The following is a 144,179-nucleotide window of genomic DNA, read 5'->3' on the forward strand; positions in this document are numbered from 1 at the left end:
AAATAACCCGCGTAGAGTGATAGGCGCGCGCTTTATGCAGCAAACATGTCAGCAGTGTGGAAACACTTTAAAAAGTGTCAGATAAAGATGCAAAAACGGCCGTTTGCAGACATTGTTCTGGATTTGGGAAAGCCGCTAGGTGATGGAGACTGTCAGGTGATGCACAGCGCAGGAGATGCTGTCTGTCTCGCTGTCTGACATGTTCGATGAGATCCTCCAAGAGAATAACCCATTTGCAAGACAGAGGACAAGCTCGACCGCTCAACAGTTAGATGGGCAGTGTTGTGCCTGAACGCGTTCATTGAACGATAGTTCATGAACTCGTTCATATTTTGGGCGAACGTGAACTGAACGTGCTGTATTACTGCCTGATGAACGTTACTGTCAACTCGTTCATTCTGGTGTCTGTGAACGGCACGCTCTCTCAGGTTAACTTCGTTCAATAGGGTGCCAGATTTCTATAGAGCCTTCCTGGCGAAAGCCCGGCTAAAACACACCGTAAACGGGTCTTAATATGTAGCGAAAAAACACCCAATCTGGCAACACCAGCCACCAGTGGCGCACAGTCGTCCGCCGCATGCGCGACGCGTCATCAAAAAAAAAAAAAAAAAAAAAAAAGGTGACAGCAGCATGTAGCAAGAAGGTGTATGATCATTTAAAAGAATTTTTTATGATGTTTATGACAATGTCGGTGAGAATGGGAGACAAAGCATTAAAGCAACAATGGGGAAATGCTGTCCCCTCAATCCTAATTTTAAACCCTGGTTGGATAAGGATTCAAAATCGGATATTATATGAAGATGAAATCTGACGCATAGCTTCATTGTTAAAACTGATAAAATAATTGCTGTCTGTGATTCTATATGGGCTGTGGCAATAATCAAGGCCGCTTTCCTGACCTGGCGCAGATGGCACGCAGGTAGGCTCCTTGTATGGGAAATTAATTTAAGATTTTATTTATATTTTGGATTATGGTAACACTTTATAAGTAGTTTCTATTTTTAACTTTAACTAACAATGAAAAACCCTTATTAAAAGCATTTATTAATCTTAATGTTAACATTTACTAATACAGTATTAAAATTAAGTATCACATTTGTAATTTCTGAATTAAAAAGTATCAAAAGTGGTAGGCCTATTTGTTAAAATTGTTAATGCACTTATACTAACATGAACTAAATATTTTTTATTATCTTACATTAACGAAGATTAATAAATACCATAACAAATGTATTGCTCATTGTTAGTTAATGCAATAACGTTAACAAACATTATAAAGTGTTACTACCTATATTTTATATGTATTTTGTGAAAATTCTGAACTATTTTCAGTGTAGTAAAATAGTAGGCCTACACTGGGTTTCAACCATTTCATTATCTTGAAGACATTGTTCGTTTTGAAATGAGCAACTGTCAGAAAACTGCAATAAAATGTTCAACTATTCTGCAGGTACTCGTCTGCTCCATGCACAAGCACCAACAGTGAGAGACTGTTTAGTGCTGCATCTCATGTCCATACCTGCAAACTCAGAAGGCCTGAAAAAGGTGACAGATTGGCAAAATAAATGGAAAAAATGCGAAACACCGCGTTCGGTATTCGGCCTTCGGCCTTCGGCCTTCGGCCAAGCATTTCATTATTATTCGGCTTCGGCTTCGGCCAAGAATTTCATTTCGGTGCATCCCTAGTGTGCAGAGTTAAAAAGTACTTGTAAGGCATAACAGCCTTGACAACTCGAGTTAAAACAACAGCAGCAAAAACTTACATTGCCATTGGTTTGCCCTATAGAGCTGCTGTAATGATCACACTCAGCGCAGTTGTGAGTGTTTTAAAACCCTCTCTTGTTTCTGTGACCATAGTCAAAAACTATTTAGAGTCTCGCTGGAGGTTTGGGTGCTTGTTGCATTCCAGATGATCCGCAGTAATCAGCTCCTTTGAGTCCGTCCCTCTGAGCCGCAGCACATCTCGCTGTGTCTTTATGTTACATCATCCTCCACATGGCACATTATTAAGCTTATGGGAGCATGCTGGAAGACAGCCTTGCCCTCCGATTTGTTGTTGCAGCGAGCCTCAGCTGGTATGAGCGCAGATGGATCGCGTGCAGATCAACCCAGTGCAAGCCATTGAAAGTAATTTATGCATGCTTCTGGAGGACATTCTTGGCATTGACGTGACTCACATTGCTGTGATGCCTTTGATATGATATTAATGACATCAGTTGGCAACAGGGATGATTTTTATCTGGAACGAAAGAACGACATTGGCCTGTCAGTGGATTTCTGCTTTGCACCTACTAGTCATCTGAAATTCCAACCAGGTGTCGGGTCATGGTGATGTCTGATTATGCGGTGGTGTTTCTTGTGTGCGCTGCGGCAGATTATCAGAGCTTAACATGCCACACTGGAGATTTAGCTTTTGTGTAGCCCGTCCTCCAAACAGCAATGCATGATCCAGGTGCTTTTTTCCCTGAAAACACTGTGAAGGGCATGTTTTGGGAGACTGTTAGAGCTTGAAACACAATGAAAGTGGCTTTTTTTGACAGAGAGGCTGGTTGCTCTCGCTCAACTCTGTGTGACAGGACTGTGACTGAAAAGCTCAAAGCATTAGCAAGAAAACCCTCACTGACATACACAGCACGCCTTTCAATTTATCCCTCATCATACCTATTAACTCTCACTGAATTTAATTGCATCTTCTAATGCTTTCTCTTTTATTCTGAGCATAATTTTTAGTCCGTTATATACCATGCAGTCAAGCAAGATATAGGGGCCCTTGAGTACAACTTTCCTTTTATACTGATAAGAGTAAATCTCTTTAATTTCCCCTAAATTAAATGGACTTCAGAACAACTTAAGGGCCATTACTGTTATCCAGTACATTTAGAGCTCTGTAACTTTACAACAATGAAAATGTTGATGTTGTAGAATATAAAGAATCTAGAAGACTTTCGGAAACATGCTTTAGCCAAGCTCAGATTTATCAGCTATTATCAGCTATAACATGATTGCTTTATACATCGTAGGGCTGCATGTTGTATTGAAATAAAATCAATATCTGGAGGTGACAATGCGAACAATGCGATACATATTTAATGCAATAAATATATGCTTTACTATTTCAGAGTGAAGCATGGCATTTACACATCTGCAGTTCATGAATGGATTGGTGTTTCAGCATCTGAGAACACGGTTATATTCTAAGTCAACATAAACAGTTGAGAAACAAACTGGATGCATGTCAATAATTCATTGGATCTATGCATTTCTCCTGACAATTTATTTAGTGCAGTTATTTTATATTTGATTATTCAATATCCGTACCTGAAAGCTATTGTTAGACCTACCTAAAAAAAACTTAAGCCACTGTTTATTTCTTTAGTAAATTATTATTTGTGCTATTGCTTGTAATTAGTATGTTTGTACTGTCTTTTTTACTGTTCACTTGTCATCAATAATGTTATTTACGTAATATGTAATGTATTAACTAAGTTATTCAAGATCAAGGGGTCAAGCACCCAGTGGCAAGAATTGTTTCATCCACTCAAACCTAATTAAAGAAATTATTTAAAATTCCCCTCTGTCCACATAATTGTGATAAAGCGATAAAAGAAAAAAAAAAAGAGTAATTTTATTAAAAGATCCATGATTGACTGTCTAGACATGAACGGCCATGCAGGGCTCTCTGAAGTCAAGCCTCAGGACTATAATAACAAAGAAGGTTAGACGCAAGTGTCATTGAGTCTGTAATAATCATTCCTTCATTAAACTCTTTCACACTGTCCACATTCACTTTTTTTTTTCAGAAGCCTGGCTAAATCTAATTCTTGAAGTGATTTGTTGCCCTTGAAGGTTCAGCAGACTTTCAGTGCATTCAAAGAGTTTGTATCAGTCTAAGTCAAAGGACTGCGAGAAAAAAAAAAAATTGTGGGGTAAAAGATTAATGTGTGTACATGTTTGTGTTTTGCCAAGGGCGATGAATGGGTTAAGGTCGAAAGAGACTCAAGCAATGAGATGTTGTATGAAGGTCGTGTGTAAACCACGCTGGAGAGTTTACTTTCAAGGGCGTGCACGTGTGCTGTTAGAACATTCAGTCAAGAAAACAGTCTGCTTTCTGAATACCAAGTCAGGACATACAAAATAAAAAACTTGCTGTTTTCATGAGCTACATATTTTCCTCCACTCACTTTCGATCCTTTTTCTCTATGGACTCTTAACGGACTACTGTGTTTACGTTAGAGATCATTGAGACCCCACAAAAGATGGTTTTCTTAGTATTTTGTTTTCCATTATAAATATTTCAAAATTCTCAAATCAAGATACATTTACTTGAGAGGGTGAATAGCTTAAAAAATGCTTATAACGAGGAAAAACAGTGTGTGAATGGTGTTCAGTTAAGTTTATTTTACTCCCCTACTTTTTTATATTTATTTATATCACACAGAAGAATTTGTCAAGTAACTTTTGAACATTTTAGCAAGTTTGGTTTATAGTCAGTTCACACAAAATTAGTAAACATCCACCTGAATTTTTAATTTTGTGTTTTTGAAAATGTCTGTGGGGTCACTTTTTTTTTTTTTTTGTCATTATTTGTATCTTGATTTAGGAATGTTTAGATGTTTGAACCAGAAAACAAGTAGTAATAATTAGAGTTGGGTCCGAGTCCACCTTTGTCGAGTACGAGTCAAGACCAAGTCCACAAACATCGAGTCCAAGTCCGAGTCCGAGTCCAAAAGGGGCCGAGTTGGACTCAAGTCCGAGTTCTTAAAGGCCGAGTCCGAGTCGAGTCCGCCCGAGTCCATGAATTAATGAAATTAAAAAAGATTATAAATTGGTATTGTACATTTTTACATTCTATTAATATTTTAACCTTTCAACCCATTAAACCAATGGCAATATAAAAATGTAATAAAAAAAATACCACTGTTACATCTAGTCATTGCCATTGAACATTTTTATTTTATGTCAACAGAACTAGTTTCCTATCAAAAAAGTTTTCAAAGATTTTATTGTATTACAAGTGCATGAAAATACAAATTAACCTATTTTATTATTGTATCACACTATATTGTCCTCCAGTTAAAGATGACATTTCAGTTATTTAATGCCTCTCCCCCACATTTGACAGAGGTAAAGTGCAGCCAATGAGGAGATCCTTAATGATGACATTATGAATTTCTTGTTGTCTTGGAGAACTTGGATCATAAAGTTGCACTGCGTGTTTGGTCAGTTCTGGTCTTGCAAATCCTGCAATGCTGAGCTGTGCAGCATCTGTCGGTTGCTGCTGCTGTCTTTGGTACTCGGTTGCATCGGTTTTCAGATCACCAGTACACTGAACCAAAAACCGTTTCTTTCGGAGGCGTCCGATTTGAGAACCGATGAACTGATGATACTGCGCATGCGTGTAATTTTTCAAGTATTTTGTTAAACATCGGAAAGTGTGATAAAACTATATATATATATATAAAAAAAAATATATATATATATATATATATATATATATATATATAGCTATATATATATATATATATATATATATATATATATATATATATATATAGATAGATAGATAGGGGCTACATGTTTCTAATCTGTATATTGTAGATTATGTATGGGCCAAAGGGGTTTTCAGGGACTCTAAAGACATGTGTTTAATATGAATAAGGGATGATTTATGAAATATCTGTACTGTATTTATAGTTAATGATGACAGATTCGCAAACTGAGTTTGTAGTAAACAGAACATGAACACGAGTAGAGCAGCTGATGATACTGAACTGCAGCACGTGCCAGTGTCCTGACATTTTATTATACCCTGTCAGATTTTCCTACCCGGGTTTTGAGCGATTCGCGTTCTCGAGTCAAGAACCGGTTGTATCAGTTTTCAGATCATCAGTAAACTGAACCGAAAACCGTTTCTTTCGGACGCGTCCGATTCGAGAACCGAGGAGCTGATAATACTGCGCATGCAGTTGTGATTCAGCATGAAGCCGAATGACTCACAGCGCGTCTGACCCGAACTGATTCTTTTGGTGATTGATTCTGAACTGATTTTGTGCTAATGTAATGAGTGCGGGTAAACCGAGGGCTTGAATGAAGGGCAATCTGACGAAACGTAAGTTCATTTAATAACAAATACATCGCAATGGATTATGTATCCGGTGAACAGTTTTTTTTTCAACCGGTTTATTGAATCAAACCGTCCGAAAGAACCGGTTCGCGGAAAATAATCGAACTTCCCATCACTAATCCACATTGATATCCAGTGAGTGGTGCGTGTGTTTCGTCTGCAAGCAGGAGACTTCTGCCTGCCAGTGTGGTGCAGTAAAATGACAGAAGGGGAGACATTCATTAATTTATCATTTCAATTTAATGCTGGTTTTATTGTTACACGTGACGCGGACTCTGACTGTACTCGGAATATTTTCCGAGTCCAAAATGTTCAAGTCCGTGTCAAGTCCGAGTACAAATTCACCCGAGTGCGTGACAAGTCCGAGTTCATTCAAAATTGGACTCGAGTCCGGACTCGAGTCCGAGTCCAAGTTCGAGTACCCCAACTCTAGTAATAATGCATTAATAATAAAGTAATTTTAAAAGTTACCTCTAATTTTGCCATCAGGTTCTTGTAATATATTCCTCTTAAGTAGATATACTCACTGAAGCTTTAACCCTCTATTGTTTCACAAAGTGGGCGTGTTCTTTTCAAATGTACCAGTAACTATACTTCTGTTTTGGCGACAAATAAACAGACCATTAGCAGAATTGGACTACTTACTATAGAGACTATACTAATCAATTTCAGCAAGTGGATTTTTGATCGATTGACTGATTGATTTTTATAAATATCACACAGGAGTATGTGTCAAACAATGCACTTAGAAATTATTGTTTATAGTCAGATCATATACGTATAAAATTGGGAAAAGACATGAAGAATCAGCCTGATGAAAATGTCTGTGGGCTCTTTTTATTATTATTTTTTTCTACTTAATTTAAATGTTTACTTCAGTATTCAGTATTATATTCGATACCTATTCTTAATGCCTAACAGTAGATGTTTCCGTTATGTTTTGCTAAACCTCAGTAATGATGAATGTGAAAGCGGATCACTTTTTAACTCAATTACTTGTTTTACATTGTGAAGAACCTTTAAATAGTGGCTAGTGGGATTCAATTTCCAGCTTTGAATATCCAAACATTGACTTAGTTCTTCAAATGATGTAAAGCTTGTCAAACACATTAAAAAGGCGGGTTGGGTAAAGCGCTCCAAGGCTGAATTTAAAGGCAATCTGTCTTCTCAGACTTTTAAGCTGAAGGCTATACTACAGTATGTCAACTTGTAAAGCACCATGTGAAATGCACGTTAAAGGGGGGGGGTTAAATGCTCATTTTCACTCAATATCCTGTTAATCTTGGGTACCTATGGAGTAGTACTGCATCCTTCATGACTCCAAAAAGTATTTAGTTTTATTAAATTCATAAGAGAAATATAGTCTGTACCGATTTTTCCCGGAAAAACACGAGCGGCTGGAGGCGTGACGTGTGGGCGGAGCTAAAGAATCACGAGCGCCAGTAAGCTTTTGCGTTGAGAGCGTCTGTAACATTACCGTGAGGAAAAAAACATCCAAAACAAACCACGGCTAACAGTCAGATTCAGCGTATATTTATGATTAGGGGTGTGACGGTTCGTATATAACCGTGAGACCAGCGGTTATAGTTGAACACCATCATTAGAACTCTATAACCGCCAAAACCGTGTCATTAAAATATTTTTTACAAACATTTTTTAGATAGGATCATAAGATGCGCAATATATCGGGAGACATGGTTTTTACCACTTAATGAAGTTTTGTAAATCGTCAGACATGATATTTACCACTTCATAAAATTTTGCTTTGTAGAAAACCTTTCTTAAAAACGAATTTCGTTTTGTACAAATTTTGTCTTAATTTTAATAAATGTTTCATCAACCAATTGCATGTATTTTAATAAATAAAAAGCAAATAGCAGACAATGATAACCGACATGGAAGCACCAGCGCGCCGCGTTCACTTGCACTGCACTGTGAACTAGAGCGCATCTCATCGCAAATGAAACTCAGCGTAGGCCTATGCCTCATACATTAGCATTAAATATCTTTGCTGCATCCTTTCTAGAACAAACAATGGCATTTTTTTTGCGACCTGCATCAGCAAAGCATTGCATGGCCATAGACCGCAAAACAATCAGCGGATGGCGGGCGGGTGCGGCTTTGAAATTTGCTCAAAAAATTTGCTCTGCTATACGGGAGCGCGCGCTCTTCCGGCAGAAGTGCCTCAGGACCCATATAAGGAAATTCCGCTCCATCTAACGTCACACAGAGCCATACTCGAAAAAACCTTTCCGAAACTTGTGACAAACCGGAAGGAGTATTTTGGGAACAAAAATACTCCTTCAAACGTACAACTTAATTTTTGAAACTTTGTCCATGTTTAGCATGGGAATCCAACTCTTTAACAGTGTAAAAAACTCAGTATGCATGAAATAGCATTTCACCCCCCCCCCCCCCCCCCCCTTTAAGATCAAATAATTTTTTGAAGTTGTTGTTAGAGATAGGCTCAAATCCAAACTCAGGTGCAGTATGTGCTGCAGTTTCCCACAGTGATAACCCAGCTACAAAACGATTCAAAAGTGATTAAATTAACTCTGTGTGCTGCAGTAAACTTATGTCACTTGGCTGGCAGCTATAGACCATGACCCATAGGTTAAGCACTGCCACCTCTGCTCTGGTTTCTGTGATTATCCTCTGAATACTTTGGGCCATTGGCTAATGTGAATAACTGTAAGTGACCTGCTTTGTATCTGAATATGCAGCTGTACTGTGCTTATGAGGTTGGTGCAATTCTAGAGAACAGATTGCACCAAAATGCCAGTGGCACTATAAAAAGTGGTGTGTTACTGTGGTTTGATATGATTTATGATCGAATTATGATAGATAAGAGTGATAATGATCTTTCTGTTTGCCGAGCTGTTTCGGTGCCTTGTTAAACACAGTGGCCTGTTATTGAGGCATTTCCACACTTATTGGAAATAACTCCAGAATAATGGAATATCTCTGGGAATTGAAAAGGAACTAGACTAACCCAGCCTGAGGTCTTTTTAGAACAGTTAAGCATTGCAGGTAACCGTTTATTCAGCAAAGTAATGGCCTGGAACTTTAATTGTCATGGGTAGTTCATCTTCGCCAACAAAAGCAGCTAACAATGAAGTCTCACTAGAATGCCTACTTTTCGCCTAAACTGGTGGTGATTAAGAGCAAAGCAAGAGCAGAGCAAAATAACTGCTCAAGGGCCTTCACATGTTGATCTATCAACTAATTATGATATTTAATATTTACTTCTGACTTTGTTTAATCTTCAGTGTCCTTACCAAAAATGTTACAAACGTTTGTTGACTTTTTGTTGTTGAGCACGAAATGAAGAATTTATTGGAGAATATACTGTATTATTGTTATATTTGTCATGCACTTACAATGAATGGAGAATTTTGAGCTTCAAAAAGGATGCAAAGGCACTGTAAAAAATAATCATGGAACAAAGTAATACATATGATTCATAGACTATTTTTAAGCCATGCAATAACTTCTTTAGAAGTATTTGAAGTATAGTGATGTTCATGACCTAAATTCATGATCTAAATTATTCTCAGTTTAAAATCACTGGTGGGGAAAATTTAGTGATTATATGCATGATATATTTATACATATGTTATAATATTGTGTATATTAAAATATAATTATTATATATTACAATATTATTTACAATATATTATATATGTTCATATCTGAAGTATAGCTCATGAGTTGTATATGGACCACTTTTAAAATGGTTTGCAATACTTTCATGGTGATTTTGCATCCTTTTTAAAACTTGAATCCCCAGTTCCTATTAATTTCAGTAGCAGGAAAATTATGTTCTTCAAACATTTTCTTTCATGTTGCACAGAAGAAAGAACAACATACAAGTTTGGAGTGACATGAAGGTAGTAAATGATGACATTTTTGGATGAACTGTTCCTTTAGGAATTATACATTTTAAAACACTTTTTCAAACTATTTATATTTCGTTTGCACTGAAAATGTGAGACATACCGTATTTGCACTTAGCCTGTCACTGTTGCTAAAACTGGTATCAGAAAGCAGATGAATTTAGAAGGGCGTTTAATTAATAATCATGACAGCCTGGGGAGCATTTCTACTGTAACTGCAGCCTATCATTCACTACCGTTAGTAATGTTGATAGAAGTGTTTGTGGTGTTAAACTTGGCCTTATGTTTGTTTTCTCTTCACTTTACCTGCTGAGAGGATATTAAAAGACGATCAGTATTTCAGTTCGCATGAAGACAGATTTTGTCAAGACAAGGTTGATGTATTTCTTCTGTGCACTCCTCGCTGAAGTGTGATTAGTTCTGTTTTCCCATTCTTCCCTGGTTCAGATGTTGCAAATGATTAGAAATTCTTTGCAAAACAAAGTCCGCTGTGATTTAAACATGAGGTTTCCTGCAGGTAATTTTGACGTGCTTGTCATTCACACCTCTGTTAAAGGTTCCCTTCCGAGCTTGTCTGGGAAATTGGCATTCGTATTTGGAGGTTCAGCCCTCTTGTGTTTGTAATAGTGACTCAGTGTATGTAGTCACTGAATTACAAAATGTCTCCCTTGGAAGTTGAAGCCCATTAAAATGATAGATTGCACTGTGTCGTAGTTTATGCTTAGGGACAGTTTACACCCACAAAGCAGTCTAATTGCATTCATTCCTGTGAAAAATCCACAAACGTTGAATCTGGGCTCTCGGGCGAGTTGGCAGCAGTCTACCTGACATCAGAAGACGGCCTCTGAGGGAGAAGAACCAGAATGTAAATTCTGACAATGAAAAGACAGGGTCTATATCATCTGAAGTCAGCGGACAGGCCTACCATGCATAATTTCAAAGACGGCACAAAGCCGGTAAAAGCAAGCGATGGATGGGTTCATTTCTTCTTCTCTAAAGCTTGTTGATCTGCACATTCCTCCCTGTCACATCTTGTTCAAATGAATGACAATCAGTGCATCATTTCAGCCTCTGAGACAAAGTCTCTACCTCCCATTTCAAGCTTGAAATGTCTGACGAACATCACGTTGTTCTGCGTGCTGCGTGTCATTTTCTGGCACCGTAAAAAATTCCTTTGAGAATGTATGAATAGCAATTAAGACATTTTCAAATGAGGAGTCTTTGGCACAGCAGTTCTCTCTCTGCCTCTCTTGCCATATCACTTCTGACATTTTTGACAGCAATTACTATCTCTCTTTTTTTTTTTTTTTTCTGTTTGCCTTGAGCTTCCAGCATATAAATAACCCCCAAATTATTTTTTGTTGTAGGGACAAAATGTAATATTCAAATTGGGGGAAGAAAATATCTTTTGACATTTTCATCTCCTCGGCAGAATGATTAGCTAGTATTAGTGTTTCCTTCAAGTTCCATACCAGTTACTAAAAGAAAAAAGCATGCTGTTTTATCTATTTATTTAGGCTATTATTATATATATATATATATATATATATATATTCATTTTTTTTGTCATCAGTTCTGGATTTTGACTGAACTACACAAAACTGTCTTTGTATATCCAAAGCTGCATAATGATGATTAGAACAACATTTTTGTGTTCCTTAAAAAAAAGAAACAGCAGACAGGTTTTGTGTGACAAAATGGGTCCTTTTTGGGTGAGCTGTTTGAATCCAAAGCATTTTAGTTGATGTCCTTCAATTCATTTTGATCCATTCAGAGATTTAAAAATAGCTACAGGACGTCTGGATGGCAGTAAATGTCTAGTGTTTTTTTTTTTTTTTTTTTTGGATTATGATTGCCATAAAAGTAACTCTTAAGACTTGGCATGATTTGTCATAGTGAGTAGCAGGATATATATATTTTTATACATAAACAGGTATGTATAATTTCTTCATATTTCATCAGCCTGGCCTCATAATTATGCAGCATTATCATCTCAATTACTTGCCCTTGACCTAGTTGATGCAGGTTGACATTTATTGTTCATAACAGGGATGGAGAACTGGGCTTCTGATTTTATATATATATATATATATATTTATTTATTTATTACTTAAAGTAATGGAGTTAGAAGTGCAACAGCACCATCTGCTGTAAACACACAAATTATGCATATACATCAAAATGTAAAGCCATGTTCTTGAGAGCCAGGTTCAGTCTTTCTCACTGTAAGTCATTGTAAGGTCTGCCTCAATTTTTACTGGATGGAGTCCAGACTGTCGTGTTTCTATTGAATTCTTATTTGAGCTCTGCAATCAGTATGCAAAGTAATTTGATGGTCCGGGTGATATTGACAGGAGCGTAGATTACTTTTATGTAATGTCCAACGAAATCACATGAATGTGGGCTGAGCAGAACAGTTAGTGACAGATCATTTTAAAGTTTAGGAATTTCAGAAAGCAATGTAAATATACTAATGATAAATTCTCCAGTGCTAGCTCTCTTTATTTCTGTACTTTCTTACCTTCATTCAGAGGTCTCTGTATTGATTTCTCAGTTCCCGCTTGGATGAAGCAGACACCGCTTTCCATGAGGCCATGAACTGGAGGTCAGCTCATTTCAGAAGGCTTTTCTGATATTGCCATTCCTAACATCTGGTGGGACTGAAGCAACATCTGCAGTTTTCTTGCCCTTTTGCACTCCCTCTCTACCCGTCTTCTGATGTGCTGCGGCAATTGTGTTCCATTAATAATCAATTTTTATTCCCTTTGAAATGTTCAGTCTTTGTTTTGCTCTTGCTCTGTTGAAGAACAAAGACTATAATTGCAATCTATCCATTTTATCAGATACAATCTTCACATCACTTTCAACTTGTGACATTTCAGACTATCAACAAATAACAGATTAATTTTTTAAAGGTTATACTGCAACAATTCAGGGTCCTTTTTTTTCTTCTTCTAGACTTGAAACTCCTAGGTCTCTGGGTCTATTTGACTGAAGTGCTATTGCCTCCTTTCATTTCATATTGATTCAGTTATGTCCTTCATGTAGAATAATGATTATGCCCATATACTGGATTTATTGACTGTTGTAGTAATCTTGCTGTTATTGTTAGATTTTGACCTCTAATCCATAATGTTCAGCATAAACCAATTATCCACGTTGATTTTATTGCTGATGAATAGTGATAGCGAGTGACTTGATTTATTTTCAAATGGAATTAGTTATTAGTTTTACAGCTGAGGCAATACGCACCCAATGCTGTAGACAACCACTGGAGGCCACTGGAGTATTACAAAAATTAAATGAAAGACTTGAAACAGCATATGTGGGACACGCAGTGCCTATTCAGAGGGTATACACCACAGAAATACTCAGAAAAGAGAATAACTTTTTATTTCTAAGTTTCTTCAGCATGCCATATAAAACAATGAAAAATTAAATGAAAGCACTTCAAATGTGTCACACTAGTAAACTTCAGAATGTTACATTCCAGTTAAGTCAAACAGGAAATGAGGCTCTTCAATAAACGTTTAAATGGCAATCAAAAAACAAACGAATTTCAGTACATCACAAAGCAAGAATTTAGATAACGGCTTTAATGACTGATTTTGACATCATGGTTAAAAGTCCCTGTGAAATCAAAGTCATCTATATGCTAGTGTACTCATAAACGTAGACAAAATAAATGATCTGATATACACTAGAGCTGCACGATTAATATACTGCAACCCCATTCAAACACTCAGAGAGAGCAGTTGTCATGAATAGGTATGAAACAGCTTCACAAAGTCTTTTCAACCAGACAGTATCATTATTTCTGTCTTACAAACATCCTAATGATCACAGAGGAACTGGGATGAATTTTTATATTTGGGATATAAGCATTGATGTCTGATGTCATTTATAAAAGAGTAAAGCATCTTTTCTAAGAAAGTAACTTGACACTTTAAATTGACAAGTGACTGTTAGAAAATGTATTCAGCATTAAATCATTCAATTAAGAGACTCATTCAGCAGTCGTGACCTGGTTAGAGAGTCAAAGTTGTAACCCAAAGGTCTTGGGTTCGAGTCTTGGTTCCTGCAAGGATTTACCCAGAATTGTGCAGCTCCATTATACACATTTTTAATTTTCATAGCTGTGTCAAAACTAAAGCCTGTTGACAATGAAAAAGAGATGAGCCCTTAGATGTATCCCACCCCATCTTCTGGTTCATATAATGTTAACACAAAACTAATTCATCAGGTGATTTCACAGGGTCTTGAAAATATTTAATAATGGCATTCAAATGTATTGAAGTAGCATGCCAGTACATTATGATAAAATTGCACAGGACCAGGAACTATGTACAATACAAATTACAAAACCTTTACATAAAGGTGAAATATCAATATGATATAATAGTATATTTTCTACTGTAAATCTTATTACCATTTCAATAAAGACTTACCAATACGTGCTAATTACTTTGGTGTTTTTAAAAAAAAAAAATTCTGTTTCAGAGACAGCTTCTTAAAGGGATAGTTCACCCAAAAATGAAAATGTAAAATGTATCTGCCTCCTATCTCTCAAATGGACCACTGACACTATCTACAATCTCAATTACGAGTGTCAATGGTCCACTTGAGAGATAGGTGGCGATAATGAATTTATAAGTCTACGATCCACTATAAATCATGACGACGTTGACGATGCCTCACGCGCCTGCTGCTGAGAACGTGCTCAGGAGATTCTAACAGTTCGGACACTGCATGAATCAGAGGTAAAAAACTATATAAATACTGTTCAGTTACCTGCACAGACCCATCGTTTTTGTCTATACACAACAATGTATTGACACGAGGTGCAGGGTTTAAATGGCTTTTGTTTGTTATATTGTTTTGTTTTAGGTTTTATATTGTTTTATTGTATGTTTTAGCCACGATTCTCATTCACATCCATTGTAAGACTGACAGACTGCAACGATTTGTGTTAAACTGAAGAAACAAAGTCACCTACATCTCGTGTGCCCTGGGGGTAAGCAGATAAACATCACATTTTCTTTTTTGGGTGAACTATCCCTTTAATATAGTTTCTTGCTGAACCTAGTCTCAGACCAAAACATTTATTTTGATGAGAACTGCATGAGTATGTGTCCACAAACATTTTGGGTATACCAAAATTAGTTTGTTGTAAGCAGAGCTGGAAGGATTCACAGTGGTCTTTTAAAATCATTTATCTAAGATCAAAATACATTTTCCACAAAATTGCACAGGTAAACAAGTATGCTGCTGTCTTTGAAAATCAGATGTAGTTTTATAGTTAAAGGATATCATGTCAAAAATGTGATGAGGATGTACAATTAAAATGAAAAATCGTAACTCAAAGTCTTTCTGGATGCATTTTAAAAAGAATTCCTTTACTATAAAATGTATCATATAATTAAGTAAAATCTTACAATAATACCCACCCACCCCCACAACCCCTTTAATTTCAGTCTGTATTAGTGCTAAAATATCTGAGCAAAAACAGACTGAACGGCACATAGCTGTCTAAATCTGTTGAGATGAATCCAGTGTTGACGATAGCTTTCATGAACGTTGTGTACTACGTGAAAAGAGCATTCCAAGTGTTTCCATCGCAGTCCTCCTCTTGAGGCCACAGTTCAGATTCTGAGCCTTCAAGGCAGTTTCACAACCACCACACATGCCCCTGCCCTCCCGATGTTTAAAGGGACCTCCTAGAATAACAAGAGACAGAGGTTAATGACCAGTGTCCAACTGGAGCAAATTCCCTCCTCCGCAGTGCGCTCTGTCACACTCAGGTCTACTAACAGCCCATTGCAGGTAAACTTGTGAAAGAGAGAGCAAAAGGGAGCCATGGGAAGTGTAGACAGAAGGCAAACTAGACTTGAATAGAGCGTTTGTAACTCAGGATGGCTAAGGAAAGAGTGGTTAACCTCATTGTGTTCAAAGCCATTGTGACACAGTGGAAAAAAGATGAATGGCAGGAAATGCTTGCACTTCCCGTTCACAGATGTACATCATCCAAGAATTCAAGGAACATTCATAAAGTAGACTGTTTTGACACATTTAATGTTCTAGAACATTTCTAGGTGGTTATATCTAAGTTTTGTTGCCTTGACATAACATCTAAAACCCTAAATTGACTATAAAAATGCAACTTTATATAGCAACGTATTAATTATTCTGTTAACAATTCTGTATTTCAGCTATATTGTAAGTGTTTTTATAAAATTATAAGCTTTGCACTTTTAAATCTTGCAAAAAACTGGCCCCACTAAGTTGCATTATAAGTTCCTCACAGAAACCTCAATTCTGAATATACCATTAAAGCAGTAGTTCTAAACCAGTGGGCATTAGTCCTATAAAACTCGTTTAAATATTTTAAGTATTGATATAATATTTGATCCTATACCACAAAACTAGTCATAATGGTAATTTTTTTCTGGATAAATAAGCTTTCCATTTATGTATGGTTTGTTAGGATAGGACAATATTTCGGCAAGATACAACTGAAGATCTGGAATCTAAAGGTGCAAAAAATCTAAAGACTAAGAAAATCGCCTTTAAAGTTATCCAAATGAAGTTCTTAGCAATGCATATTACTAATCAAAAATTAAGTTTGATATATTTACAGTAGGAAATTTACAAAACATCTTCATGGAACATGATCGTAACTTAATATCCTAATGATTTTCGGCACATAAGAAAAATCCATCATTTTGACTGATACAATGTATATTTGGCTTTTTTAAGACTGGTGATGTGGTCCAGGGTCACATATAGTTATTTGTAGTTGCAGAATGTAGTAAACGTAGCTATGCATTTATGTAATACTTCACGAGCAAGAGATTTTTTTATTATCTGATATACCAGCACGATTATCAGCATGAATGGAAAAGTATATGGATTTGGTGAAATTTAATAAAATAAGTTAATATTAGACAGTATTAATGAAAATGGTTCCAAACAAATCCACAGCAGTGCTGTACATCTCAGAACAACACACAGTGGTGTTTGGTTCCAGAATGAATTCACATTTTGAACAAATAGGTTGAGCAAATGATACAATTACCCATTCATAAAGTCATAAGTAATTCCTTAATGAATCAGTCCTTTTGAACTAATCGTATGATTCAATGATTTAATCATTTAGTTAGAAACTATTGGTGGTTTTAGTTTAATATTTAAAAAGATAATAAATTTTTCCCCTAATTATTTCATATTTTTATATTCAACATTTTATATTTAGAATCAGAATCAGAAAGGAATTTGTTTGCACACACAATGAATTTGTTCTGGGGACAACAACAACAATACACAGATAATAATAAAAGAAAGAAATGTGATAAACATACGCAAGTATATAAAAAACAGATATAGACAAAATTTGTATGTTCAGTTGTGGTATATAGATGGAATATAATTTAGATGGAATGGAATGAGGTGTAGGGTAGTATTAAGTAAACAAACATGGTATTCATTTTTTACTGAACAGTAGGGGAGAACATTTAACTGTTCATGAGGTAGATTGCCTGGGGAAAGGAACTTTTCTTGTGCCTGCTAGTCCTGGTGTTTAGTGCTAAGTAGTGATGGCCAGACGGTAAAAGTTTAAAAAGGAGATAGCTTAGATGTGAGGGGTTTAGAGTGATTTTCTGACCCCTTTTCCTCGCTCTAGATATATACAGTTGTAGAAGGGTGGGCAAGGGGAGCACCAATAATCTTTTCAGCAGTCCGAACCATCCTCTGTAGTTTTCTGATATCTGATTTTGTAGCTGAGCCAAACCTGACAGTTATTAAAGTGCACAGGACAGACTCACTGGCGGCTGAGTAGAACTGTGTGAGCAGCTCCTGTGGCAGGTTGAACTTCCACAGCTGGCGAAGGAAGAACAATCTCTGTGACTGTCCCACTTCAGGTATCTGAGAGATGGTGGTGTCCAGGAACCTGAATGACTCTACAGCCAGAGTGCTGTTCATGATGGTGACTGGGGGGAGTGCAGGGTGGTTTCTCCTGAAGTTTACGATCATCTCAACTGTTTTGAGCGCGTTCAGCTCCAGGTTGTTATTACTGCACCAGACAGACAGCTTCTCAACCTTGTTTCTATATGCAGACTCATCACCGTCCTGGATGAGGCTGGTTACTGTAGTGTCATCTGCAAACTTCAGGAGCGTGACATGAGCCCCTTTCACATTGCACGTCGGACCCAGCATATTGGCAGAACATTGCCGGGTCGCCTTCTGTGTGAAAGCAACCATGTCCCCGGATTTGATTCCGGCATTGAACCCGGATCGGGGACCTAGTAACATTGCCGGGTTCGACCCGGGACGAGCACTGTGTGAACAAAAGCCAGATCTAATGCCGTGACGAAGTGATGCACGAGCAAAGTGATGCACGAGGAATGTGTCGTTACGGGATCTTTACTGATTGTGTGTGAAAGCACGCACATATCCCGGGTAATCACTGGCAGTGTGTAAGTGCAAAATCTAGTGACCCGGGAATAATTGTCGGAACACTTTACCCGTGTATTTGCCGGAATGTTAGTGTGAAAGGGGCTAGAGGGGTCAGTAGAGGTGCAGTCGTTCGTTTAGAGCAAGAAGAGCAGTGGGGAGAGAACACATCCTTGGGGGGTGCCAGTGCTGATGGTGTGGCTGATAGACATGAATTTCCCCAGTCTCACTAGCTGTTGCCTATCTGTCAGAAAGCTGGTGATCCATTGAAAGACAGAGCTAGGAACCGAGAGCTGGGTTAGTTTGGGCTGGAGGAGTGCTGGGATGGTTGTATTGAAAGCCAAACTGAAGTCCACAACAGGATCCTCTCATAAGTCCCTGGATTGTCTAGATCAGTGCTTCCCAAACCCCCCCATTCCCCCCCCCCGCCGCACTTTATGTCTCCCTTATCTAACACACCTGATTCCACTCATCAGCTCGTTAGTAGAGACAGTAAGAACTAAACTGGGTGTGTCTGAGGCCCCATCCACACGGAGACGCATTTCTGTAAATACGCACTCCGGGTCCCAGAGTGGATAAATTAGAAAACGGCGTCTTTGCGTTTTCGTCTGGACGGCTAATCCGTATATTTTCTGAAGCGATGACGTCATCAGCCCACGTCTCCCCCCTAGTCAGACACCTCTACGTCACGTAACAGCAACAAAAACATGAACAAACACTGAACGATTGTCTTTTTATTAACTAACATTAACACTGATTAATAAATCGTTCCATGTTCATTTGTGTACCACGCGCAAGGTTTATGAGCATAGTCTAAGTCTTATCTGTTTTTAGTGTATCTCTGTGGCAGAATTACAGCGCCACATACTGGTCTGGCATGTATACTACATCATTATGCGGTTTCGTGTGGACGCGGATATTTCTTGAGACAAGGAAAAAAAAGATCGGATTGGGGTAAGCTCCGTCTCCATGTGGACGGGGCCTGATTAGAGAGACTAGATACAAAATGTGCAGGGCAGGATGGCCTCCAGGACAGGTTTGGGATCATCATTCACAGACCTGTTTGCTCAATAAGCTTCTTTAAAATGACTTCATGACCACACATGTTAGGGTAACAGGTCTGTTGTCACCAAGTCCTGTGATTTTGGGTTCCGTTGGGATGGAGATGGTGGTGGAGTGTTTGAAGCAGGCAGGGACTTCACACAGCTTCAGTGATCTGTTGAAGAGCTGTGAAAAGATGGAGGCCAGCAAGTCAGCACACCATCTGGGCCTGGTGCTTTCCTTTTCTTCTGTTTCCTGAAGGAGGGGGTTGCTGGAGGTGTTAAAGGTTGTGTAGAGAGATGTTCAGAGGAAGTGTGGAGTGTGAGACCAGGAGTTTCAAATCTGCAGTAAAAGTGACAGTGAAAGTGACGTGACATTCAGCCAAGTATGGTGACCCATACTCAGAATTTGTGCTCTGCATTTAACCCATCCGAAGTGCGCACACACAGAGCAGTAAACACACACACACACACTGTGAACACACACCCAGAGCAGTGGGCAGCCATTTATGCTGCGGTGCCCGTCGAGCAGTTGCGGGTTCAGTGCCTTGCTCAAGGGCACCTAAGTCGTGGTATTGAAGGTCATTCATAAAACTCATTCAGGTCTTCAGCAAGTCGTTAATTCACCTCGCTGCTGGGGTATGGGGTTTTGTGCTTTGTGATATCTTTCCAGGTCTTTTGGGTTGTTTGCTGAAAACTGGTTTCCAAACTGGCCCAGAGTAAATTAAGCTATAATTTACAGTATGTACAGTGGAGTTGCTATATACATTATTTAACAGAGTATGTACAGAATATAAATAGGAGTGCAATGCAGGGTTATATGTACATTATGAACAGCAGCAACGTAAGAACAGTGGTAATAAATACAGTTGGTGTGTAAAACAGTATTGTTAATGTATTCTAAGCAAAATATCAGTAGTGCACATTTATTTTTATATAAATAGTTTACTGTGCTTTGTACAGTAGCAATGTTAGATTATAGAACGTAATTATACTGTAATGTTGAACGGCTATATTCAAAGGTTAAATATTGGGGGGGGCGGGATCCTAGAGACTTCAGTCATAAAGATGTCATTAAACAAATAAAAAAAGAATATACTGTCTTTTTCGACTCTACATTAATTTGAAGACTGAATTAATGCAAAAGTGTATTTAAAAAAAACTTTAATGTTAGGTGGGATTAATCACAATAAAATTTGTGATTAGCTAATTAAATGTTTTAATTGATTGACAGCACTAAAATGAATCAAAACCCCATGAGCATCTCTAACCTCAGTCCATTCATTGTTTGGTGCATCATAGGACTCAACGCTGTTTAAGTAGGTCTGACCGTCATATCCTCCGACCGCATATAACCTGTCTCCCAGCAGACACACCCCCACTGCATCCCGGGGTACACTCAGAGATGACACTGTGGTCCATGTGTCTGTTTTTGGGTCATACCTGTAAATGCAGAACAGAACGTATGAGACACAGTGTGCTAGCACTTTCAATACAAGCCGATGAAACAAAATGAAAGATAATTGCATAGAGAGGTTAAACAGCAGCCAGTCTGTAATCTAGATGATGGAAGCTTTTGAAAGCACAAGGACTATGATTAACATCCCTAACAATCAAATCTATTGTGCTTTCAGCATGCACCGTATAATACCAGCGTAATGAGTTGAAGTTTCTGACCGCCGTTGTTCATTAATTAGGATGTCTTTTTGTTCTTTATGTATTCGTTTCAGTTATTATTCATTTAGCCTTTTCTCCCCAGGTACTTAAAGATAGTTGGTAACCTTATACTGGGAGACTTTTTTGACAGAAATAAAAATACAGTAATATACAGGTATACTGCTTATAACCATAATCTTATTTTGAATTAAATTGTCAAGGTTAATTGTTGATACTCCTTGTTTACTCCACATTTAAATGTCTCTTTAGCAGCAAATCAGCATATTAGATTGATTTCTGAAGATCATGTGACACCGAAGACTGGAGTAATGATGCTGGAAAATGTAAATCGAGGGGTTATGACGTTATTGGCAGGCAACACAATGACACTCTGGACACGGTCCGTGTCAGCAAAATATATACAACTGTTCTAGTGGTTTTTGGATATTTTAATAAAAAAATCTTACATATTGTACCTTTAAATGCAGCCTTGATGAGTTTTAAATTTTAATTACAAACTTTAGGCTGTATTTCAGATCATCACCAGCAGGGAGCGTCTATCACCACTTTACGGAATTACTGTGGCTTCCTACAACATTCCTCAATCACAAGGTAACACTGATTTCACAGTGAAGTGTCCAAATTTGCAGTTAAACATGCAAATTGTAATACTTTGTACCCATAGCTATGTGCCACAACTTGCAGTCTGCTTTGAGTGTTGTTGTCATTATCATTAGGTGTTGGATTTTCTTCACAGCTGCTGTGCCGTGGCTGCTTACCTCTCCACACAATCAGAGAGACGTGAACAGTGGTTTGAAGCTGGTGCATCGTGTCCTCCGACAGCATACAAGAAACTGTTATATGTGGCCACGCCCACTCCTCCCCTCCTCTTTGACATGGGTGCACACATACTCCATTTATTAGTGTGGGGATCAAAACATTCCATCGATCGCAGACAGGAGCTTCCATCACGACCACCGACAGCAAACAACCTGTAAATACCAAAAACATTTACTCTAAAATATTTCATAATAAAATGAGATTTTTGAAAAGTTGGCTGTATACACCAGGGCAATTTTGATGATTAAAGTGGGCATGTGCCTTCGCTGAACTGACCATAAAACATTATTTTCAGCTAAAGTAACAAAAGTTTATAATACAATTTCTGCAGATTATGTTGGTAATTTAAAATATGATGTAGAAACATTTTATTAAACAACATTTATTTGAGATAATTAAAGAAACTGTTTTCCCATTGGAATACATAGGACCTGTACTTGTCTTGTATACCCATTATTAAGACAAGAAAAGCTTGTAAGGACCATTGCCAGGATGGCTGCTGAGAGGACTATATTTGGCCAGCCCTGAATGAGTTTATATTCAATTATAGAGCACTAATCTCCTCCTGCATCTCCACAGGCACTCGTGTCACAAATGAACTTTTTTTGTTAAGAGGCATTATTGAAATTGAAACTGATAAAGTGACATTAGATCCAAATTTACCTTAATGTGCGATACTGATCTTATTGTGAACAATGTATCAGTTCATTTTACTTATTAACTTTGGGATCTTTAATCAAAGTGGTATAATGTGCTCTCTGATAACAAAGTGCACTGAGGTCCTGTATCCACCACTCACATTTCATAAATTCATAAATAAGTCTCACTCAAATGTCACAATAACAACTTGTTTATAAAAACATATATAAAACCATTTAAACACACTCACAATAAGAACAGTGACAAATTTAACAAATTTCATTCAGCTTTTTTTTTACTGATTATTTTTGTATTATTTACATTGCATTTAAACTACTCACTTTCCTTCCTGAAAAGAGAAATATACTGCTAAAATCAATTATTTGTGAAATGCTGCCTATTTTAAAAGTGGGTTTGCAGACTCCTGGAGGTCCAATAGTTATTGCAAATAACATATAAAATGTCTCAAAAATATTTAAAATGTTTTCCTAAAGATTTAGGACAAAATAAATAAAAATATTATAAAATAAAATAAATATTATCTGACTGGCTTTATAGGGCATGAAAACATCCTAGATTAATTGATCGGTCTGTATCATAGGTATCTTAATCACTTTGAGAAGTAGGACAGTGGCCTGCCTCTAGAGGTATCGTGAAGGGTTTGTTTTTGACCTTGATACAGAAATGCCCCATGAGTCATCAGTCAATGTTCAGCTAGATTCAGACCCAGCCTCCGTGTTCGTGGACAGAGCTAACAGCAGCTCGCCTGCCACTCAAGTGACTTCATGTAAAAGACTCCAGAGGGTCTTTGGTCTCAGAGCCTATTAACTCCCATCTGGCTGTACAGGGTTACGCTGTATAATGGATCCAGTACCTAATTCAGACCTCATCATGAGGACGATCCATGGAGGAAAGTCAATCAGCCACAGCACACTGCACAAACTGCTGTTGATAGAGAAGTCTTTTTTTTTTTTTTTTAACTGAATAGAAATTTGAGATCTTTACATACTGCAATACAACAGATGTAATATACTGCAGTTTCTTTGAAAACCTGATTTTCACAATAGGATGTATTGAATTCTAGATTTTTCAGGTATTTTGTAAAGAACAGCAGTTTTCCCTGTATTTTTTGTTCTGGTTGGATTGGGTGGAGGTAAGGACTCATTTGCATATTCATAGTTATGTGCATACTAAATGAGGAAAGGGTTTGGAGCGATTTTTCCACAGTGCACTCTGTCGAATTGCATTGTGCCTCTTTTGTACACTGATTCGGATAACGGCGTCTACTAAATACATAAATATAAATGTTTTAAAACTGTATCGTAACTCAAAAATGCTACAAAAGAAAATAAGACAAAATGAATTCCTTACTTTCCATTGAGAGCAGTGACCCCGACTGTGCTGCGTGGTGTGGACATACTGGCCACATAATTCCACTGCCTCGCCTGGGGGTCCCACCTTTCTACTGTGTTCAAATAGCTCCATCCGTCATGGCCTCCCACAGCATACATAGGCCCCTCCAGCACAGCAATTCCTTTCGAAACAAATAAATAAATAGAACAAATAAGACTGGGCTCAGCCCTTGGTGGTGCACGCCATACATCAGACAAGCACTAAGTTCACTAGCAAGTGTCTGTCTTTGTCTTTGTGATGTAGAGAAACTGGCAAATGTCAACATTTTAATGGTAATCCCACGGAAGTTAATTTCAATGACTATCAAGAGCTTTTCCTTTTTAAGCAGTTATCAGTAGCTAAAGACATTCTTCTGGTGCGACCCGAAGGACCAAAGCCCTAAGACGCTGTGGTAAGCATTAAGTATTCATGGTGCATCTCGCTGCTCTCTTTACAGCAAAGGTCTCTCGTGTTTCTGTTATAAATCTCTGGCTGCCGCTTTTGGGGTCCTGATATATAAATTGTCTCTTGACTGACATTTTGGTTATGATATTGCAGTGCACTTTATAGGCCTCAATGAGCAACCTTTGAGTGTCAGTTTTATGGGATTATTGTACAGTGCATTTTCTCCTCTGAGTTTAAATTGCCTGCCATATTTTTTATATACATTTTTGTGTGCAGCCCAGATTTTAATAAAAGCATCAAGTCACTAAACCAGACTTTGTATGGTGGCGTTTTGACCGAATTATAGTAATATTTTTGGTATTTGGGCTTTGTATAAAAATTTGGATATTTGAGATAGTTTTCTGACAAACAAACAAACCTTTGAATCTAATAGATCACGTTTTGGTAAAAACTACTCAAGATACAAAAGAATGACTTCATTTAAGGGTGCTTTCACATCTCTAGTTCGGTTCATTTGGTCCGAACCAAGGGCAAACATTTTTCAGCTTTTTTGGTTGCTTTTCACACCACACTGATCACTCTTGTCCGTACCAGTTGAAACGAACCAAAATGCAGTCACATGACAACATCTACATCACTCATTGGCCATGACGTATTTCCTAAACTGCTTTTCGATTGGTCAGAATTTACGTGCGGGAAAATTCCAACATAAGAGGAAAAGCCAGCAAACAACACGAAGACGACTGTGCGGGCTGGTTTTGTCCCTGGCCATAATCTATTACATTGTTTGTATAAACCACAATATGCAAAAAAATACATTTCTGTAATGAAGTGCGGATGCAGCTTGAAAACAATGTTCTAATGCACTGCAAACGGCGAGCGGGAATCGCTCCTAACTTCTGACCAAATTTCTACGAGGCTCCGCACCTCCTAACTACTCCAAGTTTGTCCACGAGCTGCCATGCTTAAGTTCAAACTGTCAACAAACACTTCCCTTATCCCCTAATGCACAACGCAGCTGACTACGGCAGCTGGTTCAGTCCAAAAATGATCAGTACTTTTCGCAGTTGGGTCTGTTCGAGGTCGGATCACATTCTCACCACAAACGAACCTCAACAGAGTTAGTTTGAAAACGTACCGAGACCACCTCTTCAAGCAGGTCTCGGTACGCTTGTTTGGTCCACTTTTGGTGCGCACCCGAGTGCGATTGCTGCTTTCTCACCTGCCCAATCGAACCACACCAAAGGGGGAAACAAACTCTGGTACAATTCAACCGAACTAAATGAGGCAGGTGTGAAAGCACCCTAAAATGTGTTTTGCTGTGAAATGTAACTTCACTATCAAGTTTTATTATTCATCTTCTTCCTTTACTAATCCACTCCTCATACTAGTTTTGTCTTCGAAAACTGGACCAGAATAAATAAATAAATAAATAAATTTAAATCAGCTTTTAAGTAATCCACAAAGTAAAAAATCTCTCCCTAATGCACCACACTTTACACACAAATTAAGTTTCACACTGTGACTGACTGCTTTTGATAAACTGAGACAGTTGACATGACGCATTCTTAAATTTCTTCAGGCTGTAATCTGCAGGGGCGTCTAATCTGCTTTTCAGCGTCTTGCGCCATGAACCGTTTCTAAGAGTGTCAAGAGTCAAAATATTTCAAAACGCCTGCAGAGACGTCTCTGATTTGTTCCATTCTTCTCCGTCTAGCTATTGTTGAACAAAAACACATCATCTGTTAATATCAATGAAACTAATATTGTATTGTGCGTTATTATTAGTCGGGCAGACATGGCTTGGTTACCTAGAAAGTAAAGCCAATTAGACAAAAATTAATAAATATTAATTAACGAACCATGCCCTTACTGTATAATAGAATAATTTTTCATCTTCACCAGTTGATTAGAAATGTTCTGTCTTCTAGGTGAACATGGCTTCTTTAATATTAATGAGCAAATCCTTATAAATTACAGCATACACACTGCCAATACAAATATGAGGTAGGGCAATTCTTTTTAGAAAAGTCATGTTTTTGACCTCTTTATAATGTCTTTAATTAAATTAAAAACCTAATGATTACCAAATTATTAGTTAAAACATTCAGAATATATGAAATGTAGACATCATGAATGTTTAAATCAAGATCATTTTGAATGTATTCATATTTGAATGTTTATAAATTACTGATCTATTAATCTATGTAATTTAACTGGTAAGACTTTTAAATACATCGAGGTCTGGTGTTGTTTAATGCTGTAGATCAGTGTTTGTCACATTTGTCACATGAAAGAAAGAAGCTAATTTAATTACTAAACATTACATTATATTAATTATTTATATATGTTGTGCAATGAGATTACACAAACATCTGAACCATTCATAAAACTCACCTAATCCATGTCTGTGCGTTGACATTGGTGGCATGGTGGACCACACTTTAGTGATTGGGTTGTAGCACTCCACCATGTTAGAGGTCTTGAGTCCATCCCTTCCTCCAACCACGTAGAGTTTGTTATCAATCACTGAAACCCCGAACTGAAGTCTTCGCCCATTCATGATGCCAACTTGGATCCATCGGTTTGTGCGAAGGTCATATTTCTCTATCGTCGTAGACCCTAAAAGTAGACAAAAGTTCAAGACTTTATTGTTAGTTAAAGAGTTGTATGCTGCTAATAGCTATTCTATTGTATAAAGTTTCAATTATTATGACAGTAAGAGGTATCGCTATAAGAAAACTATTGGGGGAAAAAAACCTTTAGAGGCGTCCATGCCTCCAACAGCATAGAGCGATCCAACAGTGGATTTCCGTGGTTTGGTTCTTGGGCTCTGTAGCATGGGACGGCGTTCTGGCAAAAGATGGTACTTCATGGCTTCCATCAGGAGCTTCTGGCATTCCAGGTCTTCTGAAAACATCTTATTGTTTTCCAGATCAGCAAGAAGCTAAATAAAATTAAATTAAATAGTGCATTAACATCAACAGAAGAAGGATTATATATGAGGTCAGCAGAGAGTTTTTTTTTTTTTTTAAATCTACATTAAATTATAATTAAATGACCAAGAGTCTCATATGAATGCTATTGGCAAACCTGTGGTGGTAAAAGGGGAAGTCGAATATATGCCAGCAACACTCCCAGATCCCGTTGTCGGTGCTGCACATCATAGCGAACCCACATCATCAGGGCTTGGAAAATCGTTTCTTCATCTGGAACGTTGATGTCATCGCTGGCCAAAAGCTTGACAATTTCCGTTGTGGGCAGCAAGAGGAACTCCTGATTCTGAATGACCTCTAGAAAGTTTTCCTGAAATATTAAGCAATTTTGTTTAGTTATTTTATAAATTTGTGTGTTGAAATGTAATGAGACATTAAAGAATACTCCACCCCAAAATGAAAATTGTCAATTAATCACTCACCCCCATGTCGTTCCAAACCCGTAAAAGCTCAAATGTAACGTTATGACGTGACGAGAATACTTTTTATATTTTTATTTTTTTCCCATCTTTTTGTAACCGTATCGCCATTTTGGAGAATATCCGCTGAATGCAAGCAGCTTACGCTCTTCTGTGTCAGCTGCACTGCACGAATGCGCTGTTTTAGTTCAAATCAAAGCATAAACACACGTAGGAAACTTATCCCTGTATCGCTGTTGACACAAAAGAGTGTAAGCTTCTTGCGTTCAGTGGATACTCTCCGAAATGGTACTACACTGATGTGGAGTGACACAGGGGAGACAAATTGTTGTATAAAGACGTTATTTTTGTTTTATTGCCATATAAAAAGTGTTCTTGTCACTTCATAACATTACGGTTGGACCTCTGATGGAAGATGGACTATTCTGATGATGTCTTTCATACTTTTCTGGACCTTAACAGTGTTATTTACTTGGCAGTCAATGGGACAGTCACAAGCCTCCCAGTTTTCATCCAAAATATCTTACATTTTGTTTCGAAGATGAACAAAGCTTTTACGGGTTTGTAAAGACATGTGGGGTAAGTTATTGACAACATTTTCATTTCCAAGTCCTAAAATTAATGTAAAAAGCCAAATATATATATATATATATATATATATATATATATATATATATATATATATTGTTATATTTTATTATTGTAAATGTATAAATTTATTCTTGTTGTGTCTAATGAAGCAATTTGGTTGTTGCAGAAACAACTAATGGTGATAATAGACACAGTAACACTACAAGAAAAAATCAAAGAAAAGAAAAATAGGTCTTGTTCTCCATTCATCTCAGTGCAATATAATGATCTGCTCTGATGCATCCACAAGGACATCTGAAGTTGCTCTCTGATAAAAGCGTTTTGCAAGGTTCAACTGCAAGGTAGCATGTGAAGAACATGCTGGAAATCTCTCTAACAAGTTTGTTCATTACTTATGGCACTTCTAGAGTTTTCCTTTGTGCATCAGAAGTAATTCCCATTGACTCTGTTGCAAATAAGGGCAGTAAACATCCTATTGATCATTAATCAGATCTAAACAGCAGCATCTTTGCTAAAGCCGTGCATGGGCTCTCTGGGCTTAGCTCAGACACACATAATTAAATGAGTACCATGCATTGATTTTCAGCCCTCATCAATATAGAATTAAACTCTACTTCTTCTGGTGATATTGATATAGATTCATTATTCGCAATTACAGTCACAAGCACCCTGGCAGTTAATTGGATACATTAATTCTGTTTTACTGCAAGCATTAATTTAGAAGCCTTTCTTGGGCATATATTTTAGGGGATGGCATTAAACCGAACAGCAAGTTAAAGGTCCTGCAGCAATATTAGTGTGAGATGAACACAGCTCTATAAGATCTAAATGTGTTAGATTGTAAGGGAGGATTTAATGGGCTGTGCCAAACCTAATGTATTCATGAGAAGTACAGTACTATGACCTAGAGCAGTGTTTGTGTTGTCAGACATTTATAGAAGCATTGCCTCATCTGACTTTTAATTTCAAAAGAAAATACCTAGACTTCTACATTTACATTTATTCATTTAGCAGACACTTTTATCCAAAGTGACTTACAAATGAGGACAGTGGAAGCAATCAAAAACAACAAAAAGAGCAATGATATATAAGTGCTATAACAAGTCTCAGTTAGGTTAACACAGTACACGTAGCATGGGACATACATACACACACACATAATTGCATAATAAATGAAAAGAAAATAGAATACAAAAAGATTAGAAAGGTAGTTAGATTTTTTAAAGAATAGAATTAGAATAGTGAGTGTTAAAGTTAGAGGGTCAAATAAAGATGGAAGAGATGTGTTTTAAGCCGATTCTTGAAGATGGCTAAGGACTCGGATTGAGTTGGGGAGGTCGTTCCACCAGAAGGGAACATTTAATTTAAAAGTCCGTAAATGTGACTTTGTGCTTCTTTGGGATGGCGCAATCAAGTGACGTTCACTTGCAGAACGCAAGCTTCTAGAGGGCACATAAGTCTGAAGTAATAGATTTAGGTTAATGGGTGCAGAGCCAGTGGTAGTTTAATAGGCAAACATCAATGCCTTGAAATTTATGCGAGTAGCTATTGGAAGCCAGTGCAAATTGATAAACAGAGGTGTGACGTGTATTCTTTTTGGCTCATTAAAAAATTTATCTTGCTGCCGCGTTCTGAATTAATTGTAAAGGTTTGATAGAATTGGCTGGAAGACCTGCCAAGAGAGCATTGCAATAGTCCAGCCTGGACAGAACAAGAGCTTGAACAAGGAGTTGTGCAGCATGTTCCCAAAGAAAGGGCTTGATCTTCTTGATGTTGAATAAAGCAAATCTGCAGGATCGGACAGTTTTAGCAATGTGGTCTGAGAAAGTCAGCTGATCATCAATCATAACTCCAAGACTTCTAGCTGTTTCTGAAGGAGTTATGGTTGATGTTCCTAACTTGATGGTGAAATTGTGATGAAACGATGGGTTTGCTGGAATCACAAGCAGTTCTGTCATGGCAAGGTTGAGTTGAAGGTGATGGTCCATCATCCAGGAAGAAATGTCTGTTAGACAAGCTGAGATGCGAGTAGCTACCGTCGGATCATCAGGATGGAATGAGAGGTAGAGTTGAGTGTCATCAGCATAGCAGTGGTATGAAAAAAAGCCATGTTTCTGAATGACAGAACATTCAGAAACATGACTTCTAGCACACTACAGGCCATTGATACCTTTAACTAAGTCTGACGCGTCTCACGAAAGAAGAAAAACTAATGTAGGGTGAGACAGAAAGGAGGAAAAGCAAGTTCATCAAAATATACGTTTTAATCAGAACACCACGATGAGTGAAGCAGGAAGCTCTGTTAACTCTGCGTCCATTACCGAAGCGACCGAACAGGAAATTTTCCTGCTTGTGTCCTGTGATTAGATCAACCTCTCTGCTCTGGAAAGCCCTTTGTAAACAGCCTGTGCAGATGTCCTTCAGGAGATAACGGCTATCTTCCTAAGTTGTTTCCGCACTTGGCAGAGAAATGCCCATCAAGCAAATGTGTTCTGTGGATCCTTGGGCTCCTGAGAATACTTAATGTTTTGCCATTATTTAACCAATGCTTCTCTTGCTATATTTCTCACACATCAAAGAGCTCTGCGCAACCTTTTAAGCTGACCACATGCTGAGATACAAAATGTCACATCAAGTCATTTTATGCCTAGAGTTCTTTGTCAGACTAGGCTTTAAAACTTGTGGTATCTTCTAGGGATGCACGATAATATCGGCACAACATCGGTATCGGCTGATAAAAGCTTAAAATGACCATTATCGGTATCGGCCGATATGAATATTTCTGCCGATGAGCCAAACCGATATTCTCCAAGTGAAATAATTGACCTGTTTTTCAGATGTGAATGTCTGTCTACATTTGTAAAATAATAAATTTATGGTAGAATCAGTACAGAAGAGATACATGGATTTCTCTTCAGTAAAATTAAAGTTTAAATATATCAGTATATATTTGTAAATATATCAGTATATATTTGTATATATATCGATATCGGTATCGGCATCGGCCAAAATTATTTAGAAAATATCGGCATATCGAATATCGGCCAAAATCCAATATCGTGCATCCCTAGTATCTTCTGCTTTTTTAATATGCAGGGGGAACAGTTGATTGTGTTAGTTTTTTATGATAGTTCACTACAAAATGAATGTTCTGTCATTCTTTACTAATCTAATATTGTTTAAAACAATTATAAATTTACAATAGTTGATAGAACACAAAAGATAATATGAAGAATTGTTATGCTGATATCCATCAATGAAGGTAAATGAAAAAAGCAGTAGTCATCCTTGAAAAAAGTCAAAAAGGTTTCTAAAAGCAGTCCTTATGTCTCATGAAATACATGCTAAATACTCTGAAGTCATATATATTTCAGTCTGTAATTTACTCACAGTTACAGACTAAATTACATGCATGTATATGTGTGTGTATATATATATATATATATATATATATATATATATATATATATATATATATATATATATATATATATATATATATATATATAGGTAGGTATAAGCTAGGTAAATTATAATTGCCATCTACATTATATTGAAGTATGTGGAAATATTATATATTACAAATGCAACAGTTCATTACAATACATCTTCCTACAATTAAGGTAAGAGGATGTTTACCATTTTGCTAAAAATGCTGCTTCTTTATTGTCAGCATTATTGGGTTTTGTATCACAAGTGATGATCTCATACTATGATTATTCCCAGTCTAGCTGTTATCTCTGTAAACCTTTAATATTAGATAACGACATACTAAAACCCAGTGAGACTGACAATAAACAAGCATCATTTTAAATGCCTCCGAGTGTTACGAAATTAGTCAAAACAACAATAGCAACAGCAATATAAACAAAGCAAATATTAAAACAATGCCAGCGCATAATTTGTTCAGGACAGATTGCATGCTGGGAACATTGCCAGTGTAGTACTGTAGACATTACAATAGTTAATCTGTAAATATACAAGAGATTACTGTAATGCAGACACAGATTATCATTAGGATTCTACAACGCCAAGCTGCTACATCATGATCATTCAACTCCCATGAGATTGCAGTATACAGGCATCTTTTAATTGTAATTCCAGAATTACTACAGTGCAAATTACCATGAAAGGTCAGCAACTTGCAGTCAGGACAAATGTTAACACTGTGTTTGGATAATTTATAATAAGCTACTTTGTATGCCAGGTCCTACCACAGTGTAGTTGTGAGCCACGTTCAAAAGATCCATGCATCCCTGAGCGTCAGCAAACGAACGGATCCCCAGGCAGTTGGAAGGGTGCAGTTGTTTCATCAGAAAGTTACAGCAGACCTGAATAACTTGTGAGAGCTGGAGGAGACAAGCAGCAGCTAACAGACTTTCAATTGTGTCCTCTTTTAGCTCCAGGACTCCTGAACATTTGGAGAAAAGAGCAAAATACGCAAGAAACTTCAAAATCATTCCAGGAACAAAAAGGTATGTTTAACCATTTTGTTTAAAGTGTAGGTTTGGGGTTTGTAAATTAATGTTTTGCCCACTGGCATTGACCAAAAGCTTATTTGTGGATGTGACACTTCTGCTATGAACAGCACATTTAAATATTCCTCAAGCTGAATGCAGATACTCACCAGTATATGCAAAATGAACCAGTGCTCGCAACGCCTCAGGATCTACACCCTCCATTTTAATTTCCTCTTGTTTTGCCTCCCTGACGTCATTGGTGAACATGGCAGCAAAGTAGTCTGAAACTGCGCTCAGGACAAGTCTGCAAATAATTGTGCAAATAGTTTATATATGCTACTGCATACTTCAAGATCAGCTCAAACAAGTTCTCGAGAGCAGTCTTCGTAGAAAATTCCTCCCTACAAAAAGACTTATCTCAGCGCAGCTATTTTCACCAGGTTGTTTCATGCAGCTCTGGGATGATGTTGATTGAGCTCAGTGTCAAACTGGGACACGCAACAGAGATTTGGCTACAGAGAATTTTCCAACAGAATAGCATCAAAACGCTCGGCGGCCGAGAGATTTCTTTAAATAAACACTCTTTTAGAGTCCTTAAGGAAAGTTCAACACACTCCGTAGTTTGAAATGCAGCGTGCAGCACAGTTTTGACACTTCTTGAATCTGCCATCTGCATATCTTTCCTTAAAGAAACAGTACACACAAACTGAAAATTCTGCAATTTTTGTTGCTCCAAACCCAAATACTTTTTTAGATTTTTGAACAATGTGCTCACCACTGTATTTCATGAAATTTCAATGAATTGGCCTTGATCTTTCAAACTTCAAAACTTCAAATGAACATGGTCCTTGTGTGCTATATTTCTAGTTTTCTGAAGCCGTACTATTGTGTGAGATACAGTAATGACCAAAAATCATTCATTCTCTTTAACTATACAGTGAAACTCCACTCAACAAAAACTTTCATAATATAAAAAAATACAAAAAGACACAATGTATCTGATTAACAGATTTAATTAGACTGACCAATAGAGCACATTAAATATGGAAGCTCAACCATTGCTTGATTTGTTAGAACTGATGAGGTTTTGTTTGTGTTTTGAAGAATGACACATTTTTCATTTTTGTTTCTCACACAAAACCTAAGACATAACTTCCGAAGACTTTTCATGACTTCAAAAGACTATAGCACATGAATCATAAGCAAGACTTTAAGCTCCAGTCCATATTTATTGTTGTCATATATAAGCTTTAATACTAGCATTTAGTTTTAAGTACATGTCTAATAGTTTGATTTTGTCTAAGAATGATAAATGTCTCTTTTAAATTGATTTCTGGAGAAGTACTGGACTGCATTTTAAGCACGTTCCCTTCTGCCCTGTTGATCTGTCTGTTTTGCATAATATAAGTAGGACATTTGAAAATAAGATGATCGATTCAGTGGAGACTCACCTGTGTGCAGGGATCTTGTGGTCTCCAGCTATCAAAAGTACATCACACAGCTGCTTGTGCTGAAGATAGGTCTCCATCTTTCGAAAGGTCTGTTCCGCATGGTTCGTGGCCTGGAAAAACTCATCGGAGCAGTTGGAGCTCATCCTAGAGAAACTGCTCAAAGCCAACCTGTGGGATAGAAGAGGAAGAGCGGAGTTGAGCTGGGACCGAGCGATGTGCGCTTCTGTCAGTTTGATATGACTATTTGATCTCTGTGGGTGATGGGGGAACTTAACTAACATCTGCACAAGCTGCTGTGTCCACCTGTGACTTTATCTTTTATTTTTCCCTCAATTAACTCGTCAGGTCACAGACATGTGTGTTTCAAACTGTGGTGTTTATACAACATTATTCTAAATCTAATAGAGATAGGTCACCTAAAATCTATTATGTAATTGAATTGCCTCATATCATTCCAAACCTGTATGAACTCCTTACTTTGGTCCACAATGAGTGATGCATTGGACTCTCTTAAAACATTTGTTTTCAGCACGAGAAAGAATAGCTTACAGTTGGAAATTGATGAAAGTGAGGAAATAATGAGAGAATTTAAATTTTTGGTGAACTGTCCTTAAATCATTTGTGTACCTATTCCTGAAATATGTTTATTGCAAAGGTTTTTATTATTTGGACATACAGAGTTAATGAGTCATTTTACTGTCTCCTATAGCGGCGCTTTAGTTGTTTCACCCATGACAGATTAAACAGGCAAGGCTTTCTAATATAAATTTGTAATATTATTCAGAAAAGCGGTTGCTTGAGCAAACATAATAAATATAGCATGAATAATTTTGTGCTATTTTACATTAGTTTCCTCTGCCAATTTTAGGAAAACGACTTAGTAACATGAATGCTGTTTATGTCATAATGAAAATAACACATTTATAGCCTTTGTAAACAATGATAGTGATGCAAAAAGTACAGTAAAATCTGCTCTATCACGGTTACTTTCACAGTTTTATACTGTATGATGGCTTGATCCAATTTAAGGAGTTTGCACCCACAAAAACAAGCTCTGCCAAAAACTGTCACCATGTTGTCTGATGCATATATTGTGCAGAAGTAATAAAAACCTTTTTTCATCTCCCAAATGGACATTAGTTATTCTGTGTATGTCTTCTTTCACACTTGTTTAGAGCTAAAATTGAAACCATTAGAGCTAAACTCCATAAATAAGTGGATTGAAAGCCAGAGTTTTCCAATGGGGCAGATTACCATTTGCACAAACTTCGCTGTTTTTCTTTATTTCTTTATTTATTCTTTTGGAAGCACAGGACTTTGTGGGGATCTGGTCTCTTCATAGAGCCTTGATAATGTAAATTCTGAGCTGCTCTCCCTGCAGACCGCTAGATTACAAGCCATTGTGCTGCATCTGAATAATCCCTCTGACTCGCAGCAAACAATCTAAACCCTTTATTTTGCTGTCCTTCACGGAACAAATCCATGGCTGACATTTAACCCGTCCACAACACTGTTTAAGAAGTCTAACTGCCGCAGGGACCTACAGTAGAGCTGTGCATTTTCATTACTTGTCTGTAATATATGCCATAGAGAAGGGCGTGTAAAAAAAAAATAACTCTGTAATTATGGTTTGCTTTGAATTACTGGTTATATTAACTGCCATCAACAAAGATTTGCATAACAAAAAGAAAGCATGACCATTATGATATTTTTAATATCTGCACGTCCTATTGTCCTCTTCATCTTTTAAAAATAGATGCAAAACCATAAAGTTGAGAATGAATATTTGGCACCTGATAAAACGCTATGATCTCGTAAAAGTTTTAATTACTGAGTAAATCCTCAGTGCTCACTGTGGCTCTGTCCTTAGGGAGACACATAAAGCAGAATTTTTCCCTTGTGTCCTTGACTTTAAAGGCAGATATGTTCCATCATATGAGCTAGTTTTTTTAAGCATACTGCCATATAAATCACATTAATTCCCAAGTACATTCTTCTACTCTCTCTCTTTACAGCAGAATACATATGATAAGTAGTCAGTTGGCGCATTTAATATGATGGAGCTGGCTTGACGTGAATTGACTAGATGAGCAAGGTGACTCTCATACAGAATACATTATCTTTATCTCTCTGGTCAGCTGGCAGAGGTTGGTGATAGCACTTATAGTTACAAGCGGAGGGGGGTTGACTTCTTAACACTTAAAATTGTTCTGGGGTTGCCATATGCAAAGCCAAACTCGGGTTTGGATGACATATCATATCAAATAGCCTGCTATTTTACATATAGGGCATCCAGTCTGCTTAAAGAACAGCTCACCCAAAAATGACAATTTTCAGTAAATGTATTCCCCCCCTTAGGGCATCCAAGATGTAGTCTGATTCGTCAAAACAGATTTGGAGAAATGTAGCATTACAACACTTGCTCATACATGCAGTGAATAGGTGCCGTCAGGATGAGAGTCCAAACAGCTGATAAAACCATCACAATAGTCCCCAAGGAATCCACACCACTTCAGTCCATCAGTTAATGTCTTGTGAAGTGAAAAGCTGAATGGTTGAACACACCACTGAAAAAAAAACATTTGCAAATATTCAGATTAAATATTTCATTTTTGCCTCTATGTGGTGCTTTGGTTATTTGTTTTAAATCTAGTGACTGATGATGCACAAGACAAACAACGGTTGAAGACGACATTAAATTTACATTATGCCGACTTGTTTTGGTGAAATAAAAGGGACACATTTGCAGCTGCAAGACATTTAGACATGAATAAAAATGTGTTTCGATTGTGTGGACAGCAACGGCTACCAGTCCCAGACTCCTCCTGGTCATTATAAGGTTGTTTTTTATGTAAATAGATTGGTAATTTATCTCACTGACATTATAACTACATTTTGGCACGGAGCTGGGTGTACTGAATAAGAAATAAGCCAACATAAGAGGTGCTGTAAAACCTAGATACATTACTTTTGCTCAAAGGAATGCTGAGAGGACTTTTATGTCTTCCACTATCAGAGAACCAAATTGCTTCTGTAACACTTTCTGAAAGGTTGTAAATTTACTGAAAATGTTTTCTTTCTACCTGTGAAATTGGCTTTTTATATAAAGGGTCTTTATGAGCCACTGTGTACCTGAAACATGATGTAAAGCAACTAAAAAAAAAATGTAACCCCTGAATAATACATAACAAGGGTTTCCTACATATCTATGTGTTAATCGTAAAATCACATTGCTGCAATAAATTTATGAAGTTCTATTATTAGTTGTTTTGATATGTTTATCTATTTCCTTTTATCTATTTTATTTGTTGTTGTTAATACACAGGTTTGAGTACTACATTTGGCTAAATAAATCTTTGTAACATTATGCACTATGAACAAGAAGAATAAACAGCTCAACATTGAAACTGCTGTGTGAAATATTTCATACTCAGAGGACTTTTATAGAAATCTATTTATTCTGTTATCTGGTGCATTACATAAGCCATCATATCTCCATATCAGTACAGCATCTGAGCAGTTGTTGAACTTGAGCTGTATCACTCTATTCACCCAGATCAATAACAAGTGGGCAGTTGTTGCAGTTACCTGAGCATTTCTTGACAAGAGACTGCCAACAGGCTCTTCAAACGCTATTTCAAGAGCCTGACTTTTTGCATCATTTCTCTCCAAAACAGATACTTATCATTATCAGTACATCAGCTTCAAATATTTTTTGATTTAAAATTGCTATTTGATAAAAGTGCACTAGCTCTGTATGTTATGTGTTTCAATACAATCAACAAGATCAGCATTAAAACATTTATATTCAGGTTTTCTCAATTTCAGTGGTGCAGTTATCAATCAAATATGAATAGGAACTGCTAAAGCAGGTATAAAGGATTTTTCAAGGATATTATAATAAAATATGTATCAGCATCATTGCTCACATGCGTTCTGCGCATGTATTTGGTTGACCTTTCAAGAAATAGCTGCTAGCTTGCAAACATACTGAAGCAGCCCTAAGCGATTTTATTTGGCAGGGTCTTATTCCTCATAGAACAGCATGTCAATGCCGCTTTCTCGATTCCTGGAGCATGCTTTGTTATTCAGTGATGCAAAGTGCACACATTATGTTGAAACTGCACAACAGTGCTTCCCCGCTTAAACCAGAATAACTGATCCAGTTATGTGTGTCTGTAGGGTTTTTGTCAACTTTGCTTGCCTTTCTCCAAAATGTCATTGAACATGTCCATTGTTCAAGTAAACAAATCTGCTGTTGAGTCTAATCTAATTATTGTCTATATTTAAAATGCTACAACCATAAACAGCACCATCCAGATGCTGAGACAAAATAGTATGCTCAAAAATCCTAGGCCAATGTCCGCAAGGCACTTTATTTTCTGACCTTAAATGCCTTGACTTTCTATTAAAGCACCTGGCGTATCTATAATTATTCAGTTCATAGCTGAATGTAAAATCCTAATAATATGCCTTGCGTGTCTAACAGATAATTCCATAATAATAAACTAAGTGAAGATGGATGAACCTCACTTCTAAAACAGGATTACAGCTATCTCTGCTCACTCAAAGCCATGAGCAGAAATCATCTTTATTGCCCAGGAAGCTTAACTTGGGCTTCCTTCCTCCAGAATTTTCACCCACTGTCCTGAAGTCTACTGACTACAGTGGGGCCTCAACCTCATTTTTAAGATGGATCTTTATTCATGTAAGCCCCAGGATTTGTGCTGAAGGGTCTATTTTCTTTCTGCTCAGTTGCTCGTTTCCAACAATCAAACCGCATGTTTGTATGAGAGATAAATATCCAGCCACCAGCATTCAGAAAGTGTTGCTTGAATCATTTGTCAAAATGGGCATAAATATAAAGTATGGGTATAAAAATAAAATATTGCCTTAAATATATTTTTAAGGGATTTTACACTTGGAATTTGAATTGGAATAAAAGGAAAATAAATTTACTGAATTAAAAATAAACAAACAAATAATGTTTCTCTGGGTAGGGTTTTTAATTTTTGAGAGCGAGCTGCTGCTGAAACGGTGCACGATCCACGTTGCCTTAAACATGAGATGTGCTTTATATTAAGCGCTTTGAACTGAATCATAAACCATGCGACTGGCCCTCCTTTTAGATGCGTGTTTAACCTCTAAGTTTACATCTTATGGTTGTACACTTACCTGTAAATGTTTGAAATTGACGCGAGTATTTTCATTTTGCATAAAAGCTCATCCTGACAGCGAATCTCCGTTTAACTTCGCAAACCTCAACGCAGGTGCGTTGGCGGCGGCACGCGCATGCGCGTCAAGTGGGGCTCGGTAAAACACGATCTCAATAAAAGTAACATATTTTGCATCCCAGTGGGTAAGCGTATCAATTATCTTCCCCAGTTAACAACAGCACCATTAACTGCAGTGTTGTGTTGCGATACTGACAGACTTTGTATTTAAAGTGAAATATTTAACTTTGCTGAACTGTGACAAAACTTCATTTTGTTTTACTTGCACCCACTAATTCTAAGAAATGTTCTTTCACACTGGTCCATACAGTGAGGATAAATGTATAAAATGTAATAAATAGAAATGCTCATCTGGCATGATGTACAGTCATGACGGCCATTGCAAAATAAATCCATGAAAGTGTTACCTGATGGGCTTTTTTTTTGCTATAATGATCAGCTTCCCTGACTTTCCTAAGTTATACATAAAACACTGACAGAAACATCACAGGGTTGCAGCCAGATTGTATAGGCTTCTTATAATTTTGTTGTAATGACCCTATCCACATTTGTTGCTGTTAGCCATCCAAAACTTTTCAACAAGAAAAGCTATAGTTTAGGCCTATTGAACAGTTTTAGCCCTTTGTGACTGTGAACACATAAAATGACTGCTGCTGCTAGCAATCAAATAATGTATTGCCTCAACGTCCCTACCTAGTGTTTATGAACTCCACTTGTCAAAAAGTCTACTCCTGTCAGCATTCTTTCACCCCAGACTGAATAGATCAGAGGTGTGGCTGGTTCCTTCCCCAAAGTTAATGCCTATATTGTATGCTGAAGTGAGCAAGGATGTATCGATTGATTTACTGACTGGACTTTTCTTTAGACTGTGGCTTTATACATTTAAAGAAGCGGGTAATGCCAAAAGCAGGTGTTTTTTTTTTACATGTTGATTCTACATGTTGACTGAGCTTTAATAGGCATTAATATTCCCACACCCATTTAGTATCAAAACAGTGTCAACTGATGATGCATTGCATTTTAAGATAAAGGTTAATTGCCTGAAATTGGCTTTTAATAATCCACATTCTGTGAACAACTTCTGTGAATGTATTATTAATGAGATGACAACAAAAACATTATGAGCAGCAATACAGATCATACATCTTCAGAGCCTTTAATTAGATTGTATTGAATATAAACATATCTCTTGCGGAAACAGTTGAAGCACAATTGCCTGGTGTATCAATACGTCTTAATATTCAGTGTTATTACCTTCTCCATGTTGTAGTTAAAACATGGTGAATTGCATTAAAGACATTTTACTTTGCTCCTTGTAGGGTACTGTTCCCAAAAACGCAGTAGGCCTAATTGTTGGTACATTTTTTGCTTTCAGGGTTTTTTCTCTTTTCTATCTACCATGCAAGACCATTTTAGCTTCTTCAGAACAAAGATAAAGTTACAATGGATGTTTGTAAATGTAACCATGCACAGTTTTTCAGAAGCTGAACAGGTGCATAGATGAAAGCATTTTTTTTTTTTTCAGAGTGCAATAGAACCTCCAGGTCAGACCACTTCTTATTATCATAAGTATTGCACTCTTTTCTTTATCTTCAGACTATGCTGCCCTTCAGTGTGCAGTGTCTCATCACAATTGCCGACTATCTGCAAGGCATATAAAAACTGTGCAGAACCTGTCTAAATTCCAGTACGCTTCAGTGCTGTATTCTTAACCTCAAAGGAAAAGCTGCAATTAAAATAGACACCATGCGTGAATCAGTTGTGTTGTAAAATGAATCTGTTTCCCCCATCATATTCAGTAAGAAAAATGAAGCCAGATGTTTGCTAAGTGTGCATTTTTTAATATCCTATTCCCAGCAGATGCAAATTATGAATGTCTACCAATTATGCTGAGGCTAATAGACATGTTGAGAAGCTGAATTATAATTTGATTGAATGCGGAACACTCAGCAGTGTTAGGATAATTTATTGCCTGGCTTAAATGTATTGATCTCAAATGACAACAAATCCTGAATTATCAATAATTATGCTAATAGCTGCATTTCGAAAGACAAACAATATTCTACTGCAGAAATAAGAATGTGAGTCTTACTTTTTAAATGTATACAGTACACAAATATATACAAATACATTGTATATGCATTATAGCAGTTCAGACATTATACTGTATAGACTATAGATAAACTGTAAAACAAACAGTTTTGTTTATTCATGATATTCATGTAAATGTTATAAAATCTAATAAGATTTCTTCCCAACTGTATAACTGTCCGTTGCCGTCTTGAACTATACTCAGATTAATGCATTAGCTGTGTTAACATGCAGGCACCCTTTGAAAAGAAGACATTTTCTCAATTTTCTGTTTTGTGTTTGTGTGCGTGTGTGTGTGTGTGTGTGTGTGTGTGTGTGTGTTTAATGCTTTCTTTTGAACACATAAAAACTTAATTCAGTGATTAATCAGTAAGCCACAGGCTTTAAAACAAAATCATAATTTATAAAGACTGTAAGGCAATCTTTTGAAATGCCAGTTTGAATCCAATGTTTGCTAGAAATGGCATTCAGCAGATATTTGCTCCATATCTTTAAACATCAGTGATTTTAATACTTCAAACTGACTAGGATTTCTGTGTAATTATTTCATGCACAGCACATTCAACAGTGAACTCGTTTCTTGCATATTTTTCTCCCTCTCATACATTTCCATTTCCGTAACTGGACAATGTCTCTTAACCTGTCAATGCTTTATGAAGACACTATAAATCTCTCCCTGAAATGAAGCTCTCATCCTAGGACAAGATGGTGTCATTATTTTCCAAGGCAATTGAAAGGAAATTGAGATATTATTCAACGTAACGGCTGCTGACTCCAGTCTCTGCTGTTTCCTTATTAAAGGGTCAGGGCCAAGATTGCTCTTAAAGATAGCGCTTCATCAAATGAAAAGGATGGTCTTTTTTTTTTTGCTCAGCTAGCAATGCACAGAATATATTTTTTTCAGAATGTATTTTTCTGATAAGACATAAGGCTTTTGATATCTTAAAATTTTTCAAATGATATGTAGTCCAGGTTAATACAGAAATGCATATGATTTTTTCTTTTAAGACTTCTATATACACTAAATCATTATGATCATTATGAGTTTTTCTTAATATTTCTTAATATCTCCAGTTTTGATGTTATTTTCACTAATTTCTGCTTGGTATATCAGCGTGCCATCCACCTACATGCTCTTACTGGGTCAGTTCATCATTACAAAATCACCATGACCTCTCTAATTTCAGCATATATTATATGCCTCTTCATCTCGCTTTCTGTTTGAAAAATAACCCTTAAAAAACATATTTCATCAATCCCTTTGAATTATTTATGTTGAGCAGGTCTGAAGCCTCGATGTTACAGAAGATCGACAGAAACATTTTGAACCTAGTATTCAGCAGTTTTCATTAATTATAATAATTCTCATTCAGCTCCCAGGCTGAATCCAGATTAATTTCTTCCCTAAAATATTTTATTCATAATTTGACTGCCTCACAAGATTTTGACATTGCACCGGTTTGACGTTTTACTGATAATGAAATCTATGAGTATTATATCAGATAGCTTACATGTTACATAGCATACACTATTAAACATGACATGTTTGGCACTTTTCCTAGTAATGTGCTTTATTTGAAGAAATGAATTTTGTCTTGAGAAATTGCATGTCAATACAGACTCTTTCTAAGCTTTTTCATTATTTTAAGTGGCCATGCTGGTTTAGAGAGGACAGTAAATGGAGGGGGAAATGGGATCGGCAAATATTGCAAGCTGGACTGTTATGCTATGATAACAATTTGTGTTTGAATGATTGTGTTGATAGATGAATATGTTAAGTCCCAAATAGTTCACCCATAAGTGCAGAGGACAAGCCTTCTGATTATGCATTTTCAAAACAATGCTGTGAGTACTATTATTTATATTCAGCTCATTTTATATTTGCTTTTTCTGCTTTATAATTGCACTCTAATGCATTACCACCTCCTCTTCAGTTAGCTTTCCTTTACTGATCAATGTCATTCAAGGCAATAAAACGCATAAACCAATGAATAGTTATTTTTTGCCCTTTGGGTAAAAATATGCATTGAGGAACCTGGTCTGATCGCACTATTAACTCACACACAGAGATGCACAACAAAAACCCTAGTCTAAAGGCCTCATTTACATTACATTGAGCCTGTAAGGCAAATTTATGCTTTATTTACGCATACTAAATGAAAAGTGATAAAAGGACCGGGAAGAAAAACACAGAATAACAAACAAATGTAACAGCAGATGTATAATTGTACATCTAGAGGCTCTGAGGTATGATCATATAAAGCACATGATAGGAGAGTCTCAAGGGATCAAACCTCTTTTGTTTCTATCTAATTCTCTGATTAAATATTCATAGCACAACACACAACTCAAAAATACAGCAGTTAATTTTCAGTGGTTAAGAATGATTTTCTAGTGCATAAAAGAAAATTAGCAATTTGTTTTAATGTTGGAGCTAATGTCATTTCAGCCTGAAAATAGCAATTTTCCATGGTAGATGAAGAATGAAGTCATGGTAGTTAAGTTCACAAGACCATATCAATCAGTGAACAAGGCTATTAACACTAAGAATGCTTTCAGACCAGCAATGTAATTAATATAAGCTTTTAAAGGTTCAAAACTTGTTGTTTGAGAGTTCATGTCTTGCGAATATAACCAACGCAGTTAAGACTGACATGAAGATGGTTTTATAAGGAATATTGTTGCCAGATTTACCTGATCTATTTATTGTCTTTGACCGGAATTGATTCTATTTAAATCATGTTGAAAGATAAAAGGCTAAAAAGCAACACCACACATGCACTAAAATATTAATAGACTAATAAACAACCATGAGAGATGTGTCTATAGCAGGAGATATAGCAGAGTTTCAATGGGTGCCACAAGCACATGGCTAACTATGTTAATATAATACAATGTAATGTATTTAAGTCAGCGTATTTGTATTTAAGTCATGTGTTGCTAGTCAGTGGTCTGTCCAGCCCCAGATGTGACTACAGGCAATGCTCCTCACCAGAACAAGCAAGAATGAATAAATAAAGAGCCATCAACGCAGGATATGTTTACTTGCAAAAAAAAAATAATAATTACAAATCTGTGTACTGCAAATAAAGGGGAAAAACAGGACATAACAGTGTTAGACTAACAGTCTATGTAAACATGAATTGTTAAATAAAAATATTGGAAATGCAATACAATAAGATATTAAAACATGTCGAAAATACATAATGTTATGCATTTAAATTACCATTAGGTTTCTTTTTTTCAGCTTGTACAAATATATGTGATTAATTAATCAGCATGTCATGCAATTAATTTAATTACATATTTGAATCACTTGGCACACTCGGCAAATATATTATTATTAACCAAGCGTTAATAAATTCACTAGAAATTCTGCCTACAAATAATACAGTTATTATTATTTCACAAACATTCATAGTCTTGTGCTTACATTCATACAAACATTCATAGTCTTGTGCTTATGTATAGGGCTTTATAAATATGCGTTAAAGACAAAACTGTTAATCAGTTGTAGAACGTGGGCAGGGTATATATATATATATATTTATTTTTATTTTTTTTTGTTTATACAGTATCTCTCATGACATAATCTTTTAGTGTGGGTCAGTCTCACCATTTCTTTATCTGAGAAGATGTTTTCTTCCTGCCTTACATTGACATTATGCTACACAGAGCCACTCGGTGCAAAAACATAAAAATAACAAGATCTTTCTCTCCTTAACTTCCAGCACTTAAGATGTGTATTGAAAGCATCTGTGGAAGTAGGGCTTTATAATCTAATAAATTTTGATCGATCGGAGCAAGAAAATTAAATGTTCTCTTTCTCTCGAACTGCACTGATGTGTAAATACCATCCCCACTAAAGATAATTCAACCTATTGCCCTTCCCAAATTTATAGCCCTTGTGCCAATGGTCTTTGGTGTAATGGTATCCTCTTTTTAGCATTTACAAGTCAGAGGATGCATGCATTAACATGAAATATTCCTGCTTCAGGTTATGAAAACCACCTCACAGCTTCCAGAATGTGTTATACTACCGGCTATATCCAGACGCTTCTGTTTTCCTCTGTATTTTGTGAGATGTCTGCTTGATGAATAATTTATCAGTAGGTATTTCAGAGCTGTGCTTCTACAACCCGCGTGTCATGTGAATGAACTATTCCCAGGTGAGCAGCGGTGGCAGCTGCAATGATGGAGTTGACTGAAAAATGATATTCTCCGAAGACCAAACCAACATGTCAGCGGAGGCCCTGAGTCCTGGCAACACATCGAATGAAAGTAAAGCAAACTGTCATTTCTTTAAAGGCAAATTTCACTGGCGTAATGAGCCAGAATAAAGTGACAGTTAAATACTGTACTTGCACTCAATCCTGACGCTCCCTAGGGCTTAACGTAAATCCACTCTGTCCCAAAATAACACCCATCATCTCTCGGCACAGTACTGTCTGTTTTCATTACCGCATGAAGGACAAAAATAGGATTTTCATCTAAAAACTGCAAGTCTTTCATTCCTACAGACAAAACTTAGCTGACTCTTCACACATCCGGTTACACAGTTCTATTTCTGCACTGAGTTTTTTTTACCTGTCTATGGCTTCCTCCTCACAGGGTTCCTCCGGATTGCTCTTCACATCCTCATGGCTGCTCTTCGCATCCTCTTTCCTGGCACTGCAAGGTGAGTTGCTCTTGGGAAGCTGCTCCTCGCTAGCTTGGAGGTGCTGGATGATGTTTTGCTGGTGCCATGATTGATCGCCTGCCCTGACATAAACAGGCGTGGGTCCAGGGTTCGGTGCCAGAATGCTGTGCACAGGGCTGTTGCTCTTGCGGAATCCTCCTCTGTCCCGGGAGTGACTCTTCAGCCGGACCGGTGTTCCCCGGTGGTCGAAACCTTCCTGTTGGATGTAGCCCCCATTCCCAGCGGAGGTCTGAGTGCTGTGGCTGAACCAGCGCCAGCGGAGCCTGAGGATCTGCTTCACGTCAAACTCCTTTTTTCCAGACACAGACATCCTATTCACCCTCAATGAGTTGCCAGTGGCACATGGAATCCGAGGAGTAACGAGGCTTCGGATGCTTTACCTCTTTTGTCTCTGTTGCCGGTTCTGGCCAATAAAGGGACGGTGTCTGCAGCTTCTGCCTTGTGTCTTATTTCCCCCTCTTCTCCAACTCTCTCTGCTCCTTTTCCTTAGTTATAGTGCACACATGATATCCTCTGCCTGTACCACCCTCCTCCCTTCCCTTTGTCGTTCTGTGTCTCTCTGCACATACGACACACACACACACACCACACAGGAAATTAGGAATGCATACAGCAACCTGCTCGGATTCCAGCAGCAAATAACGAACAGCTCTTACCTGAGAAGCTGAGATGCCAAACTGAAAGGACACAGAGGTCAAACCTTAGCGGGGAAAATCTGGCCAAAACCTGCACCATCTCCTTCCACGAGCAGCATCATCTGCGCTCGCACTCACACTCTGCCCCTTTCCGTTCTGTGCACACACATGCTCTTTCCCTCGCTCTAGCTCTCTCTCGCTCTTCACGCATGCACATAGACATGTCGTTTCGCACAGTCCCCCCATCTGATGGGATCCCGAGGGAGACGGTCTCAGCCTCTCAGCAGAGGAAACCATGCCAAAATATGCTCTCCCTCTCTGTCTCAAGCCTAGTGACAGATAAACACCAAAGTGTATCACTGTTTTGACTTCTTCACCGCAGCACCAGTTTATATTTCATCAGGAAATGTCTACACTATGTGACTACGTAAACTCTTCTGTAAAATCAAGATAAGAATGCTGTAAATAAAGAAACCTACCTTTCCAAAAGTGAATACATCAACTTATTATGAAATGTGTATTACAGTTGTAATTTGATACTTGCTATTTTGCTCGATTTTGTTGTTGGTTACAAATGATGGTTTCTATTTCGGACATGACAAAAAAAAATCATAAAACGTATGTAAGGCAAAAAAGTATTTATCACAATTCTAATATGTTTGTGCAGTGGGATGTGATAACACTAACTCATTTTATTTGAGAGGTCATGTTTATCCTATAGACCGCAAAGATAGATTTAGATGTGCTGCAGTGTATGTTGTGTTGTTCATTGTCTGCTTGTATCCAAAGATTTGCTGGTCTTATACAGCCGATACTGATAATGATTTATTCATGTGCAGTGCCTTCAGTTGGCTGTTCTATTGTTATACTAAAAATATGGATACCATCATCTTTTATATGGTATTTGTTATGGTGAGTTCCCCTTGCTTAATTCCTTAGTGTGTTGGATGAACTTTGATCCTCTGACAAATTTGCAAATCAAAATATAAAAGAGGAATAGAGAGAAACATAGGTTTTGTTTTAAAGTGATATACACCAAATAATCAATAAGCAGTAAATGCATTAAATTTATTTTTTTTGTCCAACATAAGCTTTTATTATATATATTTTTGACTTAGATAATGTACTTTATTATTGTTTCAGAAAATTTGTTCTGAAAATATTTTCCTGATGTGAAATATTTTGTATCCTTTATCCTGTATTTCTTGAGGAATTATAAATAAGAGTTCACCAGCAAAATATTCAAAAATGTTCAAGTTCGTTATCATATATTTCCATTTATTTGTATAATGGTTCTGAATTTACACTAAAAGTTCTGAATCTGTGCAATGCACAAAATATTACAACAAATTTGTCCATTTAAGTCATGGCTAGTTGTTCTGAATCTAAAAACTTTGATGAGAAGTCTGTCATCCAGCGGTTCTCTCACCTCACTTTTGTGTTTAAATACCAGAATTCTACATTTTAGACATTTCTATACCCTGATGCATTATGTAGTGAACAGCAAAGTGTAGAGGGCAATTAATTTCCTTTGAATGCACAAACTAATCTCATTCAAAGCTACACTAAAATGACAGTAGTCTGCATGGGTAAATCATGTAATCTGTACAATTAAGCATGATGTCCTTCTGAAGCTGTTTGAAGGTGATTTTTTTAATATATTTATATCACATATACACTCTTAGAAGAAAAGGTTCTATATAGAACCTTAAAAGGTTCTATAAGGCGCTATGTATTTGGAACCCCTAAAAGGTTCTATATAGAACCCTTTATGTTAATTACATAAAAGGCAGTTCTACCTTAATATGGCCAAGATAAATAAATAAAAAAAATGTGAAAAATTTTTTCAGTGTATATAGTTTAACATATCCATTACTAAACATTGAGGGTCAGAACTTTTCAGAGATTTACAATCAGTACTAATTATGACAGCATAGAGAGCAAACCATGGTCATTTTCGATTTAAGATGCATTTTTGCATTGTGCACCCAACATTTTATACTTTATATGTAAAGCATTTCAAAGCTATAGAAAGATTGCATCAGCCTTTTTATGTCTGTAACGTGCATTTAATTTCTTTCAGTGCATTGCTATATCATGAAATGTTTTATTTCTGTCCTCTTTGCCCTTAAGGAGCACCAAGTATTCCAAGTTCATTCACTGAATATATACATCCCTGGAAAACAAGGCATAAGTCATATATTGGTAATATATGTGGTTGCTGCAAAATTAGTACACACTAGTATGAGCTGAAATAAATAGATTATCTAGCATCTTATTCCTGTAGGAGTCAAGGACACCATCTGTTTAAGTCTCTTTGATACAAGAGATGTCAGCCTAGACTGCTGCTCACTGTATTATTCAAAAACATCTGTCCTACCTGATAGATTCTTCCTACCTGGAAACCACATAATCAAAAATAATCATACTGTAATTCTATATCCAGCTGCAAGAAAAACCTTTTTTCAAGGAACAACATTCCAAACCCACTTGTTCTTAATGCAGGTTTGTTGTTGTTGTTGTTGTTTTATTACAACCGTACTACATGTAGTTTTTCTTATCATGGCTTTGATTAACAAAGTCATATCGGAGCAAAGATTCTGTAATGCCAAGCATACAAATTGGAAACAAGTTTTCTTCTTATAAATTCTATATGACATTGCCCCTCCTAGAATTTGACAAATCTGGAGTGACCAGGAATCATAAGAAAATCAGTGCACAAAAAAATTGGGAATTAGTATGTATAAAACAGCATAACGTTGTCTCAGAATCAAACATGTTCAAAGACAAAAGAAATCCAGCCGAAACCACTGCAATGTCAGCAGCATAGTAAATTTATGTCTTACCTTTCGAACAAAATGTGAAAAATATGGGTCCTTGTCTAGAAGATTTTGATTCTGGTACGCTTTTAAGTTGCTTGTCATAGATTTCAAGCTAACCACAAAATGGATGACCTGTTTTCTCATCCCAGTTCTGCTAATGAATATTTGCATACAAAGAAAACCACACTTTCCTAACTCAAAGGAATTTCCTGATCATTTCCTTCCTTAGTACTGGTTTGAAGAACCAGGACAGCCCATTTCCTGTTTTCTTGGTGTTGGCTCCTATCAAAGTATTCATAGAAAGCTAAAAGCACAGTGGTCAGATTGAATGCAGTTGAAGAAATGCAACCGTATTTTAATGAGTTCTGTCATGTTCGTGTTAAAAAATACCTTTTTTTACATTACAATACATTACAATACAGAGGATTTGTGCAATCATGTACATTTTAGCACTATAATGCAAATGAGTCACATTCAACACAAGTATTGAATATTTGATCACTTTATTTTTTGCAACCGATACAAAGAAAAAAAAGTTAGAAACTTGCAGCTTAAATGTCCCATTATTTACAAGGGCAATGCACATTTTGTGACTTTATAAAAATATTAATGTTTTACCATTGGCATTCTTGTAGTTACATCATCACATGACAGCACACTATTTCATTAATTTAGTGAGAGAGTCAACCGGATGTAGAGAAATGTGGAAAATGTAACTAAGAAAAACAAGCCTTTGAAACCATTAAAAATCAAAGCAAGTCACAGCTTTTGCCAGCTGCTTCCTGGCGAGCAATCACTGAAAAAGAGTCTTACATATAAATATTTTAGAAGATTATAATCTCTAATAATAAATGTAATCCATAATATCTGAACTGTCATAATATTTGGGACACAAAGTTATGTATTATTTCCCATGTATTCGTTTTGAATCCATTTATTTACAGTTTGTACAGCATTTAAAACTTAATTGTGCTCACTAATGAGATCTGGTGTATCACTGCTCAAATTAATTATTAAACTGTGATGAGTACATATGATACAGCACTAATTATTTATGTGAAGATTAAGTCTTAAAATTCTTTCAAATCTAAATAAAATCATTCCTTTTGCATTTAAATGTCCTGACAATTTTAGAAAGTGCTTACAGTGTTCCAAAAATTTTCAAAGGTACAAAAATAGAACAAATTATAAGATGATTTTTATATTAACTACACACATTGTTGGATTGGATTTGAATTTCCTACCTATAAAACGAAATAAAAATTTACACTTATTTACAGTTAAATTGTGATTTTTAAAAAACGAGATATATATCAAAGCCTGAAAAGAACATATGTGGGAGTTTTGAAAACAATCAATATGGCAGTGCACTTTTGTTTAAATGAAAGAGAAAAGTGTGTATGTGAATGTGCTGTGTATAGATAATAGCGCGAAAACTATTTTTTTTGGGAAACCGCAATTTCGAGTCGTGGTAACCGAAAACTGCTTTTTGAACCACTGTCATTGCTAGATGATGATGACATTCTGGACTTCTTTGAAGACTGAGCAACTCCACCAGCACCCTCCATTCTAACTTCGCTTTCATCGGTCACTTCATATGAACCTTTACTTTTTGAGCTAAAACCTCCAACTGTGGCAAACTTGAACTTTCCTTTTTTGCCTTTAACCTTTTCTCCAACATCAACTGAAACATTGCCACCCTCTGTCTGTAAGTGGCCTTCAGCAGAAACAGGGGAAGCTAAACCTCCCTCATCACTTACAGAAGATGAGTGAAGCGGTTTTCTTTTTAAGAGGTCAAGGGAGGCAGATTTACTCTTTGGTGTAACTTTAAACCCAGAACTTCCCTCTACTGCTAACTTGCCACTTGTCAATTCCCCAGAACTAAGGCTAAACTCCTTAGACACCTTTGCACCACCTTTACTGGTAACATCAATTTCTTCTCCCTCAACAGTAAGATCAGCTGCACTACCACCTTTAGATTTAGATTTGGTAAATAATTTTGGCATTTTGACTTTCACTTTTCCACCACTGCTTTTCATTTCAGTGTTCTCCATTTCCAGACTTTGGGAGCTAACTTTAGAACCAGCAGCCAATTCACCTGAATCTACTTTAGGCAATGCAACACCAAACTTTGGTACTTTGATTTTAGGAAAGGTTACATTAACATCTTGGTACTCCATCACACCAGATAATGATGCATCTGGCTTCACGTCTAGCCCACTTGCAGTCTCTTCTTTTTGTCCTCGTACATTAAAGCCTGGTATTTCTATGCTCCCTTTTACTCCTTTTTGTTCAGTGAGATTTAAATCAGCATCTAAAGCACCACCATGAACATTTACAGCAGGCACTGTCAACCTAACATCCTGTATTTTTCCTTCTAAGTCAATGTTAGCCCTGCTTTTTCCATTAATGCCTGATCCTGCTACACTGACATCTTGGGAATTAAAAGCTTTTTCTGGAAGATCTAATGATACATTTCTAACATCCAGTTCAGGAGTTTTTATCTCAGAGCCAGAAATGCCGAGGTTTAGCATTTTGATTTTTCCCCCTTTTGTTTGGAAATTGGGACCACTGAAATCTGGTGTCTGAATATCAGTTTTAAGGCTTGCAGAAGGCAAATCAACATTAGATTTTATAGTTCCAGATGCAGATGAACTACCTTTAACTTTTGGAGATTTGATATCAAATTCCACATTAGGAAAATGTAACTTTCCAAAAAGAGGTTTCTTTACTTTGATTGACTTCATCTGTAGGTCAGGTTCATTTGTCTCCAACTTGAGATCACCATCAAACGTTTTAGACTTTCCCTTCACTTTAGACAGTTTGAATTTACCCTTATTTTCTTTCACATCTATATCAGGCCCTTCTGCACTACCACCAGAATCAGGAATATCTGCATCCAGTTTTGGGCTCTTAACTCTAATTGAAAATTTAGATTTATTCATTTTTGGCACCTTGATATTTGCATCTGTTCCACTGATATTGATATCGGGGCTTTTGACATCAATCCTCGCACCTAAATCTTTTTCAGGCATTGAAAGATTGCCACCTGAAGACTTTATTCCAAGGTTGGGACCTGTGAATTTGAGGGGCCTAACATGTTTTAAACCACCATCGGGGGCTTCAATGTCAAGATCAGGAACTTTAACATCAATTTCAGGTCCTTTAATGTCAACATCTGCTTTGGGAAGACTGATGTCAACATCTGGGCCCTCCACTTTAGGACCTTTGAGCCCAAATGATGGCATTTTGAAGTCACCTTCTGGGCCCTCTAAATTAATATCAGGACCTTCAATGTCCACTTTTGGAGCTTTTATGTCCCCTGAAATCTTTGGTACAGAAAAATCCAAATCACCCTTGACTTTGGGGCTTTTAAGATTTAAGTTGACATCTTGCATAGAGATCTTTGGACCTGATATGGAAGGCATGTTGAACTTGGGACCTTTGATTTTCCCCTCAGGTCCTTCAATGTCAAGATCAGGTGTTTTTATGTCAATTTCAGGTCCTTTAATGTCAACATCTGCTTTGGAGAGATTAATGTCAATATCAGAGCCCTCCAATTTAGGACCTTTGAACCCAAATAATGGCATTTTCATTTTAGGCATTTTGAAACCACCTTCTGGGCCCTCTAAATCAACATCAGGACATTCAATATCCATCTTTGGAGCCTTTATGTCCCCTGAAATCCTGGGTCCAGAAACATCAATATCACTCTTGACTTTTGGACTTTTAAAGTTTAAGTCTACATCTGGCAAAGAAATGTTTGTACCAGATATAGAAGGCATTTTGAATTTGGTGCCCTTGATTCGTCCCTCAGGTCCTTCAACTTTAAGATCACATGTTTTGATGTCAATATCAGGTGAATTTAAATCAACATCACCACAAGGTACACTGACATCAATATCTTCTTGGGGTGATTTAAAACCAAATTTTGGCATTTTAAATTTTGGCATCTTGAATCCTCCCTCTGGACTTTTAATTTCTACACTTGAAGAATCAACTTCCAATTTTGGCATGAAGACATCACCCTCCAAACTGACACCTGCTTGACCTTTCACTTTAGATCCTTTCGGATGTTTGAAATCAACATCAGGTGCTTCAATTTTTGACCCTTTAAATCCAAACTTGGGCATTTTGAATTTTGGCTTTTTCACATTTGTTTCTGGAAAATTAATCTCAACATTAGGACCTTCAGGACCAGATACTGATGGCATCTTGACTTTTGGGCCCTTGATTTTTCCTTCAGGCAAATCTATGTCTAACTCTGGAGCATTGATATCCATATCTGGAGCCTTAACTTCAATATCAGCTTTAGGGATTTTCACATCAACATCTGGACCCTCCACTTGTGGACCCTTCATTTTAAATGATGGCATTTTCATTTTTGGCATCTTAAAACCACCCTCAGGTCCTTCAATTTCAACTTTTGGTACATCAATATCTCCTTCCAGTTTAGGAATGGACACATCAACATCACCTTTCAGTTTTGGACCTTTCAGGTTGAAGTCAAAGTCTGGCATAGAAAGCTTTGGACCGGAGAATGATGGCATGTTGTATTTGGGGCCCTTTATTTTTCCCTCAGGTCCTTCAATGTCTAACTCTGGAGCATTGATATCTATATCTGGAGCCTTAACTTCAATATCTTCTTTAGGGATTTTCACATTGACATCTGGACCCTCCACTTTTGGACCCTTCATTCCGAATGATGGCATGTGGAATTTTGGCATCTTAACACGACCATCAGGTCCTTCAATGTCTGGGCCTTCAATCTCAACTTTTGGTGCTTTAAGATCTCCTTCCACTTTAGGAATGGACACGTCAATATCACCTTTTAGTTTTGGACCTTTCAGGTTGAAGTCAAAGTCTGGCATAGAAAGCTTTGGACCAGAGATTGATGGCATGTTAAATTTAGGGCCCTTGATTTTTCCCTCAGGTCCTTTAATGTCTAACTCTGGAGCTTTGATATCCACATCTGGTGCATTAACTTCAATATCGGCTTTAGGGATTTTCACATCCACATCTGGACCCTCCACTTTTGGACCCTTCATTCCGAATGATGGCATGTGGAATTTTGGCATCTTAAAACGACCATCAGGTCCTTCAATGTCTGGGCCTTCAATCTCAACGTTTGGTGCTTTAAGATCTCCTTCCACTTTGGGCATGGACACGTCAACATCACCTTTCAGTTTTGGACCTTTCAGGTTGAAGTCAACATCTGGCATAGAAATCTTTGGACCAGACATTGTTGGCAACTTGACTTTGGGACCCTTGATTTTTCCCTCAGGTCCTTCAATGTTTAACTCGGGAGCTCTGATGTCCATATCTGGAGCATTAACTTCAATATCGGCTTCAGGGATTTTCACATCAACATCTGGACCTTCCACTTTTGTACCCTTCATTCCGAATGATGGCATGCGGAACTTTGGCATCTTAAAACGACCCTGAGGTCCTTCAATGTCTGGGCCTCCAATCTCAACTTTTGGTGCTTTGAGATCTCCTTCCACTCTGGGAATGGACATGTCAACATCACCTTTCAGTTTTGGACCTTTCAGGTTAAAATCAACATCTGGCATTGAAATCTTTGGGCCAGAGATTGATGGGATCTTTAATTTGGGGCCCTTGATTTTTCCCTCAGGTCCTTCAATGTCTAACTCTGGAGCATTGATATCTATATCTGGAGCCTTAACTTCAATATCGGCTTTAGGGATTTTCACATCGACATCTGGACCCTCGACTTTTGGACCCTTCATTCCGAATGATGGCATGTGGAATTTTGGCATCTTAAAATGACCATCAGGTCCTTCAATGTCTGGGCCTTCAATCTCAACTTTTGGTGCTTTAAGATCTCCTTCCACTTTAGGAATGGACACGTCAATATCACCTTTCAGTTTTGGACCTTTCAGGTTGAAGTCAAAGTCTGGCATAGAAAGCTTTGGACCAGAGATTGATGGCATGTTAAATTTGGGGCCCTTGATTTTTCCCTCAGGTCCTTCAAAGTCTAATTCTGGAGCGTTGATATCCATATCTGGAACCTTAACTCCAATATCAGCTTTAGGGATTTTCACATCAACATCTGGACCCTCCACTTTTGGACCCTTCATTCCGAATGATGGCATGTGGAACTTTGGCTTCTTAAAATGACCCTCAGGTCCTTCAATGTCTGGGCCTTCAATCTCACCTTTTGGTGCTTTAAGATCTCCTTCCACTTTGGGCATGGACACATCAACATCACCTTTCAGTTTTGGACCTTTCAGGTTGAAGTCAACATCTGGCATAGAAATCTTTGGATCAGACATTGTTGGCAACTTGAATTTGGGACCCTTGGTTTTTCCCTCAGGTCCTTCAATGTTTAACTCGGGAGCTCTGATGTCCATATCTGGAGCATTAACTTCAATATCAGCTTTAGGGATTTTCACATCAACATCTGGACCTTCCACTTTTGGACCCTTCATTCCGAATGATGGCATGCGGAACTTTGGCATCTTAAAACGACCCTGAGGTCCTCCAATGACTGGGCCTCCAATCTCACCTTTTGGTGCTTTAAGATCTCCTTCCACTTTGGGCATGGACACATCAACATCACCTTTCAGTTTTGGACCTTTCAGGTTGAAGTCAACATCTGGCATAGAAATATTTGGGCCAGAGATTGATGGGATCTTGAACTTGGGGCCCTTGATTTTTCCCTCAGGACCTTCAATGTCTAACTCTGGAGCATTGATGTCAATATCTGGTGCATTAACTTCAATATCGGCTTTAGGAATTTTCAGATCAACATCTGGACCCTCCACTTTTGGACCCTTCATTCCGAATGATGGCATGCGGAACTTTGCCATCTTAAAACGACCAGCAGGTCCTTCAATGTCTGGGCCTTCAACCTCAACTTTTGGTGCTTTAAGATCTCCTTCCACTTTTGGAATGGACACATCAACATCACCTTTCAGTTTTGGACCTTTCAGGTTGAAGTCAACATTTGGCATAGAAATATTTGGGCCAGAGATTGATGGAATCTTGAACTTGGGGCCCTTGATTTTTCCCTCAGGACCTTCAACGTCTAACTCTGGAGCATTGATGTCAATATCTGGAGCCTTAATTCCAATATCAGCTTTAGGGATTTTCATGTCAACATCTGGACCCTCCACTTTTGGACCCTTCATTCCAAATGATGGCATGTGGAACTTTGGCATCTTAAAATGACCCTCAGGTCCTTCAATGGCAGGGCCTTCAATCTCAACTTTTGGTGCTTTAAGATCTCCTTCCACTTTGGGCATGGACACATCAATATCACCTTTCAGTTTTGGACCTTTCAGGTTGAAGTCAAAGTCTGGCATAGAAAGCTTTGGACCAGAGATTGATGGCATGTTAAACTTGGGGCCCTTGATTTTTCCCTCAGGTCCTTCAATGTCTAACTCTGGAGCTTTGATATCCACATCTGGTGCATTAACTTCAATATCCGCTTTAGGGATTTTAACATCGACATCTGGACCCTCCACTTTTGGACCCTTCATCCCGAATGATGGCATGTGGAATTTTGGCATCCTAAAACGACCATCAGGTCCTTCAATGTCTGGGCCTTCAATCTCAACTTTTGGTGCTTTAAGATCTCCTTCCACTTTTGGAATGGACACGTCAACATCACCTTTCAGTTTTGGACCTTTGAGGTTGAAGTCAACATTTGGCATAGAAATATTTGGGCCAGAGATTGATGGGATCTTGAACTTGGGGCCCTTGATTTTTCCCTCAGGACCTTCAACGTCTAACTCTGGAGCATTGATGTCAATATCTGGAGCCTTAATTCCAATATCAGCTTTAGGGATTTTCACATCAACATCTGGACCCTCCACTTTTGGACCCTTCATTCCAAATGATGGCATGTGGAACTTTGGCATCTTAAAATGACCCTCAGGTCCTTCAATGGCTGGGCCTTCAATCTCAACTTTTGGTGCTTTAAGATCTCCTTCCACCTTAGGAATGGACACGTCAATATCACCTTTCAGTTTTGGACCTTTCAGGTTGAAGTCAAAGTCTGGCATAGAAAGCTTTGGACCAGAGATTGATGGCATGTTAAACTTGGGGCCCTTGATTTTTCCCTCAGGTCCTTCAATGTCTAACTCTGGAGCATTGATATCCATATCTGGTGCATGAACGTCAATACTGGCTTTAGGGATTTTCATATCAAGATCTGGACCGTCCACTTTTGGACCCTTCATTCCGAATGATGGCATGCGGAACTTTGGCATCTTAAAACGACCCTCAGGTCCTTCAATGTCTGGGCCTTCAATCTCAACTTTTGGTGCTTTAAGATCTCCTTCCACTTTGGGAATGGACATGTCAACATCACCTTTCAGTTTTGGACCTTTCAGGTTGAAGTCAACATCTGGCATAGAAATCTTTGGGCCAGATATTGATGGGATCTTGAATTTGGGGCCCTTGATTTTTCCCTCAGGTCCTTCAGTGTCTAACTCTGGAGCTTTAATATCCACATCTGGTGCATGAACTTCAATATCGGCTTTAGGGATTTTCACATTAACATCTGGACCATCCACTTTTGGACCCTTCATTCCGAATGATGGCATGTGAAATTTTGGCATCTTAAAACGACCCTCAGGTCCTTCAATGTCTGGGCCTTCAATCTCAACTTTTGGTGCTTTAAGATCTCCTTCCACTTTGGGAATGGACATGTCAACATCACCTTTCAGTTTTGGACCTTTCAGGTTGAAGTCAACATCTGGCATAGAAATATTTGGGCCAGAGATTGATGGGATCTTGAACTTGGGGCCCTTGATTTTTCCCTCAGGACCTTCAATGTCTAACTCTGGAGCATTGATGTCAATATCTGGTGCATTAACTTCAATATCGGCTTTAGGGATTTTCACATCAACATCTGGACCATCCACTTTTGGACCCTTCATTCCGAATGATGGCATGTGGAATTTTGGCATCTTAAAACGACCCTCAGGTCCTTCAATGTCTGGGCCTTCAATCTCAACTTTTGGTGCTTTAAGATCTCCTTCCACTTTGGGAATGGACATGTCAACATCACCTTTCAGTTTTGGACCTTTCAGGTTGAAGTCAACATTTGGCATAGAAATTTTTGGGCCAGAGATTGATGGGATCTTGAACTTGGGGCCCTTGATTTTTCCCTCAGGACCTTCAATGTCTAACTCTGGAGCATTGATGTCAATATCTGGTGCATTAACTTCAATATCGGCTTCAGGGATTTTCACATCAACATCTGGACCATCCACTTTTGGACCCTTCATTCCGAATGATGGCATGTGGAATTTTGGCATCTTAAAACGACCCTCAGGTCCTTCAATGTCTGGGCCTTCAATCTCAACTTTTGGTGCTTTAAGATCTCCTTCCACTTTGGGAATGGACATGTCAACATCACCTTTCAGTTTTGGACCTTTCAGGTTGAAGTCAACATTTGGCATAGAAATATTTGGGCCAGAGATTGATGGGATCTTGAATTTGGGGCCCTTGATTTTTCCCTCAGGACCTTCAACGTCTAACTCTGGAGCGTTGATGTTAATATCTGGAGCCTTAATTCCAATATCAGCTTTAGGGATTTTCACATCAACATCTGGACCTTCCACTTTTGGACCCTTCATTCCAAATGATGGCATGTGGAACTTTGGCATCTTAAAATGACCCTCAGGTCCTTCAATGTCTGGGCCTTCAATCTCAACTTTTGGTGCTTTAAGATCTCCTTCCACTTTGGGAATGGACATGTCAACATCACCTTTCAGTTTTGGACCTTTCAGGTTGAAGTCAACATCTGGCATAGAAATATTTGGGCCAGAGATTGATGGGATCTTGAACTTGGGGCCCTTGACTTTTCCCTCAGGTCCTTTAATGTCTAACTCTGGAGCATTGATATCCATATCTGGTGCATGAACTTCAATACTTGCTTTAGGGATTTTCATGTCAACATCTGGACCCTCCACTTTTGGACCCTTCATTCCGAATGATGGCATGCGGAACTTTGGCATCTTAAAACGACCCTCAGGTCCTTCAGTGTCTTTGCCTTCAATCTCTACTTTTGGTGCTTTAAGATCTCCTTCCACTTTGGGAATGGACATGTCAACATCACCTTTCAGTTTTGGACCTTTCAGGTTGAAGTCAACATCTGGCATAGAAATATTTGGGCCAGAGATTGATGGGATCTTGAACTTGGGGCCCTTGATTTTTCCCTCAGGACCTTCAATGTCTAACTCTGGAGCATTGATGTCAATATCTGGTGCATTAACTTCAATATCGGCTTTAGGAATTTTCACATCAACATCTGGACCCTCCACTTTTGGACCCTTCATTCCGAATGATGGCATGCGGAACTTTGCCATCTTAAAACGACCATCAGGTCCTTCAATGTCTGGGCCTTCAACCTCAACTTTTGGTCCTTTAAGATCTCCTTCCACTTTTGGAATGGACACATCAACATCACCTTTCAGTTTTGGACCTTTCAGGTTGAAGTCAACATTTGGCATAGAAATATTTGGGCCAGAGATTGATGGGATCTTGAACTTGGGGCCCTTGATTTTTCCCTCAGGACCTTCAACGTCTAACTCTGGAGCATTGATGTCAATATCTGGAGCCTTAATTCCAATATCAGCTTTAGGGATTTTCACATCAACATCTGGACCCTCCACTTTTGGACCCTTCATTCCAAATGATGGCATGTGGAACTTTGGCATCTTAAAATGACCCTCAGGTCCTTCAATGGCTGGGCCTTCAATCTCAACTTTTGGTGCTTTAAGATCTCCTTCCACTTTGGGAATGGACATGTCAACATCACCTTTCAGTTTTGGACCTTTCAGGTTGAAGTCAACATTTGGCATAGAAATATTTGGGCCAGAGATTGATGGAATCTTGAATTTGGGGCCCTTGATTTTTCCCTCAGGACCTTCAACGTCTAACTCTGGAGCATTGATGTTAATATCTGGAGCCTTAATTCCAATATCAGCTTTAGGGATTTTCACATCAACATCTGGACCCTCCACTTTTGGACCCTTCATTCCAAATGATGGCATGTGGAACTTTGGCATCTTAAAATGACCCTCAGGTCCTTCAATGTCTGGGCCTTCAATCTCAACTTTTGGTGCTTTAAGATCTCCTTCCACTTTAGGAATGGACACGTCAACATCACCTTTGAGTTTTGGACCTTTCAGGTTGAAGTCAACATCTGGCATAGAAATATTTGGGCCAGAAATTGATGGGATCTTCAACTTGGGGCCCTTGATTTTTCCCTCAGGACCTTCAATGTCTAACTCTGGAGCATTAATGTCAATATCTGGAGCCTTAATTCCAATATCAGCTTTAGGGATTTTCACATCAACATCTGGACCCTCCACTTTTGGACCCTTCATTCCAAATGATGGCATGTGGAACTTTGGCATCTTAAAATGACCCTCGGGTCCTTCAATGGCTGGGCCTTCAATCTCAACTTTTGGTGCTTTAAGATCTCCTTCCACTTTGGGAATGGACATGTCAACATCACCTTTCAGTTTTGGACCTTTCAGGTTGAAGTCAACATTTGGCATAGAAATATTTGGGCCAGAGATTGATGGGATCTTGAATTTGGGGCCCTTGATTTTTCCCTCAGGACCTTCAACGTCTAACTCTGGAGCATTGATGTTAATATCTGGAGCCTTAATTCCAATATCAGCTTTAGGGATTTTCACATCAACATCTGGACCCTCCACTTTTGGACCCTTCATTCCAAATGATGGCATGTGGAACTTTGGCATCTTAAAATGACCCTCAGGTCCTTCAATGTCTGGGCCTTCAATCTCAACTTTTGGTGCTTTAAGATCTCCTTCCACTTTAGGAATGGACACGTCAACATCACCTTTGAGTTTTGGACCTTTCAGGTTGAAGTCAACATCTGGCATAGAAATATTTGGGCCAGAAGTTGATGGGATCTTCAACTTGGGGCCCTTGATTTTTCCCTCAGGACCTTCAATGTCTAACTCTGGAGCATTAATGTCAATATCTGGAGCCTTAACTCCAATATCAGCTTTAGGGATTTTCACATCAACATCTGGACCCTCCACTTTTGGACCCTTCATTCCAAATGATGGCATGTGGAACTTTGGCATCTTAAAATGACCCTCAGGTCCTTCAATGTCTGGGCCTTCAATCTCAACTTTTGGTGCTTTAAGATCTCCTTCCACTTTGGGAATGGACACGTCAACATCACCTTTCAGTTTTGGACCTTTCAGGTTGAAGTCAACATCTGACATAGACATCTTTGGACCAGACACTGTTGACATCTTGAATTTGGGGCCCTTGATTTTTCCTTCAGTTCCTGCAATGTCTAACTCTGGAGCTTTGATATCCACCTCTGGTGCCTTAACTTCAGTATTGACTTTAGGGATTTTCACATTAACATCTGGTCCTTCCACTTTTGGCCCCTTCATTCCGAATGATGGCATTTTGATCTTTGGCATCTTAAAACCACTCTCGGGTCCTTCAATGTCTGGGCATTCTATCTCAGCTTTTGGTGCTTTAATATCTCCTTCCACTTTTGGAATAGAAACATCAACATCACCTTTCAGTTTTGGACCTTTTAGATTGAGGTCAACATCTGGCATAGACATTTTGAATTTGGAGCCGTTGATCTTTCCCTCACATCCATTAATGTCAAGCTCTGGACTTTTGATTTTCATGTCAGCATAGGGAAGATTTACATCAACATCAGGGCCCTCTACTTTTGAAGCATGGATTCCAAATGAAGGCATTTTCATTTTTGGTATTTTAAAATGACCATCAGTACCTTGAAGTTCTGGACCCTCAATCTTAGGTGCCTTAACATCTCCTTCCACTTTTTGAGTAGACACGTTGATGTCCTCTTTTAGTGTTGACCCTTTTACATTTAAGTTCATTTCAGACACTGAAATCTTAGGACCAGAGATTGATGGCATTTTGATTTGGGGATCTTTAACTTTTCCTTCAGATCTCAAAATGTTAAGCTCTGGAGTATTCATATCCACATCTTGTGTTCTAATCTCCATTTTGGCTTTGACAAGATTTGCATCAACATCAGGACCCTTCACTTCTGAAGTTTTAAATCCAAATGAGGGTATTTTGACCTTTGGAACAGTAAAGTCACCTTTGACTCCCTCAACATTTGGAGCAGACAAATTTCTTTTCGCTTTTTGTCCTTTCAGGTTCAAATCCACATCTGGCATAGAAATTCTTTGAGCAGTATTTGACGGCACATCAAATGTAACATCTTTTACTATACCCTTATGTCCATCAATTTTAAGCTCCAGACCCCTAATGTCCATATCTGTTGATGTGATTTTAACATCAGCTTTGGATAGACTTACTACTGTATCAGGTTCCTGAGCTGAAATTTCCTGATTCCCAGTTATGCTAAAACCTCTCTGACTAAAATCTTTGAGATTTTGATTGTTAAAATTCACCTCTACATTTGGACTTTCCTTGGGTCTCTGAACATCTATGGTAACCTTAGACAATTTGGTTTTATCATCAGACCCATCCTTATGAAATTTAGACAAAGATTCTCTCCCAATACTGTCCCCTGTATCTCCACTAATGGAAAAACCTGAAACATGAGAGTCCTTTACTGTAGAAAGTTCAGTTCCTCCCATCATACTTGGAGAATAAATATTTTTCACGTCTTTGCCTAACCCCATGGTAACGTTGCCAGAGTGTTCACTACTCCCTGCAGTAACTTCAGTCCTTCGAATATGTTCTATCACCCTCTGTCCTTTTCCACCTGACAGTCCAGTGTCTGACACATTAAATGTAATTTCTTTCCCACTACCATCTAATTCACTTGTTGTTTTGGAAGATTCTGTGCTACAGTGCTTCACACAGGAGCCAGTCATATGAGGCCCGCTAAGAGATATGTCACCCATTTTTATACCTCTGTGTACACCACTAACAAGGCTACTATGTGGTAATCTGATCGGAGTAGTATCCCCCTCCAACTGCTCATGTTGCAAAACCTGAATTTTGAACTCAGGGCTTGAGTGATCAATCTGCTGACTAGTCCCCCCGGGCACATCCACAGTGTAGGTAGTTATTCGACGAGTGATTGTAGTAATGGTGCAACCATCACTGCTTGTGCTGCTGTGACGTTCTGTGCGTACATCAACACCCTCAGCAAGATCCTCAGACTTTAGTCTTGGTTTAATTTTCTTAGTGTAGATTCTTTTATAGTCTTCGTCATCCCCACTCTACAGGAAATGGAAATTACAAATTAGTATGATATGCTATATATATATATATATATATATATATATATATATATATATATATATATATATATATATATATATATATATATATATACACACACACACACACACACACACACACACACAGGTGCTGGTGTGTCATATAATTAGAATATCATCAAAAAGTTATTTATTTCACTAATATTATATTCATTCATTACATACAGACTGATATATTTCAAAAGTTTATTTCTTTTAATTTTGATGTTTATAACTGACAACTAAGGCCGGGCATACACTGTGCGATTTTCATCCGATTTTGAGACGAATTCTGACTCGTGCGACTCTTTTTCGGGTAGGAATTTCAGCATTTTCGTGCGTTGTTTGTCGTGTAGTGTTCGTGCAGTGTACAAGGGCAAATGAGAGGCAATAAGCCTCTCCCGACTGGCAATCGGTTGGTCGGATGGTTTTCTGACATGTCAGAAATTTTGGTCGCCTCTCTTGGGGTATCGCATTATTGAAGCAGGGCTACAAACCGATTTTCCGCTTTCCCTCACTGCGCGTGCGTGAAACCATAAACGAAACCATGGTGACACCTGACACAGCGTATAGTGTGGACTGAAGTGATGGAGGGATAACTTGTGGAGTTATGGCAAAGAAAAATAAAAATAAAAGAGGGGAAAAAACGCCTGTTACCTCCAGTTCGCATTGCAAAATGGATTGACCATATTGGCCACGTCTTCCCAGCCACCTGCGCGTCTAGATAAGCCGACGCCTTTTTTTTTTTTTTTTGGACGTGTCAGCACACATAATTGCGCTTTGCGCATATCACCAAAGCAGTGCATTTATACCGGGAAAGCATGTTTATTCTGAAACAGCCACGAACATCCAGGTTCTGAGGGATCCTACGTGTTGATTCGGTTGATTCCTCACGTATAGTGTGAGCAGTCAAATCGCAACTCGGCAATCGGACCGTACAGTGAGCGCATAAAAATCGTGAGCTTTGTCTTTACATCGCATGCGATCTACCCGTACAGTGTGAGTTGGTACATTGCCGAAATCGCACAGAAATCGCACAGTGTATGCCCGCCTTAAGGAAAATCCCAAATTCAGTATCTCAGAAAATGTGAATTTTGTCAAAAGGTTCAATATTGAAGACACCTGTTGCCACACTCTAATTAGCTAATTAACTAAAAAAAACTGCAAAGCCTTTTAATGGTCTCTCAGTCTAGTTCTGTTGGCTACACAATCATGGGGAAGACTGCTGACTTGACAGTTGTCCAAAAGTCGACCATTGACACCTTGCACAAGGAGGGCAATACTCAAAAGGTCATTGCAAAAGAGGCTGGTTGTTCACAGAGCTCTGTTTTCAAGCACATTAAAACATAGGCGAAGAGAAGGAAAAGATTTGGTAGAAAAAAAAAGTGTACAAGCAATAGGGATAACCCCACCCTGGAGAAGATTGTGAAACAGAACCCATTCAAAAATGTGGGGGAAATTCACAAAGAGTAGAATGCAGCTGGAGTCAGTGCTTCAAGAACCACTACGCCCAGACGTATGCAAGACATGGGTTTCAACTGTCCCATTCCTTGTGTTAAGCTACTCTTGAAGCGTCTCGCTTCTAAAAGGACTGGACTGCTGCTGAGTGGTCCACAGTTATGTTCTCTGATGAAAGTAAATTTTGCATTTCCTTTGGAAATCAGGGTCCCAGAGTCTGGAGGAAGAGAGGAAATGCACAAAATTCACGTTGCTTGAGGTCCTGTGTAAAGTTTCCACAGTCAGTGATGGTTTGGGTTGCCATGTCATCTACCGATGTTGGTCCACTGTGTTTTCTGAGGTCCAAGGTCAACACAGCCGTATACCAGGAAGTTTTAAAGCACTTCATGCTTCCTGCTGCTGACCAACTTTATGGAGATGCAGATTTCACTTTCCAACAGGACTTGGCCCCTTAACACAATGCCAAAGCTTCCAGTACCTGGTTTAAGGACCATGGTAACCTCTGTTTGGCCAGCAAACTCGCCTGACCTTAACCCCATAGAAAATATATGTGGAATTGTGAAGAGGAAGATGCGATATGCCAGACCCAAGAATGCAGAACAGCTGAAGGCCACTATCAGAGCAACCTGGGCTCTCATAACACCTGAGCAGTGCCACAGACTGATCGACTCCATGCCTCGTTGCATTGCTGCAGTAATTCAGGCAAAAGGAGCCCCAACTAAGTATTGAGTGCTGTATATGCTCATACTTTTCATGTTCATACTTTTTAGTTGGCCAAGATTTCTAAAAATCCTTTCTTTCTATTGGTCATAAGTTATATTCTAATTTTCTGATATACTGAATTTGGGATTTTCCTTAGTTGTCAGTTATAATCATCAAAATTTAAATAAATAAACATTTTAAATAAATCAGTCTGTGTGTAATGAATTAATATACAAGTTTCACTTTTTGAATGGAATTAGTGAAATAAATCAACTTTCTGATGATATTCTAATTATGAAAATCTGTAAATAAAAATGTTTTTTAAATACTGAAAAACTGATCATACTAAAATCTATGCTATTTATAATTCTTCTTATACATTGGTTCCAATGCTGAATGACTAGACTTTAAAATAACTGATTCACATTTTCATAGCCTAATATAAATCATAGACCAACACTGATGCCACCTTACCAGGAAAATGTCTGAACTAGAGCCTCCTAACCCTCCACGTCCTTCCCATGACAATGTCCCCATTGGAGAACGGCAAGGTGACTTGTCTCCAGTCTTGTTTTGTAATTTCAGTCCAACCTTATGTTGGTTTAGAGTCTTTAGTAGTTCAGCTGTTTCTTCTGAGCTCATGTTGTCAAAGTAAATGGTGGCCCCGACAATCTGGTCACCTGTGACAAAGGGCAGTATTAAGTTAAAACTAAATGGTTCAAAATAGATAAATTATGTTTGGAGGAACTACAATAGCATAATCCAACACCAAAAGGGCAGTGGTAAATGTTGTTCAGACAATCAAAACATTAAAAAATTAGGTTTTCTGATTGTTTGCAAATTGCATCACTATTTTGACTACATACCTTCATGTACATTCCCAGTATGTGCAGCAGGGGACTCATCTTTCACCTCTTTGACAAAAATCTCTCCTTGACCCTTTTGTTCAATGGTGAGCCCATGCTTATCAGCGCCCATCCACTGTGGGAAAAGCACTTCCCTTGTGTCCTGCTCATCAGCCATCCTAAAAAAAAACATTTTATATGATAAAACATTACACAATAAAACACAGTGAAACATAGTAACTGTTATACAATACCAAAAAATGGTATATGTTGACTATTATACAGTTTCAATTTGAATGAGTTCAAATGAGCATAAGCAATTTTTCTGCAAAGCAATTAGGTTATAAACCATAAAAAGTGCTTAGTATTTCTTGGTACCTGAACATGTTTGCAGTGATTTGCTGTAAATTACCTGAAGATGTACCTGATGTGTTACTTCTTCGCCTGTCCCCTAGCGTGGACCGTGCCAGCCCTTGTTCTTTCCTTAAAAAAATAAAAAATAAAGTTAATTTCCTGAATTCAAATGAAGCTTTCACACACAGGTTTAAGGCTGTTCATTCAATACAATATACCGTAAAAAATTTTTTTATAGTGGTAAAGAAGTATCAAACTGTGACCACTAGATGGCAATATAGTCTCCAACAAAAAAAAGTGATAGTTATAACAGAGGATCTGTTTCCCATTATTTCCTCCAGCACTAATACAAAGCACTAAACTTCATGGGGAAATTGAATTAAGCTCAGTTTCATATGCATATTAAACATTTCTAAAGATCTAAAAACCTGATGTCCATAAAATCTAAATCAGACAATAGCTTTTAGATCTGGGAGGTTTTAGCTTGGTGAACATTGCTTCAGAGATATTTAGCTGACGTGGGCCTGCCATTCCAGCTTTCAACACAAAGGTCTTTGTTTCATAGATATCATCCCCTCGCAATCACCCACCCCACAATTACACAGGAGCTCATGGATATGAAAACACCTACAAGCATATTTCACTAAACACTGGCAAATGAGGCGCTAGTTTATTTTAATTATGAAAACATTTGCCAGTGTCAAGAAAAAAAAAAAGCTTAATACACAGCACAAGTAAAGTGCTGTGTAGTCAATTTGTCCCATGTCCTACTTTACTAACAAGTGTGATACAAGTAGCAATATTAATAATTCAGTGGTCACTACAAAAATATTTGATTGCTCAATAACGTGTCTGAACATTATGTGTATATTATATATATATATATATATATATATATATATATATATATATATATATATATATATATATATATATATATATGGTGATTCAGGAATTAAAAAAAAAAAAAGTTTAAGTTGAACAGATTTATGCATTTAACATTTAAAATATAACAATGATTTATATTGGACCAGAGAAATTCTGTGTCCTTTCTGGAATGGGAACATTCTCTCCACTCTAAATTATAAATACCACACTTCCCTCCCACTAAATACGCTTCCCATTGGGGTAAAAGAAGCCTGGTTTTGTGTCCATGTCGACCAATGTACTCCAGAGACTCGATAGTACAAGAGCAGATCATTTGAGAGAGTTAGTTAATCAAGCTTCCCTCGACAGTGCAGCACAGACCACAAAACATCTGTGATCCATCTGAATTGTACACAAATATTCTATTTATACTAAAGCACTATTAGAGGCATTAATATATAAAAGGATAGATAGCTTTAACATTATAAACAGCTCTAAGAAGAAAACAAGACAACCCTGTGCCATGCGACAACAAATCTCAAAGCTTTTCAACGTACACATCATCAGCATCATTAGCATAATTTAACCAATTTTTCCTGTGTTAGTTTTATTTTTAAATCTACTTTATGTGATGTACATTCTAAATGCTTTAAAAAAGGATTAGCCAAACATCACAAATACAAAATAATTATGCACAATATTTTACATTTAATAAATATTAACTTAACTTAAGTAAAACTCCACAGGAGGAGTCCACATGAGAAATAGGAGCCGTGAAACCCAAGCCTTATAAAGCACCTTATTATTGTTGGCTAAAGCTGGTATTTACAAAAGGAGACGGGGGAAACCTACATTGCTGTGTACTTAAGAACTCCCTAGCAAGCAGACCAAAGATTATTATTTCACTCCCAAACTGTTCTATGATCTGCATCTAAACATGATGTCACACCAGCAATACTGTACCACACGTGTTCTCCTTCCTTTACCCTTTTTTAAACCTTTATGATCAACTATATTATTTGCACATAGGCTGTTCTCACAAATCTGACAGTGCACCATAGGAGGAGCAAACTGGATAAAATGATTTAAAAAGGCAGATCTGTACATCCATCACTGAAACATGGAACAATCATGGAGCGAAGAAGCAACAGAGGCACATTACATGCCACCAAACCATTGCCTGACACATGAATTGTGCCCAAGCACGCACATCTTTCTTTTCTCTTAACCATGGAGTTTGAGCTCAAAATAAATCTGACACCAAGTATAGCACAGATTATCTTTTATTTTATACAAGTAAGCTATCCTTTGGCTGTCACAGGAGTATAAACCATGTCACTCTACCAGAGCATTACTGGACGGTATTTGCTTAAAGCAGCTGGCCCTTGCCCAGAATCATATGATCTGCGATGATCCATGTAAGCAGACTTTTCATAATAGCACCAGTGTTTGTGCAATCATAAGACATCAGCAATGATATACAACACATCTTTGTGAACTCTTGAGTTTTAATGAAGACCTTTTAAACAGACCAAGCTTTCAAGTCTAGCAATAAAGAGCATCGACTCAAACAAAACTAGAAAAAAGGAAACACCCATATTTTAATTACTGTTACAAAAAAGGACTAAGAGGATCTGAAAAGTTGAGGGAAGATGGAGCTGTACAATTATGACAAAAATCATCATTTTCGAATATTCCCCTGAAATTTTAATTATGATTATCACAATTTACATTGAATGATGTTTAAACCAATGTTTGATGCAACTGCATGACATATTTTTATATGAAAATAAACAAGCTGAAAACACTAACTGAAAAAACCTTTAGTGCTTTTCTAAAGTTTTAAGCCTCAAATGTCAAATATACATCGAATTGGTTTATTCTTTAAATTATAATAAAAAAGTAAAAATATGAATGGTATTATAATGTTATACTAAAAAAAATGGAAAAACCCTTAAGATGACATATAGAAAGAAAGAAAAATATCCTAAGTGTACAAAATAACATAAGTGGACTTTGAATGATTAATAGCCGCTTTGAACAATTACATAATTGTGGCATCCATTTATTGTAATCCTGATTAGAAATTTGTGCACAATTTGAATTGTGCAGCCCTAACATAATAAACCTTGACTGTTTGGTGCATTAATTATAATTTAGTGACACAACATACACCCTGCAATTCTTGCTGAAAGATAAGTGGATGTTACTGCTTATGCTTTCTTTCAATCCACTGTCAAAGCAACTAATTGGTAGATGGTTCTGTTTAGTCTTATAGCTGATGTTTTATGCATGTAATAAACGAATCACATTAAAAACACAGAGCGCCTTTTGAGATGGTCAAACTTTACTAGGAGCGCCCAAGACATCTACTTAACTTATCGGATATAAGAAATAATCAAATATGCTTCTTCAAGCATGCATCTTTGCAGTGTATTTGATAACTTTCAAGAGCAAAATCTTGATTAGCAAGATTGTTGTACTGGGAATAAGCAGCTCTTAACGGCTGGTCTGACAGCATTGCCGAATCAAATGTGCATGAGCAGTATCATGTTTCTCAGTGTTGACAGTAGGTAGCATTGTGCAATCCTCAAGGTGAAATTAATGATTAACATTCAACTGAATTCAAATCTCAGTTCAAGAAATTCTAACATTAACATTCCAAACAAATAGTTGAATAAAACAACTTGCAAGGTTTACTTTAGCTCTGGGAGGATAAGGGGACCTACTGAATTTCCAAGTCTAATGCTCAAACTCTCCCCCGTCTTCCTTTTTCTTTCCTTCTGAAAAAAAAAGCAGAGGGAAATCAGATGTAATATTTATTTAAGTAAATATTTCCATGCATCAAAAAGTCAAGACGACAAAACCAATCCAAAACCATCAATTACAAAATGTACATTAAATTCAAGTACCACACTTTCATCTTTCAAAGTAAAAAGCTATTAATAAAAATAGTTTTATTTGCATGGTTTCGAGACCTTAAGCTAGTGGATCAGACCGAATTTATTTCATTTTTTTTCCTTCAAAAATGCAGCCCCACCCTACTTGGATTTATACGTTGGTTTGCCCTAAGAGAGCAACTGAAACGTTTACAGTACGAGCGCACACAACGGGGAGTTTCGAACCAAAAGTACCAAAGACAGAAGCTTACACATGTCTGTACAAGTGTAAACGTTTCCTCTGGATAGTTGTCTGACTAGTCTGACTTCTGAAAGTCACAATTACTTTTATTTGTCTTTAAATTTAAAGTCTGATAACTAATTATTGTCAAATACAATTAGCAGCATCACTCCCTCAAAATAAACTCAGCCTCACATGGCTGCAAATCCACCCTGCACTCTAAACACTGGGAATGTGTTTGGGCAGCTACAGAAAATGTGAAATGGCTTGTCAGATATCATCATAAACTAGATACCAAATAAACTAAAAACAAGTTAAATTCTCACAATGCCACATAGACCTTTGTGTGCAACATTTGATGTCAAGAAGCAATTAAAGACGACTGTAAACTAAAAACATGAGATGTTGCAAGCAGTTCATTGTAATCTTGCCAAAAGTATGAAACCGTCAATTGCCGCAAGCAAAATAAAGTTAAAGTAAGTTTCTCTCACAGGAAAGGAAACATAATATGCAAATCATTATTTGATCACCTAAAAGCCCCTCATGTCACATGGTTATGGCAAAAGACACTGGAGACTAAACTGCAGTCATTTCACTCATTTAATTTCACACGAACCAAATTATCAAACCATTATCCACCATCAGTCCATTTTTATTTCATTTAATAAAAAGGTTAAGATGGCCAACTCACGTGGGAAATAATTCCTCTCTGTCAAACAGTTTAATATTTGCTCCACTTATTATTTGCTTTAATAATGTACCTCTCTAGTTACCCAAAACTGATAAGGTCAGGTGACAGTCAGGTGACATTTTACATAACTCCAAATATAGCTTATTGCTCCTATAACCCAGAGGGGCATTATGAAGAGAAAATTGAAAGTACAAGCACCATCAGCTCTCACGCACTTTCTTTAAATCTGTAAACTGTTGCCCTTCACACTTCATGGCCTTCAAAGCTGTCCCGTGGTATCTAATCCAATTTAACGTTTGATCATTTACGAATGGAGGAGGCTAAGGACAAAGAGATATCAGTTTTAAGCATTTGAGTCTAGGCTAGAGAAATGTTGGGAATTTGTTTCATTTCATAAACAAGTCTTTTAGGCCATAACAGGAATGATGCATGATAAGACAAGATACATCTGCATTTCTGTGAACACTGTGACAAAGAGCAAGATCAGTTCACCCCGCTACTATTTCACTGTTAATGACTTTACTAGAAAATAACTGAGAACTTAATAACTGATCAAAACTGGTAATTTATAGCTGCCCCAAGAAAACTCTAACTAAACTTGAAATTGATATCCTGAATGCACTGTAAGTCGCTTTGGATAAAAGCATCTGCTAAATGCATAAATTTAATTTAATTTTTTAATTTAATTTAAACTCAAAGTGCCTCTCTGTCCCATTCAAAACAACCAACCTTTGCTCTAAATATTTACAAAGGCATTCACTTGAGGGTTTGCACTCCCTGTGCACAATACGTCTTGAAAATGACCGGCTATTTTAAGGTAAACAGATCTTCACAGGTTTGTGGGGTCGTATAAGTAGGAAAGATTTCCTTCTCTCTAATGGGTACAACATCTTGTCTTGAAAACCATTACTAGAACCTCTCTCTACCCGGTTGGTTATTTCTGAGCTGTGACTGAAACGGTCATGGGCTCGCTCTGATAAAGGCCAGTCTGGACGAGGATGTCACACTGTTCCCAAAGAACAATATTTGCCAGAGCAGCTGTGCACACTCAAACGGGTGACACCTACGAGCCCTGTACTTAGTTGTTTCAAGTTTGTTGTCACCTCACTAAAGGTGGAGCTAGCTGAACATAACAAACATGATGATTACTGACAAATTATTACACATAGGCCTATTGAATTTTCAAAAGAGCTGAAGGGTTAGTTCACCCAAAAATTTAAATTCTGTCATTCATTTCTTATCCTCATGATGTCCAAACCTGTCAGACTTCCATTCATCTTCTGAACACAAATGAAGGTATTCTTGATAGAATCTGAGAGCTCTCTGACCCTCCCATAGACAGCAAGGGTACCACCACGATCAAGGCTCAGGAAGGTAGCAAGGACATTTTTAAAGTAATCCATGTGTCATCAGGGGTTCAACCGTAATTTTATGAACCAATGAGAACACTTTCTGTATGCAAAGAAAACAAAAATAATTACTTTATTCAACAATTTGTCTCCTCCACATCACCTTAGCGCCATTTTGGAGAATATCTTCTGAACTCAAACAGCTTATGCGCCGCGCAGATACATTTTTTACATTGTTTACACTATAAACTGAAATGCCGGGAGGTTAACAAGGAGGAGACGAATTGTTGAATAAAGGTTCTTTTTTTTTTACACAAAGTATTCTCGTAGCTTCATAAAGTTATGGTTGAACCTCTGATGTCACAGGGATTACTTTACCGATGTCCTTGCTACGTTTCTGGATCTTGAGCATGATAGTACCCTTGCTGTTTATGGAGGATAAGAGCTCTCTTTATGTATCAAAAATATCTTAATTTGTGATCTGATGATGAACAGCAGTCTTACAGGTTTGGAACAACATGAGGGTGAGTAATAATGACAGAATTAGCATTTTTGGGTTGACTATCCCTTTAAAGAATGCCATCTAGCTTTAAAACAGTTCAGTTTCACAGCATAAGCACCCTTATATATACTTTATACTGTCGTGCATGAGAAAAACTGGTACTAGAACAAAATGCGACCATAATCATAGGTCTAAATGTGTCAGATCACACCGCAACGCTTCCATCTGACAGATGTCATTTGGCAACAACTGTCCAACTCTAAAAAGAAAAGAGTTTATGGCACAACACAGGCGGCAAACATTGCACATCCAAAGTAGGGGACACGCCCTTCATACAATGAGAAACTACACCATCTCTCGGCCCGCACATAGCACACAGTGAGCTGCGAGCCCCACCCAGGACTCACACACATTCCTTGATAGAGCCGTCAGGCCAACTGGAAGAGCGCCCAGTCTCCCCTGCAGTGAATAACGCCAAAGCAATGTCCTACTCTCTACCCAAACACCCGGTGGGTCTGAGCTGGGAACAGAAACAGGGGACTCTTTCATGGTTTCCACTTACTAACCACCGATGGACCAAGGCAGTTTGAGAGTTTTTTTTTTTTTTTTTTTTAAGCAAGCTGATTTACTCATTTATAAATACAAACAGAAGCCCCTCATGACACTGATTAATGTGCTTCAATTTAAATGTGAGATATTGCACAACTATAAAGATTCAGCAATGCTGCGTGTTAGATAAGTGATAGAATCGTTGGGCAAACAACCAGACCACTAATTATAGAAAAGCCACTGCAAGCGTTTAATGCCACACTTTTTCCATTAAAATGCTGTAATGTTTAATATGACACACACACATATATAGTCAGCCATTGCACAATGCAATAACATGAGTTACTTGGTTACTCGATCTTTAGCAGACACGTTTTTTCCAAAGCAAATTACACGACACTTTTTAATGTGACACGTGTTAGTCATATTTCTCTATTACATGCTCAGAGTGGCTATTTCTGACAAAGCAAGAGCCGATACATAAAAAGGGACAACTAGTATTTGGTTAGAAGTTCCACTTTTACTTCCACATGGATTCCAATTCAAACCCACAAGTGACCAAACTCACGTGCATTGATGTACGCTTTTAATCTTATTGTGGAAATATCAGCTATTTAGAAGAATAAATAGAAGACAAAGATAAAACCATAAAGCTGTGCTGTAGTGAATTTCATTAAATAACATGTTGATGCTTGAAATGGTATAGAAACATAAAAAAATAGATACATGTATATTAGCTAAAGGCTTTCACTTGCATTCAGTCATGTTTTTGTATATCCTGAATTGTTTATGTATTCTGTTAACAACGCAAGTCAAAAGGATATGAGTCAGTCAACTATCAAATACATAGTGATGACTGATGGCACGGTCTTACCAGCTCGGGGTGCATTATATTTCATTAGCCATCAGCTGGTTTTATAGTTAGGTCTGTATTGCCACTGCCAAGTCTTTTGTAGAAGTGAAAATGCACGTGGTTTGAAACATCCAACTCTCTGCTTATCTACAATTCAACTCGAAACAACCTCATGTGAACTGCACATGGAGTAATCCAACCTCTGCAGCCAGTATCCTTGGTCTGTTGTAAACAAGTAGACGTGCATACCTACATTACTGGAGTGATGTAGTACAAGCTGTAGTGTAGTCAGACTATTAGTCTACGTCTAGACATGCCAATCTTTGAATTGCCTTACAGCACACTTCGGAATGCATTAGAAGTGATGAATTATGGCCTTGCTGTGTACTTTTGTCATTTTAATAGTTTTTAAGTGTGAAACTGAAATAATTTAAGAATCATCACAAGCAGCTCTTCTGTTACTCACCAGAACCATGAAAACATATCAAATGTCACTACAACACGTCTTAACTGTAATTCATTGATATGGAAGATTAGTTAGCACAAAGAAAAAAATTTGCACAATAAACCTAAATCAACATTTAATCCATAATATAATGCAGTAATGACAGTTGTGGCTACCAGGAAATAATTGCTACACGTCATTCAAGTTAGTCTTGTCAAGTTGTCTACAGTAAAACCCATCTACTTGTTGCATCATTAAATTATGGCTTGTGCATATAAAGCATGTCATTTCAAAAAGTAACTGTCTAAAAACAAGAAGACTTAATAATTGAGGCATTAAAGTCCTTGGACGGACATTGAAACCTACTGTCATGTGATCCTAAACTTTAATGAAATGCAGACCGTATCTTCTATTTCAAGGACGATAACAAATTAAATCTAGTAATCAAAACTGAATTGCAGAAGTATAATGGAAGTAAAGTTTATCATATGCCGTAGGCACACGTACAAGAAGAGATCTGATGATATGAGGTCTAAAGTATATAATAATATAATGCTATTTAATAAACATAATATATTTAAATATATTCATTTAAACATTCTGCACTTTGACAGCAATACAAAAACCTGATACGATTTTTTGTAATTATAAGGCAGTAAATGGAGTCAACTGGAAATGCCAAAAACCACAATAACAATAACAATATATAACTTATAATATAACTTATATATATATATATATAAGCTCTTAACTCCTGTTGAAAAACTAGATTAGGGCTCAAAAACAACTTGGCATAAAATATACAAATCTGCCCTTGATTAAGGCTTATGTGTGTCAGACTGTTACAACAGTTGTTTTTTTTTTTATGGAAAATGATGAAATATGAATGCCTGACTCTGACTCAGAGCCATATTGGCAAACGCAGTATATTGTCCAATGTCTCTGTTTAAGCTTCTGTATTTTTCAACCATGGAATGATGATAACTCCAGGGTCTGTCTGAACAGGAGACACGTACCCAGATAATGCAAGTCTTCATATCAGACTTCAAAACTCTTCAAATGATGCCTACATCCTGTACGGCAACGTGCTGACAACTTATCTGCGATGGATCGTCATCACAGTGTCACAGAGAATTGATTTCCATCACTCTGCACCCATATGAAAAAAAATCTAATAAAGAATCAAGAAGTGAGTAAGCAAACAAACAGTGAATGAAATACTCCGCTACAAAAGCTTGCCACTCCTCCCTTGGCGTTACCATCACAAGTCCTTGACAAGGAAATAACAAAGGAAGTGTGCAGAAGTCCAGACTCTTTTCATTTCACACTGAAACAAATGGTCCTACCAAGTACAACCCTAATCTGACCTATCAACACAGAGGAGAAAGTTTTGCCTCCACTGTAAACTTCCAGGACAATCACGCATCAGATAAGGACACACAGACCACAAAACCATGTTTCTATTCAACATTCAAATCCTAAATCATTTAAAGATAAGCAAGAAGCTCTGTGTTCTGTTTTAAACAACACATTGCAACCTTCAAATGCAACCAAGGTTGAAAAAGACACTGCTAGACAGACATGAATGAGGCAACCACAATCCAGAATAAAAAATATATATATATTAACTTCTATTTTTTTAAAGTTACTCTAGCACAACTTTAAAATAGTGCATTATTACTGTGTGATTTTTTTTATTATTAGGGGCCAAGCACCGAAGGTGCGTAGGACCCTCTTGTTTTTGTTGGCGTTCTTATTATTATTATTATTATTCTTCCGACTGGGCGTCTATGGCAGCCCATAGAACCGAATGCGGGAAAGTTGTAATGGTTTGACATTCTGATAGAGGACAGTGCCAACATTAAGTACACCAATTTTGGTGTGTCTAAGTCAATCCCTCTAGCGCCACCAACTGTCCAAAATTTCACTTTAATTTTGTTAATAACTTTTTAACCCTACGGCCAATCAACGAAATTCTTTTTTCTTCTGATTTCTGAGCTCATGCCGATTCGATTGCACCCTACGAAGTCATTTCCGTCATAGAAATATGACCGCCATTTTGAATTTCTTTAAAAACCTACTTTTTCGAACTCGTCCTAGACGGTTTGTCCGATTCACACGAAAATTAAACCATATCATCCTCAGGCAGTGCTGACCAAAAGTTATGCAAATCAAATTGATTCGTCAAACCGTTTTCGATAAACGCTCTAACAAATTTTATGTAGTGCTTACAAAAACAGTCGTAAGGCTGTATCTCGGCAACGACTTATCCTATTCAGACCAAACTTGGTACATGTCATAACAAGCATGACCTGAGGCAACATGCTGTGATTGGGCGCAGCGCCACCTACTGATCCGGAGATATGAAAAACTGCTATTTTTGCTTATAACTTCTGAACAGTTTGTCCAAAAATCATAACATTGGTCTTGTTAGATTCAGGGCAACATGCCGAGTCGACTGATATCCAATTTGACCATTTCGGCCATTTTGACTGTCGGCCATTTTGAATTTTGTGCTAAAATGCTGTATTTTCTGAACACATCAACGGATTGTTACGAAACATGGTATGGGTCATCAGCACAATGTCCTGAAGGAGTATGAGAAGTTTCGAAACAGCGCCACCTAGTGGTGATCTTCTATTTTTAAATGCTTATAACTTTGGGTGTGGTTGACTTATTTTCACGAGACTCATCAAATTGGACTCCTGAAACCTTACCGAGTCCTATGATACCAAACATGCTAGGTTTTGCCTTTCGGTTTGTGTAGCGTTGTGATTTAGCGCTTAAAAAACATTTGGCTATATCTTCGAAACCGCTTGTCTGATCGAGACGAAACCACCGTCAGAAGTTCGGAAACATAGGTCGATAGCTATATGCCAATGCCCAAATGCCAAAATATTGATAGTAAGGGGTAGTAATATTCAATCAAAGTCAAGAGTCAGTCATTTTTTACGTGCTTTTTCATATAAATGTCTATAACTCTGAAGTGAATTGAGATATTTTCACCAAAATTGACACACATATGTATGGGCTCACTCTGAGCACACATAAAAAAAATGGTGGGACTGAGCCTCTTGGTGGCGCTATAATAGAACAAAACATGAAATTCTCATTGACTTCAATACAGTTTTGTGAAATAAAATGCTATACTAAACAAATGCATTGGTGTAATATTACGAAACTCAGAATGTGCCAACAACACCATCCCCTGAAGGTATTCAAAATATTTTGAAACAGCGCCACCTAGTGGTCAAAAGTTATAACTCAATTTACGCAAAGGCTAATAACTTTTGAATAAATCTGGCTATTGACATGACGCTGGTCTTTGTAGATTCCTTGGGTCAAGTCGAGAACATAGATACAAAGTTTTCCTTATTTGGCTGAACTTCCTGTCCGCCATTTTGATTAATGTTGAAAACCTACTTTTTCGAACTCCTCCTAGACCGTTTGTCAGATTTTCACCAAATTTGACGTGGCTCATCTTCAGAACATGCTGGCAAAAAGTTATGGATTTCGTGTCGACATACGAAACGGTTCTCATTTAGCGCATCAACAAATCTGCTTGAAGGGTGCCAAAATGCATTTGAGGCTGTATCTCTGCAAAGCTTTGACATATTTGCACCAAACTTTGTATGTGTCATCGACACCTCACACTGACCGTTCCAAACTAATTTGGTAACAGCACCACCTATTGGTTACACGTGATAAGCCAATAAATCCTATTACTAGTTGTTGTGTTGATTGTTTTCAAGCCATTTTGCCTAAAATAATCTTAAAACTGTCTTAATTACTCATTCCTGCCGTTCGTCTGAAGCTTGCTTCTGTAGTGCTTGGCCCCGTTATTGCTGCTTGCAGCTATATTTATTATTATTATTCTGCTATGGACTCATCTGTCCTGACATAACAGAAGAAATCGTTGGGTGTGGCAGGAGAGGGGGATGGTGACAAAATCTGCTCACTTTTAAAAGATAAATCAGATAAACTGCAAAACAGCTTCATGGATGTCAACACTCCATACACATCACCAAACTATCAGCACTTATCTTTTTGTCCCTCTTACCCATCTATTCATTTCATTCTCTTATATAACAAACTTTCAGTCATCCTACTGCACAACATCTCCATTACTAAAGTCATGCCGCAGTCTGGCGTGAATAAAACACTTCATTCTTTCTCCTCTATAGCAAGCCTTACTTTCCCCCTCTGTGTTTCAAACCTGGACTCTATTAGTAAGTCTTTCCAAACCACTACATTCCATTACCCCCTCCTCCCTTCACCCCTCTTACTCCCTATACCCACACTCTGGCCAGGTTGAGAAAATCAGGGCATAATGTGACAGGCTTTGCAAATTAAATCAAATTAAAACATTCACATTTTATAAGAGTAACAGGAATGTTTAAACAAATCAAAATTTCATATGGCAAAGACATATGAAACAACGATTCACCCACAGTGCAGAAAATGTGCTGACTTTGTCCAAAAACCTTGAGCTATGACCAGATTCAGTGTGGCAGGATAATGCTCCTATTCAAGAGGAAAGTAAAAAAAATCGATAGATGTGTGGCATTAGTTTAATTCACTTTTTTACAATTTACTACTAAATACTAATACGAGTATGGCGTTCTTGTGAACCAAATGTATTCGTTTTATTTTACAAAGTGGGCAAAGTCATACAACCAAAGTCATTCTTGTCCATTTTAACTTGGGTGTATCTTTTGCATGAAATGCAAAACCCCATAGAAAATTTGCCTTAATTGTCAACCCAGTTTCTTCTCAGTGATTCAGCAGGTCACGTTTAAGAAACTAAACGCTGAATTATGAACAATTGCAAACTTTAATATTCTTTGGTACTGTTGGAGGAAAAAACATGCGCACCAGATGACAACTACGCAGCAGATACACACCCACCACCTCTTCATGTTCAACGATACAGATGATGATACGTTTGAGAGAATTTTGTGCGATACAACAACATTTCTTAGAACCAAATCAGCAGATGTTACACACATAAACATATAATAGATTCAGAAACAGTCTCTGGAAAAGTAGCTACTTCATGCATGCATCGTGAGCGTCTCTCGCCAGAGCTGCATAACTAATTAACCTCAAGAGACACAAACTCACCTGGAAGGTTCAACACCTTTGCTCTGGCATCTTCAGCGGTCCACAGCTTTCTGCCACAGCCCAGAAAACTTTTCCAACACGTTTTCTTCACCAAACTTGAACGTATTCGTGTACTCTGTCGTTCTTTCTCAAGGCACGAAGCCTCACTGTATATTTCACTAGTTTTATTAGTTACTTTGTCACTTGCTCTCTCTCTCTTTCTGTCACACCGTGCTGGGTTCCCTCAGTGTGCTTTCAACTCCGGGCTATGGAGAATGGCAGAGTTTGGGCTTGGGCAGTGGAGACCTTCACTGGAGAAGAGGGCGGGGTTACGGTGTAGCAGGGCGTGGTCCTTTGTCATTGAGTGACGTGTGTGTTCAACACAGCGATAAAGCACGTGAATCTGGATTGGAAACAGGATTGCAACAAGATTCAAGGTGGCACATCTTTACTGAGGCAATTTGTAAAGTGTTTTCAAATTTGTAATTTTGAACCTATAAAAAAGGGTGTGTTGAGTAAAACTTTCTTCTGCTTTATGGTGGAAATAGCTTTTGTCATGAAATAGTCATGATTTTAAGGTACGTATCTGTGCAGAAATGGATTTTCAAAATAAAGTTATAATTGAAAGTGTGACATCTAGCCCTGAAGTGCCCTACAAGATATTGCCTAAAACAGTACTTTTTACACCTAGTACTTTTAAGTTGTAAAGAATATTTGCTGTGACTTTTTTTACTAAGTATATTTGCAAAAATGTTTAATTTGTTTTGTTTAAAAATAATTACATGGAATTTAAAAGTAATAACCATTAAATACAAAGGTTTTGTGAATAGAAAAGACTGGAGGTGGGGGGGGGGGTCTTGCAGTATTTATTCGGAGAGGAGAGGGGCCTTGGAATAAAAGGTTGAGAACCACTGGCCTAGAGTAAGGTGGCACATGGTTAGGTGGCATGTGATCTTAATTTATTAGTAAAGGTGAAACTAGTTTTCGTTGTATATTTGACTGTTGATGCTAGTCTGATTTTACAGTGCTGATTTGTAAACCCAATCCACCTTATTTTTAATAAAAGAGAAAGCACAGCCATTTGTATTTATAATGTGTGAGGCATCCGGTTATTTTACATGTGCAAAACATGCACTTGATGTTGCAAACTGTCATCTTATTATTTTATTCAGTAGGCCTAATTTGTATTCTTCTAGATACCTTTATCGGCTAATCAATCAAAAGCCTCACACATTCACAAAAGTTTACTTATTACCATGAGGCAAGATAGATACAGCAAAGATATGATAATATTGGAACTTTACTTTGCAGAACAGAATGAACGAGAATGGAGAGCTTTGATGTTCAAACTAAATACAAACCCCTTCTAAAGAAAAAAGATGTCTGTGTAATTTGACTCTAAATCTTATGTTTGCTGAGATATCGCTCTTGTGACAGCCCCATGTGACAGCTAGCCTTCGTAACACATTCTGTTTTGTTCATATTTGTCATGAGTGCAATGTACTCCTATGCAAACTGAGTTGTCATGTATTTTATAGTGTCTTGTGCTTACTTTCATGTGTGCACTGTTGATACTTAATAATTGTCACAAAATGTCATTTCGTCAATCTGCAATTTACTTATGTAATTACAGAACATGAACCTGCTGGAGAGCAGTTCTACTATGTACAGCACGTGCAGTACTTCATGTTCTTCTAATAAAAAGTTTATAAAGGGGTTTGTTTATTAGAGGTTTCTTTTTTTAAGTTATTTTGTTATGCTTATTTTTAAGTTTTCTCTTTTTTAATTATAAATATTTATTGAGATTTGAAGAGCTTCCTGTCATTGATAATGTGTTCATTGTGTCTGTTAACATGGATATAGTGCTCTCTTTGAGCTAGTGCAACATAATTTCCATACCATTTTCATAATAGAAGATCCATTGTAAATCTCTGGGGAGGGTTTCATTCTCATCTTGTGACCATTGGATTGATGACATAATAATGTAGTTAAATGATTGGACGATGATTTTTTTATTTCAAAGGATTATAAGAATAACTTGTAAAATGTTAAAAACATGATAAAGAATATTACAAAACTTTTAAGTGTTGAGTATTTTAAACTAAAACCACATAGTTTTATAAATGTAAAATGACTGTTTAGGGATAGATGTTACTAACAATTTAAGTAATAGAGTTAATATAAAGTTAATATAAAGTTTTCAGTAATCTTAGAAATACTTTTCAGACAAATAAGCTTTTTCAAATAAATGCATGTTCTAGAATTATAATATATATATTTATTTGTAATATCTGTTGAAAAGACTAGTGCAAATTTACTTAATTTATTTTTTCATTATTATTTTATTTACAGTATCTATTTACATATTCATTTATTTAGCAAAAAGATTTTTGTGCATGTCTCTTGCTAAAAAGGAAACACACTACAAAACAAAAAAACGATTTGTTAATTTATATAATTTTAAACAATTCAAACACTGATTTAATTTACTAAATTAGGCTGCCAATTGCTAATTCAGTTTGCTATTTAGAAGAGTAATTGAAACCAACAAACAAGGCCTAAATTACAATATAACACTGCTACGCCAAAATACAATCTGTATTTTTTTTTCTTACAACGTTATATAATCATGAGTCAGAACGCTGCTGTCAAGAAAGCTAGAATAATTTCAAAGGAATTTGTTACAATAATGCAGAGCTTCATCTGTTTAACTCAGAAATCCCAGATTAATGAACCTAATTAACTCAAATAATAAAGGCTGTGAACATTATGAATCTAGTATTCAATTAAATTAGGCTGAATTCTGACAGTTCACTGAAGCGAGTAATGTGCCATTTCAAAGCACAAAACTTTGAAGATGGATTCCCTCCATCTAGCTAAAAGTCTGTTTGCAATGCAATACTGAAAAAAAGATTATATGTGATGCCTTTGTATCGCAAAAATGTCTTAATCTATTAGGTAAATATAAAATCCAAAACATCTACCCTCCTGTGATTAATCAACTTCTAAAAAAGTAATACAGCAAACGCATACAGCAAAAAATATCTTCAAATATATTTTAAACATATTTCCCGACAATACAAAAAAAAAAAAAAAAAAAAGATATATATATATATATATATATATATATATATATATATATATATATATATATATATATTTCAAAATATATTTTCAACCAATATATTTTTGCATATGCTTGAAAATGTATTTTAATAAATATAAATATAATTGTTTATTCATTTTTATATAGATTTTGTCCTCTGCATATTTCAAAAATAAATTCACATATCATATTTGAAGAAAAAATAATTTGTTGTCAACAACGTGCAACACATTTAACACAATTGAATAAAAAGAGCATATTACAATGTTCTTAAAAATGTACTACTTATTAAAAAAACATCATTAAATTATTCTGAATCTAGTTTGCATCATATCCACATTTGAATTTAGCCTAAATCTAAAGGCTACTTTGAGACTAGAAATGTATTTTCTTACCTCTGAAATACATATTAAATATATTTTGGTACGTGATGGTTGAAAATAAATATATTTTCTTTTTCCAAAATATATTTAATTGAGCTCCGCTGATTACAATTTATATTTAACATATATTTAAGTAATTGTGGCCATGTAAATGTATTATTATGTGTCATTTTTAGATTTTAGAGAAGTCAAGTAAAATGTGTACCTAACCTGAAGCAACAATCGAACTTCACAGGATTTGCATGGCTGATGGGATACCTGGAAGACCAGGTATACTGAACACGCTTTCCGTCTATATACCCTGTGATTGACACTTTTACAGTTCTCCCTGTGTTTTGTGTACTGCAAGGCCTACTCCTTCAGGTTATGTAACCAAATCAATCATTCATCCCTGTCAAAAAGCTATTTTTCTCTGAAGCATCTCACACATTCCTCCAAAACCCTCAGTGCCCTCTGTACAACAGTTCTGTTTTGGTTTAACCTGCTCTAATCTCTCCCAATAGGTTTCACAAGGTCAAATGCATGTTTGAATAAGACATCTGTGGTTACTTCAAGTGAATGTTTCAGCTGCCTCAGATATTGCTCATACCAGAAATGCAGGTAAACAGTGTAGGTGTGCACATGTGGTTATGGGTGGCAGGGTGGATGGATGGTTTTAAGGCAAACAGACAAACGGAAAGACAGACAAGCAAAGCGAGAGAACCCTTAGGCGCTTGATGAACAAATCCACGTGTCACACCCATATTCAAGGCTGTGTAATGGTAAGCAGAAGATGAATTCTTCAAACGAAAAAGGAGTTAAACTGTCTGCCTTGTAAAGAAACAAAGGGAGTGGCACTCATTGCTTTGAGTAAATAAGTAGAAATACTCAAGAATTGAATTGCAGAAGTCCTAAAAACCTTCTTGGATGTGCTGTAACCAAAACAATAGACAAAACGTTTGAGCCGAGAAACAACTAGAACAGTGTGCATGTGTTCCAGTGTTCTCTTGTTGGTGTAGGAGTTCTGTCTCCCCAATGCAATAAAAACTTCTGGATCACAAACAAGCGAAGAATGTCAAGGAACAAAACAGTCATGCTTTTCTGCAGAGCCACAAAACCACGTGAGGGGGAAAAAAAAGACATGAAATGGCCAAAGCTATGCATATCTGAGAGATTAGTCACTGTAAGCTAAAAGAGAGGACCTATTTGGCGAGTTACCCGATGATGCTGGAGAAGTCCTGAAAAATGATATCTTAATAGTTTATTACTAGGATATGTGGGAACGGGTGTTTCCTGGTGAGTGGTTCATAGGTGTGTCTGCCTGTGTGAACTAGAGTGAGTAACAGCAGTCAGTGTGGTGTGTCAGGGTGAGCCATCCCGTATGATTACACTGCACACAGCGCTGTACCGAGAAGCGAAGGAAGGGAAAAGAACAAGGAGGGACACAGAGGATGCATTTATTGGGTGTGTCCTGGAATCAACTTTATTTGAAGTTTAAAGAAAACAGCACAGAGCAAAGTGATCTCAAATGTGTGCTCTTGCTTGTGTTTTTGCTTGTAAATCAGAGAGAGCAGCTAGTTTTACTGCAGGGAGTACACATATGATACTCTCTAATATAAAGGCTGAAAGCTTTCATTGATGCTCCCCACAGTCGCACAATGGCCGCAAATAGTCCTGTCCAGCCAAACAACAAAAGTTGTGTTGTTATAAGTTTTTTTCACAACTTCTCAGTTAACGGGTACACAAATGTTATAATTACTCTGGAAAACATTGTTTGAATATACAGTGAATTTTATAGTTAAAGAAAGGGGGATTTAACATTTTTATTTTATGACATACATTTTTATTTAAAGAATATGTATTTTAAATATGCTTAATTAAAAAAATTTTTTTTAAATATCTGTATTTTTTTTATAAATTATACATATTTTAAATATGTTAATAAATGTCTGCAATTAATCAAATTAAAAGTCATCAATTTTCTTCAAATCTAATTTAAACATTGATATTTCTATAAATTGCTGATATTTTACGTTTTAATATAAGCAACTGATTTAAATTAATGTTAAAAAATGTATTTTACATAACTTGCATTTTAAATTAATCATAGATATTTACAATATGTTTTTTAATACATGAAATGTATTTAATTATAAAATAATATTTTATATAATTATCTACATTAATTTGAATTCATTACATTTTCTTTAAATGTCTGAATTTTTCATTAATTACAGCTATTTAAAATTTACATTTTTAAAAGATCTATTTTTAAATTTCAAATTAATTGCAGCTATTTCTAAACAATGAAAAACATTTTAAACACTTAAAAATAAATTATTATTTTTCTATATTTAATAAAAAAATGCATCCATCATCATACTTATTTATATAATGGAAACTGAATTCCCACTTATTGGAGCCAGGTGTTTTAACCCTGCTGAGGCATAACAGACTTGTTGGTTATTGTATCTAGCGAACACCACAAAACAAAGGCAAGGTTTTGAGTTTTCAATAGGCCCATCCTGTTCTTTACGAGAGGGCATGGTGCACAGCGAGGGCTTGGGCTACCTGTGTATGTAGGTTACTTTAATTGCTGAAGACAGCAATTATTATTATTACAGTTTGCACATCTGGTTTCCTCCCTCAGTACGGAGGATGGGAGCTTTTATGCATGAGTACAGAGGCCACTATATTAATGTGATAAGGCCAAATGGTCAGTAATGTTTTGTTTTAGTTTTCACGCAATACTATACTAAAATACTTTTTTTTTTTGCCTCATTCCCCCTTCAAATTGTTTTGATCACTGCGGTCTCCATAGCCACATTTTTTATGTTTTGATTCTCTTTTAGATTCAGTAATGTTCTGGTGCAGATGCAGGGGAGGAACATCATGAGATACAGACTGAAGTGTGGTTTCCCCTGCAGGTCGTGAGTCATAAACACGAGGGAGGGACAAACTGAAAGGACTATTCTGGGATGGCTGCCATGGCAACATAATAAGCAAGGGGGGAAGGTTAGAGTAGTGATGTTTCCATGGCGTTCCCCGGTGTGTATATAAATATGGCATGTCAAAATATTTGAAAAGTAGTAACATTGCGTTGCTGCGCAGTCAGCAGTGTCATAATGTGATGTAAGCACAGATGAAAAGGTTTGAAACGTTTTTTTTTTTTTTTTAATTGTGCCTCTGTCATGCTTTAACAGTGGTTTGTATTTACATGTAGCTTGTTCTGCATCACACATTCAAACCTCGTCCAAAAATATACAGATTAGAGTAAGTTAACGTGCTTCAGAGCTGCTCCAGCTAGAATTTGTTCATATATCTATTGATCTAGTGTTGAATTTCCTTAACGACAAATAGATGCTCTTACAAACAGTATACAATATTATGAGATCTAAGGCTGTGTAAGACTAAACTTTTAACAACATGCATTTCTTTTTCACACAGTGAGACATTCATTCACACATGCTTTTGTTCGTTTAATATAACGAGTGCTGTAATTACCGACAGGCACAAATTATCCACATTGTTTCGCCCCATGGCAGCACTGTTTATGTTAACTTCACTGTGATTTTAACTTCACTGTAGCATTTTGTCTCGTTTTTAGATGCAATAGGCAATCTATGATCATTTCACGTTCAACAAGTGTTTAGACAGTGAGGTCTTCAACGGGCGAGCTTCAAACCTCATGCACAAGTAAATACAGGAATGACAATCAGGCTTTTACCATGGGGAGACACACACACACACATCCAGCCACCCCAACATTTTTGCATTTATGATAGACTTTGACACTTTGAAAGTTTGTAGCTTAATTCACTCTATTTTAAATAGTTTGACCTCTGCAGTTCAATTGAAACTATCCAGTCGTCTCATACCATTGAAGTGGATGTTACATAATCAGTCTATATTGTAATAAATATTTGAGAAATTATTGTTTCGATTCTGATTTTCTGATCTGATTTTATTAGTCTATGATAGTCTATATACCTAAAAAGAGCAAATGTGAGAAGCAGATGAACACAAACAGTCAAAACTTCCATTGAATAACAAGATGCTTTCATTGCTATTGTATGAAATAATCTGTAATGCAAAAAAAAAACAAAAAACATTTCCATTATTTCTCGTCTCATGCTTTTAAACACTAATGTCTTGATTGAGACACGGCCTACAATGTGGATTTATTGTGTATAAAATAATTTATAAAATAATTATATAAAATAATTGTACTAAAGTGTCAGTATAGAAATCGACTTGAATATAGTGCATATATGCATATAAAAAATACTCTGCTGTGATTTACATTTTTTCCTGAAATAAAAAGACAAACCCAGAAGGAAAATAACAGTTCTGGCTTCAGCCTTCCACATCAAACACAAACGATGAAAGAAGAGTGTTTTGCGGGACATTTCTGAGCACTGTAGTGGAGCTCTGGATGAAACCAGTGTCTATGCTCCACCTCCCCCAATGGTAGCCTGAGCCTGCAGAGTTATGTATGGGGTCTCATGTCCAAAAATGCAGGGGCTGTCTGTTTTCGCTCGCTCTTCTGAATTCTGTACTGCCTCGCATGAAAATCATCCGGTTACTTTCTAAAGCCAAACACGCTGAGAGGCATTGGTTGACTTCTGAAAGGGATGTTAGAAGTTCAGATCCTCAAATGCTGTACTGATGAACCTTCGAGGTGGTTCCCGAGGTGGCATGCACATTCCTCTCTTTGGCACTCTGACCTTTAACCCCTGCACTGGAATGCCAAGAATTCCTTCATGCACGTCTGCAAAGGGAAAAACAAATATTCAGGCCATGATTAAAACTCCTGCACAATATGTCTGCACAGTTTCCCTGAGAAACCTCATATGATGCAATTTTGCATCGAATCAAATCATGAATATAGTTGGTGAAGACGTCTATGTTGAGTTCTGGTGAGCCTGGTGGCGTGATTATTTTTTCCTGGCAGAAGAGCATGGTGACTGACTCCAGGGGGAAATTTCTGTATCAGCACAATGTTGCCATTTTCAATGATACGCTTCCACAGCCTGGTTTCTGTTCTTATGTTCCTCATCTCAGATTGAGGTTTCATTACTGACTCATTGTTGCCAAGGCACTACTTTTGTATATAAGTTATGCATCAATGTTTTTGAGTTGCCATTGCGATCTGCTGAATATTTTCAAAAACTCCCCAAATACTGGCTGAATGTTTCTCGAAGCGGTCTGCTTTCTTAAGCCTCACTCTTTGGGGATGTGTGAAACAGATTCCTAACAGAGGCATACCAGGCTCGTTCTTCTCAACTCAATGTACAATACAGACCTCGGGTGCCTCGGTCTCATGTACTCTGTGTAGCCTAATAAAATCAGATCGGAAGGAGTCGTGAGATGGGAGCTACAGGAAGAGCCGGGACGAGAAAGTGAGGAAGTGCTGGGGAACTTCAGCACGTATTGTTCTTGAATCAGGTTTAGTTTGACCCTTCTACTTTCCAGGTCTCTCAAGCAATACAAAGGAACAAGAGGTTTTCTAGCAAACATTCCTGTTCCATACTCTCACGTTCCAGTGGGTTTCCGAATGTGGATCATATTTTCACTCACTTAAGTCTTAATGGATTGAAAAGCCAGAATTAAAGGATTACTAGGGCTTTTTACAACGAGTTTCTTTGGTGATCATATTGCAAAAGAATATCCTTTTTATATTTAACATTCTAGTCAGCAAGGACACATTAAATTGATCAAATGTGACATGAAAAACATTTGTATTGATACAAAAGATTTCTATTTCCGAACAATCAGAACAGTCTCATTTAACGCTTAATCAAACATGAACAAAGTATAAATTAATAAAATAATTTGTATTTATTTAACTTTGTTAACATTAGTTTATAAAAATAGAATTGTTCATGTTAGCTCAGGTTCATAATTTTTATTTTATTTTACCAGGATATTTCTTAAGATATAAAATCTTCTTCCAGTGATTCATGGTCAAAACTAAAGCACAAATATTTCCACATTAATAATAATAAAACATTTAACAAAAAACTAAATACAGCACATAAAAAATAGCTCACTGTGAAAAATCTTACCCAACACTCAGATTACTTTAAACAAAATATTTAAAAAAAATGAAATACAACTTTATTAAATATAATTTTAGATTTTTAGAATGTATTTTGTAACGTATTTAAAAAAAAAACAGTGCACGTTAACTACTGTAATATAGTTAACTATGAAACCTTAGCGTTTCACTAATGAAACTCGCTTTTTTTTGTCTTGTTTTACCCATATTTTAAATCAATTGCATTGTGTAATAGGGCCAACACAAATGTTCGTAAAAAAAAAAAATGGAAAATTGATACTACATATGCACCTTAAAACAAAAATAAACGCATTCAGTCCTTTTATAAAAACTTATTTTATCTGAGAAAATATGGGTGGAATCCATATCTGTACTCGTCAAAGTGATTTCACTCATGCAAGTGAATCAGCGATCAGTATGTGACGACGTCCTGCTAACACACTCACAGTGGTAAAGATGAAGGGAGGGCAGCTCATTCAGCCTGTGTGTGCTCACCATTGAGCAACTGATGCACTCGTGAGGAATTTTATCAGTGGAACTCCTTAGCACTACAGTGATTACATCTTCTGTACTCAAAGTAGACTGACTTTCGGAATTATTTACTTAACAGCAATCAGTCACTTGTAGTTTTGATTATGTTGCTTCCCTGTGTGTTTAATGTATTTACAGCCATTTTCAGGCCATGTTATTTACTTCCCACACGGATCAAGGTTGTATTCCTTTCTTTTTTTCAAATATGAAATACGGAGGATTGACAACCAGATACAGGCACATTAAATCGTTGAAATACTTGAAGCAAAACAAAAGGATAAATTACTAGTTACACCTGTGGCCAAGGTGTGACTCTTTTCCCCCCTTGAAGTTTACACGGTCTTTCCTCAGGTGTGTCAAGAAACATGAGAACCCAGTATACTCCTATGCCAACAGAAGTGTGTGCTTGAACAATAGTAAATGTGTAAATTCTCATCCTGTCACAAGAAAAACTGCAATACAGAACAAATACACTTGTTTGAACAGCTTATGCTCCCATTCATTTTCTTTAGAGCAATTTCAAAACTTAAAGCCGAGCCTATGGCAACAGATGCTTGCATTTTATTTTATATATATATATATATATATATATATATATATATATATATATATATATATATATATATACACACACACATGTATATATATGGTAGTCAGACTTCATACATACCGAAGACTTTAAGATTTATGTAATGATTGGATTGCTGTAGAACTTATTTAGCAGATACTTTTATGTAAAGGAATTTTCAGTAAATTCATGCATATTTTCACATCACATGTAAATATTATATATTTATGCATTTCCTGGGAATAGGATAAATTACCTTGACAATATTGCATTTCATATTATTAAATTTAAGAAATGGCTGGACATTTAACATGAATATTGTTTTTTTTAAATGCATTGAGCTATGACTTTTTTTTATAAACAAACTCACAATTTTGAAATGGAAATAAACATGCTAAGTGTTTTGCATGAAGATTATTAAGAGAAAAGTTAAAACTTTGCCACAATTAAAAAAAAAAAATGCCCATCCGAAGTTTAAATTATCCTCAAATCTTCCACAGGATTCCATAACTCCACATCGGGTGTTAAAACTATTTTCATGGGATATGTGAGCTTGGGCGCCCTCTAGTGGATTTTTTTACCCCCAAATTCAAAAGTCAGGGGAGAGCATCAGAATTTATGCTTTCTCAAATCGGAGCTCCCAAGAGAGTCATGCACTGTGGAAAAATACTTCCCAGGAACATTAAAACCAGCACTACCAAATTAAAAAGCAAATTTTATAAATTCACCTTTGTTCACAGCTAGCAAAGTTGATCAAAAACTATTATAACTGCTTTTGAAGTGTGACATGCTTTAGCATAACAAACGAGATTTGCCAGAAAAACTCACAACGGAATTGTCTCTTAACACGCTTCACAAAGTAATGAACACAAACTGGGATCGTGGAAAAAAAAAATTTATTTTCTCAACTTAAAGTCTTTCACCACAGCTCAAAGCCTTGTACATGGGATTCGCAAACAATTTTCATGTCCATTGATTCTTCTGATAAATACTGTGCGCCTGATGTTCTCACTTGAAAATCTTGCCTTGGTTGAAAGATTTGCCTACATGCTTGAAATCACCCTCCCACGCAAAGTACTCCTTCACCATGGTCTTGCACTCCTCACTGTCCACATCCAGCTTACGCCAAGTGTACGACTCGTAGTCGATCTGCCAATCCTCACTCAGCTGAGGAGAGAGAAGAAAAACAAAACTGCTCAACATCTGTACTTGAAACAATGCCGGTAAAAGTTATGCTTGAAACTTTTAATTTTGTTTGTAGTGGCATGATATTAACTGCAAACAAACCTGATTTGTACTGTTAACTTCTCAATCAAAACAAGCCAACCATCAAAATATATTACAGTTCACCAATTTCCAAAAAAAAAAATAATAATAATCATTTTGCATAAGAGTAAACAACTAGTTTTGCTTCAACATCTATATTTCACATTAGACATCAAGGGTGGTGTGTGGCAACCAAACAGTACCAACGTTAATCTCAACACTAATACATAATGGTAAAAGTGAATGTATATAGTATTATAAATTGCAATTCTGAAACTGAACCCTTTATATTTTTGCATTAATGTTCATGGTCTGAGGATGACAACACATCAAAAAAGACTCTGATATGCATCGGTCTACTTTGGCAAGCTTCTACCAAAGAAACTGATTGAAATCAGCATCAACCAAAGATACAGGAAATGTTTTCCACATCAGAGAACATATGCACGTGACGTGCTGGTTATTATGTACAAACACTAGAATATATGAAACAATCAAGACTTTCAGCTTGTTTACTTGTGAAACCCAGCTGCATTTGCCATAACTTTCAGTTTGTTCAGTACAGCTGTGTTGAGGTGCAAAGACTATTTTTATTGGTCACATTTGGCCAAGACTCAAAGCAGCTAATGTTCCTTTTACTCAGTGCTTTGTCCAAATACAAGGCCCTGGAGTTAAGATTTCACCAAGAGCCTTGGAATAAAAGCTTCAAATCTGGCTGGCAGTTTTTAAAATGTTATCTATTCAACGTAATGCATTCTTTTTAAAAACTCTGCCAATCACATTACATGCATTAGCTGTACTGTACATAACATGGGGAATTTGAGTTTGCCTGCCTTTAACTAAAGAAAAAACTATATGACAGGTTTAAATTATGAATCACGTTTCTTTTGATGCTAACATTCAGTTAATTCAGAAAAAAACAAATCACTTCCAGAACTGTCAAAATTTGTGAAAAAAAAAAGCTGAGGTGTCTCAAAGAGAGGAAGCTTTGGTTTTTACCAACAGTATCGAATGTTAGTTTAAAATTAAATGACAGTAATGGTCACTATAGTAAACTAATGGCACTTATATTTGGGAAACACTACACAATTTGGCATCTGTGATGATCACAATCCCTTATATTTCATATCTATTTTACATAAGGTCCCTAAGTCTATCTAGAAACATACATTGACATGAAACAGGGGTTATGTGCACATGTAAATCACTCACAGTAAATGCAAGCTCCTGTCCTCTGAAGACCCAGATACCAGAGATGCAGCTGTCATTGTTCGCGCCAAAGAGGATGACACTAGCGAACGCGTTTTTACGCAGTTTGTCGAGTCGTTGGAACATTCCTGAGGAAAAGAGCAAGAGTGTACTTGAACATACAATGGAAAAACTATGAAGTGCTTACTACACACTTGCACAAGCTGAAATGGAAAGTAAACCTAAAACAAGTAAAACACAGCTGGCATTTTGTTTAGAGAGAGATGCATAAATTCCATGTGACCCCACTGTACCTGTGATAAGATTACAGCTCATGAAGGACATGGTCAGCTCTTCAGGGAAGCGGTACTCGGCATACCAGATCGAGAAGCCCTCACGATCAAAGTGATCCCAGAAGTAAGGCAATGCTACAGTCAGTGTGTCCTCGTTGGAGTATTTCCTCTTGAACTCATCCATGACAAAAGAACTAGTGACAAGAGGACAAAGGCAGACTCATTAGAGCACGAACAAACTCTCAAAAAGTAGCTATTTCTATAGTGAAGGTGCATCAAGTACCTTTTTGGAAGGTGAGCAAATGGGTCCTTGGCTTTCGGCTCAGAAGCCAGTACAGCCTCGCATTCGTCCATCTCCTCCTCGGCAGGAGCAGCTTTCTTTTCCTCCTTTTTCTTCTCTTTTTTCTCCTGCTGCGGTTGTTGTTGCTGCTGCTTTCCTCCTTCCTTACCAGCCTTCTCCTTCTTAGCAGGAGCATCCTTCTTCGGCTGCATCTCAGCAAACTTCTTAGCTAGAGAAATTTCCATTTTAAATTTTAAAAGTACACTTATACTCACACTCAATACTGAAAAGTTATTAAACGCCAAGAACTGCTCCGCTATTATTTATGCTTCTAGGAGCATCATTATGACATGAGCATCATTATGTAAGTTTATATCTTCTCTGAAGACTAATAAAAAATAAATAAAAAAACCACTTCAACTTCAAATAATGCTAAGAGATTGTGTTTATTGTCAGTTTAGTACATTCAACAATATCCTTGTGTTATTTTGGAAGTAGAAGTGTGATGTGCTTCAGGTTACTATTGCCTGATGTTCTATTGGCTTCAATATCAAATAATTGTGTGTGGTCTTCTACTTCTTGAAAGTTTGACATGATTATAAAAATCTTTTAGTGTGGGCCAGCCTTATAGGCCTGTCACGATAACAAATTTTGCTGGATGATTGTCCAAGAAATTAAATCGCAATAAACGATAATAGTAATTCTAAGACCAGTTTCAACTAATATAATAAATGGCATAACACATGTACACCTTTTCAAAGATCAATAAACTTTTATTTTATGGCTGTTTCAGAGCAAGAAATACCAAATGTTGATTTTGTGTGGCTTAAAATTTATTAATTGTATGTTATGTGTATATGCCAGTTAGGGATGCTCATATTGACCGTTTAGCTGGAGCTAACCGAAAGTAAACATTTTGACCGATGAAGGGGACGTTCACATCTCACGTCTTTTTTTGTGCTCAAGTTCGTTATTTCAAATGTGGTATGCGCGCTTGCTGGAAGAGACGCGCTCTTGTTTTCCAGGCGCGTCCGAACAGGATTTAGTTAAAAACATCTCTGCTTTTCAGATTGATGCAAGCGCACCAGCTCATCTGAATATAACCGACTCAATCGGTTTCCTTCGGGGTGAAATTCCCAGGTGTTTTTGAAAAATGGGGTGCACCCAAACACTGCAGAGCACGTGTGTGTGTGTGTGTGTGTGCACGTGCGTGAACTCACTGGGCGCGTTGACACATGCAACCACATGCCTACAGACATTTAGCTGAGCAAGCCAAATGAAGCAAGCAAAAAGTAGGCCCAATTCGACAAAAAAGGGCAACGAAATTGCTTGCAAAATATGTGACGCAGTATTAAAATAAAGTACAATAGTTGTGTGAGTACAATGCTGTATCAATTGAGATTCATCCACAAGCAAATGCAAGGTGCTTCCCAAACCTGGTCACTCTAGCGAGACGTTCTCTCTCTTTATTCCCGGGACATCTGTGCCATTGGAGAGGGTGTTTTCTACCGCGGGCTGACCACAGGCTGTGCTCCGGACTAACCCCACTCCACATCATGACATGCTACATTATTTATATAAAAATATTGAGCTAATTTTTTATCGCGCGATTGATTTACCGACAGGCCTATATTATATATTTTTTTATTTTATTTTTTATTTCTACACATCTCTGAAATCTGCCCAGCACTGTCTCACTCATCGAACACACCCAATTTAACTTGTCAGCTCATGTTTTAGCACTTCTGTCAGTGAATATGTAGCCTGCAAAATACTAAAATAAATAAACATACAGTTAAACAAAAAAATTAACCGAAATAAAGTTAAATACACCCTGTCTAACAGACACGAGTGGTGTGAAGCGACAAAATATTCAATCAGTGATACTACACTGGATGCGGCACGAAACATGACAAATCCCCGACAGAAAACTGCCTCGTCCTATTAATGAGGTACTGACACAGACATCAAATGTCATGTAGACACTAGACACAGACAAAACCTGTGGTGAAGCTGCGGTGTTGCATCCGAGGTGACACGTTTCACTGTTCAGCCGCCAAACAAGTGGTGCATTACCATGAAGGTCCATCGCTCAACACAAAATTAATTTACTGAATGCAAACCTGCCAATCTAAATGAAATGCTGTGTATGCCGTTTGAGGTAATTTGTGAATTAACAGACTTTCGAAATTAAAAATTGCAGCTATTACTGTTATTACACTTGTATACAAAACTTTGTATCATTCTTGCTATAGTGTGTGTGACCTCACGAGCACTACCGCAGTCACAGCCCCAATACTAATAAATAATCATTTAATAACTAACAGTTTTTTGTAAATGGGAAAACACTATGTCTGGCTAAATATTGTAAATGTATTCCAAGTTGCTTTAATATGTACATTTATATACATCCTTTTAAAGGGTTTGTCCATATTTTACCAAACCTAACAGGATGACCTATAAACTATGAATTTAGGAAACATCTTTGGTTGTGCTTGATGACACTGTGCTGAGAACCCTGAAATCAGCCTGATTTTCTACACATCAATCCAAGTTCAAGCTGAAGTGCAAAGACATCATAGCAAGAAGATTTGAGAAACATACCATCAAACTGAGCCATTTTCTCACAGAGCTTGACCTCGCCCAAAACAGCCTTAAACTGAGGCTGGTTGACACAGGTCAGAAACCAGCGAGAGACATTGGGGTACGGCTGGCGGAAAGCAGGCTCAAGAACCTAGAAGGAGAAAGACAATATAACGTCAGCAAACATGAAACATACAGATCACACATTCAACTGAAGACCAAGAAATATTTGAACAAAACACCAAACTACAAATTTCAAAGTCAAATATAATAATTATGCAACCTTTTACTCACTTGAAGTTATGTAGGAACTATTCATTAAATACCGTTCATCTTATGAACACGGTTTAAGATATTTTAGATTTAGTCAGAGAGCTTTCTGTCCCTCCATTGAAAACGTATGCACGTTATACTGTTCATTAGGGGTGTAACGATACGCGTATTCGTATTGAACCGTTCGGTACGACGCTTTCGGTTCGGTACGCGGTACGCATTATGTATACCGAACGGTTCGTTGGAGTAATTAATTATATTTGAAAAAAAAAAAAGAGAGAGAGAAAGAAATATAATGATATGCGTTCAACAAGGTAGCCCAATAACCCAAACAACGTAACAGGCAACGCCCCTGACACTCCTGAAGAAGAAAAAAACACCATCTTATATGTTTATGTTAGGCTACTCAGCAGGCGCAAGATCTTAGGTGCAAACACCAGATCTTATATTTCTGGTCTGTTAAATGCATTAGACATTTTGCAACGAGCCTTCAGCGCGTGCTGAGTGAGCGAGCGCCTTAGGGGCCGTTCACATATCGTGCCTAAAAACGCATGGAAAACGCTAAGCGCGTCTTTCTCCTGAGGCGTCTGTCTTTGCTAAGCAACAATGATGTGCTCTCTCCATGAGACGCGAAAATTTCAGCGAAGGATAAATGGATTTGCAGCTCTAAAAATCGCTTGCAGTAGCTCTGCTACTGAATTTATTTCAAAATTGCAATCCATATACAACTATGATCAGCTGTTCCTTCATCTTGGCTGAGCTCTCAACGTTGTTACGGGAAAGGATGAAGCTGATTGGTTGGTTCTTGTCACATGACCCGCGGTGCGCTTGCGGCATTCTGAAAAGTTGAGATGTTTTTACATTTTGCTGTATCTAAAACGTATCGAACCGAACCGAACCGAACCGTGACATCAGTGTATCGTATCGAACCGAACCGTGAATTTTGTGAACCGTTACACCCCTACTGTTCATGTCCAGAAAGGTAAGAAAAACATCTTAAAAGTAGTCCATGTGACATCAGAGGGTCAGTTAGAATTTGTTGAAACATCGAAAATACATTTTAGTCCAAAAACAACGACTTTATGCAGCATTGTCTTCTCTTATGGGTCTGTTGTGAGTGCGTTCATGATGCTGCTGACATGTTTTCTGGTGCACCCAATAACGAAGATAACACATCAGCAGCATCACTGCAAATGAACTGAGCTCTTACAGGTTTGGAACAACATGAGGTTGAGTCATTAATGTCATAATTTTCATTTTTGGGTGAACCAACCATTTAACTATATGAGACTGAATCTCATTTGTTCACACATATCGAGCTTAACTGATGTGTGCGTTGATTCATGCTTGCATGTGAACCACTCAATTCATATAGATTTGTTTTACAATATCTTCATGCATTTTTCAAAGCTACAGTAAGCTAAGCGGTAGATGCGTAGACTGTACACGAAGAGCCAGAAATCATTTTATTAAAAATCTTAATTTGTGTTCTGAACTAAAATCTTGCGGGTTTGGAAGGATAAGAGTAAATGATTTTCATTTTTAGGTGTGTTGCTGTGGTTCAAGTGGTAGAGCATTGCGTTAGCAGCGCAAGGTTGTGGGTTCGATTCCCAGGGAACACATGTTAGGAAAAAACTGTTAGCCTGAATGTGCTGTATGTCGCTTTGGATAAAAGCATCTGCTAAATGCATAAATATAATATTAGGTCTAATATACCTTTTGATAATAACAACAGCAAAGCACCCTTCAAAAGGCGTTCTCTTTTAGAATTGAATTTAATATCCCTTTATATTAGGGCTAGATGAGGGCAAAAGTAATCAAAGAGTTAAAAATTAGTGTTAAACATTTTATACTGAAAGTGAAAAAGCAATGATTTTGGATGAACCGCTATGGACCTGTTTTACTGTGTGACTACAGCTCAGAAGGCACCCTGCAGACTCACCTGTTTGTAGAGCCAGAGCAAAGAGCAGACAACAGTGATGTCAGCCAGACTGACTCGCTCCCCAACCAGGAAAGTGCGAGTGTTTAAGTGCTGATTGAGGACGGCGAGGACGCGTTTCACCTCTTCCTTAGCCTGTTCTGTGGCCTACAAACAAGACAGAGTGCAGACTTACAAACAAACAAAAAAAAGAAGCAAAAACATTCAATTCCTGACAGATGAAACCATTACACTAATATATTCAAAGCTAACCTGTTTGTTGAACTGCATGATACCCAAGGTGGGGAACACCCAGGCACTAGCTGGAGGGATGATCTCAGAGTCAGCGAAACTGACCCACTGCAGCACCTGAGCACTGGCCTGGGGCGTGCTGCCACGAAGGGCATCATTGCTCACTGTCAGCAGGAAACCACGGCATTAATGGGATGTATTAAAACAGTGCATTTTTCAAAGCATCATAACAGGTCATATATGAGCCCATTTACACTTGGCCACTCATCTGCACATGGTTTAAATCTCTGCATATCATCTGTACAGCAGTTCTTGTAGCATCGCTACACAGCATCTGTGAAGTAGTTTAATAAATTGTGTATATTTCATTATTTGTATTTATTTTATATAATTTTCGTATATTACTTTTTATTTTCCTCTTTTCTTTTTTTGCACAGTCTAAAAAGAGTAGAGATGTTCTGATACCTGGGCTCAGGGTATCGGCCGATACGGAGTACTGATCCGATACCTGGGTGTGTATCTGTATATACAGCTGTATGTACTACTAGCCCTGTGTAAATTGCTAGAATCATTTAATGGTGTGCTTCAGACTGATCCCTTAATAAAACATGAACAAATACATGTTGAACTACTGTATTTATTACAGTATTTTTATTATCTGACATGAATCAGTCAGTAATATTTGTTTTCTTAAGTGAAAAAGAACTTCAAATGCAGCCAAAAATCTAACACCGCAAACTAAAAGGTCTTTTAGTTTTACAATACAACTGAATAAAAGACTTCAACAAATAAGTCTAGGAATATAAAAAAAATATATATGTATTAATCAGATAATCTCTTTACAACAAAAGTCAAAAACAAGCAACCGTCTAGGCATAATTATTATTATTAATAGAGACGTATCATTACTACATAGAGACATAGCTAAATCTACTGTAGGCTACAACAGTAGCTTAATATATTGTAAATTTACTCACGTTAAACCGAACATTTATTTTGATGGGTTGCCATGAAGATCTTTGAGTGTCTGTTTATGATATGACAGTTTTCTCACATGAAATGGTAAATTCTCATGAAGTGACGGTTCATGCATTCCTGTCCTCATATTGTGACACACGGCAGAGACTACAAAACAGCGAGCTCACACACGTGCACCGTACCGAAAACGGTGCGGTACGAACACACGTACCGTTACACCCCTAGTAAACATAACTTGTACGTGACATAAAATCTTGAATATAATTTAATGCATATTGTGATTGCCTTTTATCATAACATTTTCATTAGACGTTGAGTAAATTGAATTACTGCTATACCAAGTGTAAATGGAAACATTTTAATCCAAATCGAAGGAAATGCATGAAGTGGCTCAGCATAAACAAGCCCTATAAAGCATACTTACAGTAGTGAGCAATGGCATTGCTCTCAAACAGACAGAAGCCGTCATCACCCTGGTAAGCAGGAACCTAACGGGACATGGACAACATTAATTCATTCTTCATCAAGAACACATGTGCAAAACAGAAGACAGGAGAATACAAACCTTGCCCAAGGGAAAATTGCTGAGGAAAGCAGGGGATCGGTTCGTCTGGCCGAAGGTGAAGGCAGGGGACGCGCTCGCAATCTTCAGACGAGCCCCGCTGTACTGAGCAGCGATCTGAGCCTTGAAGGCCCTCCAGTTTTCTGGGTATGTGTAGAGAGTCTGCAGAAACACAAGGTTTTAGATCACACTGCTGAAACTGATGCTGCACAGAAGCATCACCTTCATTAGGAGCATTACACAGCACTATTACACAGCACTTCCCCTGAAGAGGAAACAGCTGACAGTCAACCCCCTGCAATAAATACCTTCACACACTGTAAACAACGTTTGCATGCACAAATAGGGCAGAAATGAAACTTAAAATTTATTACTGAACCATCAGATGCTGTTAAGTTTTTGACATCAACACGGAGTTTCAGAACGGGATGTCAATAGTTAAAAAAAATCTTGATGACAACACGGTTAATGCTTCTCGAGCTCACTATGCTTTTATGCTAGCTCACACTGTTGCTGCTAACATATGCGCTTCGAGTTCATTAATTTAATATGAAACCACAAATATCCTGCCAGCCTTCTAGATGAAAGGCGTGCACGGATAAACAAAGAGAAACGTGGCACAATGGAGCGCTTACTATCGGTCATAACTCTGCCGAGGGTGATATTTACAACCGAAATAATCCTCGCGCCAGCTTTAAAACAGGCTGTCGGATAATGCGGTATGACGACAGTGCGCACAGATATAAGGATTGGCATGATTCTGGGGTGATTGTGGATGGAGATGTGCTGTGATAAGGCGTCTAAGGGTTTTCTCCCATCTTACTCACCCCCGCCGCCATCTTCAGCACGAGAGAAAGGAGGATCCAGTCGCGCGGTGCTGACGTATAGGCCAGTCATTACGCAGAAATAATACGTCACAAGAGGGTGAAAGTGAGAGCTGGACGTGCTTTTTCTAAATAGTTGACGGTATTGAAATATGTACTTCCTCTTGTAATGATAAAATATAATTTGATCATTTTTCATTCAAAACATAAAATCTCCACTAGAGGAAAATTCCTTGGGGAATGCAAAAAATTCTGGCCTTGTCAAATCCGTACTAATTTTGTATTTTTGAACAACGTTATAGAGGTACATTTACCCATTAACCCTTAAACAACATACAGAACTAACAAATATTGCTACTTACTGTGCAGTCACATAATTGCTGTTAATAGTGTTAGTCGTCTGGCTGACTATTTCTTGTTTTCATTTTTCTGAAAATTCCTGTCATATGCACATAAACCGATAATCACTGAAAAGCTAAATATCATAGAAACTTAATTTTCTGTAAAGTTGCTTTGCAGTGATTTATATCGTAAAAAGTGCTATACAAATAAACTTGAATTGAACATTTCAAAATATGTAACAAAATTGACCCCATGTAAAGTAGGCAGATCTTTCTAAATTCATGAAAATACAATACTTGCATTTTCTTTGATGCACAAAAGAAATATTTGTCTCATGTGATTTATATTTGTGATTCGTCTTCTAGATTTTGGTCTGATGTTAGTGTCTTTTTATTTGTCCAAGGAAATGTTAATTACATGCTCTCTATATGTCATTTGCACTTGATGACTGAGCAAAATGACTGAGTATATCGTTAACTTTTACATTTTGAGATGAAAATATTACACAAATAAACAAAAAAACTAATAGTCTCTAATGTCAAATTAATAATACAAATAATGATAAACTGTTAGATTTCATGGATTGATTTTTTATTAGATTTTTTCTTTTATAGTTCCCACAAAGTAATCCTAGATTTGGTCCTAAGGAAAAATGAAGGAAATTTAAATTATTGCTTAATTGTTTATATGTATGTTTATTTATTACTACTTAAATTTTTTTTTTTTTTTTTTTGAAAGTTTTGTGCTTTTTATTGGTAAATAATGTTAAAGATATTTATTTTACATTTCTTTATCAGTACTATCCTGTTAAATCCTTTATTGTGTCAAAAATTCAAATGAATGTACATTCTGTGACTCACAACCAACATCTTTTTTGGCATTGAGATCATGCAAGAAAACTTTGCCATGACATTTGCCAGTTTATCGTATTCTTCATAATGACTTTGGTGTTTACTTTAGATGATTTGTTTGGATTTTTCACTTTAGAGAAGCAATATGAAAATTTTTACTTTCTTTGCAACCTCATTATTTTGCTGATAAAATATTTCATGCAAGATTATTAAAGTTACCCCACATTTTTCTCTTCCAAGAAGATATTAAGATCTTTATTAAATAATTGTCTACCTCCTGTAAAAGTTTTTGTTTTATGTTAAAAATTGTATATAGGCAAGGATTATACACTCAAAAAAATGTACTTTCACCTTTGCTAATTTTACTTAATCCGTTCATGTTATGATTACTTAAAAAAAAATATTTAACAATGTGAACTTGATTTAATCTAGTTCATTCAACAAAAAAGTGTGTATTGTCAGCTTTACTTAAAAATTATTTGTTCAGCCAACATAACATTTTTGAGTAAAGGTAACATATTAGTGAAACCAACACAGACTTGCATCTCATTGGCTGAGGATTTCTGCAGTGTATTATGGGTAATTGTTATTCTGTCACCCTCTTGGAGAAGTGTAGCACCATTAGATAGGTAGATGAGTAATACAATTTATAGCAAGTAAGTTGTTCTAATAAGTTTTAGAATGAAACAAACAAAGAAACAAACGGGTTGAAATGTTGCTTTGTAATTTAAATAAGTTTGTGATATACTTGATAAGCTGTAGTTATAGAAAGGTTTGAATGAAAAGTAATATTAATCAGCTGCTCATGATCCTAATGCAAGGGGGGTGGCATTCCTAAAATGGCATTATTCAAATGTTATGTCATCACTATTTAACATTTTCAGGTACAATTAACTCATTTGTTGTTTGTTGACTCTATTAAGGTTTGTCAAGTTTACTTAAACTTATTTTGCAAAAAATGAACTTAATTATTAAAAACATTGTCCAAAACATTGCAGATTAGTTGGGCTCACACTATTAAATTAAGCTTTGCCCAACCATAGTAAATAAGTTGAATCAACCTTAATAAATTAAGTTGACCCAACGTAAGTACATTAAATTGAAGTAACAGAGTTGCATAATGCTGAAATAAAGCAAATTAATCATGTGGAAATCCTTTCCATGATTTTTTTATGTTCGTTCAAAGAGTTATTTTTTTGAGTGTATGTGGGGGGTGGGGTGTCACTATTTTGTTCAATAAAATGTTGAAATTTAGGGGGGAAATATAAAACGTGTCATTTTATCAGCTGTTTGGACTCTCATTCTGACGGCACCCATTCACTGCAATATCCATCCACTCGTAAGTAAATGATTTATTGCTCATATGAAGAAACAAACTGTCTACATCAAATTTACATCTTGAAAGGCCTGATGGTGAGTACGTTTTCTTCAAATATTATTGTTTTTGGATGAACTATTCCTTTAAATGTTCCAGTAGGCAGTGAGCTTCTGTGTGACTGGCATGAAAGGAAGCTTCAATTACAAACATTTCGCTTCCAAAGCTGTTGGCAAAAATCTGCAATGCTCACTGTGAACTATCTATTAAGCCTTTCTTACAAAAAAAGATCTCAGAACAAGCGATAACAAAAACAAGAAAACCAAACAAAGACATGTAGCACATTTTTAGAGAGTGTTGTATTACAAAAGAAAGATATTCAAGTACACACTGGCTGGCATTTCCAAAAATAGCTTAAAAATGACCTTATGTAATAAAGTGATGAATGATTACTTTGGTCTTCTAATAACACGCTTGTGAACTGGTTTTGCTCACAGGGTCTTTCAGAAGAGCCCAACTGAAGATACTGACTCTTTTCTCTGCTGCATCTCTTTAAATCAAACAGTTGAAAGTCTTTCATCACACAGAGCCACTGCTGAACTACAGTTTGTTACAATGTGACTTTATGCTGTTTCACAATTCAACTGTTACCATGGAAAAACTATGGATATACTAACATGGGCATAAAAATGACAATAAAACAAGAGAAAGAAAAAAGGCATTACAGTATATAATTACAGTATATACAAACTATTTAGCATCACCACAGCATTTCATACTTCCCATATTCTTGGTATAAGAATCAGCTCACAAGACCTAGAAGAATAAGAATAAAACTCTTAGAGAATAGTTGGACGGCACAAAGAAATTAGACAAAGAATAAATAAGTTACTGAAATGAATCAGGTTTTATATATTTTTGTTATTTCAATAATTACATGAAAAATGGTTAGAATAAAAATTAATGTCAAAGCTATGGCAGATGTTTGATTTTATTACTCGAAATACATACCCAGGTAGTCATCCATGAGAGATCCAATGGCAAACTAATAAAAAAGAAACAAATTGAATATTTAAAAGCCTTAAAAATATATATTTGTATACAAATATAAATATTTAGCATATTCAATTAAAAAAAAGATGATGGGGATTTACAATATCATTTTTATCCACTCGAGTTCCCACAATCTTCAGTCGAATTTCATCATCTTGTTGGATCACAATGTCCTGTTGAAGAAAGCGAAATGAAACATTCTGTTTATTTCTGCATATGAGGATTTGCAAAGAATTCCCTTCAATAAAACAATTCCTAAAGTGATTTATTGGGTCTTACCTCATCGACTGTCTTATAGCATGGAGGATTTGAGTTTGGGTCGAACTCCATCTCGGAGGGGATAGACTAGATATTACAGAAACACAGATAAACGACAGCTACAAGTGTCAATGACTATGATTTACACATTTATATACAGTATATATATATTAAACTTAAATGTAAAATTTATGCATTTAGCAGACGCTTTTATCCAAAGCGACTTACAGTGCATTCAGGCTATCAATTTTTACATATCATGTGTTCCTGGGGGAATCGAACCCCCAACCTTGGGCTTGATAGCGCAGTGCTCTACCAATTGAGCTACAGGAACACACATGTATATATATATATATATATATATATATATATATATATATATATATATATATATATATATATATATATATATATATATATATACACACACACACACACACACACACACACACACATATTCACAGAGAACCTACATGACGAGAAATGAAACAAGACATGGGGCCAATTTCTGTAAAGAGTCCAACCTGGGGGGAAAAAAAAGAGAGAAAAACATTATATATAGGTCTGAAAAATGATATAAATTATCAATCATTGAGCAAGTAATTTATTCATAAGGGCTCTTGAATGTTGTGATGTGTCTCCTTGAACTTAAAATGAAAATAACAGCACTAACAGAAGATAAAAAAGCCCGTACTTTGTTAACCTGTGTGACAACAGCATCCACAACTTCTCCCTTAAAGGGACGAAACACGATGGCTTTGTATTTGACGGGATACAACACAAAACCTCTGCCAGGCTGGATAACACCGGCCCCAATATTATCGATTGTGGTCACTGCAATAACAAAGCCATACCTGTGAAACAAAAGACAGACGTTAGAGATAAACATTTCATAATATTCAGTGAAAAACTGAATCTCGATCTTTCTGTAGGACTTACTTCCCAGTACATGTTCCCTCCACCTCGGTGAACAGCTTCTGTTTGACTGTGTTCAGAAGATTCGGTCCAAAGTATCGTGGATGGAGGAGAATCTCATGCTCCAAAGAGATCTATGGTGATGGGTTATTATTGAGAAAACAACAACAAATACAGGGACACTCATAACTTTTATAACCTAGAAATCATCCTCCATTAGCAATTAAATTGACAGTTCTGTGCTTTTTATAAAATGAGACAAATAAGCATAATATACATCAATCTAAAATGAAAATATTTGACTGTTAGCTAACGTTAGCTGTATCATATCCAGAGAACAAACAGCATCGATGAATAACGTTACACGAGCCGAATGTATGAAATACTTATTAATGATCTACATTTTACACGTAAAACCGAGAGAGTTACGAACTTACGTGATAAAACATCTCTTAAGAGTTTTGGTCTTCCAAAAGTATTGATTTTAAATTAAAAAATCAGCAAGTGTTGGTTTTTCCTTGTTCATGAACCGCCACTCAAAACCGCGAAAGCAGCTACAAGAGTATTTCCGGGAGACTTTTCAAATTAAAAGTCATGCAATATCCTAGAACATATTTTCCACAATATAGTTCGCATAAAAAATGTCCAACCTCCGAGTCAAGCAGACATTTCTTGAGCTATTTATTTTATAAAATAACTATTTATTATTATTCTTTTTTTTTTTTTGTTAAATATTTATTTTGGCTATTAAAAATTTAAAAACACATTTTAAAACCCCCGAATTATGTGATTTTGTAGCAATAAATATTATTCAAATAAGATTATTTAATTGTCATGCTATATAAAGGGTTCAAAAGGATGTTCGGATATTTCCTGCGTGTTACAGCTTTAATGAATATTCAAATCTATCAGGCCATGCGTTTTATTTAATTCTACATTGCACCATTGTATATATGTTTACACTACAAGAGGGTTCACATTACATGGGGCACAAATTAATATTATGGTTTTGTTAATTAACAAAAGTTAGACACACACATTACTAGATATTTTACACTTATGATGTGTAAAATTATTATTTTTTTAGGAGTTTAATGTGTTTACATTTAGATACTATTCATGCTAGGTTAGCTTTATGTGTCATTTATTTTTGGTTGCATATTTGTTAGGTCTCACAGAAAAACAATGTATGTATTTATATGTATTTATATATTTTTTTTAAATATATATATATTTAATTTTATCTTTTTATTTTTTTTTGCACGATAGTACTACTAAAAAAGATAACTGGAATATTCAGTAGCCAACATTTTACAAAACATATTGACTTTTGCTGCCTATAGAATATATATATATTTTTTTATTAAACATTATAATCATTCTAATATAATCTTGTGATAACTGAATTCCACAAGTGAGCAGTAATTGTGTTGTTCTCACTAGATTTTTACTCAATCAATTGCAAAACTTACGCAAAATACAAGACAAGATATGACCACAAGAGGTCACTGCAATTCCGAAGTTACGCAATGCGCGGCCTTTGTAGGATCTTTGAAGCTACTCAGGACAAGCATTTTAGTGTCTGCTTTTAATATGAATGCTTGCTTTAAAGACACGGAGCGCAGTTACAATGCTGTTGAACCCAAAGGTGTCAAAATAAATTATCCATAAGTTTGAGTTAATTCTCTCCTAGTCCGAAAATTATGCCAAGCAACTAATTTCTGGCTTTTCATGTTCTTCATTTTGCCATGTCAGGCTATATAATCCTTATGAAATTAAGAAATACTAATGTTTGACTTCTTTGGAGTAGGTTTGCTAAGAACAAAACTGAAAAGACTGATATTATGAAAACTAAATAAAAAAACAAGCATATAATTTTTTATAAAGTATAGTATTATAATACATAATAGTAATTATTACTTTAATAAATACATCGAGTCATTGTAATACCTTACTTAATATACCAGCAATGAAATATGTGATGTGAGAAATATAGGTCCCTTGTACTAAATGTTAAGTAACAAATAAAGCTTAAACGGAAACCCAGGAAAAGGTGTCTGAAACCTTCCAGTTGTGATGCTGTTTAGCTTTAACAGCACGTTTTAAAAGCTTCTTTTCACAAGCAAATAAAAGCAAATGCAGTGGAGTGCTAGGTCAGATAGCTGAGGACTAAAGCCATGCATGCTGATGAGCATGGGCAGATGTCCACAAATATCTGAGCATGCTAGAAGGGGTTTGCATCACGCATATAGGCCAAATCAAAGATGGTCCTTGGGGACTTCTTCATTTTGTCCATGCCACATTCTCGCAGGGAGCTGGCACTCATCGCATTAACCTTGAAATTATAAAAGGGTTACAGATGTCCTCACAGTCACAAGTTCATGGCCTTCATGCTGTGGATACGGTGCTTTCGTTTAATCAAAGCCTTTATAGTCCCTCCTTCTATTTCTGTGGAATTGTGCCATTCCTATAGATCAACTCATATAGCAATTCATCAGTTTCAAATTGATGCTTTGAAGTGCAAATCCAAACATACTGCACAATAAATATTGGATGGATACAAAGTCATTCTGGCCAAGCTCTTTGAAAGAGTACTTAAATATCACATATTAGTGGTATATAAAAGCACAAAGCCATGCTGAAAAACTAAATCAGAAAGACGTCTGCATAGGATGGGACATTGCACCTGTTTTCCATGAAGCTGTATTGACCGAGTATCCATTATCATTCCAGTGCAAATGAATATAACAACTGTGTTGTGAATTGTAGCATTAGAAATGCTATTTTCTGTAGTTCGCTTAAAGTAACAGCAAAATGCTGCAGTGCTGGCAGTCTCTCCATTGACATTTAAGGTATTTTTGGCTATTAAATGTACTTTGGCATATTGTATATTTTTTATATTTATATCACTTGTATTTCATCACTTTCTGCAAAACAAGTTCATTCTGCTTTTGAAAGAACCAAATAGCAACATGTGGATAAATAACAAATGAACAAATAAAATATATTGCTATCAAATACACATAAGTAAACTCTGTTGTTTCTCAAAGGAAACAAAATAAGAACTAAATAAATAATTGTATGAAATATGTAAAATTGCAACTTTTCTACATACATAATTATTTCTGAAGCAAATACATATGCATAAACAATAAATTAATAAAATGCATTATGTTAATGTATTATAATTAATTAATTAATTTAATCACTTTCTGCAACGCACAAGTCTGCTTTTAAAGGAAACCAGATAAATAAATTAATAAACACATACATGAAATATATTACTTTATGAAAATTATAATTTTTAAATTGTAATTATTACTTTTATAAATACGTCACACATTTTAAATGCAGTAAATTCGGCTTTCAAAGAAAACAAATGCATAAATAAATATAGAAGATATATTATTATTATGAATTAATTTAATCTTTTTCTGCAACACAGAAATTCCGCATTCAAAGGAAACAAATATATAATGCATAACTCCCACATAAATGTTTTCTTTTCCTTTTTCTGTGCTCTCAGAAAGCCCTGTTCCTGAGCTTCAGCGCACTACTCTCCTTCCCCCTCTCCCCCTGCTCTCACCAAAGGTAGCTTTCAGATGCAAAATAAGCAGACATATGGAGAGGAGGTCTTTCTCCAGCCCTCCTAAAGATTCAGATTGTATGACAAATCACGTCCACCACCACCCTCCCAACCCCACACAGAATCTCCAGACAACAGCTTCATTAGAGTGAAAGAAGGAGTTTTTGCAGCTTTGTCAAGTCAAGCTCAGACTTCTTTCCCTTCTCAATTACTCCATTGTTGGCGAGAGATTCAAGTTATTGCACTCAAAACCATATGGCTGATTTGAACACCTACAAGTGATGCCATCAACTCAGTGTGTTTCAGGGGGCATTACATCCAGAAACAGAAATACACATGGCACATTTTTCATCAGCAAATGGATATGCAATGATAAATAATGTTTGTTGCAAAAAAGAAAGACAGTCGGTCTACTAAGCGAAAAGTCAAATGCATGGAAAAGTCTGTTGAGGTCAGCTGTATGAACTTATCATTAGTCAGGGAATTGCTGTATACTTCCTCCCTTTTATGGTGATGTAGCTTGTGCAAAGCTTCTTCTCATTTTACCAAAGAGTTGCTCTGGTTACTTTCAAATATAAAGTCTTTAGAGACACAGCTCTCATTGTTAGCGCTGGTGCAGGGTAAACTAGAGGTAAATTATGCACTTGCACAAACACACAAAGACAAGTGAATGCCCCACCGTAGGGTTTGTATTTAGACTTGGACATCTGATTGATAGTACTAGGTTCACGAACTGGTACATTATGTGTCTGACTCACAAAGAGAGACGAAAATTTACATGCACATCGCTTGTAATGAGATTCCATTGCATTTTGATAATAGCACCTGTTCAGAGATCTTGTAAATATACACACACACAAAAAATGCATTGCAGGTGCAAATTCATTTAGTTATCATAAATGCATTTCAGACACAGGACATATCTAAAGAAAATATATAATAATAATAATAATAATGCTAAATGTATAACATTTATTTTTAAATAATTTATATTAAATAATAAAATAAAAAATATTCCTTTTGTAAATTAATACAATATATAATAATGTAACATACTAATGTTGTTGTTGTTTAATAAATGTTTTTTTAATTGATTAAAAATACAAACATTCCTTTTGTAAATTAATAATACAGTATCAAATAATGTGACATAATATAATGTCATTTTTGTTTAATAAAAGTAACATAAAAATACAAAGAATAAATATGTAAAATAATTAATTATATTATAAAACACAACATACTTATTTTGATCATTTTAGACGAAATATGGCAAATATTTAATTTTACTCGTAAGCCTATAAAGAAAGAAAGAAAGAATGAAAGAAAGAAAAGAAAGAAGAAAGAATGTAACATTAGTGCAACACAAAATTTAATGCAGTTAATGAAAAAAAAGGATAAAGTGGAGATTTTAGCTCAAAGACTATTAAACAGGGAGAGCCAAAGTTACCGCTGTCTTTAAACACTGTAACCCTAGAATTTATTTTCAGTCTCTGAAGGCCTTCTCGAGGCCGTGGGGGTGATTTTCTTATTTGGGGTGTGGTATGCCCGTTCAATTGAAGCACTGGAGTAAGGAATTAATTATCATTGAAAAGTAATGGCCCTATTCTGCCCTGCTTGAATTCTGAAGAAGGAGAAAGGGTCCTCTGGCCCCGGTCCTGCCTCAGCGCCAGGGGAAAGGATTATTCCGGGGATTACCATGTGAAAACTTCTATCAGACTTTCTGACTCAAAGATCTTTTGCGCACAGTAATCGCGTTAATACCCGGGGATTAATGCTGGGCCGAATGCAAAATTGAATTTTAATACGAATTGCATAAATAGATATAAAATAAATTAAAAGACCATTCACCCGGAGAATAAAGAGAGTTGTGCGCCTCACACGTCACATGCCAATCCAAAAGCGCAGTATGAGGCCACAGGTCGAACAAGAGCAATGCACCTTTCCACACCTGCCATGCAAAGCTTTCGTTTTAATGCTGCACTCTTTTTAATGTTGCAAAAGCCTTTGTGCATTGTGCATTGAAATATCAGTTCTATTCAGCTCGCATATTTCAGTTTACTCGCAGCAGACCCTCAACCACGTGCGTTGAGATGCTTTCTTTTTCAAATGTGCAGTGTGCATGATTGTTTCGGGGTCCAGATTAGACTCTCTTTAAGCAATTCAGTTGTTTCATTTTCTCACGTGTTTCTGCTATTGAAATGCATTCAGGTCTCGTGCACTTGTGCCTAATCCTGTCAAAATCTCCTTGGCAACATCTCTCAGCTGTGCGCGAAGCCCTTCTTCCTCCCCACCGCCCCCTTTCTATGGAGAAAAAAACCCTGACACATCCATCAGTTTTGTGGAAATAAGTAATGTTAAGTAACATTGTAAAACAATAACTTTTTTATGACTTAATAAGAGCAATAAGTGCCAGGTCCAGGCCAGATCCCTAATGCTCTGAGTCTGACTGGAAGCAAAATAGTCATTCAAGCTGTTTTCCCTCTTTGAAGTTATTACTGACAGGTTGGTGTTGTAATAGTAAAATCGATCTCCCCCATCACCCCAGCCTGGACCTCCATCAGAGGGGCTTTAAAACCAATGCATTCGCAATAAAAGCGTAAACAGGACGAGCACGAGCACAATAATAGGCCTACAATGTATTAAATATATATACATATCTGAATAAAAACGAATATGTATGTATCGTCTATTGTTTATTCTATAATCAAAACACCTTCCATGACTCTATACGTCTTTATGAGCCATATGAGTTTATGCATCTAAACTTATGCGTCTTGTGCACTTGTGCTTCACTTCACACCAGCGAAAGCACAAACGTGCCTCAGAAGCGGGGTGTTTTTGTTCACGCTGGGACTATTTGAATAAGAATAATGCCATTGGAGTGTCGCAGGCCGAGAAAAATGAGTGACAAAAGCTCAGAGGCGCAGAATTTGGACGGGGGACAAGCCGTATAGAGCTGAAAAGAAGAGAGAGGAGAGGCGCACAATGGAACAATTCGCCTTATAATCGCTTTGATATATCATACATGCCTGAAGACTCTAAACATTGTGTAATTATTTATAAATGACTGTGCCCCTATCGCCATAATACCGCACGGAGAAAGGCGCCGCAGGTCTCTCCCCAAACTATTTCTAAATAGTGCCCCTTCATTTTTTTTCCAAAGAGGGGCGAGCTGCTTGCAATAGAATAAATTGAATAATTAATGAACAATTGTATGGCTGTCTCATAAAGATGTCTTTAAATAAAACTTAAGGGATTGGACACAGTGGAGAGGTTTGATTGAACTGCATCTTCACCTTGTGAGTTATAACGCTGCAGGCAGGGCGGAATAAAAGGGAAATACAGAAAACCTTATTTAAACGGGAAAATAATATAATTTAGTTTAACTTATATGTTAAATAATAATATTGTGTTATTTAAAAAAAATTAATGTGAAATATGAAAAGAAAAATTTAGAAGTAAAAATTGTGCATTTAAGCAATAAAATATTTTTTATGGTTTTTTTTTTTTTTTTTTTTTAATAAAACGAATGAACGTTTAATTTTCCAGAACGCTTTGCCAGTTCATTTGGATTTTACATTTCTGTGCTTGTGTACATTGGACATTGTGTGCATATTTTGTGTTGCATGTTATATTGTTTAGTTAACATTGTTTTATTTGTGTGGGTGAAATATGCTCTGTGCAGAGAAGCAAATTCTGATCAACTTTAGTAATCATGCGGTTTTACATTATTGACCTTTCTTCTATTCTGTAGAATAGGTCGAATAGGTTGGTAGATTAACATAAAGTAATGACATAAACTTAAATAGTAAAATACACTTAAAATCCCAAACATCTTGCAAATTACAAAAAAAATAAACAATTTTGAAATAATAATATTTTTGTACATCGAAATATAGGCTACTAATAATAACAGATAGCACGTCGACCTTGTGTGTAGAATGAAAATATGCTGAAAAGTTATTAACAAGTCACATTTATAATATTGCATCAATCCATCAATCCAAACAATTGTGTATATCTTCATAAATGCGCTATGATCTTCTTATAGCGCAAAAAAATACAATATATAAATGTGAAGGAAAAAAAACTCTTCTAGCCTCGGGCCACTTTGTGATGTCCATTCTTTTCAATTTCCTAGAGATTTAAGTTATAGTGGTCTTGGTGCATGCTGGACAGATAGCAACAGCTCCGCTCGCGTGGCTGGCCAGCTCTCCGGCTCTCTGATTGGCCAGCGGTGATTACAGGCACGCTTCAGAGGGCGAACAAACAACGGGCATAAATTATGCTAATGAGATGGTCGTGCGGCACGGGGCAGACCTGATGTAAACCATTCATTCATCCTTCACAAAAATGCCAAAGCGATGGGGGTACGTCCATTGTCTCTTCAGGGTATATAAGGCAGGTGAGGCCAGTCGTGTGCCAAGCTCACAAGCTCGCACGAGCTGATTGAGGGGTAAGAGCAAGACAGACGCGTGCCTTAAACTTAAACACAAACTATCTTCAAGGCTCAGCAAGACTTCAAACACCCAGTTTCATCTAATAAGGTGCGTATTTGAAGAACCAAACATCCTCAGTGCTACACGCAGAGAACTTGGAATGATTTTCTAAGCTTGTGTTTGGCGTAGGTATTCCTAACTTGTATTTTGCTATTTCTCCAGGTTATCAACAATGGAGACTGTCTTCTCCGACATGGACACCTCAAGCTGTGACTACTCCTTTACGCACACAGATGATGAGGACTCACGCAGCAGCCTCCACTCCGCGTCCCCCGCGTCCTTCTGCGGCAAGCCACCTGCGTCTCCAGCCGAGCTCCAGCAGAAAAAGAGGCGCAGGGGGCGCGCCAGGAACGACGGCACCGTGCACGTGGTGAAGAAGAACCGCCGGATGAAGGCCAACGACCGCGAGAGGAACAGAATGCACAACCTCAATGACGCCCTGGATGCCTTGAGAAGCGTGCTGCCTGCCTTTCCCGACGAAACGAAGCTGACCAAAATCGAGACTCTGCGCTTCGCTCACAACTACATCTGGGCGCTTTCCGAGACCATCCGGATCGCAGACCAGCGGCAGAGCAAGCCCAGAGACCCTGCCCTGCTGCTGCCAGGACTAAGCTGCATGAAAGATGCGCCCAGTCCCGGAGGGGACTCTTGCTCCTGGCCATCCGGAGCATCCTCCTCGTCTTCATCTCCGTCTTACTGCAATTCAGACCCGGGCAGCCCTGCAGCCATGGACGACTTTGGATACTTACAGACCGATGTAGTTTACAGCTACCACAACTTTGTACCTGGCGTCTATTAATGTGACTAAAGCATTCTCATGTCTGTATAGAGTCTGCAGAAGTATGTAGTGTAAAATCAGAGGACTTTGCTGTTACCTTTCTTATAGAACCAAGAGGTACCAACATTAGGTATTCACTGTTTGCCTTAACGACAGTTCACAGATGAGAATGTTCTTATTTTTGTACGTTTTGTTACCGATATTGATGCCTTTCCCGATATCTTTGCACTTTTCGCATTCTTTGGAGCATGACATTAAACGCCTGTTAGAGAAAATTATAATTTAAACCAAGACAGATTCGCCTTTGCAGTCCAAGGTGAAAAGTCAATATTACAATTTGTAGAGCGATAAAGCAGAAAAGCGAGCGTGAAAATTCAGTTTCAACGCTGTGACAATAGACTGAATGGACAAGACAAAGATCTGGCCTTATGCATTATGTATTTTGACCCGAAGAAACCTCTCCTGTCTGGCTGATCCATAGAAGAGTACAGTTACTCACGACTGCTTTCCCACCACTTTCTTTTTGTTTTATTTATTCAACCTGTTGATTTCGTATGCTATTGTATTTTTATTGTATATAAAGAGATTTATTCTATTATGTATTTACCTCAAAATATAACTGGTGCAAACATGTTTGTACAAATAAATATAACGTTTTCTATAAAAAATATTCTGTGCTTGCTTGTTTGTTTCATAATGAGATTCTATGCATAAACAACCCATAGCAATGTCTGCCAAGATAATGGGCATCATTAATGAGCGCATCCACTGAAGCGTCACTCCGGGTCACAGCGCATAAAATAACGGTTATGCAGCAGGTGCATGGGTATAGATCAGAGATACAGAGTGAGCGTCATCTAATCTGTCAATCAAACTGCGCGTGCACATTCTACACACGACAGCGCTTGATTATATCAAACCGTCTGGATGAGTTTTAGGGTCTCAAAAATAAAAACTAGATCTAAAATGCACATTATATTAATATTGCTACAAATGCACGTGCTGCCATTTCAGTGGGTGTGTATTTTAAAGTTATTAGCTATCTGAAGACTAAATTAAATTACATAATGAAAGAAATATTTTAACTTTGTTTGTTACCATAAATGTATGAATGATAACACACAGGTGGATAATTCAAAGCCACGTGCTGATTTAAAGTTCACCAAAACTGCACATTGCACAAAACAACTCTATTAGCATCAACAATACATAGTAATAGATATACATATATATAAATATTCATACATAGTACTTAATACTTTATAAGCCTGTGAAACCAGGCCTACATTTTAAGAAGATATATCACCTCATTATTAGCTTATTACCTTAAAATGGTAATACTGGCTTATTAAATATAGATTTTATCCATCAATTAAAAGGTAACAGTATTTCATTGTAAAATCCCGTTTTTATAATATTTTATATTAAATTACATTACATTTTTATAAATTTCATAAATTGCAATTATATATATATATATATATATATATATATATATATATATATATATATATATATATATATATATATAGTAATTATACATAAATATAAATATATACAAATTAATTATAATTATATAATTTAAATTGCATTATATATATATATATATTTCTTTTAAAATACAGTTTTTCATATGAAAGCTTAACAGTAGATCAAACAGCTTTTATCTTTACCAGTTATACGCTAATCTGCGCGTTCAGATAGTAGGAACATTCCTTAATCCATTGCACAATGAGATACAAATAACAACCATTATAAATATTATAAATATAAATATATATAAATATAATTCAGAATTTTATATAATTATATACAAATTATACAAGTATGTTCTGGTTATCTGCGGACCTCATGTAGACTGTATCGAATTTTTTTGCGAACTTCATTGGAGTTTTCATTCTGTGCACGTTGTGTATGTGTGGATCAGTTGAAGGGTTCAGGTTAAATCCTCTGTTTGGGAGTTCAGCATGAGGTCCAGCCAAGGCTCTTGTATCTGCACGTGTCGGGGAAAGACAAGTATAATAGCGCGTGCTGAAAGCCTTAGGGAAGGGCGCATGCCAGCTGAAACGAAAGGGGGCACAGACATGATGTTTATCACCCTCTCATCACGAAAGTAATCATCTGCAAGGGACTTCAAAATTAATGTCTGCATTGACATTATGACTACATTTCTTTGTTCTCAGTCACAGCGTCATAAGCTTTAAACTGCTACCCTCAGAAAAGCACCTGCAATACAGCCAGTTTATTATAGCCTATTCTTTAAAATGTAATGTACAAAACTACATGCACATATGAAGTTATCAAAATAGAAAGTGCCAATATTCTGGAATTAAACTTGCAATTCAGTAAAAATTCACAAAAGAGAGTCAAATCCTATTGTGATTTGAAAACTTCTTGATGGTTTAATTGGTCGATGCATTCTTATATTTCTCTTTAAGAACATTTTCCATATTCTCAACTAAAAGAATAGACCAAAGATAAAAGAAAGGCCTGTGACTGCGGCTCACAGATGAGTGCTATTCCCTCTCTCCCCCTTCCCTCAGGGCTGACAGCCTGTATCAGTGCAGAAGGCCTCACTCGGGTCACAGGTCACTCAAGGGCAGGAGACCCCTCACCTCCCAAGGAGATGGCCTCCCATGTCAACCACCACAAAAACATCAAAACAGCCTTCATGTTTGTACAGCCATTTGCACACAGTGACATATCGCAGCCCTTCAGAGACAAGGATGTGGGTAGACATTATGCCTTGGGAGGTAGATATACTTGACCTCACTTCTGTCAGAAATATCACTTGTATCACTTCAGTGAAAAGTGATTGAAAAGATGGAGAGGTAGTTTAACTGGGAACATAATGAAGAAAAAAAAACACTCTCAACAGATTCTGTCACATATGCACTCTTGTAAAACAGTAAATGGCTGTAATTCTTTATCGTTTAAGCATGTTTTTGAATAGTTTTAAGTCTGGTATATATAAATCTATATATATATATATATATATATATATATATATATATATATATATATATATATATATATATATATATATATTGTTTTTTGTTTGATAACGCATCAGTTACCACATGGTCTCAAAAAAAAAAAAAAAAAAAAAAAAAAAATATATATATACATATATATATATATATATATATATATATATATATATATATATATATATATATATATATATATATATATAGTAGAAATGATTCATGTTTAATGAGTTTAAAGAGAAGATGAAATAAAAAAAAATGCATTGGTTATTTATTTGTTACTAGGTTTTTGCATGCTTATCATTAATATCGTTTGTTGCACAACACCCACGTTTTCTTATGTCTCAGACTGAATCTGATATAAGTATTTATAAGATGAGGCTCTTCAGTGAAAACTTAACCAGAGACCCCAGAGAGTCATATGAAGGCACGAAAAACTCAAAGCAAGGGACAATTAAACTATAACTGCCAGTTAATGACAAACAGAAGGTGGAAAAAGAGGGGAAGGAGATTAGACACAGCCTAGGGAGCCAAAACTGAAAAGATCATGATCATAAAGCACAATGGAAATATTAGATTACAAGAAATGTGATATTTTAATAAAAAGAGTAGCAAATTAATTGCCTTTTATAAGACGGCAGGATATAATTAAATCAAGAAATTAGAGCTCAGAGGAGTGTATACAGGAAAATGTAATGAAATAAATATAAATAACAATATACATACAAATAATCAATATATTATTATTTAAATATAACATAATATAATCTTCCCACTCGCTCTCTTTCTATATAATTATTATTATTATTATTATTACTAAAATATTATTATTAATAAAGTCTTCCTACTATATTTACATACCTACTATTGTTCATTTGATTTAATATGAATTCAGTTTTGTTTATTTTATTGAATCATAATCCTCATATCATATTTGTACATTAAGCAAATCTTTTCTTTTTTTTACCATTTTATAATGAATAGACCTGAAAAGGTAAATTTTTGATGAGCAAATGTAACAACATTTATAATTTTACCCAGTTGAAATAAATTCTGGGAGATGGGAGGAGATATTAAAATTAAGAAATATATATATACAGCAATATAAAGATATCTGTAAATAATATTATTATTCATATTATATATAATATATAATATATATAATATTAAATATAAAAAATCTTAATAACATGATGTTCAGTTCTTTTAGTTTTTTTAAATTGTATTCCTCATATTTGTACATTCAACAAATCATTGCTTTTCCAATTTATAATAATAGCCTTAAAAATGTTCCCTTAATGAGCAAATGTAACATTATTCATAATTGAGCGATAAGCCTCATCTTTAGGGGCAACAGAAACCTCAGGCAGCTCTGATTGCTTGTTTTGGGCTTCTCTCCTGAACCCTGGAGATCTGTGACTAATTCTGTTTGGGGCCTTCTCCTAAACAGAGATTAACAGATGAGTGCTGAAAATGGCATGGCCCTGCCCTCCGCAAAACTCTCCTTTAGATCAGTGCAATCCTTCCCTTTAGCACCTAAACAGAAACCTTCACACCCTGTGCTCTGATGGAGCTGAAGTCACTGAGAACAGCAGCACGGGATCATTAGGGAAGCTAATGGTTTGTTTGGAAAATAGAGGATTATTTTAAGTCTGATTCGGGAGACAGGTGTCAAAAACTGCTCTCTACTGGCCACCTACCCCTAGAAGCAAATATTTGACTTGAGTTTATAGTGCACAATGTTTTACACTTACATTATAACTTTTGATTTTGAGTCAATTTCATATGAACAGGTAGATTAAATCAATGCATCTACATTCCAGTTACGAAAACTTTATTTATATACTGCAGCATCAGAGTGGCCTTTCAGTCGCTCCTTTCAGTGGCTGGCCACAATGGGATGGTATTGATCTCACTGTAAATTCCTGAACATTGTTCTCAATTTGTAAACCCACTTTATATGCTTTGTTTGTTAGAACTAAAGCCCCACTTCTCCAGACCCTCCCTCTGAATCCTTCTACAGTCAGTTTTACGACAGTTCAACCTTTGTTTTGTCCTCTCTTGTCCATGGAGTGGAACCACCGAGTGTCCCGAATGTCAAAAGTCAAAGCCCCTCTTGGCCTTCTTCAGTGAGCTGACAAACTGTATTCTGCCACAGGCTGCTCGAATCCTCCTGTTCCCCGGCCATACACTTTGAGCATCCTCTCTTTGTACTTTCCCTTGGACTTCATAAAGGTGGAAATGATTCAATTAGAGCTTTATTTCTTGCTAGGAGCAAGAGCTGCTTTCTCATGGATGTCTCATAATGGTGAATTTAGCCTAAAGCATACAAACCTTTCCTCATATCAACACTCGCTTTTTGGGATGCTAATGCCAGAAGGTCATCGCTTTGATTTACAAATGCAATAAAAAGCAAACCGAGCTGGTGCTTTGACAAACACTGAGAAGTGCACTTCATATTGTAAGAAATGTGAGGTATTATTATGCCCCATAAATTAGAGGCAGGTATTTATTTATTTATTTATATGCATTTTTAAAGCAAATATCTGTCTATCAAGATGGACATATTTATATATTTGATTAAATTTGATTACATTAAAACAGATATTTCGGGAGGAATCATTTAAATATACAATGATGATAATATCAGAAGGATAAAATAAAATAAAATATATTATGAATATCTTTAAAATATTTGATATTTTCAGATACACTGTTTTTTTTTATTAAAGTAAATTATACATTTGATCAATTTAATGCATTCTTGAATAAAAGTGACATATAATTATACAAAATATGTATAAGTTTTCACAAAAAAATATTAAGAAGCACAATTCTTTTAATAAGAAATGTTTTCCTGAGCATCAAATCAGCATATTAAAATGATTTCTGAAAGATCATGTGACACCGAAGACTGGAGGAGTGATGCTGAAAATGCATCTTTGCATGACAAGAATAAATTACATTTTTAAATATATTAAAATAGAAAACAGTTATTTTAAATTGCATTAATATTTCAAAATTTTACCTTTTTCACCATATTTTTCCAGCCTAGGTAACCATAAGAGACTTCTTTCCAAAACAATGGAAAATCTTACCAAGCCCAAATGTATATTCTGAAAATACACAAATCTAAACCACTTCATTGTTCAATTGGGTTTAAAACAGTTAAATTAAAAAAATACACATGACCTTTCAAAGCACCTGGGCTCTTGTGTCCTAAGTGGCCACTCACTAATACAAAATGATTGTATTTTGTGTATCTAGTGCTTTGGAGGAGACACCATAATGCATTGCCACAGTGGTCGCCTCATTGGTTCAGTCATTTGAGAAGCACCTACACCTGTACTGAGGCAGCGAGTGCAGATGTTCCTCTATGGTAGATTAGGCATATGTCACCCATAACCTGAGGAAGAGGCCATCCCTCTGGTTTAAGGCTTGAGGAGGTCACTTTAGAACGAGAGGCAGACAAAGACACAGAGGGCCCTTGCCCGAGGGCTGCCGGTTCCAAGTGGCTGCCCGCAGTATGTAAAGATATCTTGTCTTCATTTGTAATGGAAAGCCGCCAACACACACCTACACTCTGCCTCCGCCTCTAAACACACATGCATGCATACATCCTCGTTTGTACCTTTGTGAATACTTTTACACATGTGACCATATGACAAACCTCACTTCATATGATCATATAAAAGCTGAGGCGATACAATGAGTGTCTTGAGCTTCAATGGAAGCAAGAACATCTGATTTTCTGCACAAAATCTTTCTCTGTCACAAATGTAAAAATATATATATTTCTAGGTGTAAAGGACAAACATTCTACATTTTTAATGTGATCTTAGACTTCCATATTGAAATGTAATATATGAAACACATTGAGTGATACTATATGTTACCTTTAAGGCCATATATCATTTCAAATACATACATACTTTGGGTAGATGAACTTAATTTTATAATATAAAATCCCCATAGTAAAATATGTATATGTATGCCAATATTATCTATTTGATGATATTTTAAATGTTAGAAATGTATATTTTATTAAATAAAAAAATAGAATGTTTATAAATATTTTTAACTTGACTATATTTTATTTTCCCTCATACAATATCTATTAATACATAAAAACATATGTATATACTACATTAGTGTTATATATCTATATCTTATGAATGCATTTATTTGATTAAAATACCATTAAAACAGCAATACTGTGAAATACTATTACAATTTTAATTATTACTACATTTGATTAATATGTTTAATGTATTCATATTCTTATATGTTGAAATGTCATTTATTTCTGTGATCAAGGCTGAATTACTCGAGTCTGTCACATAATCATTCAGAAATCGTTCGGCTCAAGAAACATTTCTGATTATTATTAATGTTGAAAACTGTTGTTTTGCTTAATGTTTTTGTGGAAATTTTTGTTCAGGATTCTTTGATAAACAGAAAGATCAAACGAACAGCAATTATTTGAAATAGAAAGCATGTGTAACATGTCTTTAAATTGAAAAAAGATGAAAAGTAACAAAACATTTTTTTTTATATTTGCTTTAATTAAAAAAAAATTATTTCTGATCCCAAACTTTTGAACAGTAGCATATAATCTCATACATTTTCTGAATTATGCATTTCCACTAAATTAATTTTTTTAGTTCACAACAATAGCAGTCTCATTTAGCTATCAGTCACATGATCTTATTATATGTCTTCTTGCCAATACACTAGCAGCGTGCTTGAAATAGATGCATCTCAAAGTGGCTGTAAAGTGGAGGGCAGCAGGTTAGAAGTGCTGTAGACTGTGTTAAGTGCTGTCTGATTAGACTGGAGTGCCTGTGAGAGTAGAACCGGCGGTAGAGGAGGAGCAGCTCAGTATCGCCACGCACTGTCACCTGCACCTCACCTGCCCCCTCTATCTTCCTCCAGGGCAAAGAGGAACAACCCGATGCCCCCGAGCCCACGGCGACAGGAAAGTGTCAATCAAAAGGGAAGCCATGCAGCTGCTGGAACACAAACTTTGATTCCCTGCTAAATAGATGGCTTCTTCCCCCCACTCCCACTGGAGAGGCAGATCCTCCGAGACTCCAGATAAAAATCAGGGAAATTCAATCCAAGCCACAGCTTTGGATAAACAGATGTGATTTTTCCCCTCTCAGTGCTACACAAGATAACCTCTCCCCCCGTCTTCCATCTCTCCATGACCCTACACCTGCACCAACGCTATGCCACGGTAAGACTGATGTCTCACTCTGCTCTCTGCTGACCTGGAATCACAGATAACTATCCAATTAATCAGTTTAGCGGCAACAGGCTATTCTGAACATATCACTTGTCAGTTGTGACTAATGCCATGCAGCAAACATGTCAAACTGGTGACAAATTCAAGGTTAAAGCCTTATACAAAAACACAATCCTTACAAAAAAAAAAAAAAAATGAATAAAATAAAAAACTAATTACGACCATACAAACAGTAAATTATGTAACATATGCATAATAATATGTTTGTGTACATATATATAAACACACACACACACACACACACACATATATATATATTATAAAAATATATGTACACTTTATATCTATCATCACCATCATCAGTTAAATACACACCCACACCCACAAACACACACACGCGCACACACAATACTTTAATACTAATATATACTGCTAAATATAATTAATAAATGTATGTTAATATATAAATATAAATAAATAAATATTATATACTGCTAACTGGAAGTTTTAAGCCCACACAAAAATAATATGAATTAAAGACACAGACAGTATTTTGTGTTGTGTCTATGTTGGGCAGTTTTATTTATTTTTAATTTATATATATATATATATATATATATATATATATATATATATATATATATATATATATATATATATATATATATATATATTTGAAATATTTTGAATTTTGAAAACATTTGAAATAACTTGAACATTGGAAAACAAGAAATTAGATGCAACATGGATTGTGAAAGCTTTCTACAAATAAAACAACATTTATTAAATTATTCAATTTTCTCTAGCTAAACATAATGCATACTCATGGCTCCAAGCATTTTTCATTTGATTTGGAAGTCAAATGATAATATACTTGTAAGCCATGTGTCTGAAAGTCTGAAGGATTTTGGCAGACACAATACAAGCGGTCCCTGAGGGATGTTAAATATTTATGACTGAATGATAATATCCAAGAAGTGCCTTTTCAAAGCTTCCAATTAAATCAATCAAAATTCTTGCTAGCTAATAAAATCATAACGTTATCTATTGACATTATGGAAAGACTGTAATCTCCACATTATTTTAGTACAGCACCTTTTAAACAGCTTTGTGCTTTACAAGAGATGTAAACATATAAACATTCACAAACGTACATATGGAAAGAGATCCACAACAACACAGTTTCAGGCATATGAGTTGGCAAAATTGTGTTTAAAGGTGTTTTCGGCACACTCTAATCCGCTATAGGTCCACATCACGACTCTTCTCAGAAGAGCAATCGTTTTTTACTGTCTGAGGGCATCAATGGGCCCAGGCTATGGGCTTTTTATGAGAACTCAATCGGGCCAATGGAGGTCAAGCCCTCCTCCTTGTCTTCAACAATTACCATGAAATTCTTAATGTCCACACAGCCGAGGGATCACCAAATTTCCGAGTGTCATCCAGAGGGCGAGGACTCTGGCTGTGCGTCTCTGTGGCTCTCCTCCCATCATGCACTGCTGCGGTGTGCAGTAGTTGAAGGTGCAGCAGGATCCGGCTGAACCCTTGACCCCCGCAGACTGTGTAGAGGGGCAATTTCCAGGGCAATAAAAACCACCATGGCAACAGAGATGCTGTCTGTGACTCAAGGCCTTTAGGCCTCTTGATAGCCGTAGAGAGGCTTTTTTTTTGTGACCAAATGCACATTTTTATTGATTTGCTAGCTATTCGAGACTTTAGATATCACAGCGAATATGCAAAAAAAACATACACTTTGTGAAATAAAATGTTGTGAACACAATTCACGATGTCTAGAAAACTGAAGCCTCTTGTATTTTTTTCCAGCATTGACCCAGCAGTCGCTTAAAATAAAGAAGCCCATTTTCTACCTTATAAAATCAAGCTGAATCACCCCCATTCATTTGGACCGTGCGTCTGGTTTCTGAATTTTTTTCTTTGTTTAAATACACCGTGAAGAAAAGTATAAATCAGACCTTTAAGTTGCTCTGCTACATTGCAAAACAATGCCTTGTGGAGAGGAGATGAAGAGGGTAACGCTATAATGTAAAATAGTTAAAAGCTTATTAGAGCCATTGAAAGGCAGCGTGATTTCCACTTTGTTTCGGAACACCCTGAGCTCTGCCTTTCAAGTGATTGTGAAGGGGGCAATTCAAATCTCTTTGGGTCCATATGAATGAAGGCCTCTTAAAGCTCTTTTATAAGCCAGCAAATTCCCCACAGGCTATGCCCTTTAGCTCTATTACTGATTTACCAAAAGCATTCATCTCCAGCCTTCTGCTTCTCTTCTCCCATTGTTCTCTCCGGTCGCCCCAGCACCTGACAACTCTAGCACCAGGCTTTCTTAGCTGCTGAAGACACGCAGGCCACAACCACTGCGAATATTGCTATATATCTTTGGACGCCTTTGCACCACTGCGCATTTTACAACAGTTAAAAAGGAATGAGGACAGAGTCGGAGTGATTGATTCTGCTCACCCACGGGGTTTAATATTCAGTAATGTTAACATAAATGGCTGAATGAGGCGGACTCCTCTCTGGACAGAAAGGGGAGGCCTGATTCCTTTCTTTCTTTCTGCACAGAGAAAGAAGGGGAAAAAAATTCCAAGAGGGCCCATTGCCTCTATACTTAGATTAATTAGGCCCCCTTTAAGAACCATTCAACCCAGTTCTAAAATAGGGGTCCGAGTTACATTATGTAAAGTTTTGGAACTGATTTGCATTTGTTTGTGTGGCTGATAGTTGTGTGGAGGAGCACTCAGAGAGAGACAGAGGGAAATAAAAACAAAGATAGAGGAAAATATTATTTTAATGGCTTTACAATGTTCTGTTTTTCTTGCTCATTGAAGACAATTGCGCTCAGGAATAAAAGTGCTTTGAAATGAAATCACTCCTGAAAAAAATATATACCTGATGTGTTGCACAAGGTTTTATAAATAAAGCGAGAAAGTGATATTATGGATGTGTGATTTCCCAAACCAGTTTATCACCATGTGTTTTCAAATCACAGTATTCTTAAGTTAATTTGATCGACAGATGTGATTTTCTACCTATCAATAATTTATTTTCATCCAAATGGGAAACAAAGTAAAAATTAATTTGTTTATGTTTTATAATGTTATTTTAATTTAATTCTGTTCTTTTTAACTTTTAATTCATAATATCCTGCAAGAAGTGTCATGGATTCTGCAAAGAATTTTTGTTATCAGACATATCTGAAGGATCATGTGAGACTGAAAACTGGATTAATGATGCTTAAAATTCAGCTTTGAAATTACATTTTAATATTCTAGTATAAACATCCATTTTAAATTGTAATAAAACTTCTCAACATTGATTATTAAAGTGTTTTTATTTTTTTTATCAAATAAATGCATTAGACTTCTTTCAAAAACGTAAAAAAAAAAAACAGTGTATAAATTTTTTTACCATGTTTGCAGTGCACATACACAAGAAAAAAAAAATCTTCATCATCTGTAGATATTAAACAATAATTTAATCACTGTGTATTTTAGTAAGTACTAAAATCTTTAAATAGTAAACATTTTGGTGCACAAAATGAGCAATACTAGTTACACAATTCACCGCGAACAGTTTCGATTTACAATGTTTGCAATAATTAATCTTTAGATGTCATATAAATTTGCCTCACTTAAGTATTGCAAATGCAAAGAAAAGAACCGTCATAAATAGAAACGGCTCTCAGGTGCAACATTTAGCATATGTGTGATTGCATGAGATGATGTTGAGGGATCCACAACGATGGAGATTTGTATGTAAAGGCTTCTTTTTCGTTATGTCTGCGGGTACACAACTGGCACGTGAAGGGACATGGGATAAGCCATGCGGCGTGAAGGAGGGCCTCTCAGGCAGGAGAGGGGCAGCACGCAGCTCAGAGGACGGGGGTGATGTGCTGGACCTAACAAAGCGTCAGGGCTGTGTGTTAGTAAGGGGATTGGGCTGCCAAGCCTCCTTAATACTGAGGAACGATTAAGAACACAAAAGATCAGGATGAAGCGGTGTGAATGGAACCCGTGTGTCCCAGATCACACAAGGGTCTTAAAGCTGGGGGATGGATTAAGCTCTGAGTGAAAGTGTCTGGAACGGAGAATGAGAAGGCAGCCTCTTTTAATTGCATTTTGTGTGTAGCTATTGGCGTGCCAGGGATGAACCCAGACTGGGCAGTATCTCAAAGCAAAGGTTAAATCAAAGAAGATGGAGCACAACTTTAACTCTTCACCTTACTGTTGAATGAACCACAAAGATGGATTTGGTTTGGCCTTTTAGAGTTGGAAATAGCCAACTGTTGCACATTTGTTACTGTGTGTTGTGGCTGACGTTGGGGATTGGTGGCTGTTTGATTTGGTATTATAATAATAGAGAAGTGTGAAACACCTGCTTCAACCATGATTTTTCCTAAAAATTCACAGCAGAGCAACTCGGCATCCTGATAGCATTAGATTATTGTTTTTCTAGTAGATTACTATAAAAAGATTATTATCACTATTTAAGCATTTTTACTTCAGAATTTCATTTAATTGGATGTGTTACTTGACAATTTTTTGTAATTATTTGTTACATTTACTAGAAATGTTTGTGAACACTCAAAAATATATCATACATCAAATTTGAAGTGTAATAGAAAAAACATTAAGTATAAACAATTTTAGACTAAAAATTATTTTTCAAGTTTTAAAAAAAATTATATGAGTATGGTTTAAAAGAAAATACTATTTCAGTCTTTCTATTTAAAATGTTCAAGTATAATTCACTTTTTCACTTTCCATGTTATGTGATTATTCATTAAACTCAGTGGCATTTTCATTTCAAAGGCTTTTTTTTTTATATTTATAACATTTTGTTTCACTTTTATGTTCAGGAATGTTACAGAAAACAAAATAATATTATAGAATATTCCAGAATGTTACAGAAACTTCTAGAATCTTCCCATCTTTGCAAAAGCAAAATCTATTTTTTTTTTTTTAAATAAGCAACATATATATTTCTTTAATTATGAGCTGAACACAGACGGCGTTCACTCTTCTGTGTCAGCCGCTCCACAAGTTTACGCTGTTATATATTCGTTAAAAACACATCCGTGCAGTGCGGCTGACACAGAAGAGCGTACGCTGCCTGCGTTCAGCTCATATTCTACAAAATGGTACAAAATCTACAAAAGAGGAGACGAATTGTTGAATAAAGTCATTATTTTTGTTTTCTTCGTGTACAGAAAGTGTTCACATCGCTTCATAACGTTACGGTTGAACCACTGATGGCAGATGGACTACTCTGCAACATCTTTCATACTTTTCTGGATCTTGACAGTGTAATGTACTTGGCAGTCTATGGGACAGTTAAAACCCTCCCGGTTTTCATCCAAAATATCTTAAATTGTGTTCCGAAGACAAACAAAGCTTTTACGGGTTAGGAACGACATGGGGGTAAGTGATTAATGACAAAAATGTTCATTTTGGGGTGGAGTATCCCTTTAAGGCATTGCAAACACAGAAGTATGACTTTCCGTAAATCTACTTTGAAATGATGAGTACAGTGAAAAATACTAAATGTGCCATATGGGACATATTTCCCTCGACCTACAAGTTAGAAAGTACAGATTCAATTCACTGAAACTCTTTTTGTTGCTATAAGAGAAGGATATAGAGGGACGACATAGTTGTACAAGGAAAAGTAAAACAAAGAGAGAATAGGTGCTGTGTATTACAGCCTCGCAAAACAAGGAGGTCGCCTTGCGGACATTAAATCTTTCTGCTGCTCTGCTTCTCTCATGTGTCCGATGACAACTCCCCTGGTTCACCTTTGAGCCGGGTCTTCACCCCGACCGCTCCTTGGGGAATGGCAGTCATGCGAGTCTGAACCCTGCTTCCCTCGGACGACAATACAGAACGCCCTAGATCCCTCTCCATTTCCTTGAAGGGCTAAGCATGTCCACAGCGAGGTCAGAGGGGGCATCCCAAAGTGGATAACAAAGCTTTGAAAAGATTTGCCACTTGAAGATTGCCTGACAGAGCTGCTGGATCCCCTTCCCCCCCCCCGTCCCCGCCGACTTTGCCCACCCTCAGATCAAGCCCTGAAGCTCTCTCTGTGGCCGTCAGAGATACAAAGGAAGCCCTTGCTGCAAAGAATGAACCCACTTGTCTATATACAGTACATGCTGTAACAACAGACGTGGCAAGACTGATGAATGAACAAGTGTTCGCGCTCTTGTTATGGTAACATTCAGAGCAATGACCGAGACTTGCTTGAGGTAACTGCTCCGTCCGAATGTGAATACCACCACTCTACCAATAAACAATATTTTATACAATCTTTCTTTATTGCATTGTAACTTCATCTAAGGTTTTTCAACTTGCAGGAGTCATTTCATTGTGAATTCATATAAATGAATTTCATGCTATTTTTGAAAGAATTATAAAAATAAAAAAAAATTGTGTGTGTAAACACTTACAATCAAGTAAACTCTGTTTCAGGGTTTTGATTGTTTTAGAATGGAGCCACAAAACTTTTCATAAAACTACTGTAACAAAAAAGTTTTATAAACGTCTGGTGTACTATTATGGTTTAAGGATGTTCTTGAAGTTCTATATAAATATATTCATTGCTATGAGGCCACCCTTAAAAATATTTTGGTTTGCAGTAACAGTAAAACATTTTTTTTTAAAGGGTCCGTAGGTAGGTCAATTTTTTTTTTCAAGTTTCAATGTAAAAAAAAAAAAAAGTAACATTTTGGTGATGGTGATTATGTAGGTATGAATTTAAACAAATTAGCATATCGTGACGTCACTGCCTGGGTCTTAAACCCGTGCCTTCGGGCGCATCATTGCAAACCTAATTTTGATGCAGGCTATATAGACCACAAACAAATTGAAATCTTTGTCAAAAACATGTTTATTGCATGAATTTCGGTTGAGAAAAAAAAAAAAAAAGAGGTACTGTTAAACTGTTTTACTTGCATCCACTGCTAGGTGTCAATGCAACCTACAAATGAGAGACCGTTTACTTTGCTTTCTTGGGTTGTCACTTTTGTGAAAAAATCCTGTTTGATTTGAGTGATAAGTGTTCATTGAATCGATTGTAAAATCGATTTCGCATGTCTAGATGCATTTTATACAGCAAATAACACCGAATATAGGTAAATCCACGGACAACAGGCAGGACAAAGGTAAAGATTCAATATATTAGTAAAGACCAATATTTCTGATGATTTATTGGCGTGATGTTTCGTGCACAATGACAAACAGGAGTGCAACATTCTCAAAGAAAAATGTGTTGGTTGGTCCAATCGATTCGTGCAATAGATTTTTGAAGTTTTAGACTAGACGGGAGAAGGGACGGGAAAAGATCTGGGCACAGTTTTTGCAGAACTTTGTGCCAAGTTAAAGCGGTGTCCAGCTGTTTTAATGAATTTTTTAGATGTATTATGGTGCCTGAACCCATATGACTTTGAACAGTGACCGCGAACATTTAGTTTACTGCAGCCGCAGCCATCATTACCAAGCGCGAACCGTTGACTCTGACAGTGAATGAGAGGAGACGAAGCCAACACACAGGCCATAGTGTGACATCCGTGTAAACATAGATGACGTCACAGTTTTTTATTTAAAGAAAGAACGTAGCCTTCATTTGTATGTAGGCCTAAGCAATTTATATGTTTACAATACTTACTAAAATAGAATTCATATTACTTTATTGCTTTTGTATTAGTTCTTTGAAAAGTAAAGAAAATTGGTTATTCTTAACGCAAATGTACAACCGGCAAAATGTAAGTTTAGGCTTTTATTCACATATAAACAACGATTAATGCACATACAAGGAAACTACCACATTTAACTTTCCATGTTTATTAATCACTAAAAATGTAATAAAAATAAAATATATTATTTAATAAAATACAATGTTTAAAATATTTGAAACATATGTAGACAGGGACAGAGTGCAAGCATCATGAATATTTATATTCAGATTTTTTTGTTAACTTTGTTGTAAGTACATTAAAGGCGCTATGTGAACTCTATGAGGACAGATCAATTCTAAATGTTACGCCATTACGCGATAACATAAATGAACTGATGAACCAGTTATTTGAGCCAGAAACTAACTGTCCAAAAGAATTGGTTCACAGAAAAGAATCGGACTGAGTCTTTGAATTACAGGTGATAATATTGTAATTAATGTTCCGTTTCTTGCACAGACCAATTGTTTTGCTTCATAAGACCTCAGTATGTCACCTGGAGCCACAGCCATTAATTTTGATTGCTTTGCTTCTATATTCTTTTTTTTTTAATTTTCAAAAAATGGAAGCCGCTGACTTGCATTTTATGAATCACCAAGGACCACGGTTTCAGATAAAAATCTTCTTTACTGTTCTGCTGAAAAAAGTGACCTAGCTATATCTTGCATGGCCTGAGGGTGAGTCAATTAACAGCAAATTTAAAACTACAAAATACGATATAATTGTTCCATGTGCAGTCTTTTATGAGTTGTGCCATATGCAGCGGTTGAGCTCTCTAACACTAATGACAGATCCTCTGTCCGTAAGTATCACCTGTAGCTGTGACCTCAGAGAGCGGCTGATCTGCTTTTGTGCAGGGGGCCTCTCGGTGCGCACCAGGGAGAGCTGGGGGGCTGAAGTGTGCCGTCCGGCTGCCAAAAGACTCTGTGAATGGGCATGCAGGAGATCAATGCAAGCCCCTGAAAATCCCATTAGCTCCCAAAGGCACTTGTTGCCTTGGCTTAGACCTTTGCTAGCCGTCCTGCCCAGGGCTACATCTTTCTCTTTGTCTACCTTGTCTTTTTTCTTAGATTTTATCACATTAGTTCCAGGGGAAGTTAGAAATCGGCAATTATTGCAAGGTCTGTGATGCCGGCAGGACTAAGGGAGGGGAGGGGGAGATCAGAGCAAAAGGCCGAAGGAAGCTAGGGACAAATAGTACATGGTCAAATTGGAAAGGCATCTCTGCTTTCCACAGTTTAAAAAAGTGAAAAATAGCATGGCCAAGTCGAGTCTTCTTTTCTTCGCAGTTCAGGATATTCGTCACACTGGACCATTCAGTTTAAACTTTTAACATAATACAAATAACGACTCATATATATCAGGGGTTTTAAAATGTGCTTGATGTTTTGTTTTTTCTTGTGTAGATGAAGAACATTTTATGTCAAATAGATCTAATTGAAAGTGTTGCTTACTTACAACTGAATGTCTTATACAAGGTGGGAATAAAATAATTGAAGCATTACAAGAAACTAAATTGAATGTAATTTAGAAATGGGTATTCAAGATGATTCATAAAAGAGTGAATATAGTCACTGCCTGTAATGCTGACATGAAAAATGTTACAAAAACTACTGAATGTTTAAAAAAACTTCACAAGATGGTACAACAACTTTTGAAAGGCACAACCTTTAAAGGACAGCAGAATTGAACATGAATGAACATAAAGGCCCATCTATGATAGTGGATGGCAGTGATCCTTCTTCATATACAACTGCAAAAATGCAACTGGAATTCCTTAAAAATGATTTGCTCTAAGTGAGTTTCATACATAGCCAATATGTTCTTTTTTGATGAAAGAAACATTGAATTTGACTTAAAGGGTTAGCTCACCCAAGAATGAAAATTCGTCCATCTTCTACTTTAAGCAGGTGTATGTGACTTTCCTCTTTCAGAATGCTCCAATCCAGGCTGTGAGGGATAGATTTACAGTCTTCACAACGGCACACACAGTATCACGGTCCTAGATCATCACCTTAAAAAAATAAGGTGAATATTAATTTCATATGACATTAACTTTTGAACCATTTGAAATGAATAAATATTAATGCAAATTAATAATTATGAATACGGTAATAGATCAAAACAATGGCATCAGCAACTATTGAATATATTTCAAATAAGGAAAATTAGTTCATTTCATAACTTCTAACCAATGAAATTGCTAGTATATGATAGCTGCAGGCCAGTCTACTCTGTGGCCTTTTGACAGCGATTAAGCAATTCAATTGCACATTTGGTTAAGATTAAAAATGTCCATCAAAGAAAAAAGATTGAATTTGACAAATTGCCAGGACTATGCATTGATAGCAAGTTACTTTAATCTTGCCAAAACATGGCCTACATATATTAACTTACTTCTTAATTTGACTATCAACAGTAAAAAGAATGCACAGACACACAATGCCTCGCGCCGCAGTTTGCCATATCCACTGGGACAAACTACATATTGATCTTAGACATATATACAAACAATCTGTCTCTGTCAGTGACAAGTAATGGCATGTGTTTGGGTCATTAGCCTTAGAAAATACAGAGGAAGCTGAATATATTCATGTGTCTGTGTTGTTTTAAGAGGAAAGTGTTTATTTATTATTATTATTATTCTGTAATTCATTCATTCATGCATATTTGTGTATGTATTTATCTGTTTATTTATTTTGTCTCTATTTGTTTATTTATTATTATTATTATTATATGTCAGATGGATTGTTTTTAAAATATGATTCATTTGTTGATATGTTTACATGGGTTAAGGGAAAAAGACATAACCTAGATAGTAGAAACACAGAACACATAATGCAAACAGGTTCCCAAGCCTTTATAAATAAATAAATAAATAGATGAATAAATCAATGAATGGAAAAGAAAGTTCTATATAAAATGTATGGTTTAATCTAAAAGACAAACTTTAAAAAGAGGTGAAATGACACAGCATGTATCATTTTATTTTTGTTACCAGATATATTATGTTTTGTGTAAATACATATAAGAGTGATTTTATGAATGCAAAGAGACAGAATTCCTTATACGGCCTCCTTGATTACATTAATATTTTGTTAGATATTTATGTTATTTTGTCCAGCCCTGTATTTCTGATGTTATTTAATTATTCTTCTTTTTTTATGTTTGTCCAAGCCTTGCAGTATGTTCAGTGCATACTAAAGAGGGTTCTTTATCCTCCTGTCAGAGGAATAATGCAAAAACACTGGTGCGACGCCTCAGCTGTCCCGCTTCCACCTCCAGATTGGGAGAGCAGTGGGAGCGATGATCAATAAAGCTGCTGATCAATCGTGCCCTCTCTTTTTCTTATTCAGCACTGAGGAACCCACTCCACTCTTGACGTAGCACTTCTTTTGCAAACTGAGCTTCCTGTCCTCATTATTGTAAAACCAGAGGAGACTGCGGATCACTCCTCTGGAGGCTCAGAGAGGGGCGAGATCCATCACTCGCCCTGAGGACATGACACTCAGGCTTTTGATGGGTTCTGGCCCGTTCTCTGTCACGAGAATGATTAACATACTACCAAATACCCTTCAGAACCTAACTAGACCTGCCAGCTCTCATTCACAGGGTAATGCTCGGGAGTCATCACTTCTGCTACGACAGACTGACAAGATGAAGTTTTCCTGTGAACCACAATCAAGTGTGACTCAAAAGCTTTATATAAAGAAAAAAATCATGTAAATTGACAGCCTGAATTGACGGTTGAAAATGTGTCTTATTTGACCTAAATGCTCTTGTAGCTCATCTACAACACTGAAAAAGATTACACAACCTTCTCTAACCTCGCAACAATGTAGACATTGCCATTAAAGAACTACTCTGGGTTACCTAAAGAAATTTTTGGTGAAAAGTTCTTAAAATAAAATGTTCTTAGTGTGAAGAATCAAGCATTTTTTCTAAAGAGCCTTTTTGCTCTATAAAGAACATTGTGTGGAAATGAAAGGTTAAAGGTTCTTCATGGAACCACTGATGTCAAATAATAATAAAAATTTAAGAGTGTAAGGGCCTATTTTTACCTGATGTGAAATTTAAAGATTATTTTACTAATGTAACTTGAAATAGCAAGGTCAATTTAGTCATAATATATTTACCAGTTCATTTACAGATTTGCACAATACAATTGAAGAAAATGTTAAAAGGTTTTCCCTAAAGAATAGAAATTCATCCTCTAAGTCTAATCCAACAGATTTTAAACTAACAACAAAAAATGCAGTCTTAAAATAAATATTAGAAAACAATGACAGCGATGATAATGTGCACATTATACTGACACCAGTAAAATAATGTTCCAGGCAAAAGAAATGTGACCAGCCTCTTTGCTTATTAAATTACAGTCTATTATTTTCTTATTTCCCCTGAGGGCTGAATTTCACAGTTATCCACTTCTAATCTACTATAATATAGTCCACACATAATGTTATTAATGTAATGTAATTCAATTTTAGATTGTTTAAATAAATGTTAGATTAGATTATGAAGCTGTTACATTTTAGTAATTCATCATTTTGCATTATTTCAATTTACTTCCTATCGTATCATTGACTACTAGTACTTTTTAATTTTTGAATTACTGCTAAACATAACACCTAAGAAAATACTTTTTTATTATAAAGGCCAAGAGACAGCATGGTCAGTATGCGGACGTGAAATAAATATAGTATGGAGAAAAGGATAGTGTCACATTTATGATTCTCCTTTACTCCCGGTAACAATTTGCAAGTCGAGTTTATCGTGTGAACTTCTGAACCCATTATTTTGACCACTGTGTAAACAACCTGCAAACAATTCTGAGACCATGGAAACACCAATATTGGTTATGTAATGTCTGAAAATAAAAAAAGTAATTGTTTTCATGTGGTTTTTAGTTAAGTTCGAACACTCAGTGCTGGTTGCAATGAGTTTTTCAAAACTGGAAAGCCAAATAATAATGTGAGGTGCATCTTTTTTTAATAGAGATTATTTTAAGACAATACAAAATAACCTATTATGATTCAAAGTGTAAGTCAATACAAACCCATTCTGTATACAACAGCCTTACAAACTTCACATCACCAAATACAACACAAGATGTACGTAGTAGCAGTTGTAACATCATATTTTCATTTTTTTTTTATTCAATTATGAAATTAAATTATATTTCAGTATTACACAATGTAACAAAAATTTGGTTCACTTAATTTTTATGGTACTTCTGTAATTCTGTGGCGCTAATTATAATTTATTTTCATGTGGCAGCAATATTTTGGTAGATATTGAGGAATTTTAAAACTTAAATCATTAGTTATGAAACATTGGTTTAGTACAGATAACTGTTTGTACAAATGCAAAGATCATTTGCTTTTGCAAGGATAAGAACATTCTAGAAGTTTCAGTAACATTCTGGAATATTCTAGTGCGTTCTGGAGCATTGCAGAACATTGTAGGATAATATACACTTCTGGGTCACTTCTGAATATTTGGATGACTCACTTTTTGTATGTTTAACTATTGTTGTGGGCTCAATATTATGTACCAAGTCTGTTTTATACGAATAATAAAAAAATATGCTTGTATAGGTTGTCAACGTATTTTTTCTCTTTTATGAGCACTGTTAATGATACACAAAAAGTCATGTGATTTTTGCATTCATTCATTCATTCATTCATTCATTCATTCATTCCTTTCAATTTATAAAGCACATTACAACTGCACCTCCTGTAGACCAAACTTTTATTAGCACTCACAAGCAGCCTAGCCACCACATTCTCAACTAATGGCAAGTGTGAAATAATGGTCTGACAGGACCCCATATACAAAACATTATAAAAGTCAAAGTAAAGGCTAAAAAAAGACAAAATAAAGGCTTTCCTAAATCATTAATTGACAAAATATGTTTTAATCAAATAAGAGACCAAATCTGGAAAAAAAACATCTCTTAACTACAGCATTCATTTACTTGTCAAATTTCAGATCCGGGTGAAACACAACTCCTATTTGGACATGACAGTAGGCTGACTAAGGACCTTAATAAGTGGCAATGTCTGAGCATCCTCTGGTGGGACCAAAAGTCAAAAGTTTTTACTTCAGTTTAACTGAACCAGATTTTAAAAGGACATACATTTGTGTATCATTGGCATACAAATGGTAAGACATGCCATATTTTTTAAAGATCGAGCCCAGACGCAGCATGTACAAAGAAAACAATACAGGGTCAAAAACAGAACCCTGAGGAACCCAACAGATAATACGAGCTGTTGTTGAGACAAAGTCACTATACTTCACAGAGAACGTTGTATTCACAAGATAAGAATTGTATCACTTAAAAATTGTCCCAAGGATCTCAAATAGATGTGATACATGCTTTAAGAGAATCACATGATCTAAAGACTACACTAAAGTGCAGTAAAATCAGAGCTACAGAATATCCTGAAACTTTGAATGTCAAACTTCATAAACAAACATTACAAATAAAAGTAAAACCAAATTTTCAAATTTGTTTCACTATGTTATTCATGTATGTTTAAATGTTTTTTTTAACATTGATGAGACATTTACAATATTTGCATTAAAATGTTTTCATATTTTAACAATTATTGTGATAAAATGTTCGGATTAAAACTGACTGGTGCTGTGCTAAACATTTTTCACTGAATCAGATGCCGATTTTTGTTATATTAAAACCCTGAGCTCTACTGTTTGTGATGCCGGCCTATAAAAGATGAAACCTGTAACTGTCTAGTAGTGTTTTGTTAAACCAGCATTGGACAAAAAGCCAAGGAAACATTCAATATTTTCCATTACAATGTAAATTTCAATGGATTTTACCTAATGATTCTTCTACTTTCTCAAGTTAGCACATGTATAGTGACTTGCTGCATGGCAGTATGCTTTGGGATACCACCGATATATGCATTTTCCATTTTCCAGATAACAGCCCTGGTTTTGTCACTAGACAAGAAGAACAAATCAATAAAATAAATACTGGAAGGGACAATGTTTCTTAGCAGTGTAGGCCAGTCTTTGGCTATCCTGGTTCCCCGCTGTGAAACCTGACCTGTGTGCATTGGTCCAGAATGCTTGGTTTTATTATGGAAGGCTTCAGTGGTGCCACCTTCTTACCATTCTATTGTGTGTTCAGAGAGGGAAAGGATTATGTGGTCATGTTTAAAAAGCTGGGGAAACAACTCCCCTTTGCAAAATGCTTAAATGGCAGCCATAGAATGGGATCCTGCTTTTTTCTGTATTAGGGAACATTGGGCTTCACCCTTCAGGTTGCTCTTGTCACCTGGTGTCTTTGCCACCCTGCAGGACACGCTTTCATCTTTTGTTGTTGAGCAGGGAATGGGCGGTGTTTTGCCATGCAGCTGGTTGAGGCCGCCGGTTCCCAAACCTCCATTCTACCCCATGAAGCCAAACCAACCTCCAATATCCAGCCATCAAACATGACAGGAGAAACGTATCAATGGTAACTCTAAATCACAAAGGCATCATTCAATATCCTGTATATAATCCTTTGATTTTATGATTTTAATATATTATACAGTCTATGTGTGTGTTTGTGTGCGAATATATATATATATATATATATATATATATATATATATATATATATATATATATATATATATATATATATATATATATATATATATATATATATATATATATATATATATATATATATATACTGGAGTATATAAAGTATACTCATGTCTACATATGTATATATAAAACTGGAGTAATAACTGCTGAAAATTCATCTTTACGATCACAGAAATAAATTGCATATTAAAATAAATAAAAAAAGATAAATGTTTTTTTAAACTGCAAAAATATTTCTCAATAGTAATGTATCTAACTTTATTTTTTATATAATTAAATTCATCATTGGTTAGCAGAAGAGACTTCTTTAAAAAAAACATTTTATTGAAATCTTACCAAATTTGAACAGTAGTGACAATTTCTAATCTACTATAATATATTTGAAAAAATTAAAATTTGGAAATGACACACAAAAGTATTATGTAATATTTTTCAAAATAAAGATATTTTATACAATATAATATACGATATGTTACCACTTATAAAAAGTTTTTGTGAAAGTAAATAAATAAAAGCGCCAAACGTTGAACATAACAATTGAGTTTGAAGTGTGTAAAGATTCACATGGCATTCATAGCACCATATCTAATGGCAACAAGCTACGGATGCAGAATGTGGGACTCTTTATTGGATAAGTGGAGTTTCTTTGTGCTTTTGAACTGCAGATAGCCCGTTGGGATCTTAATCACTGGCTTTCGGAGGTAACCAGTGTTCAGAGGCAAAGGATAAAGAAGCCGCAGCCATTCAAGGAGCTGTTGATCTAGACCTCATTGTTCTCACCACTATGGCTTGGGTAAGCAAGGTAAATAAATGGCAAACAAAAGGCGGTGCTTCACAGCAAAGCGGGCTCTGTGGGGGGTTCATGTCCTGAGACCAGGCCGAGGCCTGAGCCTCCATTATGAGCGCCAGTACCACTCGCTCCTACGATCTCTGTATGTCCCCACTGTTCCTTGCCAGACATCGGCTGACACATGGTCTCCAGCATGGAAAACGGCACAATTAGCACTGTACTCCCCTGATAGCAGGACTCAAAACTGCTTATATCATGCTCATGTAATAATAAGAGGCTTTTATTTGAACCATATACAAAGAAGTTACTTAAAAATGTCTGAATGTCATTCCATTAGACACAAAATATCACAAGTAAGTTTCATCTGCAAAACAGTGACTCAACAATAAAAATACATTTAAAAAACTGGATAATGGAAATGACTGATTAAAAAACATGTTTTGACTAAAATATCTGATTCCTTTGTTTTACAATGGCATTTTACATATCCTAATTAAATAATATCTAAACACTTTTGCATAACCATTATTAGTGTTCTTTTGCATAACCATTATTAGTGTTCAGAAAAAAAAACCTTTGGTATATCTGTATTTGTAAAATGTATATAAATGATATAAATATAACAGTTTTTATGATTGATTTTATGATTGAAAGGGTTAAAACAACAAGGTCTATACATAGTATGCATTTTAAACAGCTGGGTTAGTGTAAAAAGTTTTCAAGTGATTTTTTTTAATAACACTTATGCAATTATGCACTCAATTAATCAAAGTAACAGTAAAGATTAGTATAATGTAACAAAATGTTTCAATTTATTTATTGATAATCAGAAAAGTTTCTCGAGCAGAACATCAGCATTTCAGAATGATTTCTGAAGGATCATGTGACACTGAAGACTGGAGTAATGATGTTGAAAATACCACATTTATTGTTTGTCAGATTACTGTGCAAAATTATGGGATAGTATTTTTGTCACACTACTTCCGTCCAACCATACTCCTAGTGTTAATTTGCAGGTCGTGTCAAAATGTAGTTAATTGTAAAATGTAATAATTTTCTTCTAAATACGATAATTTTGAACTTTAGCTATTTCATTTTGTTTATTTTCATTACAATTTCATGTTTTTGTAATGTCTGGGAAGCCAGAATGCGCATGCATCAACAGAAACATTTATTAGCTGAACCATGTTTTTTTACGTGCCATTTATAGCAAGCCATATTACAGATGATTGTCAGATTTAAGTTGAAGCGCGTGCCGAACCGAGTGTGGTGAACCGAACTGTTTGGTTTTTTTATTTCAGCAAACCGTGCCATCCCTATAATCAATCAATTACAGGCCTAAAACAATCATGCCCGAGCAGACGGATATTAGTACATCTCATCACACCGGCACCCGCGTCTAAATCAGTTGTATGGTCTGGTTTTTCAGTCTAAAACAGTTGTGTCAAGTATAAATGTCTCGTCTGTTTCGGGAGGTGCGCGCGCAGTCAGCGGAGGCGCGCACCTCCCAACTCGCACCGGAGGCTCGCACCTTTTTTCTCAGCCAGTGGCGTAGCCAGGGGAGGGGCCATGGGGGCACTGGCCCCTCCTGAAAACTGATTGGCCCCCCAGTGTGCCCCCACATTTCTACTTGTCTGTCACTCACAAATTCAAATTATAATCTTTCAGTTTAGTAAATAACTCATGATTGAGTCGCGATGCTTCTCAACGAGGACTAAGAATAGCGAGCTGCTGTTTTCCAAAAAAAAAGCACCTATTTTAAATAGCTGATGTATTTCGATTAGCGAGTTGTTGCAGTGCAAGAAGTGTTTGGTACTAACGTTAACGTCTTTCGGTGTTAGACAGACCAGGTTCGATGACGATGTTATCTCCTAGAGCAGACCAAGATGCTAATCATTATATTTACTATGCTCCTCTGATGCTGAATTTAAAAGGGGTTTACTGCGTTACGATTTCGGCCGAACGAGCCGATAAAGGCAACAACGCAATTTAAAGCAATGGTTTTAAAAAAAACTATAATAGCAATTCTAATAAAGTCATTATTGAATCATGCAGTCGATTAGCGACTTTTTTCACTCAAGTGAGGTGACGAAACAAATCGTGTAATGTTTATCTAACGCTCCACACTTAAGACTTTTTTTTTAAAAAGTCTATATGGGTGAGACACATGCAGAGGTGGGTAGTAACATTTACTTCGTTACATTTACTTGAGTAATTTTTCGGGGTAACTAATACTTTTCGGAGTATATTTAAAAATGGGTACTTTATACTCTTACTTGAGTAAATTTTTTGAGAAAAATCTGTACTTTTACTTCGTTACTGTGAGCGACGCACCTCTCGTTACTTTATCTTAATGCAATAAATGTTATAAATGCTTCAGTTTATTCCAAACGCGCCGTCTATTTTTCTCTGGGCAATGAGCGATGCCCATTCGCGAATGATTCATTCTTTTGAGTCAATTCTGTTCAAAGGCTTGATCAAACCAATTGGCAAACAAGTGAATTGGTTCATGAATCAGTTTGAAGGAGTCGTTTAGTTCCCTGAAGCAACGCGCTGAGCGTCTGAAGCGGTTCACTCAGAGTTGTAACGTTTATCATCAGCAGCGTTGAAAACGTGGCTATGGAACTGCACTGAATTGAAAGCAAATCTGCAAAGGCTATTATTTGCTTGCGATGGAGATCCTTATTAGATGAACGTGTGTGCTGTCTACTGTTTAACAGGTAATAACTTGGGCTACATTCGATTACAGTACACGATACCACTATGACAGTAGTTTGTTGTACGTGTGTGGCTTATAACAGAGGGGAGTCAAGTTGAATGCAGCTTCCAAAAGACAAAAAATAGCCGATTAAGATTTTATTAATTTTAATACAATCACACCGGTGCGAGTACGTTCAGCAAGTCATATCATCAGCTGCTAAATTCAGATCTGTGATCGCTTGCTGGCGCTGAGCCAGAGATAGACGTGTTTTTACAGCGCTGCGCATTATAACCAATCACACACGGTTCGTTTGAATGCATTGGCCAATCAGAGGTGTTCCGATGAGTCATCGCTGAAATGCCGGTGCTTCCTTCACTCTCTCACTGACTGAATACCTCTTTCTGGCGAATCCTCTCGTCAGAAACAACAAAGTGCAGATGTGTGTACGAATCTATAATTAAGATATTGATTTCACAGTGTTAACAGTTTCAGTGATTTTAATGGGAGTTTCTGAGAGTGATTGCAATCTAGACTGTCAGTGAAAATTATCTTTAATAATGTAAATGTTATTTGCTCTCTTTCTGAACAATGAAAGATTAGTAGCAATATTTATATCACATTATATTAAATGTGAATTTAACATTGAAAGTTAAAGTCAGTCGTATTAAAAATATGTTATGGCATGAAACCTATATCTGTTACTTAAGTAAACAGACAGGGTTTTATAATAAATTGGAGTAAAGGCTGATGAAATATATACATTTACACACGCACACATACATTACATACATTTATCTATATATCTAAATAAAAATAGGCTCCGTATATATGACCTAAAGTAACTAGTAACTAACTACTTGAGTAGATTTTTTTATCCGATACTCTTTTACTCTTACTCAAGTAACTATTCAAGACTAGTACTTTTACTTTTACTTGAGTAAATATTTCTAGAATTACTTTTACTTTTACTTGAGTAAAGTTTTTGGGTACTCTACCCACCTCTGGACACATGCAAAAACATCGGTTTTTTTACTGGTCAATTTTGAGATTTTGGCCTGTTTGTCTTCAGTAACATGTCTTCTTTCAGACTTGTGGTGAAAAAAAAGTCCAAAATACACATATAGGTCTTTATTTTTCTACACCTTTAGTCTATTTGCGTCTGTAGATTCCTAATAAATTCAGTTGGCGTTCTAAATCACCATGGTGCTCCGCGATTGCTGTCTGCCCCTGCAAAGCTCTCTCTCCCTCCCTTCACAGAAGTTATTGACAAAACGTCATTTGATGACACCCAGAAACATTCTCAAAAAAATCATACATAATTATTTAATGCATGATTAAATAGCAAAATAAATAACTAATACTAAAACAACACTGGACTAATTAAGCTATTCTAAACTGTTTTATAGGATCCACATATTTTACATGTTAAATTAAAGCTACCTTTTTGAACAAGTAGCTTTCTAACAAAGTATGGATATATGATATTTTTAAATCAATATGCTCAAGATTA

At 36.6% G+C, this 144,179-nt stretch overlaps 5 protein-coding genes and 1 long non-coding RNA gene across 60 annotated transcripts; 2 read left to right on the forward strand and 4 right to left on the reverse strand.

The window, feature by feature from the left end:
- Window positions 1-14,509: 14,509 nt before the first annotated feature.
- On the reverse strand, window positions 14,510-50,054 carry LOC128027314 (kelch-like protein 4). 5 transcript variants are annotated; one of them, XM_052614836.1, is made up of 13 exons: window positions 49,863-50,054; window positions 47,038-47,345; window positions 46,270-46,940; window positions 34,358-34,525; window positions 33,074-33,210; window positions 32,661-32,857; window positions 27,534-27,746; window positions 27,201-27,387; window positions 26,838-27,062; window positions 24,015-24,177; window positions 21,944-22,156; window positions 20,780-20,951; window positions 14,510-15,737 (listed from the first exon to the last, which is right to left on the reverse strand). In XM_052614836.1, the coding sequence occupies exons 3-13, from the start codon at window positions 46,689-46,691 to the stop codon at window positions 15,678-15,680; spliced, it is 2,157 nt and encodes a 718-aa protein (XP_052470796.1). In that variant the 5' UTR covers window positions 46,692-46,940; window positions 47,038-47,345; window positions 49,863-50,054; the 3' UTR covers window positions 14,510-15,677. The 5 variants fall into 5 exon arrangements, with proteins under 5 accessions (XP_052470796.1, XP_052470798.1, XP_052470797.1 ...); XM_052614838.1 differs by lacking the exons at window positions 46,270-46,940; window positions 47,038-47,345 and adding an exon at window positions 36,787-36,924 and having other exon boundaries at window positions 49,863-50,048; XM_052614837.1 differs by lacking the exons at window positions 46,270-46,940; window positions 47,038-47,345; window positions 49,863-50,054 and adding exons at window positions 36,787-36,924; window positions 39,533-39,673.
- LOC128027315 (uncharacterized) lies at window positions 14,643-22,427 on the forward strand. 2 transcript variants are annotated; one of them, XR_008186669.1, is made up of 4 exons: window positions 14,643-14,780; window positions 14,937-15,034; window positions 21,689-21,776; window positions 21,922-22,427. It is a non-coding gene; the product is annotated as an uncharacterized LOC128027315 (long non-coding RNA). The 2 variants fall into 2 exon arrangements; XR_008186668.1 differs by having other exon boundaries at window positions 21,701-21,776.
- A 270-nt stretch (window positions 50,055-50,324) lies between the features above and the next one.
- On the reverse strand, window positions 50,325-81,215 carry LOC128027311 (neuroblast differentiation-associated protein AHNAK-like). 50 transcript variants are annotated; one of them, XM_052614824.1, is made up of 10 exons: window positions 80,944-81,215; window positions 71,040-71,093; window positions 67,502-67,572; window positions 67,111-67,268; window positions 66,719-66,924; window positions 61,795-64,045; window positions 59,779-61,092; window positions 57,583-59,427; window positions 56,422-56,880; window positions 50,325-54,315 (listed from the first exon to the last, which is right to left on the reverse strand). In XM_052614824.1, the coding sequence occupies exons 4-10, from the start codon at window positions 67,265-67,267 to the stop codon at window positions 51,275-51,277; spliced, it is 9,273 nt and encodes a 3,090-aa protein (XP_052470784.1). In that variant the 5' UTR covers window position 67,268; window positions 67,502-67,572; window positions 71,040-71,093; window positions 80,944-81,215; the 3' UTR covers window positions 50,325-51,274. The 50 variants fall into 50 exon arrangements, with proteins under 50 accessions (XP_052470784.1, XP_052470760.1, XP_052470746.1 ...); XM_052614800.1 differs by having other exon boundaries at window positions 50,325-55,368; XM_052614786.1 differs by having other exon boundaries at window positions 50,325-56,880; window positions 59,779-60,633; window positions 60,985-61,092; window positions 80,944-81,214.
- An 11,214-nt stretch (window positions 81,216-92,429) lies between these two features.
- Window positions 92,430-102,091, reverse strand: LOC128027316 (elongation factor 1-gamma). Its single transcript, XM_052614842.1, has 10 exons — window positions 101,971-102,091; window positions 101,147-101,305; window positions 101,006-101,069; window positions 99,625-99,767; window positions 99,376-99,519; window positions 97,182-97,311; window positions 94,581-94,806; window positions 94,319-94,491; window positions 94,029-94,153; window positions 92,430-92,717 (listed from the first exon to the last, which is right to left on the reverse strand). Exons 1-10 carry the CDS (start codon window positions 101,980-101,982, stop codon window positions 92,559-92,561), a joined length of 1,335 nt encoding a protein of 444 aa, XP_052470802.1. The 5' UTR covers window positions 101,983-102,091; the 3' UTR covers window positions 92,430-92,558.
- Window positions 102,092-104,815: 2,724 nt separating this feature from the next.
- Window positions 104,816-107,293, reverse strand: LOC128026966 (DNA-directed RNA polymerase II subunit RPB7). The gene is made up of 8 exons (XM_052614268.1): window positions 107,139-107,293; window positions 106,726-106,835; window positions 106,481-106,640; window positions 106,260-106,310; window positions 105,808-105,873; window positions 105,630-105,701; window positions 105,487-105,520; window positions 104,816-105,291 (listed from the first exon to the last, which is right to left on the reverse strand). The coding sequence occupies exons 1-8, from the start codon at window positions 107,148-107,150 to the stop codon at window positions 105,278-105,280; spliced, it is 519 nt and encodes a 172-aa protein (XP_052470228.1). The 5' UTR covers window positions 107,151-107,293; the 3' UTR covers window positions 104,816-105,277.
- A 7,417-nt stretch (window positions 107,294-114,710) lies between these two features.
- On the forward strand, window positions 114,711-116,230 carry LOC128027452 (neurogenin-1-like). Its single transcript, XM_052615075.1, has 2 exons — window positions 114,711-114,837; window positions 114,952-116,230. Exon 2 carries the CDS (start codon window positions 114,962-114,964, stop codon window positions 115,586-115,588), a length of 627 nt encoding a protein of 208 aa, XP_052471035.1. The 5' UTR covers window positions 114,711-114,837; window positions 114,952-114,961; the 3' UTR covers window positions 115,589-116,230.
- The last annotated feature ends 27,949 nt before the right edge of the window (window positions 116,231-144,179 follow it).

This window comes from Carassius gibelio, chromosome A14 (genome assembly GCF_023724105.1).
Source record: "Carassius gibelio isolate Cgi1373 ecotype wild population from Czech Republic chromosome A14, carGib1.2-hapl.c, whole genome shotgun sequence".
Taxonomy (NCBI): Eukaryota; Metazoa; Chordata; class Actinopteri; order Cypriniformes; family Cyprinidae; genus Carassius; species Carassius gibelio.

Bases quoted from the DNA above. Each gene is read 5' to 3' on its own strand.
- LOC128027314 (XM_052614836.1), bottom strand. From the start codon at position 46,691: ATGTCTGTGTCTGGAAAAAAGGAGTTTGACGTGAAGCAGATCCTCAGG. The intron at 32,858-33,073 runs GTGAGTATCTGC...CCAAATGTTCAG, and splicing joins GGTTCATTTTGCATATACTG to GAGTCCTGGAGCTAAAAGAG. The intron at 22,157-24,014 runs GTAAGGAATTCA...TGGTATTTACAG, and splicing joins GTCACTGCTCTCAATGGAAA to GTTGTTTGCTGTCGGTGGTC.
- LOC128027311 (XM_052614785.1), bottom strand. From the start codon at position 67,267: ATGGCTGATGAGCAGGACACAAGGGAAGTGCTTTTCCCACAGTGGATG. The intron at 61,093-61,794 runs GTCCTGAGGGAA...TAGACATTGAAG, and splicing joins TCCAGAGTTAGACATTGAAG to GTCCTGAGGGAAAAATCAAG. The intron at 56,881-57,582 runs GTCCTGAGGGAA...TAGACGTTGAAG, and splicing joins TCCAGAGTTAGACGTTGAAG to GTCCTGAGGGAAAAATCAAG.
- LOC128027316 (XM_052614842.1), bottom strand. The intron at 101,070-101,146 runs GTTTGTATTCTC...ATGTCCCGTTAG, and splicing joins GCAATTTTCCCTTGGGCAAG to GTTCCTGCTTACCAGGGTGA. The intron at 92,718-94,028 runs GTGAGTGATTTA...CTCTCTCCTCAG, and splicing joins GACAGGAGCTTGCATTTACT to CTGAGTGAGGATTGGCAGAT.
- LOC128026966 (XM_052614268.1), bottom strand. The intron at 106,641-106,725 runs GTAAGTCCTACA...TTTGTTTCACAG, and splicing joins GAGGGAACATGTACTGGGAA to GTATGGCTTTGTTATTGCAG. The intron at 105,521-105,629 runs GTAAATCCCCAT...CTTTTTTATTAG, and splicing joins GAGTGGATAAAAATGATATT to TTTGCCATTGGATCTCTCAT.
- LOC128027452 (XM_052615075.1), top strand. From the start codon at position 114,962: ATGGAGACTGTCTTCTCCGACATGGACACCTCAAGCTGTGACTACTCC.